A 104,075-nucleotide genomic window follows, 5' to 3' on the forward strand; every position below is an offset into this window, starting at 1 on the left:
TTTGTCACCAAAGCCCCATATACTACCCACCACTGCGACCTGTACGCTCTTGTTGGCTGGCCCTCGCTTCATACTCGTCGCCAAACCCACTGGTTCCAGGTCATCTACAAGACCCTGCTAGGTAAAGTCCCCCCTTATCTCCGCTCACTAGTCACCATAGCAGCACCCACCTGTAGCACGCGCTCCAGCAGGTATATCTCTCTGGTCACCCCCAAAGCCAATTCCTCCTTTGGCCATCTCTCCTTCCAGTTCTCTGCTGCCAATGACTGGAACGAACTACATACATCTCTGAAAATGGAAACACTTATCTCCCTCACTAGCTTTAAGCACCAGCTGTCAGAGCAGCTCACAGGTCACTGCACCTGTACATAGCCCATCTATAATTTAGCCCAAACAACTACCTCTTCCCCTACTGTATTTATTTATTTATTTATTTTTGCTCCTTTGCACCCCATTATTTCTATTTCTACTTTGCACTTTCTTCCACTACAAATCTACCATTCCAGTGTTTTACTTGCTATATTGTATTTACTTTGCCACCATGGCCTTTTTTTGCCTTTACCTCCCTTATCTCACCTCATTTGCTCACATTGTATATAGACTTATTTTTATACTGTATTATTGACTGCATGTTTGTTTTACTCCATGTGTAACTCTGTGTCGAACTGCTTTGCTTTATCTTGGCCAGGTCGCAATTGTAAATGAGAAATTGTTCTCAACTTGCCTACCTGGTTTAATAAAGGTGAAATAAATAAAATGAAAACCTTAACTTCCTTCAACTAAGTAATTTCCTCTCTGATAACTCATGTAAAACATAGTCTCGCATGTCATTGTGAAATAGTGTATCCATATTGCCCTCTTATAAGACTGCTTTAGAGAACAAGCACATAAACACCACAACTGCTATGTTTTTTTAAAAGGCAGAGGCTGCGGATCCGACTGTTCTGGACCCCGCTTCTCGGCGGTGCAAATAGGCCCACCCATGAGAACTTTTTAAAATACCTACCACTTCTTTCTGAAGGGATCCTCTCCCATTCGTCAGAAGCAGGTTCTTTATCCTCAAAAGTGTGTACATTTTGCATATTAAGTTGACAGTCTGAGGGTCTTCTCTGAGCAGTTGACATTCCCTCATTTAAACTCTCAACAGGCAGGCAATAGGTTTTGTACCTGAGCCTTATTTACATTATCTCTTTGTACCATTTTTAATTTTGACCTTGTCACAAACAATAGAATGTATAACTGTGTCACAGTTCCCTTTAAGACTAAATCCATTTTGTAGTCACTCTACTTAACTTGTCATGATTCTGAGTTGCATAGAAAAGTAGAAGATTCAACATCCTTTTGACTATCTGGAGAGTCAACACAATCCTTGCTGTTTGCTGTTATTTTGTGATTTACAGAAACAAAACAGTTTAGGGTTTATTGTGCTGTGTGACACATTCCTTACCATATTTACATTTCACTGCATTTCTCCTCCTCCCTGTGTTTGATTGGTGTATACGTATCAATTATACTGAACAAAAATATATATGCAACATGCACCATTTTCAAATATTTTACTGAGTTACAGGTCATAAGGAAATCTGTCAATTGAAATAAATTCATTAGGCCCCAATCTAAGAATTTCACTGGCAATTGCACGCTCCCTCAAAACTTGAGACATCTGTGGCATTGCGTTGTGTGACAAAACTGCACATTTTAGAGTGGCCTTTTATTGTCCCCAGAACAAGGTGCACCTGTGTAATGATCATGCTCTTTAATCAGCATCTTGATATGCCACACCTATCAGGTGGATGGATTTTGCTCATGACAGGTTGCCACAACGCCTTCTTTCCACCATAAGATTTGTCATACTGGAAGCAGAAGAGTTTATCTTCGGCTTTGCTATGAACACACAGCATGTGCAATTTCAGCTTTGTTTTGTCAGTGGTTTAGTGGTTAGAGCATTGGGCCAGTAACCGAAAGGTTGCTGGATCATATCCCCAAGCTGACAAGGTAAAAATCGGTTCATTTTGCTCTTGAACAAGGCAGTTAACCCACTGTTCCCCGGCAGGCCGTCATTGTAAATAATAATTTGTTCTTAACTGACTTGCCGAGTTAAATAAGAAAATAAAATACCAGCTGATCCATTTCTATTTTTGGGGGGTCTGCGAACATCTTTCTGCACAGAGCACAGAAGAGTGGGTTGGCGGTGAGTTCTTGTGCACTTAGTGTTATTAGGAACATTAATTTCTTCTCACAATGAGGACATGTGTGAAGGTGCAGATCTGAGTGGGATCTCATGTGAACTTTCATGCTGCTAGATTTTGGCAAACACTTTTTGCAAATGCGGCATACTTTTTACTGTTTGTGTCTTTTGGTCTGGCTAGGTTGCTAAGATGGGTCCTGTGGTGTACTGGTGGCCTCGAGGAGTTCCCCACAACCTTCTCTTCTTCATTACCGGCATGAACCTCCATGTCCTCATGGTCCACAAGGTCAGCAAACTCTATAGATAGTTTGTTGTTTCTCTCACATTCCACCCTCTCCTCTCTTTCTACTACATCCATACTTGTCCCCGGTTCCATCTCTGTGTACTCTGTCAATGTTGCAGAGTCCACCTCCAACTCTTTGGTGAATGTATCCATGAAGACATTCAAGGATGATACTGTGTTTCTGATTCTGTCTGTTCTGTTGCAATCACCCTTTCTACAGGAGGGAGACAGAGAGCAGAGAGAATGCAGTCCCCAACATTGGAAGACAGAGTATCTAGAAAATGAAGATGATTAATGAAAGACAATGGTTAAATAGAGAATAAATGGCAATGTCCCCTACATCTACACTGAACAAAAATATAAAGGCAACATGCAACAATTTCAAAGATTTTACTGAGTTACAGTTCATACAAGGAAAATCAGTCATTTGAAATGCATTAGGCCCTAATCTATGGATATCACATGACTGGGAATACAGATATGCATCTGTTGGTCACATATACCTTAAAAAAAAGGTAGGGATCAGAAAACCAGTCCGCTTCTGGTGTGACCACCATTTGCCTCATGCAGCGTGACACGTCTCCTTCGCATAGAGTTGGTCAGGCTGTTAATTGTGGCCTGTGAAATGTTGTCCCACTCCTCTTCAGAGACTGTGTGAAGTTGGTGGATATTGGCGGGAACTGGAACACACTGTCGTACCCATCTATCCAAAGCATTCCAAACATGCTTAAATGGGTGAGATGTCTGGTGAGTATGTAGGCCTTGGAAGAACTGGGACATTTTCAGCTTCCAGGAATGTGTACACATCCTTGCGACATGAAGCTGTACATTTTCATGCTGAAACATGAGGTGATGACGGCGGATGAATGGCACAACAATGGGCCTCAGGATCTCGTCACGGTATCTCTGTAAATTCATATTGCCATCGATAACATGCAATTGTGTTCGTTGTCCGTTGCTTCTGCCTGCCCATAGCATAACCCCACCACCACCATGGGGCACTCTGTTCACAACATTGACATCAACAAACCACTCACCCACACGATGCCGTAAACAATGTCTGCCATCTGCCCGGTAGAGTTGAAATAGGGATTAATCCAGGAAGAGCACACTTCTCCAGCGTGCCAGTGGCCATTGGAGGTGAACGTTTGCCCACTGCAGTCGGTTACGATGCCAAACTGCAGTCAGTTCAAGACCCTGCTGAGGACAACGAGCACAAAGATGAGCTTCCCTGAGACTGTTTCTGACAGTTTGTGCAGAAAATCTTCGGTTGTGCAAACACACTGTTTCATCAGCTGTTCGGGTGTCTGGTCTCAGACGATCCCACAGGTGAAGTAGCCTAGGCTGGTGTGATTATTCGTGGTCTGCGGTTGTAAGGCCGGTTGGATGTACTGCCAAATTCTCTAAAACGACGTTGGAGGCGGCTTATGGTAGAGAAATAAACATTCAATTCTCTGTTAACAGTTCTGGTGGACATTCCTGCAGTCAGCATGCCAATTGCACGCTCCCTCAACTTGAGACATCTGTGGCGTTATTGTGGAAAAACTGCACATTTAAGAGTGGCCTTTTATTGTCCCCAGCACAAGGTAATGTGTAATGAGCATGCTGTTTAATCAGCTTCTTGATATGCCACACTTGTCAGATGGATGGATTATCTAGGCAAAAGAGAATGCTCACTAACAGGGAAGTAAACACACTTGTGCACAAAATTTGAGAGAAATTTGTTTTTTGTGCGTATGGAAAATTTCAGGGATCTTTTATTTCACTTTACATGTTACATTTATTTTTTTGTTCAGTGTGGTATAACAGAGGTCAAATTAGATGCTTTTGTTGATGTTGAAAAGAGCCATCTGGCATTTCATGAAGACTTGCACAAAGTTTATTGTCTTTGACTCTGTTGCACTGTCATCCTCATCTCCTATCTCATTCCATACAGTGCGTTCGGAAAGTAATCAGACCCCTTGACTTATTTCACATTTTGTTACATTACAACCTTATTCTAAAATGGATTAAATAAAAAATGTTCCTCATCAATCTACAAACAATACCCCATAATGACAAAGCAAAAACTTTTTTTTTTTTAAATGTTAGCAAATTTATAACAAATAAAAACATAAATACCTCTTTTACATAAGTATTCAGACCCTTTGCTATGAGACTCGAAGTTGAGCCCAGGTGCATCATGTTTCCATTGATCATCCTTTAGATGTTTCTACAACTTGATTGGAGTCTACCTGTGGTAAATTCAATTGATTGGACATGATTTGGAAAGACACACACCTGTCTATATAAGGTTCCACATTTGACAGTGCATGTCAGAGCAAAAACCAAGCCAGGAGGTCAAAGGAATTGTCCGTAGAGCTCTGAGACAGGATTGTGTCGAGGCACAGATCTGGGGAAAGGTACCAAAGAATTTCGTCAGCATTGAAGGTCCCCAAGAACACAGTGGCCTCCATCATTCTTAACTGGAAGAAGTTTGGAACCACCAAGACTCTTCCTAGAGCTGGCCGCCTGGCCAAACTGAGCAATCAGGAGAGAATGGCCTTGATCAGGGAGGTGACCAAGAACCCGATGGTCATTCTGGCAGGGCTCTTGAGTTCCTCTGTGGAGATAGAAGAACCTTCCAGAAGGACAACCATCTCTGCAGCACTTCACCAATCAGGCCTTTATGGTAGATTGGCCAGACGGAACCACTCCTCAGTAAAAGGCACATTACAGCCCGATTGGAGTTTGCCAAAAGGCACCTAAAGGACTCTCAGACCATGAGAAACAAGATTCTCTGGTCTGATGAAACCAAGATTGAACTCTTTGGCCTGAATGCCAAGCGCCACGTCTGGAGGAACCCTGGCACCATCCCTATGGTGAAGCATGGTGGTGGCAGTATCAGGCTGTGGAGCTGTTTTTCAGTGGCAGGGGCTGGGAGACTAGTCAGGATTGAGGGAAAGATGAACAGAGCATTGTACAGAGTGCTCAAGACCTCAGACTGTGGTGAAGGTTCACCTTCCAGCAGGACAACGACACTAAGCACACAGCCAAGACAATACAGGAGTGGCTTCAGGACAAGTCTCTGAATGTCCTTGAGTGGCCAAGCCAGAGCCCGGACTTGAACCCGATCGAACATCTCTGAAGAGACCTGAAAATAGCTGTGCAGAGACGCTCCCCATACAACCTGACAGAGCTTGAGAGGATCTGCAGAGAAGAATGGGAGAAACTCCCTAAATTCAGATGTGCCAAGCTTGTAGCGTCATACCCAAGAAGACTCGAGGCTGTAATCGCTACCAAAGGCGCTTCAACAAAGTACTGAGTAAAGGGTCTGAATGCTTATGTAAATGTGATAATTCAGTTTATTTTTAATACATTTGCAACAACAACAACAAAAAATATATATTTGTCATTATGGGGCATTGTGTGTAGATTGTTGAGGGCCATTTCTTTAAATCCATTTTAGAATAAGGCTGTAACGTAACGAAACGTCGAAAAAGTCAGCGGGGCTGAATACTTTCCGAATGTACTGTATAGGTGACAGCTCAAAGGGTTGGTCAACTCGACCTGTTCCTTAATCTGATCATTTCTATTCTTGTCCCACATATTCATAAGAATTTTTACACTATGTTTAGTGACAATGGGTTTTCCAATTAGCCATTGCAACGTTTTGGCAACTTCCAACCAAAATTTGAACTAAAAGGTTTAATTATGCTGCATAATGGAATGTTTTGCAATTTGAAAGGGCATGATAATCCAGAAAATGTTGTTGTACCCCCATTTTATTTTTGGTCAACTTTCTGATCCTTGCCAACATCCCTGCCACTGCCATACAATTTATGTTTCAGATTTGGTGATTAAACAGACTTGTTTTAATTTATCATCTGTTGTCAAATTATTCTGATCTATGCATTTATCAGTATGGCCAACTCCAAAGTTAACTCTATCACCACAGACAACAGTGTCACTATCAGTACAGTCAACTCCTACTTTAGCACGAGATCATTAGCTGTTCTCCTAGCAGCAGGATATTATGCTGGCAGCGCGAGCCCAGATTTTTTTCTGCAAAATAAGAGTCCTCACATCTGCAGACCATGTGTATGGCGTCGCGTGGGCGAGTGGTTTGCTGACGTCAACATTGTGAACAGAGTGCCCCATGGTGGCGTTATGGTATGGGCAGGGATAAACTTCGGATAACGAAACACAATTACATTTAATCGATTGGCAGTTTGAATGCTCAAAAATACCGCGACGAGATCCTGAGGCACATTGTGATGCCCATTTTTTTAAAGGTATCTGTAACCAACAGAATCATGTACGTATTCCCAGTCATGTGAATAGGGCCTAATGAATTTATTTCAATTGATTTATTTCCTCATATGAAGTAAAATCTTTGAAATTGTTGCAGGTTATGTTTATATTTTTGTTCATATAATTAATTACAATATGAGTGAAATAATTACCTTTCGGAAGGAAAATTAAGCATATTAAAATGCAGCTTTTGTGTGTTGGAATGGTGTGGGCGTACCCAAACAACAGAATGGTGTGGGTGTATACCAGTCATTAAAAATATTAATGCGAGTAGACCGCTGAGGGCTCGTCTGCATAATATGCAGACCTAAACTTGTCTCCTGCCTTCCCGCCTTTGGGATGAAGACTCCCAGGGCGGAGACATGACAATCTCGTCATTATAAACAGATCTCAGGTTTCAGCCCCTTGCGAATAGTAAAGGAAAGTGGATTCGCCTAAAGTAAATTGATGTTTCGCCAAAATTATAGGCTATAATTAATGCTTTCTAAATAAAATAATTCAAAATACTTCGCCAGGGAGCATGACTCCGCCACAGAGGGTCATTAGCTTCTTTTAAAAAGTAGCTATGGATTGTTTGAAATCACAAGTGTGTTTTGGAAGCCAGCAAATTGCGTGGCAATAGGTCTAGCTGATTGAGTTGCGCTGTCAGTGATAAGGATCTAAATTATGTGTAAAGATAATGTGTCTTGAGTATAATTTAAAATGTTGCAACAAGGAGAGGGGTGTGTGGCAAAGATATGGCACATCTCTCTCCAGAATGCATGCACAGCTCTCCAGAATGCACACAGCTGTCTCCCCGTAATACCTTGCACATTCATTGTTTCATTGTGTGAGTTTGCCCTTTGTTTATTATTTTATCAATTCCCCCATTATATAGGTCACCAGTAGGCCTAGTTAATGTACCATTAATCCCCCGTCATTTGGTTACATAAATTTATGTTAAAAGCATGTATTAAAATAAATCTTCTTCGGGATTGTTAGGGTTGAACTGGCTATTTGTTTGCATATATATATATATATAATATAACGGAGAAGCTATGCTACAATATTAAGTATATAAACTACGGATAAGTCAACTGCTGAAGACAAGAACTACACCCGGCAACAGGAAGTGCGTCACGAGGCTGGGACCAGCCTGCACGCCGACGATAGGATGAGGAAGTTTAAACCACGCTCATCCTCGCTCTGACAGGCCAGCAATGAGCGGGAACTATCTCTGTCAGAGTATATAAGGGAGAACAAAGGATGTGACGTTCTCTTCGCTGTTTTGCCCTGCGTGGTGTTACAGTGAGACCATATATACGAACATCATATTTTCCATTTGTACTATAATCATTGCAAAACTAAGTTGCATGGTTTGTTTATATCCTAATACCAGATTCGAATTGACGCGACCCGACAGGAAAGCCCCCTTTTTTTCAATTTTCGCCTAAAATCACATACCGAAATCTAACTGCTTGTCGCTCAGGCCCTGAAGCAAGGATATGCATATTCTTGGTACCATCTGAAAGGAAACACTTTGAAGTTTGTGGAAATGGGAATTGAATGTAGGAGAATATAACACAATAGATCTGGTAGAAGAAAATACAAAGGAAAATAACAAAAAGTTTTTTTTCTACCACCATCTTTGAAAGGTCCCAAATCTAGCCATCACTCTGGTTGTAGTTCCGATGGTGTCCACCAGACAGAGGGCAGCATTGTATGTGCAAAGTTTCAGACTGATAACTTGAAGTATGAGCAAGCTACATAACATTTAGTGTGTCACCCAGGTACATTTGGGCAAATCGCGAAGGAGACATTTACATTACATTTTTCTGCAAGAATATCGTCAAATCTGTATACTTGGACTTTGATTTAGCTTTTCCAGTATTAGTAGCCATATTGTAAGTTCAACATTTGCAAAACACCCAGTTTTCATAACTTCATAACTCTCCATATTCTTGTAATTTTTGTCCAAAAGGAAAAGGCTTGCTGTCGCACAAGGTTAGCAGCAAAATTTTGCGACAGATACAGGGTTTACTCCCTGAAAGCCCAGCTCATTGGCTATCTAGCTAGCTTTGTTTGATTGGTGCTTATTTGCTTATTTGACAAAGTTACAGTCAATCAAGTGAAGACCGCCCGCATCATTGGCGCGCCATGAAAGGGTCGCTCTCTGACCAAATTTGGTGTCCTATAGGATATACTACACTCCTAATGATATAGTGAAGTCTGGTTACGTTCTAGGATCTCTGAGGAATAAATACGAACGTGATTTGACTGGTTGAAACAACATGTACGGTTAGATTTTCACAGATTCCTTTCTTTGTAAATTGAACGAATGGAAATACAAAATCGATCGTGCATGCTACATGGACCTTTTTAGGATATGAAAAATTATTATATCTAACAAAGCAACACTTCATGTTATCTCTGGGACCCTTTGGATGATAAATCAGAGCAAGATTTCAGAATGTAAGTACACATTTCATCTTCAGAGGTGAATTTATCAAACCTATCGCAGTGAAAAAGTGTATTGTTGTTAGGAGCTCTCCTCAAACAATAGCATGGCATTTTTTCGCAGTAATAGCTACTGTAAATTGGACAGTGCAGTTATATGAACAAGAATTTAAGCTTTCGGCCGATATAAGACACTTATATGTACCGACATTTTTTGTTTCTCCAAAATCTGCGATCGTGACACACAGCGCTGCATGAGTCAGCTCAGCTTATTAGTATTTTTTTTAACATCCATGGCGAATGACAGTTCTGCAGTATTTGAAAAATATTTATGCTATATTTAAGCTCTAAATTGTCATCCACACAAAACAGTAAAGATGCATTGATAATAACCAATGATAGGTGGAGACATCAACTATTTATGAACATTTTGCTTCCAAAAAAACTGAAGAAGGTTGTCTCCCGCAATGCTTTGGTTCCGACTTTAAGTTGCAGTTGATGGGGCAACTGCAGAAATTTCCAGTCGACTGCAATCAAAAAGGCATGATCTTTTGATCATGGTTGTTGTAAAGGTCATGCAGTAGATGTAATCGTAAAAATGTGTATACCCATAATGCAACACACTTCTAAAGGCGGTGACTAACCTTGGTCAACTTCTTGACAAAAGTGATCTGCTGGAACACGCACAATGTGTTTGTTGTATCTATCCATATTTGTGATGAACTTCTGATTGTTTTTACTAACTTTGAACTACTCAACAAACTACCTGACAGTTTTAGAGTAGATATCGTAACTCTTTTACACAAGAAAAATGACAGGACTGACCTGAAAAACTGGAGTCCGATTACCCTTTTAAATTTTGACTGTAAACTTATTACTAAGGTTTTAACACTCAGAATGTCTTGTGTTTTAGGGGAGGTGATCCACCCGGACCAAACCTGTGCCATTCCCGGAAGGAAGATCACGGACAGCCTGATACTGATCAGAGATGCCATCTGTTATGCGAGAGACAGAAACATGCGGCTTGTAGTCCTAAATTTAGATTTTGAAAAAGCTTTTGATCGGGTCTCGCACCAGTACCTCTTCAAGGTACTGCAAAAAATGGGGTTCCCTGAAAGGTTTCTAGCTTGGGTGGGATTGCTGTATGGTGACATTACCACTAAAATCCTTGTAAATGGGCATTTGTCAAAATCAGTGGGAGTACACTGCGGCCTCCATCAGGGGTGCCCGTTATCTCCTCTTCTGTTTGTGGCCTGCATCGAACCACTGGCACAGGTCTTGCGAAAGGACCAACAGATCAGTGGGGTGGGTATCCCGGGGAGTGGGGGGATGACCGCCAAGTGCGTATTTTACATGGACGACGTCAACATTTTATGCACCAACATTTTATCTGTCGACAGGACCCTGGACAGGACTGACTGCTACGGACGAGCCTCTGGGGCGAGACTGAACAGAGACAAGACAGAGGCCCAATTTTTCGGACCGTTGGCAGACCCAGACTTGACCAGACTACCACTGACAGTTAAAATGACTGACATAAGGGTACTGGGGGTAAAGTTTGACCAGGAGGGACGAGGAAGCGACAACTGGAGTGGGATCCTGGGGACAGTAAGACAGAGGCTGGGTTTTTGGGGACTTCGACAGCTGACTTTTGAGGGCAAGGTTTTAATCATTAAAGCTGTGATTTTACCTGTGCTTATATTAATCAGTTCTGTATTTACATTTACATTTTAGTCATTTAGCAGACGCTCTTATCCAGAGCGACTTACAGTAGTGAATGCATACATTTCATACATTATTTTTTTATTTTTTATTTTTTCCTGTGCTTTTACCTCCCCACGAACAACTCTTTTAGCTCTGGAACGAATGGTCTTTCGCTTCCTGTGGGGGAAGCAAGTGGGAGATGCTGAAGAGTGAGGTGGTCAAGAGGCCCAGGTCCGAGGGGGGAAGGCTTGCCTGACCTCTACTTGTTCCTGGGCAGCCGCTACACACCGTTACACCTCACTCTTGCAACCTCCCCGGTCAACAACAAGACCCAGGCCCTCGCACAGTTAGGGCTGGGATCTTACCTCAGGACCCTGAGGCTGATCCCAGTCGACCTGCGAGCCCCAGTCTCCTTCCTGCTCCCCACACACTACGTCCAGCTCCAAAAGTTTTTAAGACATTTTAAACTGGAAAAAGAGGCAGTCACGGTTTTAACTAAACACCGCTCTTTTCTCTCTCTTGTGCAGGAGCGGGAACCAGTGTGTCCAGTGCGCAGGCTTGCTACAGGCGAGCCCACAACGGTTTGGCGCAACGTGGCCTATCCTGCTCTGCTGAACCGGCACCGGGACCTGTCCTGGATGGTCGCCCATAAGATCATCCCGGTCAGGGCCGTTATGCACACCCGGGGCATGGCAAGGACACCCGCGTGCCCCCGACCAGGCTGCGGCCAAGATGAGTCGGTGAGGCACTTGCTCTGGGAGTGCAGAGCCGCCAGGGACCTGTGGAAGGAAGCAGGCCCCCTGATGTCCCTGTGTCTGCCAGCAGGGGAGGACCTAACGCCCCAGCTTGTGCTGTATGGGGTGGGCCGAAGGCCTATTCCACCGAAGGCCTTCACTAAGCTCTGGCCCACCTTCGCGTGTCTGAAGGATGCACTGTGGTCCTCCCGCAATCTGCTGGTAGCGAAACGAGTTGTTTCTATTTGTTTTTAACAACATGTACTTTTTAACAAATTGAAATGTAATATTCAAATGCTGTTTTTTATGCTTTTATGCCGTTTTTACGTGTATAAAATGATGTACAAAAATATGAGCTGTTAGTAAAGGAAATGCAACAATAAAACTTTTACAAAAGAAAATAAAAAATCTATCCATATTTACACATTTTTTAATGAGACAACATAAAATCACACCAAATCATGTTTATTTTTTAATTGTACCTCATGAGACCCTCTGGCCTGTTCTCATACATAAGTTTGATGTTTCAAGTGTAAATAAAAGGCCTTGAATGAGCGTGATTGAAACGTCTTTTTTAATAATCATGCTTAAAGTAGCTTATTGCATATTTATTGTTTGTAATGTGACCACTGTCACCGTTAGGCTTATTACAAGAATGAATACAGTGCCTTCGGGAAGTATTCACACCTGTATTTGGGGAGTTACTCCCATTATTCTCTGCAGATCCTTTCAAGCTCTGTTAGGTTGGATGGGGAGCGTTGCTGCACAGCTATTTTTAGGTCTCTCCAGAGATGTTCAATCGGGTTCAAATCCGGGCTCTGGCTGGGCCACTCAAGGACATTCAGAGACTTGTCCCGAAGCCAGTCCTGCATTGTCTTGGCTGTGTGCTTAGTGTCGTTGTCCTGTTAGAAGGTGAACCTTCACCCCAGTCTGAAGTCCTGAGCACTCTGGAGCAGGTTTTCATCAAGGATGTCTCTGTCCTTTGCTTCATTCATCTTTGCCTCGATCCTGACTAGTCTCCCAGTCCCTGCCGCTGAAAAACATCCCCACAGCGTGATGCTCCCACCATCATGCTTCACCATAGGGATGGTGCCAGGTTTGCTCAAGATGTGGCGCTTGGCATTCAAGCCAAAGAGTTCAATCTTGGTTTCATCAGACCAGAGAATCTTGTTTCTCATGGTCTGATAGGCTTTAGGTGCCTTTTGGCAAACCCCAAACAGGCTGTCATGTGCCTTTTACTGAGGAGTGGCTTCTGCCAGACAGAGCTGCTGCCAGACAGAAACCACTCCTCAGTAAATGGTATATGACAGCCCACTACCATAAAGGCCTGATTTGTGGAATGCTGCAGAGATGGTTGTCCTTCTGGAAGGTTCTCCCAGAGAGTGACCATCTGGTCTTGGTCACCTCCCTGACCAAGGCCATTCTCTCCCGATTGCTCAGTTTGGCCAGGCAGCCAGCTCTAGGAAGAGTCTTGGTGGTTCCAAACTTCTTCCATTTAAGAATGATGGAGGCCACTGTGTTCTTGGGACCTTCAATGCTGCAGACATTTTGTGGTACCTTTTCCCAGATCTGTGCCTCGACACAATCCTGTCTCGGAGCTCTACGGACAATTCCTTTGACCTCCTGGCTTGGTTTTGCTCTGGCATGCACTGTCAACTGTGAGACCTTATATAGACAGGTGTGTGCCTTTCTAAATCATGTCCAATCAATTGAATTTACCACAGGTAGACTCCAATCAAGTTGTAGAAACATCTAAAGGATGATCAATGGAAACAGGATGCACCTGTGCTCAATTTTGAGTCTCATAGCAAACAGTCTGAATACTTATGTAAATAAGGTATTTCTGTTTTTGAATTTTAATACATTTGCAAACACTTCTAAAAACCTGTTTTCACTTTGTCATTATGGGGTATTGTGTGTAGATTCCTGAGAAAACATTTTTTTTAAACCATTTTAGAATAAGGCTGTAACGTAACAAAATGTGTAAAAAGGGAAGGGGTCTGAATACTTTCTGAAGTCACTTTAAATTGGCTGGAATAGACTCAATAAAATAATCTGCAATGGTTTCCCTAAAAATAAACTAACACACGCAGTTGCAAATGAGAACTTGTTCTCAACTAGCCTACCTGGTTAAATAAAGGTGAAATACATTTTCAAAAACACCGCACAGCTCCTGACTCTGTGCTGGCTCTTGCTTAGTGGTTACGCTGATGAACTACATCAATTCGATTTTAGCTCAATGGGAACTACACAGAAAAGAAGAGCATCAAGACAAAGCAGCTGCTTTATAAGTGGGATGCACTGTTGAGCGCTACATCCCGAGGGGTTCGTGCTGATTGTACGGTTAAATGGGTTCCCTTGAGAAGGCATGAATAAGATGTATGTCAGGAAAAGTGCAGTATTATCATAAGGAGACGTATACTTGGAATACAGAAGAGGATTGGAGGGGAAAAGAGAGGCAGAGGAGGCCTAAGAGAGAGAGGGAGCAAGAGGGTGAGCTTGAGTAGGTAAAAAATTGCAGAAAAAAGGGAGATGGTTTGTTAAAGAAGAATGGTAGAAAGTGTGAGCAGAGTGAGCTGACGACAGGAGGAGAAATGGAAATGAATGAGGGTGAAGTATCTGAGGTGCTAGGTGTGGTGAAGTTCTCTTAGCCCAAAGCTTACACCAAGGGTCGGGATAAAGATGAGTCTGTGACAGTAGGAGTGAAGTTTTTGGAAAAAGTGGACTCTTGCCTTTAGGCTGATCCATTTGTGGTTTCGGGTGGGTGAAAACAGAGTTGGGTGCTGTGGAATCGGTGTGGATAAACAGAAGCGGTCTTGTGATAATTGTTTGTGTTACTGCCGGTCAGATGGAGAAGGTGCTCCTCATTAAGCGAATGGGTGCAAGAAACATGAATTGTTTTGTTCTCAAGAAAAGGGCACCAATGAAAGGAGTGATAACAGGGTATCAGTAAATATAAAAGTTGACCAACTGAAGGGAAAGATTCCGGGTGTTTGTGATGCTCGTCCTTTGGTGCGACGCAGACAGGGTGGCGTGAGTGGTGAAACAGAAGAGTCCTTGTCTGCTCTTTTGACTTTTGATGTTGATTCTTTGCCCGACAAAGTAATAATAGGACATATATAGTTGAAGTCAGAAGTTTACCTACACCTTAGCCAAATACATTTAAACTCAGTTTTTCACAATTCCTGACATTTAATCCTAGTAAAACATTCCCTGTTTTAGGTCAGTTAGGGTCACCACTTTATTTTAAGAATGTGAAATGTCAGAATAATAGTAGAGAGAATGATTTATTTCAGCTTTTATTTCTTTCATCACATTTCCAGTGGTTCAGAAGTTTACATACAGTCAATTACTATTTGGTAGCATTGCCTTTAAATTGTTTAACTTGGGTCAAACGTGTCAGGTAGCCTTCCACAAGCATCCCACAATAAGTTGGGTGAACTTTGGCCCATTCCTCCTGACAGAGCTGGTGTAACGAGTCAGGTTTGAAGGCCTCCTTGCTCGCTCACGTTTTTCAGTTCTGCCCACAAATTTTCTATGGGATTGAGGTCAGGGTTTTGTGATGGCCACTTCAATACCTTGACTCTGTTGTCCTTAAGCCATTTTGCCTCGACTTTGGAAGTATGCTTGGGGTCATTGTCCATTTGGAAGACCCATTTGCGACCGAGCTTTAACTTCCTGACTGATGTCTTGAGATGTTGCTTCAATATAGCCACATACTTTTCCTACCCCATGATGCCATCCATTTTGTGAAGTGCACCAGTCCCCCCTGCAGCAAAGAACTCCCACAACATGATGCTGCCACACCCGTGCTTCACGGTTGGGATGGTGTTCTTCAGCTTGCAAGACTCCCCCTTTTTCCTCCAAACAATGATGGTCATTATGGCCAAACAGTTCTATTTTTGTTTCGTCAGACCAGAGGACATTTCTCCAAAAAGTATGATCTTTGTCCCCATGTGCAGTTGCAAACTGTAGTCTGGCTTTTTTATGGTGGTTTTGGAGCAGTGGCTTCTTCCTTGCTGAGCGGCCTTTCAGGTTATGTCGATATAGGACTCGTTTTACTGTGGATATAGATACTTTTGTGCCCGTTTACTCCAGCATCTTCACAAGGTCCTTTGCTGTTGTTCTGGGATTGATTTGCACTTTTCACACCAAAGTACGTTCATCTCTAGGAGATACAATGTGTCTCTTTCCTTTGCGGTATGACGGCTGCGTGGTCCCATGGTGTTTATACTTGCGTACTATTGCTTGTACAGATGAATGTGGTACCTTCAGGCGTTTCGAAATTGCTCGCAAGGATGAACCAGACTTGTGGAGGTCGACAATTTATTTCTGAGGTCTTGGCTGATTTCTTTTGATTTTCCCATGATGTCAAGCAAAGAGGCACTGAGTTTGAAGGTAGGCCTTGAAATACATCCACAAGTACACCTCCAATTGACTAAATTGATGTCAATTAGCCTATCAGAAGCTTCTAAAGCCATGACATAATTTTCTGGAATTTTCCAAGCTGTTTAAAGGCACAGTCAACTTAGTGTATGTTAACTTCTGACCTACTGGAATTGTGATACAGTGAATTACAAGTGAAATAATCTGTCTGTAAACAATTGTTGGGAAAATGACTTGTGTCATGCACACAGTAGATGTCCTTACCGACTTGCCAAAACTATAGTTTGTTAACAAGAAATTTGTGGAGTCACTTTAATAACTCTACCTACATGTAACGTTACATATTACCCCGGTACCTCCCTGTATGTAGTCTCGCCATTGTTGTTTTACTGCTGCTCTTTAATTATTTGTTACTTTTATTTCTTATTCTTATAAGTATTTTTTTTAAAGCATTGTTGGTTAGGGGCTCGAAAGTAAGCATTTCACTGTAAGGTCTACACCTGTTGTATTCGGCGCATGTGACTGATACAATTCGATTTGACTTGATGGTAATGCAACATTTTTTGGATGCCAACCGCCGTTTTAAACCTCATCGAAGAAGAAGGGAACTACACATTTACAAGGACCTCATGTGTTACATCTTAATAGGTCCCCCACAGTCTTGTTCGAGAATGCACGCACAGTGGCACATATCGGCAAAAGTAGTTGTTATTTTTGATCACCTTATTGCATTTCCAGGTGTCTGGTGTGACTGCAGTGGAGAGATATGCAAAAACAAATGTCTGGGGGGAATGGTAAAATGTTTATAGCTACGATACTAGAGCTATATCGGACATACTTGCTAACGTTAGATATATATATGTATGCCTAACTTCTTACTGTTTCGTACTGTAACTGGACTCGTTTCAGAACGTCTAAAATATGTTTTGCATGTCCTTTTTTTGTTGTTATTGCAGATGCGCAACATTTCATGCCCGTTCTTTTATTAAATACACTAAGCAGTTGAAGAAATAAACTTCCTTGAAGTGTTGGCTTGCTAGCTAGCAAACATTCCTTTGCTACTTTGCACAGTCGTTTCACCGCATCTCTAGGCCCATCCAGAAACAATCCTTACTACCTGTCCTCTTTATTGTAGATCCACGCTTTGTTCAACTCCCCTACGTTAATCAAAAGGAAGACTCAATTATTCTAATAAGGGAAAGACCTAGGGGTTGTTTCTGGATGAATGATGTTTCTCACACTCACAACATTCTTGACAATGAATCACATAGAATTGTAAAAATAGTTACACAAGCTAGAGTGTTTTGTGATGTGCAATACATTGATTTGTGAAAAACTAAGTCAACTTCTTTTTTTCAGGTCTTCCTCTCCACTCTCTGCGCCTCATGGTCCCACCACTGCGGCTGGTCTCAGCTGCCATCTGGCAGACAGTCCAGCAGAGACACGTGATGGATTATGGGATGCTGGATGAGTTTGTTACCATGGTCACAGAGATGGTTCCAGAGCTTCTGAACCACAGACAGAGGGCCCAACTTATTCTGGGTCTTCGAGCACGGGTGAGGGATGGAACTAGTGTTCATCATTATGTGGCGAACGATGGCATATGATCACATTTAGTCATGTTTATTGTCCCAAATAACTATCCTAACTGGTTTGCGCTGGTTTCAGCTGGTCCTAGAGTTGTGTCACTCCAAGCCGATCACAGACCTCCAGACCATTCAGCCACACCTGGACAGGATACAGACCCTCACACCTCTCTGGGGGACACAGGTGAGCTCCTTAGGGCAGAGACTCAGCTAATAGCTAAATCAGTCAGTAATACACGATATATACAAAAGTATGTGGACACCCCTTCAAATGAGTGGATTCGGCTATTTCAGCCACACCTGTTGCTGACAGGTGTATAAAATTGAGCACACAACCATGCAGTCTCCATTGACAAACATTGGCAGTAGAATGGCCTTACTGAAGAGCTAAGTGACTTTCAACGTGGCACCGTCATAGGATGCCACCTTTCCAACAAGTCAGTTTGTCAAATTTCTGCCCTGCTAGAGCTGCCCCGGTCCACTGTAAGTGCTGTTATTGTGAAGTGGAAACATCTAGGAGCAATAACAGCTCAGCTGCGAAGTGGTAGGCCACACAAGCTCACAGAATGAGACCATCGAGTGCTCAAACTGCCTCTGGAAGCAACGTCAGCACAATAATTGTTCGTCGGGAGCTTCATGAAATGGGTTTCCATGGCCGAGCAGCCGCACCCAAGCCTAAGATCACCATGCGCAATGCCAAGTGTTGGCTGGAGTAGTGTAAAGCTCGCCGCCATTGGACTCTGGAGCAGTGGAAATGCGTTCTTTGGCGTGATGAATCACACTTCACCATCTGGCAGTCTGACAGACTAATCTGGGTTTGGCGGATACCAGAAGAAAGCTACCTGCCGAATGCATAGTGCCAACTGTAAATGTCCACATACTTTTGCTCATGTAGTGTATTTCTTATAAGACAATGATACATTATGGAAAAAATATATGCAGCCTAAATGACAAGCTATCATCTAGATGTCCTGATGAAGGCAACATGTTTATATTCTGTGTTTCAGGCGACTGATGCAGAGGTAGGATTATCTGAATCCAACTTCCTGGGGCTGGTTCAAACCCTTCTGAAAGACCCTGATGAGAGAGAACATTTCTTCCAGGTCAGTCAGTATGAGGGTATAGAATAGCCATGGATCATTTCCACATCACTGTATTTCAACAATTTAAATAATAATATCTTCTGAGAGGTTTTCATAGCTCATATTTCTTTACTCTGTTTTAGGATGTTTTTCCTGTAGAATTTGGTCCCAGTTATGATGCAGCCATTCAGAAACTCATGTGGCAATTTCTTTCGAGACTTGAGAAGCTACTTCCTGTATCAAACTTCCAACAGGTACTAGTAGAAATAAACTAAACTCGTATAGAGGAGGGGTCTTCAACAGGTCGATCGCAGCCCTACTATGAGTAGCTTGCCTAACAATTCTGAAAGTACATGCATTTTTCACGTGTTCCACGGCAAACTGACAAACAAAAACTCACGAGTAACAGACACCGCAAGCTCCTAGCAACTATCTAATCAACGCAACATTAACATTATCCCACCCTTGGCTTAAAAAGCCAAAACTAACACAATATCTTAATTTCCAGCAATATTGCTTGTGTGTGGTGCACACGTTGGTCTATCACTCTGTGTGTAGCCAGTTGATGTGATAACTGTCTTGTGGATTGACAGAAATATGCAGCCAAACCTTCTCAATAAAATGTTAACTGCAATGTAGGCTTACCTGGCAGAAGTATATCATTTGTATCTATTATTTGTTATTTGCACACTTTGCCATGAAATGAGCAGCAGCAGTACAGAACCTTCGCACATCCCTCACTTGCCAGATGCACAATTAAAGGGGAATTACACTTGAAGAACCAAATTTGTTAGTTTTCTTCCAGACCTAAAAATAAATGGTCATCTGATGGGATTAAAAGGGAATTAGCCATTGATATGCCATTGATATGGACTCAGAACATCACATTTTGTTGTTTTTCTATGAACAATTGTAATTTTGAGAGTGAAAAACAAAAAAAATCTAAAACCAGGTTTTTTATTTTAACTGAAAATGTAATTTGAGGATAAAAATTGCAGGTGGAAGTTGTTTATTAACCATTATTTTACCAGGTATATTGACAGAAAACATAGTGTACTACTTTCTCTTGTACACTAAGGACCTGGTGAAGAGTTGCGCAGGAGAAGAGAACATTGTTTCTATTCGAAAGCTAGAACAAAACAAGTAGCTTTTGACATGTTTCTTTTTTAAAGGTAACTCTCATGCTAGAAAAGGTTAGAGACCACTGGTATAGAGGAACCATGGACTTGACACTTAGGCATTGTGTGAATTCTACCTATATTCCTTCTAACTCTGTATTCCTCGTTGTGTCAGGCTGCCTTGTTGCTCAGCGACGTTCCCTCTGTTCTGGAGGAATGTGTTGAGTCTGTGTCTCACCCTCAGCAGCTGAAAACCCTACTTCAGTACCACAGAGACCTCGGCCAGCTGGACAACCATGGTAGGCATCTTTCAGAATCCATCATTTTCATGCTTTATATGATGGATTTGTTTTGACACACCCAATGGCAAATTACGTCTATCGAGCATTACTGGGTTGAGTTTTGGTTCCCTTTTTCCTTCTTTCACAGACCCTCCATCTTCCACCGATGGGGACTGCATTCTCTCAGCTCTCTGTCTTCCTCCTGTGGAACGGGTGGTGATTGCAACAGAGGTGGAGAAAGAAGGAAAAAGTATGGATGTAAAAGAAAGAGAAGAGGGGGTGGATAGCAGGTCAGGGGAATGTGAGAAAAACAAAAGATCCTCTGTTAGTGATGAGGATGATGCAGAGTTTGTGGACCCCGAGACAGGCAAGGTGGAACCAAAGTACGAAACGGTGATGGTTATCGGGGAAGACGGGATGGTGCAGCCTTTTGAAGATTTAAGTGTCGGGAAAAAGAGATCTTTCAAAAAGCCTAAAATAAAGACACACAAAGCCAGTGGAAGTCATGGAGAACAAATGCTTAGCGTAATCAACAGCAAGTCTAATGTGATCATATCCTCTGTGCTTTACCAGCCCTCAGTGGATCTACAAAGGGTTGACACTACCAACCTGATATTATTGCCTTTTTTACCAGTAAGAAGAAACAGAGGGCTGAAGATGAAGACATTTCTAACACAAGAACAGAAACAAACCGACACAGAATTTTCTGAAAAATATACATTCAAGCAGTGCCAGATTTGTGAGAAGACTTTCAGTCGAAGTGCAGACATGAAGCGGCACCAGAAAATCCACACAGGGGAGCCTATCCAGAACCTAAAACAGAAAGAGTCAAAAGTGTGCTGCATTTGCGGAAGGATGTTCGCAGACATAGAAAAGCTTGACAGGCATAAGCTGGTGCACAACCCTTTGAAATGCACCATGTGTGAAAACAGCTTCAACGGTGTCAAGCCCATCAAGAAACACTATCTGGATGTCCATAAATTCAGTGGGCCATTCCTCTGCACCTACTGTGAGAAAAGCTACACTGAGTTATCAGATCTTGTCAGGCACGAGAGGACTCACACTCTCCCTTACCAGTGTTCCCACTGTCCAAAGAAATGTAAATCATCAACGACTCTTGCCGAACATGAAAGAATACACACAGGAGAGAAATGCCTTTGCTGGGAGTGTGGAAAAGGCTTTATCAACATAACAACGCTGAGAAACCACATGCTAAATGTTCACAGCAAACCCGAAGATAAACACTCCTGCTCCCAGTGTGACAAGTCTTACGGGGAGAAGAGGGCATTGGTAAGTCATGTGAAAATCTGTCATGCTGGGGTGCGTTATCCATGCACATACTGCGGTAAGCTGTTTCTTAGCATGTCCTCATTGACAAGGCATGACCTGATTCACACTCAGGAGAGGCCTTTTAAATGCACAGAGTCAGAGTGCGGGAAGGGTTTCAGATCTCCAAAGGAACTGAGGGTACACATGAGATATCATACTGGAGAGCGGCCATATAAGTGCAAAATCTGTGGGAAGGGTTTTACGCAAAATTGTTATATCACTCGACACATGCGAACTCATACGGGGGAGAAGCCGTATCCGTGTTCTGTCTGTGGGAGAAACTTTTCTGACTTAAGGGTACGGAAAAGACACATGATGACTCACACGGGAGAGAAGCCCTACAAATGTTTAAGATGCGAGAAAGCTTTCAGTCGGACAGAACTTTTGAAAGCACATGACAGGAAAGTACACTGAGCAAATTCAAATCAAGGGATTCTTTTTTTTTTGTGCTTTGATTGCATTTTTTTGTGTATAGATGTTCTAGTATCTGAAGACGTGTTGCCTCCCACAATGTTCCATTGTCATGTGCTCCCAAGGTCTCGGATTTTTGAGACTATATAGATGTTAGTAATGAAAAATGTTGTCCCTGTGTTCTGAACTTCTAACATAGTGGGGAACAGTTATCCCTGCAATGCTTTTAGGGGCGAAAGTTGGAAATAATGAAAGCTATAAGCACTGATGTAACACATCGAATGGTAGTTTAGTCATTATGTTTGTTGAGTGAATAAATATATATAAAATTTACTTTTAAAATCACACCCAATAATGTTTATTTTTTAAGTTGGTCCATACAAAACCCCTGGGCCCTGTTCTGATGCATGAGTTTGATGTTTCAAGTGTAAATAAAAAGCCTTGAATTAGTGTGATTTAAATATTTTGTAATAATCATGCTTATAGTAGCTAGCTCATTTGTATATGTATTGTATGTATAATGTGACTAGTGTCTCTGATAGGCTTATTCAGAGGATATAGACGTTGGCTGGAATAGACTCAATAAAACAATTGTGTGCTCTGGTTTCCCTACAATAAAGTAACACAATGCGCAGCTCCTGACAACTTCTCTGTACTGGCTCTTGCTTAGTGGCTACGCTGAGAAACTGGCTACATACATTGTTATAGCGCAATGGGAACTACACTCTTACAGGACACAGAGGACAGGTACCTTTCGTCACAGACAGAACAATGAGGCATATTTCACCGGATGTATAAATGTGAAGCATCCGGTTGGCTTGTCCACTCACTACCAAATATGAGACATATTTCCCTCAGATTACACAGACCCACAGAAAACAAATCCAATTTTGATAAACTCCCATATCTATTGAGTGAAATACTACAGTGTGCAATCACAGCAGCAAGATTTGTGACCTGTTCACAACAAGAAAAGGGCAACGAGTGAAGAACAAACACCATTGTAAATACAACCCATATTTATGTTTATTTATTTTCCCTTTTTTAACTTGAACTATCGTTACAATAATGTACAGTGGCAAGAAAAAGTATGCGAACCGTTTGGAATTACCTGGATTTCTGCATAAATTGTCCATAAAATTAGATCTGATCTTCATCTAAGTCACAATAATAGTCAAACACAGTGTGTTTAAACTAATAACACACAAATTATTGTATTTTTCTTGTCTATATTGAATACATAATTTAAACATTCACAGTGTAGGTTGGAAAACGTATGTGAGCCCATAAACTAATGACTTCTTCAAAATCTAATTGGAGTCGAGTCCGCTAACCTGGAGTCCAATCAATGAGACCAGATTGAATATGTTGGTTAGAGCTGCCCTGTCCTATAAAAACACTCACAACATTTGAGTTTGCTATTCACATGCCTCAAACAAGAGATCTCAGAAGACCTACGATTAAGAACTGTTGACTTGCATAAAGCTGGAAAAGGTTACAAAAGTATCTCTAAAAGCCTTGATGTTCATCAGTCCACGGTAAGACAAATTGTCTATACATTTTTATTTATTTCACCTTTATTTAACCAGGTATGCTACTTGAGAACAAGTTCAACACTGTTCCTACTCTCCCTAGGAGTGGCTGTCCTGCAAAGATGACTGCAAGAGCACAGTGCAGAATGCTCAATGAAGTTAAGAATCCTAGAGTCAGCTAAAGACTTACAGAAATCTCTGGAACATGCTAACATCTCTTATTGACGAGTATACGATACGTAAAATACTAAACAAGAATGGTGTTCATGGGAGGACACCACGGAAGAAGCCACTGCTGTCCAAAAAAAAACATTGCTGCACGTCTGAAGTTCACAAAAGAGTACCTGGTTGTTCCACAGCGCTACTGGCAAAATATTCTGTGGACAGATGAAACTACAGTTGAGTTGTTTGGAAGGAACACAACACTGGAGAAAAAAAAGACCCAGCACACCATCAACCTCATCCCAACTGTAAAGTATGGTGAAGGGAGCATCATGGTTTGAGCTGCCTCAGGGCCTGGACAGCTTGCTATCATCGACGGAGGTCTGATCCGCAACTACAGAATTATTTTTTTTAGGTTATTGCTGCCAAAGGAGGGCCAACCAGCTATTAAATCCAAGGGTTCGCAAACTTGTTCCCACCCTGCACTGTGAATGTTTACACGTTGTGTTCAATAAAGACATGACAACGCACAAACAATTATGCAATATTAGTTTAAAGACTGTTTGTCAATTGTTGTGACTTCGGTGAAGCTCAGATCAAATTTTATGACCAATTTATGCAGAAATCCAGGTAATTACAAAAGCTTCACATACTTTTTCTTGACACATATTATAGACATGTATTTTGGCACTGTTGAGTAATGTTTACATTTAATTTTTCTGCCCACCTCCTTTCTTGTTCTGGCCACTATGGCATATTGCGTCCTACCTGACAGGTCGCTCCTACCAGGTGGCGTGGCGAGAATCTGTCTCCGCACCACGTGCTCTCACCACTGGTGTCCCCCAGGGCTCGGTTCTAGGCCCTCTCCTATTCTCGCTATACACCAAGTCACTTGGCTCTGTCATATCCTCACACGGTCTCTCCTATCATTGCTATGCAGACGACACACAATTAATCTTCTCCTTTCCCCCTTCTGACAACCAGGTGGCGAATCGCATCTCTGCATGTCTGGCAGACATATCAGTGTGGATGACGGATCACCACCTCAAGCTGAACCTCGGCAAGACGGAGCTGCTCTTCCTCCCGGGGAAGGACTGCCCGTTCCATGATCTCGCCATCACGGTTGACAACTCCCTTGTGTCCTCCTCCCAGAGTGCTAAGAACCTTGGCGTGATCCTGGACAACACCCTGTCGTTCTCCACTAACATCAAGGCGGTGACCCGATCCTGTAGGTTCATGCTCTACAACATTCGCAGAGTACGACCCTGCCTCACACAGGAAGCGGCGCAGGTCCTAATCCAGGCACTTGTCATCTCCCGTCTGGATTACTGCAACTCGCTGTTGGCTGGGCTCCCTGCCTGTGCCATCAAACCCCTACAACTCATCCAGAACGCCGCAGCCCGTCTGGTGTTCAACCTTCCCAAGTTCTCTCACGTCACCCCGCTCCTCCGCTCTCTCCACTGGCTTCCAGTTGAAGCTCGCATCCGCTACAAGACCATGGTGCTTGTCTACGGAGCTGTGAGGGGAACGGCACCTCCGTACCTTCAGGCTCTGATCAGGCCCTACACCCAAACAAGGGCACTGCGTTCATCCACCTCTGGCCTGCTCGCCTCCCTACCTCTGAGGAAGCACAGTTCCCGCTCAGCCCAGTCAAAACTGTTCGCCGCTCTGGCACCCCAATGGTGGAACAAGCTCCCTCACGATGCCAGGACAGCGGAGTCAATCACCACCTTCCGGAGACACCTGAAACCCCACCTCTTTAAGGAATACCTGGGATAGGATAAAGTAATCCTTCTAACCCCCCCCCCCCCCCCCCCCCCCCTTTAAAAGATTTAGATGCACTATTGTAAAGTGGTTGTTCTACTGGATATTATAGGTGAATGCACCAATTTGTAAGTCGCTCTGGATAAGAGCGTCTGCTAAATGACTTAAATGTAAATGTAAATATGTGTTCCCATTTGAAACGATGGGCTGTGGTGTGTCTTGATTTTAGTTATAAAGGTCTTAGCTCTCGCTCTGATATTTGTTAATGTCTTGCTTCCTTTTGGGGGGGGGGGGGTGGTATTTGTGTAATAGTATTGTATACTTACAGCACTGCTTGAGCTTTAAATAAGCATTTCACTCCACCTGCTTTAACATCTGCTCATATGTGTACGCGACAAACTTTGATTTGTGGTGTTACTTCTAAATAGGTCCCCCGTCTTGTTCGACAACGTACACATCGGCAAAAATAGTTGCCGTTTTCAATCACCCTATCAAAGTTCCCGGTTACTGCAGTGGCGAGACATGTAAAAAACACATGTCTGCTGGGAACGGTAACATATTTATAGCTATGCAAACGATAGCTAGGTATGGCTATGTCCTAACGTATTGTTTTTGTGCGGCAACAGGACTCGTTCCAGAACGTATAACATATGTTTTGTTTTTCTGTTATTACAGATATGTAGCATTTCTGTTCCCCTCTGATTTCATTCCCGTTATTTTATTGAATATGGCAGTTGAAGAAACACACTTCCTATAAGTGTTACGTTGCTATCTAACAAGCGAATTGCATTGCCTTTGCAGTCGTCTCACCGCTTCTCTAAGCCCGTCCAGAAACAACTCTTCAAGTCAAATTTTATTGGTCACATACATGTGATTAGCAGATGTTATTGCTGGTGTAGTGAAATGTTTGTGCTTCCAGCTCCGACAGTGCAGTAATCTAACAAATGACACAACATATACCCAATACACACAAATCTAAGTAGGAAGGAATTAGGACGATATACATATGGACGAGCGATGTCAGAGCGGAACAGACTAAAATACAGTATATACATACACTACCAGTCAAAAGTTTTAGAACGCATACTCATTCAAGGCTTTCTTTATTTTTACTATTTTCTACATTGTAGAAAAGTAGTCAAGACATCAAAACTATAAAATAGCACATATGGAATCAGTGTAACCAAACTTTTTTCAACAGATCACAATATATTTTACATTTCAGATTTTTCAAATAGCCACCCTTTGCCTTGACAACTTTGCACACTCTTGGCATTCTCTCAACCAGCTTCATGAGGTAGTCACCTGGAATGCATTTCAATTAACAGGTGTGCCTTAAGTTAATTTGTGGAATTTCTTACCGTCTCAATGCATTTGAGCCAATCCGTTGTGTTATGACAAGGTAGGGGTGGTATACAGAAGATAGCCCTATTTGGTAATGCAAAGAACAGCTCAAATAAGCAAAGAGAAACGGCAGTCCGTCATTACTTTAAGACATGAAGGTCAGTCAACGTGGAAAATTTCAAGAACTTTGAAAGATTCTTGAAGTGCAGTCGCATAAACCAGCTAGCGCTATGATCAAACTGGCTCTCATGAGGACTGCCACAGGAATGGAAAACCAGAGTTACCTCTGCTGCAGAGGATAAGTTCCTTAGAGCCTTAGAAATTGCAGCCCAAATAAATACTTCACAGAGTTCAATAACAGACACATCTCAACATCAACTGTTCAGAGGAGACAGTGGGAATCAGGCCTTCATGGTTGAATTGTTGCAAAGAAACCACTACTAAAGGACACCAATAAGAAGATACTTGCTTGGGCCAAGAAACACGAGCAATGGACATTAGACCGGTGGAAATTTGTCCTTTGGTCTGGAGTCCAAATTGGAGATTTTTTTGTTCCAACCTCCTTGTCTTTGTGAGACGCAGTGTGGGTGAACGGATGATCTCCGCGTATGTAAACTTCTGACTTCAACTGTACATATGAGATGAGTAACGCAAGATATGTAAACATTATTAAAGTGACTAGTGTTCCATTCCTTAAAGTGGGCAGACCGCACCACCCTCTGAAGAGCCTTGCGGTTGTGGGGGGTGCAGTTGGTGTACCAGGCGGTGATACAGCCCGACAGGATGCTTTCAATTGTGCATCTGTAAAAGTTTGTGAGGGTTTTAGGTGACAAGCCAAATTTCTTTAGCCTCCTGAGGTTGAAGTTGCTCTGTTGCGCTTTCTTCACCACACTGTCTGTGTGGGTGGTCCATTTCAGTTTGTCAGTGATGTGTACACCAAGGAACTACCTGTCCTCTTTATTGTAGATCCATGATTTGATCAACTCCTCTGAGTTAATCAAAAGGAAGGCTCAATGATTCCAAGCAGGGAAAGGGCTAGGTGTTGTTTCTGGATGGATGAAACATCTCTGTGCCTCATGGTTCCACCACTGCGGCTGGTCTCAGCAGCCATCTGGCGAACGGTCCAGCAGTGACACGTGATGGATTATGGGATGCTGGAAGAGTTTGTTACCATGGTCACAGAGATGGTTCCAGAGCTTCTGAACCTCAGACAGAGGGCCCAACTTATTCTGGGTCTTCGAGCACGGGTGAGGGATGGAACTAGTGTTCATCATTATGTGGGGAACGATGGCTTATGTCATATTTAGTTAGGTTTATTGTGTCAAATAAGTCTCCTGACTGGTTTGCTCTGCTTTCAGCTGGTCCTGGAGTTGTGTTGCTCCAAGCCCATCACAGACCTCCAGACCATTCAGCCACACCTGGACAGGATACAGACCCTCACACACCTCTGGGGGACACGGGTGAGGTTCAAAGGGCATATAGGCTCAGCTAACGTTTACGTCAGTCAATCAGTCACTCAGTCCTAGACATAACTCTTTATGATAATGATCATCATAACAAAAGTGTTCTCTTTCTTGCAGACTGATGATGGAGATTTATCAGACTCCAACTTCCTGGGTCTGATTCAAACCTAAGCTAAAAGACCCAGATGAGATGGAACACTTCTTTCAGGTCAGTGTGGCTGTGTGCGTATACTAGTACAGAAGTGCAGTCTCACAGTCCATCTTAGTCAGTGGTCAGCAAACTTTTCTGCGTTAAAATCACTTTCTGAGTCAAAATGCAAGCTGAGATCTACCACTCAGATTAAAAAAACTAAACATGACTTAAAAAACGTAAGCCTATGCAACATTAACCAATTAAAAACAGTTATGTAAGGCCTCTCGAGTGGCGCAGCGGTCTAAGACACTGCATCGCAATGTTGGGGCGTCACTACAGCCTGGAGTTTGATCCCTGGCTGTGTCACAACCGGCCATGACCGGGAGTCCCATAGGGCGGCGCACAATTGGCCCAGCGTCATCCGGTTGAGGGGAGGGTTTAGCCGGGGGGGGGGGCTTTACTTGGCTCTAGCAACTCCTTGTGTCGGGTCGGGCGCCTGCAGGCTGACTCGGTCGTCAGTTGAAAGGTGTTCCCTCCAACACATTGGTGCTGCTTTCTGGGTTAAGCGAGCTGGTGTTAAGAAGCGTGGTCATGTTTCGGAGGACGTATGACTCTACCTCTACCGAGCCCGTTGGGGAGTTGCAGCGATGAAACAAGATCGTGATTATGAAATTGGGGAGAAAAGGGGTAAAAATGACAAAAAATTTATAATGATAATAAATAAAAGTCATGTAGCAATGATGTTTGTGCAGTAGGCTATAGGCCCAATACATTATTTATGCATATTGGCTATGTTTGAATTGCCCTCCCAATGTTGTTCTTCTCATACCATTTTGAAATTAAATGTACAAATTGTAGGTATATGATTGTAATAGATCATTTGTTTTATTACTTGTGAGGCACAGCTGAGTGAGCATAATCATTATTATATATTTTTTTACTGGACTGAGGCCTGCATCTGATGGTCAGTCTGAGGGGAGGGAGCAGCGGTTAGGCTGCCTCTCACCCGACTCACCGTCCCTCCGCTCGCCCTCCCTCTGCTGAGAATAAGGGACACAGGCTTGCAGCTGATGGAGAAACTCAAGTCACACTGCATTACTTCTGCCTCATGCACCAATTCATGTTGTTACTCCTATGACCAGAGAAAGTGAAATATTCCTTGACATTAAAAAAGACACAAACTGCTAATAATAACAACGCAAGCTTATCGGATAACTTTGCTGGAGTCATTTATTGCAGCTGAAGTGATGGTTGTAGCGTGAGCGGAAGTAGGGAGAACATACATTTTCTGTCTTATAAAAGTGTTGAACAAAGTGTTGACAAAGAGCTGAATAATAACTGAAACATGAACTTACTCATAAAAACAGCAGCTCTTTGTTGTATTCGTTGAGTATTTCTCAAGTCATGGTTTTAAACGTTTTTAAATCTCACAGTATTAACTTGCTGCTGGTGATTCTCTGATCCACCTCTACGCAGACGACACCATTCTGTATACTTCTGGCCCTTCTTTGTGTTAACTGTGTTAACTAGCCTCCATCTTCAATGCCATACAACACTCCTTCCGTGGCCTTCAACTGCTCTTAAATGCAAGTAAAACTAAATGCATGCTCTTCAACTGGTCGCTGCCTGCACCTGCCCACTTGTCCAACATCAGTACTCTGGACGGTTCTGACTTAGAATATGTGGACAACTACAAATACCTAGGTGTCTGGTTAGACTGTAAACTCTCCTTCCAGACTCACATTAAGAATCTCCAATCCAAAATTAAATCTAGAATCGGCTTCCTATTTCGCAACAAAGCATCCTTCACTCATGCTGCCAAACATACCCTCATGAAACTGACCACCCTACCGATCCTCGATTTCGGCGATGTCATTTACAAAATAGCCTCCAACACTCTACTCAACAAATTGGATGCAGTCTATCACAGTGTCATCCATTTTGTCACCAAAGCCCCATATACTACCCACCACTGCGACCTGTACGCTCTCATTGGCTGGCCCTCGCTTCATACTCGTCGCCAAACCCACTGGCTCCAGGTCATCTACAAGACCCTGCTAGGTAAAGTCCCCCCTTATCTCAGCTCACTGGTCTCCATAGCAGCACCCACCCATAGCACGCGCTCCATATCTCCCTCACTAGCTCCATATCTCCCTCACTAGCTTTAAGCACCAGCTGTCAGAGCAGCTCACAGATCACTGCACCTGTACATAGCCCGTCTGCAAATAGCCCATCCAACTACCTCATCCCAATACTGTATTTATTTATTTATCTTGCTCCTTTGCACCCCAGTATCTCTACTTGCACATTCATCTTCTGCACATCAATCACTCCAGTGTCTAATTAGTATATTGTAATTACTTCGCCACCATGGCCTATTTATTGCCTTACCTCCCTTATCTTACCTCATTTACACACACTGTATATAGATTTTCTTCAACTGTATTATTGACTGTATGTTTTGCTTATTTCATGTGTAACTCTGTGTTGTTGTATGTGTCAAACTGCTTTTCTATATTCTTGGCCATGTCACAGTTTAAATGAGAACTGGTTCTCAACTAGCCTACCTGGTTAAATAAAGGTGAAATAAAAATAAATAAAAAACTTTGCTGTGCTTTCGAGGCTTTTTTCAATCTATGGTGCGAGGAAACTGTGCAGATACTTTGATCTGAGCTATCTGATTGGCCAGCGGGAGGCCTATAGGTGCACTTGATTTGCTGTCTGGGCCTGTCAGGTATGCAGAGTTCTACCTTCAGACAATTTAACTTCCCGGCGCTAGGGCTGCTGAATCAAGTGCACCTACCGTCAACAACTCAAGGCTTTATCGCTGTTTTTTTTTACAGAAATGTTTGGTTATCGACTAAGAATGCTTTTGAGATTGACCAGTCGCTATCGACCGGTTGGTGAACATTGATCTTATTTATAAACAATTCTGACCAATGTTGACCTTTTTCCAAGGTCTCCTTTTATTCTGTTTACGGCTGTATGCTTCCATGTGAGTTGCAGATTACACTTTTTCTTATACCAAATGGGTTTTATTTTATACTAATTTCTTATTCTCTGTTAGGATGTTTTTCCTGTGGAATTTGGTCCCAAGTATGATGCCGCAATAGAGAAACTCATGTGTCAGTTTCTTTCAAGACTTGAGAAGCTACTTCCAGTATCAAATTTTCAACAGGTACTGAAATTAGAATAATACCTTAATCAATTCAGTGAAGGATCACTAGTCACAAAGTTTCGTATAGTATCTTTTGAATCATCCCTAAATCCTATCTATTTTCCTTCTGTGTCAGGCTGCATTCCTGCTCGGCGATGTCCCCTCTGTTCTGGAGGAATGTGTTGAGTCTGTGTCTCACCCTCAAGAGTTGAAAACCCTGCTTCAGTACCACAGAGACCTCGGCCTGCTAGACAACCATGGTAGGCATCTTTCAGGACTCATGTAGATGTTAGATTTTTTTTCAGTTGGGGACATTAACATTTATTCTTTATTTAACCATACTATCCTTTTCTAGATACTCTGTCTTCCACCGACGGGGACTGCATTCTCTCAGCTCTCTGTCTCCCTCCTGTAGAAAGGGTGGTGATTGCAACAGAACAGACAGAGTCAGAAACACCAGTGTCATCCTTGAATGTCTTCATGGATACATTCACCAAAGAGTTGGAGGTGGACTCTGCAACATTGACAGAGTACACAGAGATGGAACCGGGGACAAGTATGGATGTAGTAGAAAGAGAGGAGAGGGTGGAATGTGAGAGAAACAACAAACTATCTATAGAGTTTGCTGACCTTGTGGACCATGAGGACATGGAGGTTCATGCCAGTAATGAAGAAGAGAAGGTTGTGGGGATTGGACCAGTAAAAGATGAGACGGAAGATATTGTTGAAGAGGTGGACTCCAGGTACGAAACAGTGATGGTTATTGGGGCAGATGGGGTGGCGCAGACTTATGAAGATTTAAGTGTCAAAAGGAAGAGATCTTTCAGCTTAAAATAAAGACACATAAAGCCAGGGGAAGTCATGGAGAACAAATTACAAGCAGAGACGTGTCTGATGCGATCATATCCTCCATGCTTCACAAGCCTTTAGTGAAGCTACAAAGGATTGACACTACTAACCTGATGTTGCCCTGTAGACCAGTTAGACAAAACAGGGGGCGTAAGATGAAAACATTGCTAGCACGAGAATGTAAACAAACTGAAACAGAACTGACTGAAGAAAAAATATTAAAGAGCGGTGCAGACATGAAGCAGCACCAGAAAATACACACAGGGGAGCGCCCATTTCACTATCTCCAGTGTAGGAAGTGCTTCCAGTGCCATTTTGATCTGACGAGACATCAGCAAAATATGTGTAAAGTAGTTGTGTCAAAACCTAAAGGTTAAACACAAAAGCAGCTCAAAGGAAATGACGAAAGACCTGAAATGTTGAATAAGTGTCATAAGAGTTACAAGGACCCGCAGAGCTTGGAGAAACCGAGACTAAAATGTGAAAAAACTCTTAAGAAAAGGCGTAGCAGATCTCCAGCTAGTAATGAGAAGGACTCTGAGATGTCCAGCGAAACAGTCCAGAAACCTGAGGGAGGGGACACAGAGCCGGCCAGTGGAACTCCTCTTGAGGCAACACCTGAGGACAGTGACTCGTCCTCCACCAGTACACCCCAAGACCCATCTTACCAACCTAGCCAGACTGAAAAACGCAAACAGTCAAAAGTCTGCTGCATTTGTAAAAAACTTTTGCCAAAATCTTACAGCATGCAAGATCACATAAGATCCCACTCAGATCTGCGCCCTCATAAATGTCCTCATTGTGGGCAGATGTTCAAGAACATCAATGATATGAGAAAGCACATTGTAAAGATAGTGTGCAAGGTGCTGCGAGCTGAGTCTGAAGAGGCCCAAGTACATGCACTCACCCACAGCCCTCTCCATTGCACTGAGTGCAGTAGGATGTTTGCAGACCCAGAAAAGCTAGACAGGCATAAATTGGTGCACAAGCCCTTGAAATGCACCATGTGTGAAAACAGCTTCAACGGTGTCAAGCCCATCAAGAAACACTATCTGGATGTCCATAAATTCAGCGGGCCATTCCTCTGCACCTACTGTGAGAAAAGCTACACTGATTTAGCAGCTCTCCTCAGACACGAGAGGACTCACACCGGAGACCTCCCATACCAGTGCTCCTACTGTCCAAGGAAGTTCAACTTATCAGAGGTTTTTGTCGAACACGAGAGAATACACACAGGAGAGAAACCATGCCTTTGCTGGGAGTGTGGAAAGGGCTTTATCAACAATGCAAAACTGAAAATGCACATGCTATGTGCTCACAGAAAACCTGAAGATAAACACTTCTCCTGCTCCCAGTGTGACAAATCTTACGTGTTACAAAGGACATTACAAGGCCATGTGGCGAGACATCATGCTGGGGTGCGTTATCCATGCACATAAGCTGTTTCTTAGCATGTCCTCATTGACAAGGCATGACCTGATTCACACTCAGGAGAGGCCTTTTAAATGCACAGAGTCAGAGTGCGGGAAGGGTTTCAGATCTCCAAAGGAACTGAGGGTACACATGAGATATCATACTGGAGAGCGGCCATATAAGTGCAAAATCTGTGGGAAGGGTTTTACTCAAAACTGTTATATCACTCGACACATGCGAACTCATACGGGGGAGAAGCCGTATCCGTGTTCTGTCTGTGGGAGAAACTTTTCTGACTTAAGGGTACGGAAAAGACACATGATGACTCACACGGGAGAGAAGCCCTACAAATGTTTAAGATGCGAGAAAGCTTTCAGTCGGACAGAACTTTTGAAAGCACATGACAGGAAAGAACACTGAGCAAATTCAAGTCAAGATTAATATTTTAGCCTTGAGGTTTTTGCCTATAGATGTTAGTTAAACATTTTGTCCCACACACGTCTCCAACTCAATCATTGTGTTTGCAGACGAGCCCTGGAGGTGAGAGCCCTGATGGAGTGGTGCCAGGAAAATAACCTGTCTCTCAACGCCAACAAAACTAAGGAGCTGATCGTGGACTTCAGGAAACAGCAGAGAGACCACGCCCCCATCCACATCGATGGGGCCGCAGTGGAAAGGGTGAAAAGCTTCAAGTTCCTCTGCTTGCACATCACTGAAAACCTGAAATGGTCCATCCACACAGACAGTGTAGGGTACAAGGCGCAACAGCGCCTCTTCAACCTCAGGAGGCTGAAGAGGTTTGGCCTGGCCCCTTAGACCCTCACAAACTTCTACAAATGCACCATTGAGAGCATCCTGATGGGCTGTATCACCATCTGCAATCGCAGGGCTCTCCAGATTGTGGTTCAGTCAGCCCAACACATCACCGGAGGCACACTGCCTGCTCTCCAGGATATCTACAGCACCCGGTGTCACAGGAAGGTCAAGAAGATCATCAAGAACCTCAGCCACCTGAGCCACGGCCTGTTCACCCCCCTACCATCTACAACAGGATTTCCCAAACTCAGTCCTCGGGACCTCAAGGGGTGCACGTTTTGGTTTTTGCCCTAGCACTACACAGCTGATTCAAATAATCAACTAATAATCAAGCTTTGACAATTTGAATCAGCTGTGTAGTGTTAAGGCAAAAACCAAAACATGTACCCCTAGGTGTCCCGAGGACCGAGTTTGGGAAATGCTGAGACAATACAGGTGCATCCAAGCTGGGACCGAGAGACTGAAAAACAGCTATCTTCAGGCCATCAGACTGTTAAACAGTCACCATCTGCCCACCTCCACCCAGTACCCTGCCCTAAACCTTAGTCACTGTTACTAGCCGGCTACCACCCGATACTCTACCCTGCACCTCAGAGACTGCTGCCCTATGTACAGTTCATAGTCATTGAACACTGGTCACTTTAATGTTTAAGTACTGTTGTACCCACTTCATATGTACTGTATATACTGTAGTCTAGTCTTATTTTATTTAACCTTTATTTAACTAGTCTAGGATCATCCTATATAGCTGCTGCTGTGTACACATTTACTATTCATATACTGTCTATACACCATCATATACATATACACTGAACTAAAATCGAAACACAACATGTAAAGTGTTGGTCCCATGTTTCATGAGCTGAAATTAAAGATCCCAGAAATGTTCCATACACTCAAAAATCGTATTTCACTCAAATGTTGTGCACAAATTTGTTTACATCCCTGTTAGTGAGCATTTCTCCTTTGCCAATATAATCCATCCACCTGACCGGTGTGGCATATCAAGAATATTATTAAACAGCATGATCATAACACAGGTGCACCTTGTGCTGGGTACAGTAAAAGGCCACTCTAAAATGTACAGTTTTGTCACAACACAATGCCACAGATTTTTTTACATTTTAGTCATTTAGCAGACGCTCTTATCCAGAGCGACTTACAGTGGTGAAGGCATACATTTCATACATTTTTTTCTCCGTACTGGTCCCCCGTGTGAATCGAACCCTCAACCCTGGCGTTGCAAACACCATGCTCTACCAACTGAGCCACACGGGACCACAGATGTCTCAAGTTTTGAGGGAGCGTGTAATTGACATGCTGATTGCAGGAATGTCCACCAGAGCTGTGTCCACCAAACCGTCTCCAGCGTCATTTGAGAGAATTTGGCGGTACGTCCAATCGGCCTCACAACCACAGACCACATGTATAGCGTCATGTGGGCGAGCGGTTTGCTGATGTCACGTTTTGAACAGATTGCCCCATGGTGGCGGTGGGGTTATGGTATGGGCAGGCATAAGCTACGGGCAACAAACACAATTGCATTTTATTGATAGAATCTCTGCGCATTCAAATTGCTGTGACGAGATCCTGAGGCCCATTGTCGTGCCATTCATCTGCCGCCATCACCTCGTTTCAGCAAAATAATGCACGGCGCAATGTCGCCAGAATTTTAACACAATTCCTGGAAGCTGAAAATGTCCCAGTTCTTCCATGGCTTGCATACTCACCAGACATGTCACCCATTGAGCATGTTTGGGATGCTCTGGATCGACGGGTATGACAGCGTGTTCCAGTTCCCGCCAATGTCCAGTAACTGCACACAGTTATTGGAGAGGGGTGGGACATTTCACAGAACACAATCAACTGCCGGATCAACTCTATGAGAAGGAGATGTGTTGCGCTGCATAAGGGGAGTGGTAATCACACCAGATAGACTGGTTTTCTGATCCACACCCATACCTTTTTTTTAAAGGTATCTGTGATCAACAGATGCATATCAGTATTCCCAGTCATGTGATATCCATAAATTAGGGCCCAATATATTCATTTCAATTGACTGATGTCCTTATATGAACTGTAACTCAGTAAAATCTTTGAAATTGTTGCATGCTACATTTGTATTTTTCTAGAGTATATATTTATTTTCCGGGCTCTGACATTGCTCGTTCTAATATTATTAAATTCATTTCTTTGTATTGTTAGGTATTACTGCAGTGTTGGAACTAGAAACATAAGCATTTCGCTACACCTGCGATAACAAATAGAAAATGTGTATGCGACCAATTAAATGTTATTTGATTTAACTTTTGCTGGATCTTAACTGAAATATTGTTGTTCGCTGTCTAAAGGCGCCTACACATCGCACTGAATGTGGGTCTAGCGTTCGTCTGTTCAGCGCGCTGTGTTTTTAGGGACCACCAGCTGTAGATGTCCCATTGCCAACATCGGTGCGCAAATTACGTTTAGAGGTGCTAAGTACTATCGGCCAGCAAACGCTGTTGGTTTGTTTGAGCCCTAACAATAAATGATCTAAGAAACAATAGAACATTTCTGGGAATAGGTATCCCTGCGATGCGTTTAGGGACAAGAGTTGAAAATAATACAAGCTATAAACACTCCGATGCAGCGAATCGGATGGTGATTTTGTCAACGTATTTGTTTTTATCTATCCTCATTCAAATAAAACCATGTGTATTTTGCTGCAGATCCCTATTCGCCGCTCGAGGGAGTCGGTAATCTTTCTCAATCATCCATTCACCCACATTTCACTGAATGTAAGTGGATGGGAACATGATTTTGGAACATACTGTACCTTGTTTTTGTCAGTCAGTCAGAATAAATTGTGCATTCTGAAACGTATGGTGAAAACGATATTTTCATTTATTTATTTTGGGGGTTTTGTATGTTTGAGAAATTGGAGAGAAAATGAGGGCAGCGTCTGTTATTGAACAGTGATTGTCAGCAGCATCACCTCACAAATGTGGCGTTCAAAGTTCAAGATGTTCAGGGGTTAGTAAGATAAGGCTCTAGCACTGTATTATATATAGGCTACTGTCAGATAGATACTAGACTAGTATAGGTATGCTATAGTGTAGTATATTCTACAATGGAATGGGTTTTTCCGCCAATCACACCCAAAACATTTTGTGCTATAATTGGTCCCTATGAGAGCCCCGGGCCTGTTCTCATGCATATGGCCCACTTGTTTCAAATGTAAATAAAAACGTTTGAATGAGAGTGAATTAAACACTTTAAGTTAATTTGTCTATTTAGTTTATGTATAAGGTCTGTGATAACTGTCTTTAATAGGTAGGCTCCATTCAGAGGATAAGCCATAAAGGTTGGCTAGAGTAGACATCAATTAAATAATCATGTGCACTTGTTTTCACAGACCCTACAAAATGTGCATAGTCCAGTAGTCTGCAAGGATGACACAACTATTCATACTCCATAGTCCTCTTATAAATCATCCAATAGCGAAAAGGTATTTATCTTGGCTACCTACGCCACATCAAATTATTAGCAAGTGTAAAAGGGAGTGGGCAGTGTGAGTACACTGACAGTGCAGGTGTGGTAACACAGTGCCACCGACGCGGCCAGCTACCAAGGACTGTTGGCTCTCCTTCTCTGTGGCCGACGTGAGTAAGACAATTTAAGCGTGTTAACCCTCGCAAGGCTGCCAACCCAGACGGCATCCATAGCTGCGTCCTCAGAGCATGCGCAGACCAGACCAGTGTTTACGGACATATTCAATCTCTCCCTATCCAGTCTGCTGACCCCACGTGCTTCAAGATATCCACCGTTGTTCCTGTACCCAAGAAAGGAAAGGTAACTTAACTAAATGACTATCGCCGCAGCACTCACTTCTGTCATCATCAAGTGCTTTGAGAGATTAGTCAAGGATCATATCACATCTACCTTACCTGACACCCTAGACCCACTTCTATTTGCTTACCGCCCCAATAGATCCACGGATGATGCAATCGCCATCACACTGCACACTGCCCTATCCCATCTGGACAAGAGGAATACCTATGTAAGAATGCTGTTCATTGTCGAGCTCAGCATTCAACACCAGAGTACCCTCCAAGCTCATCATTAAGCTCGGGGGCCCTGGGTCTGAACCCCGCCCTGTGCAACTGGGTCCTGGACTTCCTGACGGGCCGCCGCCAGGTGGTGAGGGTAGGAAACAACACCTCCACTTTGCTGACCCAACTCAATCATCAAGTTTGTAGATGACACAACAGTAGTAGGCCTGATTACCAACAATGATGAGACAGCATGTAGGGAGGAGGTGAGGGTCCTGGGAGTGTGGTCCCAGGAAAATAACCTCTCACTCAACATCAACAAAACAAAGGAGCTGATCGTGGACTTCAGGAAACAGCAGAGGGAGCACACCCCTATCCATATCGAAGGAACCGCAGTGGAGAATATGGAAAGCTTCAAGTTCCTCTGCGTACACATCACTGACAAACTGAAATGATCCACCCGCACACACATTGTAGTGAAGAAGGCGCAACAGCGCCTCTTCAACCTCAGGAGGCTGAAGAAATTTGGCTTGACATCTAAAACCCTCACAAACCTTTACAGCTGCACAATTGAGAGCATCCTGTTGGGCTGTATCACCACCTGGTACGGCAACTGCACCGCCCACAACCGCAGGGCTCTCCAGAGGGTGGTGCAGTCTGCCCAACGCATCACCGGGAGAAAACTACCAGCCCTCCAGGACACCTGCAGTACCCGATGTCACAGGAAGGCCAAAAAGATCATCAAGGACAACAATCACCCGAGCCACTGCCTTTTCACCCACGCTATCATCCAGAAGGCGAGGTCAGTACAGGTGCATCAAAGCTGGGACCGAGAGACTGAAAAACAGCTTCTATCTTTTTTTTCTTTTTTTCTTTCACCTTTATTTAACCAGGTAGGCTAGTTGAGAACAAGTTCTCATTTACAACTGCGACCTGGCCAAGATAAAGCATAGCAGTTCGACACATACAACAACACAAAGTTACACGTGGAATAAACAAACATACAGTCAATAATACAGTAGAAAAAAGAAAAGTCTATATACAGTGAGTGCAAATGAGGTAAGATAAGGGAGGTAAGGCAATATATAGGCTATGGTGGTGAAGTAATTACAGTATAGCAATTAAACACCAGAATGGTAGATGTGCAGAAGATGAATGTGCAAGTAGAGATACTGGGGTGCAAAGGAGCAAGATAAATAAATAAATACAGTATGGGGATGAGGTAGTTGGATGGGCTGTTTACAGATGGGCTATGTACAGGAGCTGTGATCTGTGAGCTGCTCTGACAGCTGGTGCTTAAAGCTAGTGAGGGAGATAAGAGTCTCCAGCTTAAGTGATTTTTGCAGTTCGTTCCAGTCATTGGCAGCAGAGAACTGGAAGGAAAGGCGGCCAAAGTAGAAATTGGCTTTGGGGGTGACCAGAGAGATATACCTGCTGGAGCGCGTGCTACGGGTGGGTGCTGCTATGGTGACCAGTGAGCTGAGATAAGGCAGGGCTTTACCTAGCAGAGACTTGTAGATGATCTGGAGCCAGTGGGTTTGGCGACGACTATGAAGCGAGGGCCAGCCAACGAGAGCGTACAGGTCGCAGTGGTGGGTAATAAATGGGGCTTTGGTGACAAAACGGATGGCACTGTGATAGACTGCATCCAATTTGTTGAGTAGAGTGTTGGAGGCTATTTTATAAATGACATCGCCGAAGTCGAGGATCGGTAGGATGGTCAGTTTTACGATGGTATGTTTGGCAGCATGAGTGAAGGATGCTTTGTTGCGGAATAGGAAGCCGATTCTAGATTTAATTTTGGATTGGAGATACTTAATGTGAGTCTGGAAGGAGAGTTTACAGTCTAGCCAGACACCTAGGTATTTGTAGTTGTCCACATATTCTAAGTCAGAACCGTCCAGAGTAGTGATGCTGGATGGGCAGGCAGGTGCGGGCAATGATCGGTTGAAGAGCATGCATTTAGTTTTACTTGCATTTAAGAGCAGTTGGAGGCCATGGAAGGAGAGTTGTATGGCATCTCAAGGCCATCACTAGGACCTAAGAGGCTGCTGCCATATATACAGAGACTTGAAATCACTGGCCACTTTAATAATTAGAACACTAGTCACTTTAATAATGTTTACATTATTCCTAATCTTATATGTATATACTGTATTCTATTCAACTGTATTTTAGTCTATGCCGCTCCAAAATTGCTTGTCCAAATATTTATATATTCTTAATTCCATGTCAATACATAAAATTTGTGTGTATTGTTGTGATATTGTTAAATATTACTTGTTAGATTATTACTGCACTGTTGGAGTACACTGCACTCTAGGAACACAAGCATTTCGCTACACCCGCAATAACATCTGCTAAAGATGTGTATGTGACCAATCAAATTTGATTTGATTTGGTGAGATAATGCTGCGCTCAAGTGCTAGTCGGAACTTGGAAATGTGATACTTGCTAACTGGTTGTAGTTACACACGTGCCACGTTCAACCAGTTAGCAAGTCGGAAATGTCTAAGTTTCCTAGTTCCGACTAGCACATGAATGTGGCATAACTCGATCCGATGGAATACGACGATACGAACGCTTATTTCAAAGGGCGCTCAGTAAGCCACGCCCCAGTGGGCAGAGCTAGGCATGTTGCACTGGAACACGTTTTAATACAAATAAAGCCGGAGGAAGCATGGCTCTCGACCTTCGCCTTTAGCGAGTCCGTACGGGAGTTGCAGCGATGGGACAACACTGTAACTACCAATTGGATATCACAAAATTGGGGAGAAAAAGGGGTGAAAAATTGTTAAATATTAAATGTTTCATTTTACTATGTGTCTGTCCATAGCTACTCCTGCCTCCATGTAGTTTAATAGACGTTTGGATACTGTATATCAGGATTTTGTGGCCATTTACACAGATGGTCCAAAACAAACTAATTACAGATCACCTAGCTGTATATACGGTGGAGCTGATGGCCGTACTGTTGGCCTTGCAGTAGGTGGAGGAAGTCAAGCTAGACAGAGTAGCTACACCACATAACCACAAGTACGTGGACACCTGCTCATTGAACATCTCCTTCCAAAATCATGGGCATTAACATGGAGTTGGTCCCCCCCTTGGCTGCTATAACAGCTCTTCTGGGAAGGCTTTCCTATAGATGTTGGAACATTGCTGCGATGACTTGCTTCCATTAATCCACAAGAGCATTAGTGAGGTCGAGCACTGATATTGGGCGATTCGGCCTGGCTCGCAGTCGGCGTTCCAATTCATCCCAAAGGTGTTCGATGGGGTTGAAGTCAAGGCTCTGTGCAGGCCAGTCAAGTTCTTCCACACCGATCTCAACAAACCATTTCTGTATGGACCTCGCTTTGTGCACGAGCCTTGTCATGCTGAAACAGGAAAGGGCCTTCCCCAAACGGTTGCCACAAAGTTGGAAGCACAGAATTGTCTACACTTTAAAAAGGAAACCTTCCTTAAGGCACCTTTAGGGGTTCCTCAGATTGCAACCCTCTAAAGGTGCCTCCAGGAACCTTTTGCCTGAAGAACCTTAAAAAATATATATATATATATATATATTTTATATATATATTGCGAACTGTCTGGGACTCGTTGTTTCCCTGTTTACTAATCAAATATATTTTACTTATTGAGTCAAAGACGAAAATTAACTGTAATACATTGGTCTCAAATATATTAGCATAACTAGGCAACACAGAACCACCGTGGACACATTTTAAAATGAGAGGCTTTTCTCCCTATTTAAACGTGTCCCAGTTTAACATGCCTAGCTCTGCCCACTAAGGCGTGGCTTACGGAGCTTTCTTTGAAACAAACGATCGTATCTTCATTTTCCAAACGATAGAGATGTTTCACCACACCGGATGGTAATATGTGCTGTGGGATGGTTAGGCAGTTTCATGATACTGTAGTTGTAGCCGGTGAGTAGACGTCGGCTTTGGACAGCGCCAGCTGATGAGGGGAAACGCACTTGGTGTATTCTTTGTTGCAAACTTGAACACCTCAAAGGCAGATTAATGCATTTTCCGCGAAAACAGCCTCCTATTCCAGTGAAAGCTATTGATGTCGGTGAGTGATTGTGAACGAAGATGCTTACAGATATGATTGAGGTTGAAGAATTCGAAATCAAGGAGGAAGAACCTTGGTATGACAACCAGGACCTTGAGCATGGTAAATATTACTATTCTATCCATGATGACCGAGACTGTGAAAGCGCGGACTCACCTGTGCTGTGCGTATCAAATGACAGCTACAACCTGGCAGTGACCACAATTTGACACTCCGGCAGCGTTGGGCTAATAAATTATTTTCTAGCAGGTGTGGAATCAATGAGCTTCTGGTGTACCCCTTTTCATAGGGCAGGTGCAGGTGTCAGTAACGAATGTATTTTACAGGACACATTGGTAGGTTTAACTCTAGGCTACTGTACTGCGGCAGAAAACACTGTCGGACTTCAGCCAAATATTTCAAGGTTATCTCAAGCAGAATTGGAACACCCGAGGCTACCATTCCACTGCCACGGATGTAACCAACCATTTGAAACAATGCATCCTTTGTCTTAAATGTTCTACAGATTTTCAATGTTCTTCTCTGCATGTAATCTCCCGTGGGCAGATTCTGCATGTAGACCATGCGGACGCGCTATCCGGGACCCATGGGACGTCCCTACCCTATTGCAGTTGAAATGTTAAATGGTTTAGGGTAGGGACATCCCAATGATTCCGTATAGCACTGACCGTATACCAAGGGAGTTAATTATGCAGTTGACCAAATTATGCGAGATTTTACTTCTAGGTTACCGCCATAGAGAATGATAAAGGCATCTAGTGGCCAAAATGCCATATTTGCATGGGCAGCACCATTGAGGGCTTCCACCATTTTATTGTAGTCAACTGGTTGGGACTTCCAACTTCATTGACTGATTCCTCCTGGTGACCATGTTGGAGATGGACCACTGGGTCATCAGGAGGGATCAGCCAATCGTGAAGAAAATTGACTACTTCAAAATGAAGATTGCCTCAATGGTGCTGTCAGACACTATAATGGCACAGATCCAAAGATGAGTCCTCTATCATTTATGGTTAACACACCACACCCTGAGCGGCGTTGCCAGCAACCTGACGCATCCGGTTTTCAAGGCAGCTAGATTCAACCTACAGTAGCTTTGGTTTTCAGCGGGAAAAGAGATGTGGGCAGACTTTTACGCATGCTGCAGAGATTACTCTGCATATAATAAGGTTTTGTTCCACCAATTTGCATAGTTCAAGATCTTTTATTGACCATTTATTAACGAATTCTGGAATAGAAATCTAAGGAAAGGAAATCGGGGAAATATATACTGGTGCTCTCTAGATTAGAAGATATTCAGTTTATATGTCATGCTTAGAGAGAAACTCCCCGGCACACATCCTGTAAATGAGAGACCATTTCATCACGCATGAATTAGGCCACAGTGATTAAGGTATAACTATTTTTTACCTTTCTGACATATCTCAAATATATTAGAGGTGCGCTTGATTTATCCCTTTTGGGATCATGTTCCATTGTAAGCAAACTACTGTTAATCAAGGACAGCACAAGGAACATGTATTTGACCCACAAATGCAGGTAGGATGTCTACAAGATCGGTTTGCCCACCTGACATTGAGAATTGAGGCACGTGCACAGACACAGCCGTAGATGCACTAGATGTCTCTGCCAGGTCTTGTCACACTAATGGCTTCATCTTTGCCCAACCTTTAATTTGAAGTTATTTATAGAGCCTCTTCTGTGATCTCTCTTTCCTCCCATGCAGACCTCCACCTGGCTGCTGAGCTGGGGAAGACCCTGCTGGACAAGAACAGAGAGCTGGAGCAGGGTCATCAGCAGATGTACTCCACCAATCAGGAACAGCTACAGGAGATAGAGGTAAGAGTTTTAACCAATCAAGCTGTAACTACCAGGGTAGCGGTAACTCGGTTTGACCAATCAGAAGTATGTGGACACACAGTCCCTAACTGCAGCTAAAGGCACTTTCGGAGAGCTATTGTAGTGTTTGCAGGCTTTTGTTCCAGCCCAGCAGTAGCACACAATATCCACTAGTTGGCAAACCTGAGGCCTTTCTGTTAGGCATAAGTGTGTTCCTTGCGTGTTGAAAACAAGAGAAACTCACCTCAGATTTGCGCTCCTTTAATTCCTAAATAAAATGAAGTGTTTCAGATTTACAAAAGACAGGCTTCCATTTTTTTGTTTGACTTTATATTGAACTAGGCAAGTCAGTTAAGAACAAATTCTTCTTTTCAATGACGGCCTAGGAACAGTGTTCAGGGGCAGAACGACAGATTTTTACCCTGTCAGCTCAGGGATTCGACCTTGCAACCTTTCGGTTACTAGTCCAACGCTCTAACCACTACGCTACCTGCCACCCCATTAACTTCCTTTGAAGAAGAGATTAGTAGGTCGGATCCTGATTAATGACTTAATCTCTCTGCTGGACCTGTTGCTTACCATGGGTCCATGTAGGGTATGACCCTAGAAGCACAAACGGAATGGAATAGAACGTGAAATGTATAATGCAGACGTTTTGACTGAAACGCTTTTGTCAAGACTGCAAAATCTATATACGAATCCTTGTCTTTCGATACTGTAAAGCCCCAGGGAATAAGTATTTTGTTTTTCCATGTACAGGATTACAACACCACCATTATCAAACAGTAGAGGAACAGTGGGGACCTCACTCCTTTGAAAGCAACATACTTCATTGCTTTTCACCTTGTCCAGTGAACTTTCAGAGGACCAGGAAAGATAAAGATGGCCCATATCAGTTGTCCTCTTTTTTTGTGGGGGGGGGGGGCATACCTTTGACACACTCACATAGCCACCATTGAATTGTTGTGATTTATAGTAACTAGAGATTAAATGGCCTCTCAATGCTAGAGAATCTAAATATTTAACCAGTTAAGTTGTATTTAAATATCACATTCACAGACTTTGTGGTTTCTCTCTTATATCACCAGTGAAACCATCTTGTATGGTCAGCAGCAGCCGCTCACTTCCATATGAGCTCTGGATTTAATTTCCTTGAGTAGGGTCAACTCCTAAATCCTTCCCCTCATCTTTGAAACTGCTGACTGACAGAATTAATCTCTAACGTCGCCATCCATTTCATGACCTGACTGCATGTAGAAACGGCACAGGAGGAAGCTGATGCTGTAAATTATAATGTTATCTTGTCTTTAGGAGAACATTGACCTCTCTCACTCTAGGAGAAACACTATAGATAATTGCCACTTTTTTATAATTGTATGGTTAACATGCAGAATTCCAAAGAATACGTTGTTCTGTAACTGAATAGCATTGCAAGATAAGGTACAGCTCCCATTTAGTGAGTAGTATTGTTTTGAATTGGTGTTTTTAGTTTAGCTTTCTGTGACTGACCAGGATCTTAATGAGCTTAAGGTTCACAGCGTCCTCCATCGATAGAACTGTTATATTGTCTATGGCATTCTCCCTGTTTTACCCTGATAAGATTGCCCTTTTCCATTGAGAACAGGTTGAGCGAGAGAAGAGGGGGATAGATGGAAAGAAAGTGATGTTATCCCAGCACCGCTGTGCTCGTGTCTTTAGCACCTCGGTCTGAATCAACTTGTCTTAATAAGACAACTTTGTGTTGGTGCTGTTCTATATACCTCACCAGAGGTGTTGCGCTCTTACAAATACTAATTTGGCCCTGCAGAGGCTAGTACAGACATGTTGCTATCAAAGCAATAATAGTCGCCCAGACAGGTAGTTGTCATTGATTCTTGCAAGTTTGATCTCGTTCATGGTTCGATAAGCAACCAAAATAAATAATGTGTATGCCTTGGCTTAAAACCAATCATATTGACTTGAACAAGTACAATGGAGTAATCTAGATTCAATGTGAAATTGTGAAGTTGAAGGTGGGTTATGTGATGATATTGAGTCCTGGTTTTCTACTCCATCTTCCTTCTCCAGTACCTGACTAAGCAGATGGACCTCCTGAGGCATGTGAATGACCAGCATGCTAAGGTCTACGAGCAGCTTGACCAGTCTTCCAGAGAGCTGGAGCAGAGCAACACCCGCCTGGTACAGGACAACAGGGTCGCCCAGCACAAGATCCAGGGGTAAGCCTGTTGTTGGGTTTAAAGCCTGAGGCTGTGTCCCAGTTCTTCACCCTTCTCGCACACTTTTCTCACATGGATCTAACAATGGTGGAAACTCCCTCCAGCCAATGCTTATGCTAATCCTATTCATCTAAATCCATGGCGGTTTGGAGAATCGGGACGCAGTCATTCTCCAGATAATTAGAGATGGAATGGAAAACAATGTGTGTTGGTGAGAGGAGAGCTAAATGTGAGGATTATTTTCTCTCTCTTCAGGCTGACCGAGATGATCGAAGCTCTACAGACCCAGGTGGAGGATCTTCAATGTCAGGTAGAGGATCTGAAGACCGCCCCTGCCAATCCCCATAGGAAACCCCTTACAGAGGCATGTCGGCCCTACGGGGCGCAGAGCGTGTACTGCCTGAATGACCTGCAACCCACACAGAGGTGAGATCACTGCACTCATGAAATACAAACATAACTCAACGCACTGATTTTTAGATCTGGACAATCTGTATTGTTCCTTGAGCTGGAATTGACCCATACTTTAACAAGTGGGCCAGCACTGGTCTGTCAGATAGAATCTGTGCTATCCTCTTACTGGAGCTGGTGTCTGGCTGCTCTCTGTTACTTCCTGTCTGAACTCTCCTCTACACCCTCTCCTTCACCTAATCTTCTGACGTAATATAAAGCTATATAGATCAGTCAGGTCTGCATGGGGTTAAATAGACATGGCACAATAAGGTCAGATTCATCAAATGGAAAATGACGCTAAATTGATTAACATTTTATGCATTTAGAACTCAATAGCTTGTGCATTATTGATTGTTTTTAAGCTGTAGGTAAAACATGTTTTTGGGTTGAAAATACATAGAGAAGACTAGCCCACCCGAAGTTGCCATTAGTTCTGTTCTAGATAGCCTAAGGCCCTAAACCCTACTCTAGATGGCATTCATTCAATTCCACTTTGACTTCCAACAGTCCCTCTTGGCCCTGCTCTAGTGGTGTGATTTGGCTCTCTCTGTGTGTTACCTCTCTTGCCGTTCACACTGGTTAAGGAGACTAGTACTACTGCTAGTACTCTAGCTTTCTTCCTGCCCTCTGAGGCCATAGCACTTCAGACTGTGTAATCCAGTTAGGGTTTGGCCCCTCCTTTAATCCAGGCCAAAGCTCGTAGGTCACTGATCAAAACACATGCCAAGCAGACTATAGTACTCTCTCCCTACTGACTTCACTGAAACGTGGTCACAGTTGTCACCCAAAGGTCATAGTCCACTCGTAAGGACACTAATCTCTGCCCTGCACGAAAGATCACTTCTGATTAGTCTGTTTGATACAGGATATCTTGCTACCAATTCATCAAACGCATGCTTGAATAACTTGTTGGCAGTTTATCAGTAACTTAATAAGACTAATTAGGTGTGTAAGCGCTGGTCTGGACTGAAACAAAAGTTGTTACCCAATACTTAAAAAAAATAAAATAAAGTTAGATTTTCCTCTGACCCCTCTCAGGTACTCGAGTTACAACTCTGGCGACCAATCTGATGACTGCTGGTCTCCCTCTGACCTCTCATTGCTAGAGGAGGAGCAGGAGTCGCTACGGCAATCGCTCCGCTCTCTACAGACCCAGCTGGCCAATGAACGTGCTCGGAGGGAGGGGGCGGAGCGAGAGGCAGACCTGCTAGCCAATGAGAATGTGGTGCTGGAGCAGCGCTTGGGAATGATGGCGGGGTGCCAGGTGAGGAAGAGAAGCAACTCACACAGAGCATCATTTTAAGCCAATGCAATCTGTTTGCTCCTCCTATGTAGTGAAATGGTAGTTAAGAGTTACATTACTGAATCCTCTCTGTCTTTCTCTCTGACTCTGACTCTGTCTAGGCCAGACTAGAGGAGCTGGAGTGTGAGGCTGAGGAGCTTCGTCAGCTGTGGAGAGCCAACCATGCCACCAAAGCTTGGAGGTCAAGGGTCAGCCTGACAATGCTGCCCAATACCCTCTTCTTCCCCCTGAACCAGGAGAGTGGGATGGGGGAGGATGGAGAGAGCGAGGAAGACGTGATGGACGTAAGCTTCCATTCCAACCCGAAAGGTTGTGACGTCTTGAAGAGATGCAACAGCGAGAAGCAGCTGAGGTCACCGCGGGGTGATGGGTCAGAGGTAGACGAGAGCCAAGAGCGTTCGTGTGTCCGCCATTCAGAGGTGGTGAAGCAGCGTGGGATCTCCCTCCTCAACGAGGTTGACGCTCAGTACAGCGCCCTGCAGGTAAAATATGATGCGCTGCTGCGACTCTGCCACCAGGGGGAGCCGTACCCAAACCAGCAGCACAACCACAAGGAGGTCCAGACACCCATCGTAGCCCCCTCGGACTGCCCACAAAGCCCAGCCCCAGCCTCCCTTCGCAAGGCTGCAGGCACAGACATGAAGGGCCAGGAGGATGAACTTCACCAGCCTGAGTACAAGGCCCTGTTCAAGGAAATATTTAACTGCATCCAGAAAACAAAAGAGGACCTGAGTGAGAACAGAAGAAAGCCCTGGCAGTTGGCATAGTATGGCTTTCGTAGTAAACAAGCAAAAATGGCTCTGCTTTTGCGCTGGACATGCAGTTGTTTCTTGTTGGAGGTGAACATGCTAGCTATTAAGCAAGCGCCTTACAAATTGTTTGTAAGGCCTGGTAACTGATGTACTGTGTCTGTATCTGGTGGAACTGCAGCTGAATCGATTACCATCTCTAAGGGCTCATCTCTATCTATGGATGCTGGAGCAGCCAGAGAAAGGCAACATCAGCTGATACACCAGGTCTTTGGCATGGAACGAACAGTGCCTAACATTCAGTCTACATCATTCTGCCTCAATCAACCAGCCCTACTCGATCTTTGTTGCCCTTAGATTAGCGTCTAGGGGCAATGTTCTTCTACTCTCAGGAACCAAGAACCTCTGGAAACTTTCTGTGGATTAGTGCTTTTCCATGGTACCTCTTTTTTTTTTCCCATGGTACCTCTATGCACTGTTCAATCAAAAGCTACATATCCTTTTAAAGTGACAGTCTGAGCCCGAAGGTCAAAACGGTAACTTTATCATCTTTGTGCCTCAAATGCCACTGTTTCTTACTCTTGGTGATGAGTAAAGACAAATTATGTGAATCTACATCTCAGAATTGTACTGTATGTCTTCAAAAAAGTTAGCATGATCCTAAAATTTAAACATGAAAGTATTTGGGTATGAAGACTGAGTTGTATGTACAGGATTGATGTTGTAGTTAGCAATCTAATCTAATGAGGCTATACCAGAACTCGGCTATGTGTTATGATATTACTGTGCTTTCCAAATACAATGATGACATTTCACAAAGTAAGTGTTTTTCCGATGGTTTGTCAAACGGTCCCGTTAATCGTTTTTGCTGCCTAACTCATGCTATCCTAATGTATCATGATAAACACCCCCTTAGTTGACATCACTGTAAAATCACATTGTAATGAGATGCACTTTAGACTTGCACAGGGATGTTATTTTCTGACACTTTATGTAGCTAGCCACTGTACTGTATAAGAAGTGCTGTTTAGTAATTCCTGTTCAATGTATTAGATATAGTACCAGTCAAAAGTTTGGACACCTACTCATTCAAGGGTTTTTCTTTATTTGAAAAAAAACATTTTTTTACAGTGTAGAATAATATTGAAGACATCAAAACTACGAAATAACACATACGGAATCAAGTAGTAACCAAAAAGTGTTAAACTTACATTTGAGATTCTTCAAAGTAGCCGCCCTTTGCCTTGATGCACACTCTTGGCATTCTCTGACCCAGCTTCATGAGGTAGTCACCTGGAATGCGTTTCAATTAACAGGTATGCCTTGTTCATTTGTGGAATTTCTTTCCTTCTTAATGCGTTTGAGCCAATCAGTTGTGTTGTGACAAGGTAGGGGTGGTGTACAGAAGATAGCCCTATTTGGTAAAAGACTAAGTCCATATTATGGCAAGAACAGCTCAAATAAGCAAAGAGAAACGACAGTCCATCATTACGTTAAGACATGAAGGTCAGTCAATGCGGAAAACATCAAAAGTGCAGTCGCAAAAACCATTGAGCGCTATGATGAAACTGGCTCTCGTGAGGACCGCCACAGGAAAGGAAGACCCAGAGGATAAATTCGTTAGAGTAAACTGCACCTCCGATTGCAGCCCAAATAAATGCTTTACCGAATTCAAGTAACAGACACATCTCAACATGAACTGTTCAGAGACTGAATCAGGCCATGGTCAAATTGCTGCAAAGAAACAACTGAAGGACACCAATAAGAAGACACTTGCTTGGGCCAAGAAACACGAGCAATGGACATTAGACCAGTGGAAATCTGTCATTTGGTCTGATGAGGCCAAATTTGAGATTATTGGTTCCAACCTACGTGTCTTTGTGAGACGCAGAGTACAGAAAGTGAATGGATGAGTTCTGCATGTGTTTGCATCATGAAGCATAGAGGAGGAGGTGTGACGTTGTGGGGGTGCTTTGCTGGTGACACTGTCAGTGATTTATTTAGAAATCGAGGCACACTTAACCAGCATACTACTGTGGCTACTTTGAAGAATCTAAAACATATTTTGATTTATTGAACACTTTTTGGTTACTACATGATTCCTTATGTGTTATTTCATAGTTTTGATGTCCACTATTATTCTACAAGGTAGAGAATAGTAAAAATAAAGAAAAACACTTGACTGAGTAGGTGTGTCCAAACTTTTGATTGGTACTGTAAATACATACAGTACATGTAATATTTGTGATAAATGCAAACTCAGAGGATTCCGTGTCTCTATTGGTCCATTATTCTAACTGCAAAGTCATGTGGTTTGTCAAGGTGGTAGCTATTATTATCTATGTAATCTGAACAAAGCGGTTCATACAGGGTCCTAGGAGCATCATCATCACAAGACCGGGACACAATACTCACTTTGCGACAGGGACATAATGGAGAGCACAGCAGGGTGGGAGACAGTAAGTTTTTGTATGTGTGTTTTTGTCTACATATTAGTGACTGATTCACAGGTTAGGCACCTTATACAAGTACTTATCATTGTTTGATGCCATAGGCCTACAAACAACCACATAAAGCAATCATCCTCTGTCTAAAAATGCTATTACGAATTGAATTTACACTTAGATTTCTACCAGTACATAAATGTGGTAATTAGTCTTCCCTGTGGCTCAGTTGGTAGAGCATGGTGTTTGCAACGCCAGCATGATGTGTGCAACGCCAGGGTTGTGGGTTCGATTCCCACGGGGGGCCAGTACAACAACAAAAAATGCATGAAATTAAATGTATGCATTCACTACTGTAAGTCGCTCTGGATAAGAGCGTCTGCTAAATGACTAAAATGTAAATGTAAAATGTAGTCTTCTTGAGAGTGGGGGATGGGGTTCAAGGTAAATTCATTGAAACTAGACTTACAGTAATACAAAGGCATTTCCTCATGGTGTCGTTTTTTTTATGCTTACTAATGATGGCACTGAATGGAATGTTGACAAACTTGTTGGTGAACAAGATACGGTTTCTCCCTGAGAAATCAACTGCTTGAAAAAATATATACCGTAATTTCCGGACTATAAGCCGCAACTTTTTTCCCAGGCTTTGAACGTCGCGGCTTAAACAATGATGCGGCTAATATATGGGTTTTTCCCGCTTTCAATTTTTTTTCTCCAAAAAAACACATTCTGTGACGTGCTCAGTTTTTTGGCGGCATGAAGCTTTCATTAGACCAATGAAATTGCCGAACGGGTTAAGGTCAAACAACTATTTTTGTTTACTGTTTAGATTAAATCGAGCGCTCTCAAACTTCCCATCATTCTGATTACGGTAGTCATTTTGTCACCCTGATTCCTGGGGGTACAACTAAGTATTTGCAGCCACTCGACATCAGTGTAAATCGTGCATTTAAGGTGGCGCTCCGTGTTAAGCGGGAGGCTTGGATGACAAGTGGGGAGAAATCCTTCACTAAAACGGGCCGCATGCGAAGAGCAACTTATGGTCAAGTCTGCCAGTGGGTCCAGACAGCGTGGAGCATTGTCAAAAAATCCACTATCATCAACGGGTTTCGAAAGGCTGGACTGCTGCGTGTTGAAGAGGGCTCAGCGGGGGATTTGCCTCCGGATGAAAGTGACGAGAGCGACAATGAAAACGATCCAATATCGGATGAAGCAATTCTGAGGCTATTCAACTCCGACACCGAAGGAGATAGTTTCAGTGCACAGGAGAAGGAAGATGGTGACCAATGACTTTCTTGGTAGGCTACTGTTTACTGCAAATGTTGTATTTTTGTTACAAGCCGTGTTTCGTTAAAGCCTATTTATTTTTGTTACAAGCCGTGCTTCGTTAAAGCCTATTTATTTTTGTTACAAGCCGTGTTTCGTTAAAGCCTGTGTAAAGTTCATTTGTTTCAATGTACCGGTAGGCACCTGCGGCTTATAGACATGTGCGGCTTATTTATGTTCAAAATAAAAAAAATGTTTTTAATTCAGTGGGTGCGGCTTATATTCAGGTGCGCTTAATAGTCCGGAAATTACAGTATATATTTTTTTCCTTTATTTAACTAGGCAAGTCAGTTAAGAACAAATTCTTATTTACAATGACAGCCTAGGAACAGTGGGTAAACTGCCTTGTTCAGGTGCAGAACGACAGATTTTTACATTGTCAGCTCAGGGATTCGATCTAGCAACCTTTCGGTTACTGGCCCAACGCTCTAACCACTAGGCTACCTGCCACCCCATTTGCACCATATTTTATAAGCAAATTTGGTGCAAATAAACAAATGGTGTACTTCAGAGTGTCACTTTTTGCTTAAGGAGTGAAATATGACTGCAGGTTAACTTTCTGGAAAACCATTCATTCACTTTTTAGTCTTCATGTTTGTACTCATGTGCTTACTGTAGGCTGCTAATAGCAGGAGTCTCTCTGGGGGAGGAGAGGAGAGAAACCCTGCCTCCAAAATGAGTATTTCTAGGGAGAACAACTCTGATGAACCCATGGGGGGGAGGAGTGTTTTTGATTGTGATGAATCATAAATGCTGGATTCAATTGAGTTTATAGCATGTTTTCTATGTATTGATAACATCCCCAAGTACCCTATCCTTCACTATTTATCATCATGGGAAATACATTTGTGATCAATAGGGTTTCTATGTTGTATCAAAGCAAAATTCAACCAGAGAGACCAGACTCACCGGAGAGAACCTATAGAATTTAGACCATTCACTCCTAAAAATGGGAAAGTAGTTTGGTTTGGAAACATTTTAATACCCTGTATTTTGTTGATATTTTGTAGCTTGATTACTGAACAGATATCGATATTATGCTTTTGACAGGGATCGATCCAACTCCCCTGTACCTAGCTGTATGTCCATGAAGAGTAACCAGTCCATTAGAGAACCTATAGAATTCAGAGAAGGACCTTTTCAAACTGACCAAATGTAAGTGCTTCAGGACCAGGTTGTCTCTCTCAAAATGTTGACATACTAACACAGACCCGTTTAAAAAGTAAGTCTACTGTCTCCTGATTGGAGATGTCTGTTCTGGTGTTTTAACAGGGTCCAGCAGGAGAGACCAGACTCCACTGTACCCATCCATGAAGAGTGAACAGTCAAAGAGAGAGCCTATAGAATTCCGGAGTGAAGACTTTCCTCCAAAACAAGAGTAAGAAGTCTTGTGTTGTCATTTTAAGAAATCTGAGTGTGATGAGAGAAAAAAAAAAGCTTAGCAATGGTACTTGCCTTGTTCCTACACAGAGTTCCCAGAGACCAATATGATAAGTCAGAGTCAGACATTCCAAATGGTTAGTCTGCCCCAAGTCATGAAATGGACCTGTTCTCCATATTTAAGGTGGGCTGTCTTAATTTGCTCGTGCTGGAAAATGGCTTTGAAACCTCGATTCTTACCTCCAAGACTGTTGCGACTTAGTTTTCTATGTCCTTTTGAATTGTTTGTTGCAGTTGCTTGAATGCAATGTCATCACTTTTGTGAAGAATGAATTGAAGAGGTTCCAGAGGATTCTTTGTAAAGATTACACAGATAAACATACTGAGAATGAGAAGCAGGAGAGCAGCGCCAGAGAAGGGGCTCTGAAGATCACACTGCACATTCTGAGGAACATGAACCAGAAGGCGCTGGCTGACTCCTCGCTGAAGAAACGTAACAATTCAAGTCTTTGTTGCTTGGAGGCTAGATCCTCTTTACCTACAGCAGAACATCTGATGCATCTGCCGTTCTTCCCTTGAGGCAGTTAACCCCCAACAACAACTGCTCCTCTGGCGCCGATGACGTGAACGTAGATTAAGGCAGCTACCGCACCTCTGATTCAGAGGGGTTGTATTTGTATTTATTATGGATTCCCATTAGCTGCTGCCAAGGCATCAGCTACTCTTCCTGGGGTCCAACAAAATTAAGGTAGTTACACAATTTTAAAAACATTACAATACATTAACAACAGATATCACAACACATTAAGTGTGTTCCCTCAGGCCACTAACGTTACTCTACTACCACATATTCACATATTTACAACACAAAATCCATGTGTGTATAGTGCATATGTTTTCATGTGTGTATATGCATGTGTCTGTGCCTATGTTTGTGTTGTTTCACAGTCCGCTGTTCCATACATTTAAAAAAAATGTTTTTTGTTGTTGTATGATTTTACTGCTTGCATTAGTCTTAATGTGGAATAGAGTTCCGTGTAGTCATGGCTCTATGTATCTCTGTGCGCCTCCCATAGTCTGTTCTGGACTTGGACAGTGAAGAGATCTCTGGCATGTCTTGTGGGGTATGCCTGGGTGTCTGAGCTGTGTGCTAGTAGTTTAAACAGATAGCTCGGTGCATTTAACATGTCAAAACCTCTCACAAATACAAGTAGTGATGAAGTCAATCTCTCCTCTACTCTGAGCCAGGTGAGATTGATAATGTTAGCTCTCCCTGTACATTTTAGGGCCAGCCGTGTTGCCCTGTTCTGGGCCAATTGGAATTTTCCTAAATCCCTCTTTGTGGCACCTGACCACACGACTGGACAGTAGTCCTGGTGCGACCAAACTAAGGCCTTTAGGACCTTCCTTGTTTATAGCGTTGTTAAGAAGGCAGAGTAGTGCTTTATTATGGACAAACCTTTCCCCATCTTCGCTACTGTTGCATCTGACCATGTCAGTTTACAATCCATGGTTGTGCCAAGAAGTTCAGTCTCCTCAACTTGCTCAATTTCCACATTATTAATTACTAGATTTATTTGAGGTTTAATGGTTTAGTGAATGATTTGTCCCAAATACAATGCTTTTCGTTTTTGAAATAATTAGGACCAACTATACTGAACAAAAATCTAAACTTAATATGTAGCAATTTAAAAGATTTTACTGAGTTACAGTTCATATGAGGAAATCAGTCAAATCAATTCATTAGGCCCTAATCTATGGATTTCACATGACTGGGAATATAGATAGCATCTGTTGGTCACAGACACCTTTAAAAAATCGGCCTCACAATGGGCTTCAGGATGTCGTCACAGTATTTATGTGCATTCAAATTGCTATCAATAAAATGCAATTGTGTTCGTTGTCCGTAGTTTATGCCTGCCCATACCATAACCCCACCGCCACCATGGGGGACTCTGTTAACAACGTTGACATCAGCAAACCGCTTGCCCACATGATGCCATGCAGTACACTTGGTCTGCGGTTGTCACGTCCTGACCGTAGTAAGATGTTATTTTTTATGGTAGAGTAGGTCAGGGCGTGACGGGGTGTTTTGTGTTTTTCTATGTTTTCTCTATCTATGTTTAGTTCTAGTTTTCTATGTTTAGTTCTAGTTTTCTATGTTTTTTTTGGGGATGATCTCCAATTAGAGGCAGCTGGTCCTCGTTGTCTCTAATTGGAGATCATACTTAAGTAGGATTTTTTCCCACCTGTGTTTGTGGGTAGTTGTATTCTGTTTAGTCTATGTACCTGACAGAACTGTGCGCTTTCGTTTTTCTCTTTGTTATTTTGTCTTTAGTGTTTTTGAGTTAAAATAAATTTCATCATGAGCACTCAACACGCTACGCTTTGGTCCCCTCTCTTTACAGTGGTTGTGAGGCCGGTTGGACGTACTGCCAAATTGTCATGCTGTTTAATCAGCTTCTTGATATGCCATACCTGTCAGGTGGATAGATACATTTACATTTAAGTCATTTAGCAGACGCTCTTATCCAGAGCGACTTACAAATCGGTGCATTCACCTTATGATATCCAGTGGAACAACCACTTTACAATAGTGCATCTAAATCTTTTGGGGGGGGGGTTAGAAGGATTACTTTATCCTGTCCCAGGTATTCCTTAAAGAGGTGGGGTTTCAGGTGTCTCCGGAATGTGGTGATTGACTCCGCTATATTAGAAAAGGAGAAATGGTCACTAAGAGGGATGTATACAAATTTGTTAACAAAATTTGAGAGAAATAAGCTTTTTGTGCATATGGAACATTTCTGGGATCTTTTATTTCAGCTCATGAAACATGGGACCAACACTTTACATGCTGCGTTGATATTTTTCTTCAGTGTAAATCTTGCCACCCATTCTGAAACTGACTGCATCTCTTTGTTAGGTGTTGCAGTGATTTCACTTGCTGTGGTAGCTGACATGTATAGTGTTGAGTCATCAGCATACATAGACACACAGGCTTTACTCAGAGCCAGTGGTAGGTCATTAGTAAAGATTGAAAAAGTAAGGGGCTTAGACATCTGCCCTGGAGAATGCCTGACTCTACCTGGATTATGTTGGAGAGTCTTCCATTAAAGAATACCATCTGTAACTCTCAATCCACAATATAGCAGGGGATGTAAAGCCATAACACATACATTTTTCCAGCAGCAGATTATGATCAATAATGCCAAAAGCTACACTGAAGTGAAACACAATAGCATCCACAATCTTTTTATTACACATTTTTCTCAGACAATCATCAGTCATTTGTGTAAGTGCTGTAGATGTTGATGTACATGTTGAATGCCCTTCCCTATAAGCATGCTGAAAATCTGTTAATTTGTTTACTGTGAAATAACATTGTATCTGGTCAAACACATTTTTTTCCACAGTTTACTAAGGGTTGGTAACAGGCTGATTGGTCAGCTGTTCAAGACAGTAAAGGGTGCTTTGCTATTCTTGGGTAGAATAATGACTTTTGCTTTCCTTCAGGCCAGAGGGAACACACTTTCTTGTATGCTTAAATTGAAGAGATGGCATATAGGAGTGGCAATATCATCCGCTATCATCCTCAGTAATTTTCCATCCAAGTTGTCAGACCCAGGTGGCTTGTTATTGTTGATAGACAGCAATAAATGTTTCACCTCTTCCACACTCACTTTCCTGAATTCCAAATTACAATACTTTGTCTTTCATAATTTGGTCAGTTATGCATGGTTGAGTGGGTTCAGAATTTGTTGTTGGCATGTCAATCATTAAAGTAGTTGGCATCAGTGGGTTAAGTGATGAATGAGCCACCTCCAATTATAATTGTATTTTTCGGGGACATTGTTCTGCGGGCCAACAAAAGGGCTTACAGTGCATTCGGAAAGTATTCAGACCCCTTGACTTTTTCCACATTTTGTTACGTTACAGCCTTAATTTATTTTAGAATAAATTGTTTTTTTCCCCTCATCAATCTACACACAATACCCCATAATGACAAAGCAAAAACAGGTTTTTAGAAATGTTTGCAACTGTATTACACATAAAAAAACTGAAATATCACATTTATATAGGTATTCAGTCCCTTTACTCAGTACTTTGTTGAAGCACCTTTGGCAGCGATTACAGCCTTGAGTCTTATTGGGTATGACGTTACAAGCTTGGCACACCAGTATTTGGGGAGTTTCTCCCATTCTTCTCTGCAGATCCTCTCAAGCTCTCAGGTCTGATGGCAAGCATCGCTGCACAGCTATTTTCAGGTCTCTCCAGAGGTGTTCGATCGAGTTCAAGTCCAGGCTCTGGCTGGGCCACTCAAGGACATGCAGAGACTTGCCCCGAAGCCACTCCAGCGTTGTCTTGGCTGTTTGCTTAGGGATGTTGTCCTGTTGGAAGGTGAACCTTCTCCCCAGTCTGAGGTCCTGAGCACTCTGGAGCAGGTTTTCATAAAGGATCTCTCTGCACTTTGCTCCATTCATCTTTCCCTCGATCCTGACTAGTCTCCCAGTCACTGCCGCTGAAAAACATCCCTACAGCATGATGCTGCCACCACCATGCTTCACTGTAGGGATGGTGCCAGGTTTCTTCCAGAAGTGACGCTTGGCATTCAGGCCAAAGAGTTCAATCTTGGTTCCATCAGACCAGAGAACCTTGTTTCTCATGGTCTGAGAGTCCTTTAGGTGCCTTTTGGCAAACTCTAAGCTGCTGTCATGTGTCTTTTACTGAGGAATGGCTTCCGTCTGGCCACTCTACCATAAATACCTGATTGGTGGAGTGCTGCAGAGATGGTTGTCCTTCTGGAAGGTTCTCACATCAGGCTCTTGGTTACCTCCCTGACCAAGGCCCTTCTCCCCCGATTGCTCAGTTTAGCCAGGCGGCGAGCTCTAGGAAGAGTCTTGGGGGTTCTAAACTTCTTCCATTTAACAATGATGGAGGCCACTGTGTTCTTGGGGACCTTCAATGCTGCAGACATGTTTTGCTAACCTTCTCTAGATCTGTGCCTCAACACAATCCTGTCTCGGAGCTCTACGGACAATTTCTTCGACCTCATGGCTTGGTTTTTGGTCTGACCTGCACTGTCAACTGTGGGACCTTATATAGACAGGTGTGTGCTTTTCCAAATCATATCCAATCAATTGAACTTACCACAGGTGGAATCCAATCAAGTTGTAGAAACATCTCAAGGATGATCAATGGAAACAGGATGCACCTGAGGTCAATTTCAAGTCTAATAGCAAAGGGTCTGAGCATTTATATAAATACAATTTTAGTGGTTTTCATTTTTAACAAATTAGCAACCATTTAAAAAACTTTTTTTTTGTAGCTTTTTCATAATGGGGTATTGTGTGTATTTAATCAATTTTAGAATAAGGCTGTAACAAAATGTTAAAAAAGTGAAGGGGTCTGAATACATTCCGAAGCACTGTATATGCACAACATAAGCCTGGCTCATGGGATATTGGTATCCACAGTACTCCATACACAACATTTTTCTTGTAATCACCCAAAAGGTTGTTTTGAACAATCATTTTTGTCTGCCCCATGGCAAAATGTTTATAATTACAAGAAATTAGCAGTAAACTGCAAAATGTTCTCTTCCCCAAGGCAAATTAATACAATTTCAGGAAATTGGCTTTAAAACTGCAACGTTTTCTCTCTGATTCCAGAGAGGGCCTTTAAAATGTTCTTTACCAGGGCCCGAGACTTGATATGTCCAGACGTGCACCGCAGAAGTCATAGTAAAACTGCTTTTTATCTCACTCTAAAGTAGTTGTGTTCTGATATTATGAGGGGGACCCTGATGAATTTGCTATCACAAAAGGGGTCCCTGGTGCAAACCAGTTTGGGAACCCCTGACCTTGTCCATGTGGTTCCACAGATGAGAAGAGTTACTAACAGTCGCTATACATCTGTGATTGGAGCAGCCTTAACCACCATATAAAATATATTTTGACATGTAGCCTAAATGTTTTATGACTTGTTTGTTTATTTAGATGAGCTTGCTATGGTCTGGCGAGAGAAACTCAAATCTACTTTGAAGAAGAAGTTTGAACATGTATTTGAGGGAATCGGGGATCAAGGAAATCCAACAAGATGTCTTAACCAGATCTACACAGACCTCTACATCACAGAGGGTGAAAGTGGAGAGGTCAACAGTGAACATGAAGTGAGACAGATCGAGACAACATCCAGGAGACCAGCAACACAAGAGACACCAATGAAATACAACAACAACTTTAAATCGTTACCCGGACAAGACACACCAATCAGACGTGTGATGACCAAGGGAGTAGCTTGCATTGGAAAAAGTCTCTGTGCAGAAGTTCATTCTGGACTGGGCTGAAGGAAAAGCAAATCAAGACATCCAGTTCATATTCCCGTTCCCTTTTCGGGAGCTGAATTTGATGAAAGGAAACAAGCAGTTTGATTGAGCTTCTTGGTCATTTTATCATGGGGATGAAAAGCGTTGATTCCTCTGACTATGGCAAGTGCAAAGTTTTGTTTGTCTTAGATGGTGTGGATGAGTGCAGACTTCCTCTAGACTTCCAGAACAATACGAGCTGTTGTGACGTCACAGTCCACTTCGGTAGACGTGCTGCTTACAAACCTCAAGGGGAATCTGCTTCCTTTTGCTCTTATCTGGATAACCTCCCGACCTGCAGCAGTCAATCAGATCCATTCTCAGTATATTGACCTGCTGACAGAGGTACGAAGATTCAACAACCCTCAGAAGGAGGAGTACTTCCGGAAGAGAATCAATGATGAGAACCTAGCCAATGGAGTCATCACACACATGAAGTCATTAAGGAGCCTCTTTATCATGTGCCACATACCAGTGTTCTGTTGGATCTCTGCCACAGTTCTAGAGAGAATTTTGAATGAAGCAGTGAGTGCCGACATCCCCAAAACTCTGACTCAAATGTGCACGCACTTCCTGATTTTTCAGACCAAACAATGGAATCAGAAGTGTGTTGGAGAGCGAAGTGGAGATCCTCTGTGGATGAGAGAGAGCATCCTGTCGCTGGGAAGACTGGCATTCCAGCAACTAGAGAAAGGCAATCTAACTTTCTACGAGGAAGATCTAAACGAGTGTGGAATTGATATCAGAGAAGCATCAATCTACTCAGGATTGTGCACACAGATCTTCAGAGAGGAGTCTGGACTGTACCAGGGGAAGATGTACTGCTTTGTGCATTTGAGCATCCAGGAGTTGCTTGCTGCTTTGTATGTGTTTCTCAATTTCAAGAATGGTGACAAATTCCAACGGTCCAACAGAGATCCTTATCCAGTAAGCTCAGAAAGTCATAATTTGGACACAAAACTTTGACCAACTTACACAGGAGTGCAGTTGATCAGGCCTTGCAGAGTGAGAATGGAGATATGGACCTATTCCTCCGCTTCCTTCTTGGCCTCTCGCTGGAGTCTAATCAGACTATCCTATGCGGTCTACTGACAGAATCAGGAAGCAGCTCAACCAGCATGGAGGGAACAGTCAAGTGCATCAAAGAGAAGATCAGAAAGAATCTCTCTCCAGATAGGTGCACCAATCTGTTCCACTGTCTAAATGAGCTGAATGACTATTCTCTAGAGGAAGAGATCCAATGCTACCTGAGATCAGGAAGTCTCTCAGAAGGCAAACTCTCACCTGCACAGTGGTTGGCTCTGTTGTTTGTGTTGCTTTCTTCAGAAAGGGAGCTAGATGTGTTTGACCTGAGGTAATACTCCACATCAGAGGAGGGTCTTCTAAGGCTGCTGCCAGTAGTCAAAGCATCCAGAACAGCTCTGTAAGTACCGGATCAAAAATCACAGAATATGAAATGATACTGGTGTTTTAATTACTTGCTCAGATTGAGTAACCCAATGTGTTTGTTGTTCAACACTATTTTGTATTTTAGTCTGAATCAGTGTAACCTCACAGAGAGATGCTGTGAACAGCTGGCCTCAGCGCTCAGCTCAAACTCTTCACACCTGAGAGAGCTGGACCTGAGTCACAGTAACCTGCTGGATTCAGGAGTGAAGCTGCTTTGTTTTGGACTGGGGAATCCACACTGTAAACTACAGATACTACTGTCAATATTCATTCAGTTCTGGGATAGATCATTATTTTTTACAATATCATGGTCATTTTAACAGTGAAAAACATTTCAGCAACTATTTTGTATTTTAGGCTGAATCGACGCTACATCACAGAGAGATGCTGTGAAGCGTTGGCCTCAGCTCTCAGCTCAAACTCCTCACACTTGAGAGAGCTGGACCTGAGTCACAATGACCTCAGCTGCTCTCTGCTGGACTGGAAAATCTACACTGTCAACTGAAGACTCTGAGGTCAGTACACATGGGGTGTAAGATACACTCTAACTAAGCTGGTCTTGCTTTTAGGGAATATTAGTTTTACAGATTGTTTTACCTCTTGCAGGTTGACATGTTGCAATATTATAGAAGAAGGCTGTACTTTTCTGGCTTCAGCTCTCAATTCAAACCCTTCGCAACTAAGAGAGCTGGACCTGAGCTTCAATTACCCACACACAGAGACGCGTACAAAGCTCTCCCTCGCCCTCCATTTGGTAAATCCGACCACAACTCTATCCTCCTGATTCCTGCTTACAAGCGAAAATGAAAGCAGGAAGCACCAGTGACTAGATTAATAAAACAAGTGGTCAGATGAAGCAGATGCTAAACTACAGGACTGTTTTGCTATCACAGACTGGAACATGTTCCGGGATTCTTCCGATGACATTGAGGAATACACCACATCAGTCACTGGCTTTATCGATAAGTGCATCGAGGACATCGTCCCCAAAGTGACTGTACGTACATACCCCAACCAGAAGCCATGGATTACAGGCAACATTCGCACTGAGCTAAAGGGTAGAGCTGCCACTTTCAAGGTGCGGGACTCTAACCCGGAAGCTTACAAGAAATCCCGCTATGCCTGTGACGAACCATCAAACAGGCAAAGCGTCAATACAGGGCTAAGATTGAATCATACTACACCAGCTCCAACACTCGTCGGATGTGGCAGGGCTTGCAAACAATTACAGACTACAAAGGGAAGCACAGCCGCGAGCTGCCCAGTGACACGAGCCTACCAGACGAGCTAAATCACTTCTATGCTCGCTTCGAGGCAAGCAACACTGAGGCATGCATGAGACCAGCAGCTGTTCCGGACGACTGTGTGATCACACTCTCCGTAGCCGAAGTGAGTAAGACCTTTAAACAGGTTAACATACACAAGGCTGCGGGGCCAGACGGATTACCAGTACGTGTGCTCCGGGCATGTGCTGACCAACTGGCAGGTGTCTTCACTGACATTTTCAACATGTCCCTGATTGAGTCTGTAATACCAACATGTTTCAAGCATACTACCATAGTCCCTGTGCCCAAGAACACAAAAGCAACCTGCCTAAATGACTACTGACCCGTAGCACTCACGTCCGTAGCCATGAAGTGCTTTGAAAGTCTGGTAATGGCTCGCATCAACACCATTATCCCAGAAACCCTAGACCCACTCCAATTTGCATACCGCCCAAACAGATCCACAGCTGACGCAATCTCTATTGCACTCCACACTGCCCTTTCCCACCTGGACAAAAGGAACACCTATGTGAGAATGCTATTTATTGACTACAGTTAAGCGTTCAACACCATAGTACCCTCATGGCTCATCACTAAGCGAAGGAACCTGGGACTAAACACCTCTCTCTGCAACTGGATCCTGGACTTCCTGACGTGCCGCCGCCAGGTGGTGAGGGTAGGTCGCAACACATCTGCCACGCTGATCCTCAACACTGGAGCTCCCCAGGGGTGCGTGCTCAGTCCCCTCCTGTACTCCCTGTTCACCCACGACTGCATGGCCAGGCACGACTCCAACACCATCGTTAAGTTTGCAGACGACACAACAGTGGTAGACCTGATCACCGACAACGATGAGACAGCCTGTAGGGAGGAGGTCAGAGACCTGGGCGGGTGGTGCCAGAATAACAACCTATCCCTCAACGTAACCAAGACTAAGGAGATGATTGTGGACTACAGGAAAAGGAGCACCAAGCATGCCCCCATTCTCATTGATGGGGTTGTAGTGGAGCAGGTTGAGAGCTTCAAGTTCCTTGGTGTCCACATCAACAACAAACTAGAATGGTTCAAACACACCAAGACAGTCGTGAAGAGGGCACGACAAAGCCTATTCCCCCTCAGGAAACTAAAAAGATTTGGCATGGGTCCTGAGATCCTCAAAAGGTTCTACAGCTGCAATATCGAGAGCATCCTGACTGGTTGCATCACTGCCTGGTACGGCAATTGCTCGGCCTCCGACTGCAAGGCACTTCAGAGGGTAGTGCGTACGGCCCAGTACATCACTGGGACCTCTATACCAGGCGGTGTCAGAGGAACGCCCTAAAAATTGTCAAAGACCCCAGCCACCCCAGTCATAGACTGTTCTCTCTACTACCGCATGGCAAGCGGTACCCGAGTACCAAGTCTAGGACAAAAAGGCTTCTCAATAGTTTTTACCTCCAAGCCATAAGACTCCCGAACAGGTAACCAAATGGTTACCCGGACTATTTGCATTGTGTGCAATGCCCAACCCCTCTTTTACTCTGCTGCTACTCTCTGTTTATCATATATGCATAGTCACTTTAACTATGCATTCATGTACATACTACCTCAATTGGCCCGACCAACCAGTGCTCCCGCACATTGGCTAACCGGGCTATCTGCATTGTGTCCCGCCACCCACCAAACCCTCTTTTACGCTTCTGCTACTCTCTCTTCATCATATATGCATAGTCACTTTAACAATACCTACATGTACATACTACCTCAATAAGCCTGACTAACCGGTGTCTGTATAAAGCCTTGCTACTGTTATTTTTAAGTCTTTTTACTGTTTTATTTCTTTACCTACCTACACACACACACACATACCTTTTTTTCGCACTATTGGTTAAGTAAGCATTTCACTGTTGTATTCGGCGCACGTGACAAACTTTGATTTGATTTGAGACTCAGGAGTGAATCTGTTCTCAGCTTTACTGGATAATCCACGCTGTAAACTGGAAAAACTAAAGTAAAAATGAATATGTGGTTGGGTGAATGAATTTGATTTTTGTAACATGATATATTTCCCATACCGGTTGCATGTGCCAATAAATCATTGTCTGATTTTCAACAGAATGGACATTGTTGAAGAGAGCAGGCTCAACTTCGGGCTTAGGAAATGTAAGTCATGACTGATGTGGACAATATGGCTGTGAAGTCAGCAAAACAATGGTACAAACAGAACCAATTTGGTTGAATATCAGAAAAACTAACATATTTTACAAGACAATTTTTTTTTCTCTTGTGGAAAATGATACATATTAGAGTTAACATTCAGTGCAGGGTTGAGTGGAAAAACTGATAGACGTTCTGTGAATGGTGTTTTTTTTCTAAACCAATTTCATATTTTCAATCAGATCACTGTGAGCTCACACTGGAGCCGAACACAGCACAAAGACTGCTCTTGCTGTCTGAAGGGAACAGAAAGGTGACAAGGGTGAGGGAGGAGAAGCCATATCCTGACCATCCTGAAAGATTTGACCACTCAAAACAAGTGCTGTGTAGAGAGGGTTTGTTTGGGAGATGCTACTGGGAGGCAGACTGGAGTGGGGAATGGGTCGGTATAGGAGTGGCATACAAAGGAATCAATAAAAAAGACAAGTTTGATGTCAGCTGGCATGGATGCAATGCCAAGTCCTGGAGACTGAACTGCTCTCATTACAACTACATTGCCTGCCATGGCGATGAGTGCACTGGCATACATGCCCCCTCCTCTCTCTCTAAAGAGTAGGAGTGTATCTTGACTGGCTGGATGGCACTCTGTCCTTCTACAGAGTTGTCTCTGCTAGATTGACCCACCTGTACACCTTCCGTACCACATTTGCTGAGCCTCTCTAGCCAGTATTTACTCTTTGGGATGGCTCCTCTGTGTCCCTGTGCTCCAGGTGAAACAGCCTTTAGTCTTCACAGGTTTCACATGCTTTACTGTTGTTAATCTGTCCTTGTGTGGAACATGGCTTCTCAAATAGCTGGACACTTTTGTGTATATAAAGTGCTATTGAAGCAGTTATTATTCCCTGTAGCTTAAATCTAAATAATGTGCAATGTTTATGATTAATGCTATTCTGTAGATGATTAACTTATCTTTTATATTCCCTTTGCTGTAGTTTTCCATATCTTGAATTAATATTAAAACTGGGTTTGTCTGAACAACAACCATCATTGAGTTGGACTCTCAATCCTTATGGTGTAAAACTCCATCACACATTTGATCTTTGAGTGAAGATTAGAAACTGTTAGCTGTTGTATTTAAAAATACTTTGGCTGGCACAGGTTGTTGATAAGGCTTGTACACGTTGGTTTACATTACATAATGCTTTTTATCTATCAGAGTATAAACTGGGGGCTGCCATGGCACCGCTCCTGTCCCGCTGACTCACCTCTGACCCCCCCCCAAAAAACGGACCTTAGACCAGTGTCAACTTTATTCAGGTCAAAGGTCTTTAATCGTGCAGGTCTAATAATGGAACTGGCCACAGAAAGACAGAATGGTAGATGAGAGGTGCTGTGGTCTCTCCATTTGTAACACGGGTGGTTCAGTGAATAATTGATCACAGGTGTAAGATCCTGTTTTCCTCTGATGTCCTGTTTGTCTATGCCGTTTCTCATTAAAACATGCGTCTCAGGTCACATCAATATCTGTACATCAATGGGCATGTAATCCTGACATAAGTTCATCACTCGTGTGTTTGTGACAAATCAGCCAGAACAGGTTTTCCATTATTGCAATCTTCATTGAGCAATACAACAACCACAAAAAATAACTGATGTCCAAATAAAGTCCTCTTGAGATAATTGATAAAATATATTCACCTGAAAATCCTGAACATTTTATGGCCACAAAGTTGTGGAATGCTTCAGAGATGATTGGACTGATTGTGCAAGTCTTCATGAAATGCCAAATGGCTCTTTTCAACATCAACAAAAGCATCTGTCAGAAAAACATAACTTTTGTCTAATTTGGCCTCTGTTATACTACACTGAACAGTAAGCTATAAAAACAGAGTAGCACACTCCATATATATATAACCTCAACAGTAATTTACTGGGTAAAAAACCACCATCACTGACGTTTCGGTGAACCTGAAGACAGTGATGCCTAAACATTATTTTTTTACACAAATTACTGGGAGGTTATATATGGAGTGTGCGACTGTTTTTGTAGCTTACAGTTTATTCACCATTAGAGAACATTATTTTGTGTAGAAGTGCTGACTATGTATGCGCCAGCTCATACTTTTTATTATACTACACTGAACAAAAATATAAACGGAAAATGTAAATTGTTGGTCCCATGTTTCATGTGCTGAAATAAAAGATTCCATACGCACAAAAAGTATATTTTTCTCATTTTGTGCACACATTTGTATACATTCCTGTTAGTGAGCATTTCTACTTTGCCAAGATAATCCACTTGACAGGTGTGTGATGTCAAGAAGCAGATTAAACAGCATGATCATTACACCGGTGTACCTTGCGCTGGGGACAATGAAAGGCCACACTAAAATGTGCAGTTTTGTCACACAACACAACAGATGTAAAAAGTGTGCAATTGGCATGCTGACTGCAGGAATGTCTGCCAGAGCTGTTGCCATAGAATTTAATGTTAATTTCTTTACCATAAGCCGCTTCCGATTTCATTGTAAAGAATTTGGCAGTACGTACAACCGGCCTCACAACCGCACACTGTAACCACGCCAGCCCAGGACCTCCACATCCGGCTTCTTCACCTGTGGGATCATCTGAGACCAGCCACCCGGACAAATGATGAAACTGTGGGTTTGCACAACCAAAACATTTCTGCGGAAACTGTCAAAAAACATCAGGGAAGCTCATCTGCGTGTTTGTCATCCTCACCAGGGTCTTGACTGCAGTTCGGCGTTGTAACCTACTTCAGTGGGCATATGCTCACCTTCGATGGCACGCTGGAGAAGTGTGCTCTTCACAGATGAATCCCGGTTTTAACTGTACTGGGCAGATAGCTTCATGTGGGCGAGCAGTTTGCTGGTGTTAACATTGTGAACAGTGCGCCCCATGGTGGCGGTGGGGTTATGGTACGGGCAGGCATAAGCTATGGACAATGAACATCATTTTAATTCAGAGATACCGTGACGAGATCCTGAGGACCATTGTCGTGCCATTCATCCACCACCATCACCTCATGTTTCAGCATGATAATGCACGGCCCCATGTCGCAAGGATCTGTACACAATTCCTGGAATATCCAGCAACTTCGCACAGCCATTGAAGAGTGGGACAACATTCCACAGCCAGAAACTATGTCCAACAACATTTTCACTTTTATTGTATTAGCATCCTTTGAATTCAACAAAACTTAAAATTAATTCATCTCCCAGACATTCAATAACCACAAACCAATCATTCTCAATAGTTTTTATTCACATTTTCCATGAGGTTCCACTTCCAAGTGCTTCTCTGCAACTCGAAACAGGCCTTATCCGCCCTGACTGTCTAGTTTTCAACTGTATCAAATATAAAATGAAAGGGTGAAAGTAAAATGTGGTAAAATTTGGGTTAACAGTTTCAAGGATTTGCACAAAAAAAACGCAGGTCAAAACAGTTGTTTTAAATGATTGCGATCACTTCAACATCAATTCACTTCTGTATTGTAATAACCCTCAGCAAACTCCTGCTTTTAGTTCCCTCACAACAGTAGTTTAAAGTGTAATGTGCCTGTAGCTATATAGGTTGACCCAGCTATTGATTGATCGCTGTGAAACACAAGCTGTTAAATAACCTTCAACACGATGTGGTGTTGTCCTGCTCTGTATGGCCTTTATCAGTGACAGAGCGTGGAGTGAATATCAAACCAAAGTTATCATTCCTCCCTTCTCCCTGAATGAAAGTCAAGAAAAGAGGAACAAAAATAGAAAAAACTAAACTCAAACTAGCAATGTGCTGCCCTAGTTAAGGCCTTAAACTGAATGGTAAAAGGACTCAAATGTGTTTCTTTTTCCCCCCCAAAGGCCACCGTCAGGATAAAACTATAGGACTGAACTCCTTAGACGAACACTACCCTCAGTCTGGTAAAATAAATTTAATTCAAAAACTAAAGCATCAGTTTATGAATTCAAAATATAGTCTAGTTCTCAATGGCATAGTACAGTGTTCCCTAATCCATTCTTCGAGTACCTCCAGGACTGCACATTTGTGCTCAGCCCTTAACCAGCCCACCCACATTAGTTGAATCAAGTTTACCTGTTCTGGGCTAGAGCACAACGAGCTGTTCTTGGGGTACTAAAGTACAGATTGGGAAATAATAGCATAGTAAATCTATTTTTTCAGTATTGTCTCACTTGAATACACAGACATCTGTGCTCCAGCTCCAGCCCTTGTGAATATGGAAGGTCTCCTGTCCACCAGGCCGCCTCCATTTGGACCATGCTCAAGTGACTTATTCAGCAACAATAACAACAAGCATTATGTTCTGACAGGAGCAGATGGACGTCTCAGTCCTCCAATCCCGGTCCTGAGAGCTGGGGGCAGGAGGACTGCGATTGGTTCTTGTGTCTGACTGCCCTGCCTCCCCGTACAGAGCCCTCCCACTAGGCTCTGGGGGAGTGGGTTTAGTTGGGTGATGGTGGCCACAGGGGCGTGTCCTCAATGATGTCAGGACTGTAGGGTACCCTTGAGGTACCACATCCCTCCTAAGCTCACACAGCACTCCTAATAAGACAGGACCAAACAGACAGGTTAACATTACCACACCTGATTCTTCAGACAGTTCTAAATTGTGTTCCTACAGCCCACTCAGCTACTCAATGCCAGCTCTAGAGCAGATTCCAGAAGCCGTTCTGAAGATGGTTCCAGAACCTATTCTAAAGTTGGTTAACAGCCCATTCTAAAGCCAATTCTAGATACTGTTCAGCAGTCTGTTCTACACTTTGTTCTGAGGCCTGTCGTACCTTGAGCAGGCGGTCCATGTCGGCCTTGGTAGTCTGGTCTCCCAGCTCCTGCGTCAGCCTGGTCTGGATCACGTTCCTCCTTACCCGGTAGTTCTTCATGAAGATCTCATACAGGACCTGACGGTGCTGGGGGGGGGGGGGAAATGACGCAACAATATGAAGATCTTTTTAAATGTAGAGGCAGAAAAAAACGAAAAGGGAGCTCAAACACATCCACATTTCTGAAACTAAGTAAGGGAAGGCATACAGTGCCTTGCAAATGTATTCATCCCCTTGGCGTTTTTCCAATTTTTATATATATATATATATATATATATAAAAAAAGTACCTTTATTTAACTAGCCAAGTCAGTTAAGAACAAATTCTTATTTACAATGACGCCCTACCCCGGCCAAACCCGGACGACGCTAGGCCAATTGCGCGCCACCCTATGGGACTCCCAATCACTGCCGGATGTGATACAGCCTGGATTCGAACCAGGTACTGCAGTGACGCCTCTTGCACTGAGATGCAGTGTCTTGCGTCACTCGGTAGCCCATTTTGTTGCATTACAACCTGTAATTTAAATTGATTTTTATTTTCGATTTCACGTAACGGACATGTCCAAATTGGTGAAGTGAAATGAAAAAAATTACTTGTTTTCAAAAAATAAATGTTATAGTTAAAAAAACAAAAGTGGTGTGTGCATATGTATTCACCCCCTTTGCTATGAAGCCCCTAAATAAGATATGGCGCAACCAATTACCTTCAGAAGTCACATAATTAGTTAAATAAAGTCCACCTGTGTGCAAGTGTCACATGATCTCAGTATATATACACTTGTTCTGAAAGGCCCCAGAGTCTGCAACACAACTAAGCAAGCGACACCATGAAGACCAAGGAGCTCTCCAAACAGGTCAGGGACAAAGTTGTAGAGAAGTACAGATCAGGGTTGAGTTATAAAAAAATATCAGAAACCTTTAAACATCCCACGGAGGACCGTTAAATCCATTATTAAAAAATGGAAAGAATATGGCACCACAACACACCTGCCAAGAGAGGGCCGCCCAACAAAACTCACGGACCAGGCAAGGAGGGCATTAATCAGAGAGGCAACAAAGAGACAAAAGATAGTCTAATACAGGGGTGTCAAACTCATTTTAGCTCAGGGGCCACATGAAGGAAAATCTATTCCCAAGTGGGCCGGACCGGTAAAATCATGGTATATATATAACTTAAAAACAACAACTTCAGATTGTTTTCTTTGTTTTAATACGATCAACATAAAACATAAAGCTGGAGCCTGAGGACAGTGTGTCCACAATAGTACAAGCACAACATCACTATTAATCATAAAACACCAAGTTTATTTGAAAATTCTAAAGAAAAAGAACACACAAACACACAATGCCTCAGTGATTCACAGAAGTATATCACAGATCACAGAACTATATCAGGGTGTCTCATGCAGCACTTTAAGTGGGGTTGCATAGTTTATTTGACTCCTGATACCTGGCATCTTTTAGCTTTCACCAGCGCATCAATATCAGGCGTCACATCCTGAGTGGCAGCCAACTTCAGGATGTGATTCAAGTGCTTGTGCGTGAGCCTTGAGCGCATCTTTGTTTTATTTATGCTCATTACAGAGAAAACTTGCTCACAAAGATATGTGGTTCCAAACATGCACAACAGTTTTGCAGCGAGGGCTGTCAAGTTGGGGTAACCTGGCAAGAGATTCTGATAAAATGTGTCCAAGCCAGCTGCGGCAAATTTGCCCTTCATATCCGAGTCACACTGCAAGTCTATTATTTCAAGTTGGATGCTGACGGGCAGATCAGAGGGATTCACGGTGAATGGCGAGCAAAAAACGTTGAAGTCTTTCTCCAGTTCACCAAAAATCTGAAAGCGTTGCTCAAACTCCCGTAACAGTGCCGTTCGTTATTTTATCTTTGAACCGCTTCATGTCTGCCACATGTTGGGTCGCGCACACATTTTTCAGACAGGGGAAGTGAGCTGCATCACCACCGGCGAGTTGCGTCTCCCACAATGACAGCTTCAACTTGAAAGAACGTATGCTGTCATAATACTGCGTGACGACTTTGTTGCGCCCTTGCAGCTGTTTGTTCAAGTTATTCAGGTGCTCTGTAACATCCACCATAAATGCAAGGTCCTGCATCCATTCTGCGGAATGAAATTCTAACACTGGTTTGCCCTTTTCTTCCATGAACTGTTCAATTTCTTCTCGTAAATCAAAGAAACGCCTAAGCACAGCACCTCGGCTTAACCATCTTACCTCAGTGTGGTATGGCAGGCCATGGATGTGGTCTTTCTCTCTGAGAAGGCTGTCAAACCGACGGTGATTCAGGCTTCTGGATCGGATGAAATTAACAGTTTGGATGACCACCTTCATGACGTTATCCATCTTTAATGACTTGCAACACAAAGCCTCCTGGTGCAAAATACAGTAAAAAGTCCAAAAATCACGTCCTCCATTTGCAGATTGCACTTTCTCTTTGAACTTTGTCACAACGCCTGCTTTTTTCCCGATCATTGAGGGCGCACCATCTGTAGCCAGGCTGACAGCGCGGGACCAGTCCACTCCGACCCTGTCCAGCGCGCCAACAAGTGCGGTGAAAATATCAGCTGCTGTCGTTGTATCTGTCATCGGCACCAACTCCACGAACTCCTCGGTGACGGTCAATGTGTCATTAACTCCGCGGATGAAAATGGCCAGTTGTGCAACATCTGTAATGTCCGTACTTTCATCAATTGCAACTGAAAACCCAATAAATGACTTTACTTTTTGCTTCAACTGGCTGTCCAAATCCACTGAAAGATTGGAAATCCTGTCTGCAACTGTGTTTCTTGTCAGGCTGATATTTGCAAAAGCCTGGCGCTTTTCAGGGCACACAATCTCCGCTGCCTTCATCATGCATGTTTTTACAAATTCACCCTCACTAAATGGTTTTGAAGCCACTGCGATTTCATTAGCAATGAGGTAGCTAGCTTTCACTGCAGCGTCACTGATGTCTCGGCTGTGAGTAAACACAGACTGCTGTTTCTTCAGACCCGCCAACAGTTCATTCACCTTCTCTCTTCTCTTCTCTGCTGTCCTTGAAAGTTGTCATATTTGTCGGCATGAAGACTCACATAGTGGCGACGAAGGTTATACTCTTTCAGCACTGCAACATGCTGTGAACACACCAAACATACAGCTTTCCCATTCAATTCCGTGAATAAATAGGAGGATGACCATTTTTCTTGGAACACTGCACTCTGCGTCCACTTTTCTCTTTTTTGACAGAGACATATTGGGGCAATGAGGGTGCCATAGCACAAAATGTTAAAAGTAGAAGCCGTAATAATTATCGCGGGCAAAACAAAGTAGCTCATCTGGACTGGCTGCACTTGCTTGACCTACTTGCTCTGCTCCGGTATAAACAGTTTGCTTGCTTAACACAATTGCTATTGCGCCATCCAGTGGACGCAATTGGAACAGCAGTTTCTTTTATTGAAAAATTGCAGCTCATTTTTATACTTTACAAAATCATATCGCGGGCCGGATTAAACCCCTTTGCGGGCCTGATCCGGCCCGCGGGCCGGACGTTTGACACCCCTGGTCTAATACGTAGGTGACGGATCCAATGTCTCATTATGTTTATTTTTTTATTTTTTATTATGACTTATTTATTGTATTTTTGTATATATAATTTTTTAAATGCTCGTCTGTTACTGTCACTTTTACATATTGTTGTCTAATAACTTTTCATTTTTGATTTGAATGTTCTTAATTGGAAAATGCAAAATAAAACAAAAAAATTAAAAAAGACCAAAGACAACCCTGAAGGAGCTGCAAAGCTCCAAAGCAGAGATTGGAGTATCTATCCATAGAACCACTAAGCCGTACACTCCACAGAGCTGGTTTTTACGGAAGAGTGGCCAGAAAAAAGCCATTGCTTAACCTGTTGGGGCTAGGGGGCAGTATTTGCACGACCGGATAAAAAAACGTACCCGATTTAAACTGGTTACTACTCTTGCCCAGAAATGAGAATATGCATATAATTAGTAGATTTGGATGGAAAACACTAAAGTTTCTAAAACTGTTTGAATGGTGTCTGAGTATAACAGAACTCATATGGCAGGCCAAAACCTGAGAAGATTCCATACAGGAAGTGCCCTGTCTGACAATTTGTTATCCTTCTGTTGCATCTCTATCGAAAATACAGCATCTCTGCTGTAACGTGACATTTTCTAAGGCTTCCATTGGCTCTCAGAAGGCGCCAGAAAGTGGAATGATGTGTCTTCTGTCTCTGGGCGAAGAACAGCAGGAGATTTTGTGAGTGGTCAGGCTGAGAACAGTGACACTGGAGATGCGCGTTCATGAGAATTCTCCATTTTTTTCTATCAGCCTTTGAATGAATACAACGTCGCCCGGTTGGAATATTATCGCTATTTTAAGAGAACAATTGCATAAAAATTGATTTTAAACAGCGTTTGACATGCTTCGAAGTACGGTAATGGAATATTTGGAAAAAGTTTGTCACAAAATGCGCTCGCGCGTCACCCTTCGGATAGTGACCTGAATGCACGAACAAAACGGAGCTATTTGAATAGAACTATGGATTATTTGGAACCAAAACAACATTTGTTGTTGAAGTAGAAGTCCTGGGAGTGCATTCTGACGAAGAACAGCAAAGGTAATCAAATTTTTCTAATAGTATTTCTGAGTTTGGTGAGGGCCAAACTTGGTGGGTGTCAAATTAGCTAGCCTGTGATGGCCGAGCTATCTATTCAGAATATTGCAAAATGTGCTTTCGCCGAAAAGCTATTTTAAAATCTGACACCGCGATTGCATAAAGGAGTTCTGTATCTATAATTCATAAAATAATTTAGGTATTTTGTGAATGTTTATCGTGAGTAATTTAGTAAATTCACCGGAAGTTTGCGGTGGGTATGCTAGTTCTGAACATCACATGCTAATGTAAAAAGCTGGTTTTTTATTTAAATATGAACTTGATTGAACAAAACATGCATGTATTGTATAACAATGTCCTAGGAGTGTCATCTGATGAAGATCATCAAAGGTTTGTGCTGCATTTAGCTGTGGTTTTGGTTTTTGTGACATATATGCTTGCTTTGAAAATGGCTGTGTGATTATTTTTGGCAGGGTACTCTCCTGACAATCTAATGTTTTGCTTTCGCTGTGAAGCCTTTTTGAAATCGGACAATGTGGTTAGATTAACGAGAGTCTCGTCTTTAAAATGGTGTAAAATAGTCATATGTTTGAGAAATTGAAGTTATAGCATTTTTGAGGTATTTGTATTTCGCGCCACGCGATTCCACTGGCTGATGACTAGGGTGGGACGCTTGCAGTTAAAGAAAAAAATTAATAAACACGTTTGGTGTTCGCCAAAAGACATGTGGGAGACTCCCCAAACATATGGAAGAAGGTACTCTGGTCAGATGAGACTACAATTGAGCTTTTTGGCCATCAAGGAAAATGCTGTCTGGCGCAAACCCAACACCTCTCGTCACCCAGAGAACCCCATCCCCACAGTGAAGCATGGTGGTGGCAGCATCATGCTGTGGGGCTGTTTTTCCATCAGCAGGGACTGGGAAACTGGTCAGAACTGAATGATGGATGGCGCTAAATACAGGGAAATTCTTGAAGGAAACCTGTTTCAGTCTTCCAGAGATTTGAGACTAGGACGGAGGTTCACCTTCCAGCAGGACAATGACCCTAAGCATACTGCAAAAGCAACACTTGAGTGGTTTAAGGGGAAACATTTAAATGTCTTGGAATGGCCTAGTCAAAGCCCAGACCTCAATCCAGCTGAGAATCTGTGGTATGCCTTAAAGATTGCTGTATACCAGCGGAACCAATCCAACTTGAAGGAGCTGGAGCAGTTTTGCCTTGAAGAATGGGCAAAAATCCCAGTGACTAGATGTGCCAAGCTTATAGAGACATACAGCTATAATTGCTGCAAAAGGTGGCTCTACAAAGTATTGATTTTGGAGGGGGTGAATAGTTACGCGAACAAGTTCAGTTTGTCTTATTTCTTGTTTGTTTCAGAATAAAAAAATATTTTGCATCTTCAAAGTGGTAGGCATGTTGTGTAAATCAAATGATACAACACACCCCCCCCCCCCCCCCCCCCCCAAAATACATTTTTATTCCAGGTTGTAAGGCAACAAAATAGGAAAAATGCCAAGGGGGTGAATACTTTTGCAAGCCACTACAGGCCCAGACATGCAGACTTGTTGTGATCAGAGTATTTCTGCATGATTTCAAAACACAGGTTACATACACACTTCCAAGTGATCCAGTGGGTGCAGTGGGCATGTGGAATGATGAGTGAAAAGGAAAACAAAATGATTACAGACTTGACTAGAAGAAGAACCCTGACCCCAGGTGTTGTTACCTTGTCGAAGGTCTCTCCTGTCTCCCACGCAACAAACACCTTCTGCTCATCCGCAGCTGCCGTGCTCTGGGCTGGAAACTACAGGGGAAAAGAGAGACCAAACCGATGAAATTACATGAAGAGAAAGACAACTGATGAAACTGCAGGAGAGGGGATAGGAGTGAAACTACTGCAGTGACCCAGAGTCTTATAGTACTGGGCTTTACATACACAGGATACCTTATATTACAAGAAACTACACTTTGGATTAAGTTATTCCCAATCTCAACAAAACAAAACAGGCGTGCTGTGTTAAGAAGATGACTAAGTCACTCTTGATAAGAGCATCTGCTAAATGACCAACATGTAAATGTAACAGGATCTCTAATCCATCCCAAGACCATTAAGTAAATCCCTGATTCAACCCTCTCCACTCCAAGAAAGCATTAACCTCTGCTGGGATAGGATAAAGTTGCCCCTCGAAGCTGATCCAAAGTCAGTTTTGCGTTCATCTGACTATTGTTTAGTAAGTATTTGGGGAGTGGGATCTGATCCTAGATGTGTGTGTACAGGCAAATTCTACACAGGGCTTAATGGTTAACTCCTCCTGGAACGGTAATAGGCTTTGTGCTCACAGCCAATAATAGAAGCTATTTAACAGTGGACAGTTTCCTCCGTCCAACCCCTCCTCATACCTCCCTACCTCATTCCTCCTTCCAGGATCTAAATCCTACAACATCCCGAGGAGCGCAAGGGGGATAAGAACCTAAGCCAGGTTAAAAAAGGGGATTTGATACTCAGAGGGAGGAGACTAGCTCCTTATCCACACAATAGGTAGCAGTGTCTCAGACCTGAATACAATAGGTAGCAGTGTCTCAGACCTGAATACAATAGGTACCAGTGTCTCAGACCTGAATACAATAGGTGGCAGTGTCTCAGACCTGAATACAATAGGTGGCAGTGTCTCAGACCTGAATACAATAGGTGGCAGTGTCTCAGACCTGAATACAATAGGTGGCAGTGTCTCAGACCTGAATACAATAGGTGGCAGTGTCTCAGACCTGAATACAATAGGTGGCAGTGTCTCAGACCTGAATACAATAGGTGGCAGTGTCTCAGACCTGAATACAATAGGTGGCAGTGTCTCAGACCTGAATACAATAGGTGGCAGTGTCTCAGACCTGACTACAATAGGTGGCAGTGTCTCAGACCTGACTACAATAGGTGGCAGTGTCTCAGACCTGAATACAATAGGTGGCAGTGTCTCAGACCTGAATACAATAGGTGGCAGTGTCTCAGACCTGAATACAATAGGTGGCAGTGTCTCAGACCTGAATACAATAGGTGGCAGTGTCTCAGACCTGAATACAATAGGTAGCAGTGTCTCAGACCAGAATACAATAGGTAGCAGTGTCTCAGACCTGAATACAATAGGTAGCAGTGTCTCAGACCTCAATACAATAGGTAGCAGTGTCTCAGACCTCAATACAATAGGTAGCAGTGTCTCAGACCTCAATACAATAGGTAGCAGTGTCTCAGACCTCAATACAATAGGTAGCAGTGTCTCAGACCTCAATACAATAGGTAGCAGTGTCTCAGACCTCAATACAATAGGTACCAGTGTCTCAGACCTCAATACAATAGGTACCAGTGTCTCAGACCTCAATACAATAGGTACCAGTGTCTCAGACCTCAATACAATAGGTACCAGTGTCTCAGACCTCAATACAATAGGTAACAGTGTCTCAGACCTGAATACAATAGGTAACAGTGTCATGGGTATTAATGCTAACAATGTTCATTCAACTACTTCTCTGATGCGTACTATGGCATTAAGAAAACCATGAGAGCAACGTTTAAAGAACCACACCTCATTAGGAAAATGTAGGCTTCACCTAAGGTACAGTGCAGGCTGGTAGGGTGTAATAGAATTGAACAGTTAGATTCTACAATCACACAGCCATCAGGCTCTATTCAGAAAGCTGAACCTGAGAAGGCCAATCCTCCATCGCCTCACTGCTCTCACTCTACTTCCTACTTCCTACCCTCAGGAGTAAAGCCGGTGTGCTGCTACAGGGACAGATCACACACCAAAACCACCGTTAGTTTGTTGTTCTGTTTAGGAAAGGTGATAGCTGCACTCCTGAGTCAAGCAAGAGACCATCATTGCAGCGGAGAAGAGAACCCGGGCAGGCTGAGTTTAATCTGGCCGGGAGCCAAAAGCGGATCTCTTTAGTCCAAGGAGAGGATGTTTATCTGTGGATATCCAGACTTACTCACCGGGTGGAAGAATGGGCCGGTCTTTAACTGAAATTCTCCAGTACCACAGGGGGTTGTCTGTTTTCCAGGGGAACTGACCCCAACCCCCTATCCCCATCTCATGCCAGTTTCAAAACACAAAACCCAAGGGTGGCCCTGGTGGGATGGTAGTCATGCAGCAGGGATAGGGTCTAATACTCACAGGCACCAGTATCTGTTTGCATTGGCTCATCAGTATAGTATCCTGTAGCAGGCGGTCTGAGATGGAGTGGAACAGGCTGTGTCCGGGAGGCAGGGAGGCCAGGTGGAGGTTGAACAGCCTCTTGACTTCGCTCAGCGTCAGCACGTGCTGCTTCTTGAACGTGTTCCACACAAAGTCCCTCAGCTCAGGGGACGGTGAGGGAGTGGGGGTCCCGCCGTGCCCGTTATGAGGGTTCGAGGCGGGGCAGGTAGCGGAGGATGAGGGGTAACCGTTAACCAAACCATTAGGGTGCACGGATGAGCACGAGTCCATGGGTTCATCTTCACTGACGGGTTCTTCTTTGACCCGAACCCCAGTTTCGCCACTCGCCTCGGCTCCACCCTGTCGACGAGCGCTCAGGTCCTTCTCTAGAGAGGGCTGGTTATGCCGTGCACGTTCATGGGCAGCCTTCAGCCGCTGCTCGCCACTCACGTGCACAGTTTCTGTAACGGACAGAGAAACAGTTTTCAGCTAGAGACAATTATAAAACATTATGCCAGAAAGACACTGCTACAAGCACACAAACCTGTTTCTAGGTCCTTTTTGGATACCAGGTCATCCTTAGAGAAGTTGAAGACCTTCTCCAATCTGCAAAAAAAAAAAAAACATGAAAAAAAATAAATAATAATCAACAGTCTCTGTCCATGTTACCTTACCAAGGCAAACAGTGAGTGATAATGTGTGTGTGTTTGCGTATGTCATGTCTTACTTGCTCTGTATCCCCATCCACAGCATGTGCTGCCGCTGGGCCACGTCAGGGTGCTTCTTGATGAAGGCACCGTCGCTTGGCAACAGGAACTCCCAGCCACGGTTGATACGAGGCACCGCCATATGTTCCAGGAAGTCCTTCACGTCCTCCGGGGGGAGCTGGAAATAACAGGGAGGACAAATAGTTAGCAACACCCTCTGGAGCAGAGGAGGCTGGTGGGAGGAGCTATAGGAGGACAGTCTCATTGTAATGGTGGAGTGGAATAAATGGAACAAAGCCAAACGTGGTTTCCATGTGTTTGATACCGTTCCATAATTCCATTCCAGCCATTACAATGAGCCCATCCCCCTATAGCTCCTCCCACCAGCTTCAACTGCTCTGGAGGTAACTTATTGGGGGGGGAGGGGGGGACAGACGTTTAAGTAACACCCTCTGGTGGTAACTGTTAGTGAGGGGAGGAACAAACTTAAACTTGAGTGGGTTGAGTCCCTGACGTGATCTTCCTGTCCGGGTTGGCACCTCCCCTTGGGTTGTGCCGTGGCGGAGATCTTTGTGGGCTATACTCGGCCTTGTCTCAGGATGGTAAGTTGGTGGTTGAAGATATCCCTCTAGTGGTGTGGGGGCTGTGCTTTGGCAAAGTGGGTGGGGTAATATCCTGCCTGTTTGGCCCTGTCCGGGGGTTTCGTCGGACGGGGCCACAGTGTCTCCCGACCCCTCCTGTCTCAGCCTCCAGTATTTATGCTGCAGTAGTTTATGTCTCGGGGGGCTAGGGTCAGTCTGTTATATCTGGAGTATTTCTCCTGTCTTATCCGGTTTCCTGTGTGAATTTAAGTATGCTCTCTCTAATTCTTTCTTTCTTTCTCTCTCTCGGAGGACCTGTGCACTAGGACCATGCCTCAGGACTACCTGGCCTCAGGACTACCTGGCCTGATGACTCCTTGCTGTCCCCAGTCCACCTGGCTGTGCTACTGCTCCAGTTTCAACTGTTCTGCCTGTGGCTATGGAACCCTGACCTGTTCACCGGACGTGCTACCTGTCCCAGACCTACTGTTTTCAACTCTCTAGAGACAGCAGGAGCGGTAGAGATACTCTGAATGATCGGCTATGAAAAGCCAACTGACATTTACTCCTGAGGTGCTGACCTGTTGCACCCTTGACAACCACTGTGATTATTATTTGACCCTGCTGGTCATCTATGAACATTTTAACATCTTGGCCATGTTCTGTTATCATCTTCACCTGGCATAGCCAAAAGAGGACTGGCCACTCCTTATAGCCTGGTTCCTCTCTAGGTTTCTTCCTAGGTTCTCGCCTTTCTAGGGAGTTTTTCCTAGCCACCATGCTTCTTCACCTGCATTGCTTGCTGTTTGAGGTTTTAGGCTGGGTTTCTGAACAGCACTTTGTGACATAAGCTGATGTAAGAAGGGCTTTATAAATACATTTGATTGATTGACTTATAGGAACACTTGTGAAGTGTGTTACACCATATAGTTTAAATAAAGTGGTATTTGAATTGGCCATCTTTGGCCAGGTGTGAGACACTACAGGTGGCTTCAGTAGCACCTCCTGGTGCAGTGAACTGTTTAAACAGTTGATGTTGATGATTACCTTGATGATGGCTGCAATCTCCTTCCTCATCACCGAGCGATCCTGAGTGAATCTCCACATCTGAGAAGAGAAACAAGAACATAAAACACACATATATACAAAACCTGTTTAAATTTCACCATGAAGTCTTGAAATTTGAACCTCTTGTCAATGAACATGCACAATCGTACTGTGGACCTGTGCAGGAAGATCTCCTCGGAGATATGGTAGGGGTATAAAAAGTGTGACTCACCACAAAGTCTCTTCCTCGACACAGCACCTCAGCAGGCACACCACTGTGGGGACTACAGCTGTTCTTAGGATACAGTACGTCACTGAGGGAACAAAAGAGTGTTCAACTGCTTTCAGGGACATGACCTGAAATATTTCCTTTTTTTTTTTTAAAGTATCCAAGCATAATCTTTGTTCATGAAATCACACATTTAGATCTTGAATAATTAAACCAGAAGTAAGAAGACTTTTTTTTGGATCTATTTAATCTGGATCTGTGAACCTGGTCTGCCACAATCCTGCTCTGCTTGTCTCACCTTTTGACCACCCAGTTGCCCTGCACCAGTAGCGCCACCTGCTGGATGCAGCGCAGCACTGCAGTGGAGTCTGTCCCAGGGGTCAGCAAACCCATCAGGTTGGCAAACGGCATCACCTTAACTAGAGGGGAAGAGAGAAATGATGGAAAGAATAAGATGGAGTACATGGGCTCGTAAGCAACAATTTCACTGTTATTTCTACACCAGTTGTATTCGGCACATGTGACAAATACATTTGATTTGAAAACATTTCCCTTGGGAAAAATGAAGATTTATTGGAGCAAAAGTAAGAAGGTTAGTGTACCGTTCTTCATCAGGGTCTTGATCTGGTCACCGAGCGGCAGCGTCCGGAGCTGAGCCATGGACAGCATGTTACTGGGACCTACGGGCCTCACACTGACACACACACACACACACACACACACACACACACACAAAGGACTCATCAGTTTCATACCTGAAATGTTACAACATGGCTTAATACATTACACACCATGCAAGTTTGACTTACATCTTCTCCTCTGCGACAGGAGGCATGAGCATTGCCAGGTACTCCCTGAGGGAGAAAAGAAGGAGAGGGATGAATAAAGGGAGCAGGAGAAAAGAGAGGGATGAATAAAGGGAGGGAGAAGGAAGAGACAGAAGGAATGACACAAAAGCAACCCGACAGTCCAAAAAAACAAAACACAAATCGGCACAAAAATGAAACAGAAGAAGCCACTTTGAAATAGGGACACTACGTGTTAGTACTCACTTTCAAATAGGGACACTACGTGTTAGTACTCACTTTCAAATAGGGACACTACGTGTTAGTACTCACTTTCAAATAGGGACACTACGTGTTAGTACTCACTTTGGAGTTTTCACCAGTTCTGTGTTCTCGGAACCTCCCATAGCCTGGCAGTACAGGTATTGCCTCTCGTGGTCCGAACGCCCATCCTAAACACACACACACAAAGTAGGTGTTGAGTTGAGATTGGCTGTGACTTGGATGAACAGAGGTCACATAAAACAGTGTGTGAGAGCGCCCCCTTACATTGAGGCCGTGGTAGTGCAGGTAGACCCAGGATTCCTCTGCCTGTTTCTTTTGAAGGAAGTCGTACGACTGGATACGCCTCTGACGAGCCTGCTCCGACTCAGGACGGGAAAACCTCACCTAGAGGAAAGAGACAGGTTTAATTTGACCATCCCAATACTGACAAAGAAAACAGAGCTCAACAATTGATTTACGACGGCCATTTTGTGTGAACTGTGATTGTTATTGTGTGTGTGTGTGTGTGTTTCCTTACAGTGACGGCCTTGACATCTTCCTCTGCCTCATCCTGAGAGGAGTCTCCCCCCTCGTTAGCGGCCTCCCGCTCTCTGTGTTTGCAGTCAGCCTTGTCCAGATAGGAGAAGCTGGGTCGCATCTGGAGGATGCCCTGCAGCGGCGTGATATGGAGCTCACCTGATGACATCATCAACACCCGTCAGTGACATCACACCGAGTCAGAGACAAACATTTAGATATCAAGACTAACATGAACACAAGCAGGAGAGCAATGACAGTGCTGATGGATATGAATGTACAGAAACACAGCTACCTTTCCTGAAGATGGCAGCAGCGTATCTGGAGGTGTTGGTCGTGGACTGGATGGATGTGAACGTCTGCTTGTCCATCATCTTCCTGCAAGGAGATTGATCAATGACCAGCGTGTCACAGACACAGCATATGACAGATGACATACACAAATGAGACGAACACAGAGTACTAAGAAGTGAACCGACACAAAGTGTACAAAGTCGCCTTCCCTGTGGCTCAGTTGGTAGCGCATGGTGTTTGCAACGCCAGCATGGTGTGTGCAACGCCAGGGTTGTGGGTTCGATTCCCACGGGGGGCCAGTACAAAACATTTTTTTTTAAATGCATGAAATGAAAATGAAATGTATGTATTCACTACTGTAAAGTCGCTCTGGATAAGAGCGTCTGCTAAATGACTAAAATGTAAATGTAAGTCATGGGTGGGCAGCATATGAGCCAATTCAATCTGGCCCGCGGGAGATTTACATTTATATACATAGTATATGGGACTGATTTTACGAAATTTTGCTTAATTCATTTGATTAATATTATGTTGTTTCTGCTCCAAGAAAAACGAAAAACCCTCTGGGTTTCCATTAGGATGGAACATAAAATATGGTGCTGTACAACGTGATGGTCGGGAGTAGGCTACAGTGCTGGGCTATTGAGCTAAATGATCCCTGTGTCATGCGGGAGACCGGGGTTCAATTCCCTGGCAGTGAGGAAGGGCTAGGCTGTCCTTCTAAATAAGAATTTGTTCTTAACCGACTTGCCTTGTTAAATAAAGGTTACACTAAGAGCATAACATTTATACACCATCATTTTAGTCTAACCAACACCCAAACGGAGATTCAGACAAAATAAAAATCGAATTGATTTATCAAGACCCGTCCCCATGCTTGTCTCAGAGCAGCGCGAAACGGTGATGAAATAGTTGTAGGATATTGCTTCTAACTTCAATATACTCTTTAAATAAATACGACCGACCACTTTTAACAGCACATTACACAACACTAGCGAGACTCATGTCGCCTACGGTTGGCCTACAGTATATTGAAAAATATGGCGTGACTCTCCGTCAATAATTACATGTAGAGGATTGGAGGATTCTAAATTAAAACCAAATGCCGCCTCATGGGTCTCCCAGTGGCGGCCGGCACGGGTAGCAGGAGAGGCCCCATCCACAAAGTATCAAAATACAGAGGTGTTGGTAAAAGAACATTGTCCTTCTAATAGCCCATAACGGGCTATTATAATACTGTACATGGTGTCCAGGTCAGGATAACCAAAACATGCATTTATTAAAGACTATCAGAAAGAATGTCGGGACTTATTCTCAGGAGCCATGACCAATATATATTGTCCTGCTAATACCAGAGTTAATAATGTATCTGTGAGAATATCCAACAGGCTTTTAGATAATTCTAAATTAATAATGAATCGCTTTGTTTAAAAAAACATATTTCGGATATGATTTTATTTTCAAATAACGTAAAATGAGTGAGAAAAAGGCCATTCTTGAACATTGGGTGAGACATTGTTACTAATTTGTAAATCTAGCCAGTTTGTTATTTAGAATGATTCATTTCTGTTTTTAGAGGGAGAGAAACCAAAAACCTACAGTCCTCTCATGGGTCTCCCAGTCGAGGCTGGCACGGGTATTGAACCAGCATCTGTAGCAACACAGCTTGCACTGCTATGCAGTGTCTTAGACTGTTGCACCACTCAGGTGCTGTATAACGTGACCGGTCGGGATTGGGCTACAGTAAGAGCAAAATAATAATAAAAAACCTTATTATTTGTATTACCTTGTTACCTTAGTGTAACAACAGTTTTAGTAAGTAATATTGAAGTTGTGCACAATTATCAGTTTCTATTTAGGTTTATATCGCCCATTCATTGTCAGTTAGAGACACAGTAGGACCCAAAAGCATATTCAGTGCTCCAACTCCCCCTTGTGCTGGTCTGGAGCAATGAACTGGTGACACAGGGTACCGTACTAAACCACAAATTACCTCTTAAGTACCACAGCATAATTGCAAAACTTTCAGTGGAGCAACCACTGTATGTAGTGCACTCACACAGAGTAGGTGTTGGAATCCTCTGAGGTGGTTCCGTCCACATTGAGGGCGATCTGCTCGCCTTTACTTCGACAGTAGTTAGGACTCAGAGTGTTGATGGCTATCTCCAACTCCACCTACACAAAGACACAAATGATAAACTGAGAATATTGTTTAATAATAGGACAGGCTAGGGAAGATGGATAATATGGTTTGTCCTTTATACAGTACCAATCAAAAGTTTGAACACCTAATTCAAGGGTTTTTCTTTATTTTTACTATTTTCTACAGTGTACAATAATAGTGAAGACATCAAAAATTATGAAACACATGGAATTATGTAGTAACCAAAAAAGTGTTAAACAAATCAAAATATATTTTTGATTTTAGATTCTTCAAAGTAGCCACCATTTGCCTTGATGACAGATTTGCACTCTCTTGGCATTCTCTCAACCAGCTTCACCTGGAATGCTTTTCCAACAGCCTTGAAGGAGTTCCCACATATGCTGAGCACTTGTTGGCTGCTTTTCTTTCACTCTGCGGTCTAACACATCCCAAACCATTTCAATTGGGTTGAGGCCAGATCATCTGATGCAGCATTCCATCACTCTTGGTCAAATAGCCCTTACACAGTCTGGAGGTGTTGGGTCATTGTCCTGTTGAAAAACAAATCATAATTCCACTAAGCGGAAAACAGATGGGATGGCGTATCGCTGAAGAATGCTGTGGTAGCCATGCTGGTTAAGTGTGCCTTGAATTCTAAATAAATCACTGACAGCGTCACCAGCAAAGCACCCCCACACCTCCTCCTCCATGCTTCACGGTGGGAACCACACATGCGGAAATCATACTTTCACTTACTCTGCGTCTCACAAAGACACGGTGGTTGGAACCAAAAATCTCACATTTGAACTCATTAGACCAAAGGACAGATTTCCACCGGTCTAATGTCCATTGCTCATGTATCATGGCCCAAGCAAGTCTTCTTATTGGTGTCCTTTAGTCATGGTTTCTTTGCAGCAATTCGACCATGAAGGCCTGATTCACGCAGTCTCCTCTGAACATTTGATGTTGAGATGTGTCTGTTACTTGAACTCTGAAGCATTTATTTGGGCTGCAATTTCTGAGGCTGGTAACTCTAATGAACTTATCCTCTGCAGCAGAGGTAACTCTGGGTCTTCCATTCCTGTGGCTGTCCCCAAGAGAGCCAGTTTCATCATAGCGCTTGATGGTTTTTGCTACTGAACTTCAAGAATCTTTCAAAGTTCTTAAATTTTCCTCATTGACTGACCTTCATGTCTTAAAGTAATGATGGACTGTCATTTCTCTTTGCTTATTTGGGGCGGCAGGTTGCCTATTGGTTAGAGTGTTGGGAGTAACCGAAAGGTTGCTGGATTGAATCCCCGAGCTGACAAGGTAAAAATCTGTCGTTCTGGCCCTGAACAAGGCCCACTGTTCCCCGGTAGGCTGTCATTGTAAATAAGAATTTGTTCTTAACTGACTTGCCTAGTTAAATAAAAGGTTAAATAAAAAAATAAGAAATGATAATAATTTGAGCCGTTCTTGCCATAAAATGGACTTGGTCTTTTACCAACAACTGATTGGCTCAAACGCATTGAAAATTTACTTTTAACAAGGCACACCTGTTAATTGAAATGTCTACCTCATGAAGCTGGTAGACAATGCGGTCATCAAGGGGGGCTACTTTGAAGAATCTCAAATAGAAAATACATTTAGATTTGCTTAACACTTTTTTGGTAACTACATGACTCCATGTGTTATTTCATAATGTTGATGTCTTCACTATTATGCTACAATGTAGAAAATAGTAAAAATGAAGAAAAACAACTGGAATGAGTAGGTGTGTCCAAATGAGATGGATATCCATGTGAGATGGAAATCTCTTAAACAAGGGAGCCCCGTCACACCTTCTGCTGCTTGGGCTTGATCTTGGCAGACAGATGAGTGATATCATCATAGGTCATAGAGGAAGGGCGTACTGGATACTATGAAGGAGAGAAAAAAACAAGAGAAATGAAGATTAGATAACTGTACAAAGTCTTAACCAGGAACATATCAAATCCATACAGCTTGTTGCAGAGTAGATGCAGAACTTACCTGGAACAGATAGAGCTTGTCCGCAAGGCTTTTGGCCAGGTATACATCAATCTAAAAGACACAGAAAGAGAGAGGAATCTTGGGTTCATATTCTTTCCATCACTCATCTCTTTCTCGCCAAGACGATAAAGCCTAGGTTTGGGAAGAAACAGACCGGTAAGTGCTGGGGAAACTGGTCACTCACCTCTTGTATGATGGGGTCATCGTCCTCCCCACTGGCCATGGTGAGGGGGAGATGTCACAGAAGAGCAGCAGGAGACCTCCGGAGAGCCAACCTAGGATAACAGTGATGCTGAGTGACCGACAAACTAACATGGGTAGAAAAGTAACAACGTAATACAGTGTCACTACCCATTACTATGGCTGTGTTGAGCCAGGTTGCCCAATTCTGAGCAACTATTCACTACTTGGTCTTTTGACCAATCACATCAGCCTACGTACCTCACACACAGCTCATTTTTTATAACTCTGCTTGTGACTATTGTCTGATGTGAGTGTGTGACCGAGTGATGCTGCCTAATAGGACAGTAAGTAAATCTAACGTTAAAGGAATGGATAATAGCTAACGTTACATGAGCCAGAAACAGTGACACTAGGTATTGAGCTAGCAGTCAATACATCATTCAAAACTCCGACATTCCAGTACCATCGAGCTCGTTAGACAGACACATCACATCAGAAACATGGCTATTTTAAGCCATCTAGCTTGCTAGCTAACACTTGTGCAATGATGTAACATGTATAAGTGGTGGGCTGAAGCTGAAAATCTTGAAGTTGATCGAACCCCGTCAAGGGAGGAGCACATTTTTTGGTATATGACAGTAAAACATTCTAATGATGACTATACAATTTGTTGGCACCTTAAATTCTTGCACATAAAGTATATTTCAACACTGTCTGCTCAGGCAAATTTGCCGAACAGCTAAACTTGGAACCAATCACAAATCCTGTACATACAACCCGGGATGAAGGCAGCCAATAGCCTGCTTCAATCTAAAACGTAAACAGCTTCTTCTGAAAACGCAAGCTGCTGTCTGATGAAGAGGAAGCTCCCAGACTGAAATAAGATAAATATCTGTTTGAGTGCACTTGAAATATGCAGCATGCAATACAAATTGTCTTGACCACTTAGCCAATTTATTGAAAGCTAGTAAAAAGTCAGTTTGACTACCCTAGCCAGCTACGGTAAATGTCAATGTGTTTCATTAGCCATCTCTGTCAGTAAATTACATTTTTGAATCATGGTTCTGTTGAGGCAAAGATCTGGGGAAGGGTACCAAAAAAATGTCTGCAGCATTGAAGGCCCAGAAGAACACAGTGGCCTCCATCATTCTTATATGGAAGAAGTCTGGAACCACCAAGACTCCTAGAGCAATCGGGGGAGAAGCGTCTTGGTCAGGCTGGTGACCAAGAACCCGAAGGTCACTGACAGAGCTCCTGAGGACCTCTGTGGACATTCGAGAACCTTCTAGAAACCTCTGCAGCACTCAACCAATCAGGCCTTTGAATACTTATGTAAAAAACTTTTTTTTTGCTTTGTCATTATAGGGCATTGTGTTTAGTTTGATGAAGAAAAAAAACAATTAAATCCATTTAGAACAGAATTTGGAAAAAGGGGTCTGAATACTTTCCGAATGCACTGTACCGGCAGGCTTAAAGAAACATTGAATCATATACAGTGCCTTCAGAAAGTATTCAGACCCCTTGACTTCTTCCACATTTTGTTACGTTACAGCCTCAATCTAAAATGTATTCAATTGTTTTCCCCCCATCAATCCACACACACTACCCCGTAATGACAAAGCAAAAACAGGTTTAGAAATTCGTCCAAATTTATTTAAAGTAAAAAACAGAAATATCACATTTACATAACTATTCAGAGCCTTTACTCAGTACTTTGTTGAAGCACCTTTGGCAGTGATTACAGCATCAGAGTCCTCTTGGGTATGATGTTACAAGCTTGGCACACCTGTATTTGGGGAGTTTCTCCCATTCTTCTCTGCAGATCCTCTCAAGCTCTGTCAGGTTGGATGTGGAGCGTCTCTGCACAGCCATTTTCAGGTCTCTACAGAGATGTTCAATCAGGTTTAAGTCCAGGCTCTGGCTGGGCCACTCAAGGACATGCATGGACTTGTCCTGAAGCCACTCCTGCATTGTCTTGGCTGTTTGCTTAGGGTTGTTGTCCTGTTGGAAGGTGAACCTTCACCCCAGTCTGAGGTCCTGAGCGCTCTGGAGCAGGTTTTCAAAAAGGATCTCTCTGTACTTTGCTCGGTTCTTCTTTGCCTCGATCCTGACTTGTCTCCCAGTCCCTGAAGCTGAAAAACATCCCCACAGCATGATACTGCCACCAACATGCTTCACAGTAGGGATGGTGCCAGGTTTCCTCCAGACATGACGCTTGGCATTCAGGCCAAAGAGTTCAATCTTGGTTCCATCAGACCAGAGAATCTTGTTTCTCATGGTCTGAGTGTCCTTTAGGTGCCTTTTGGCAAACTCCAAGTGGGCTGTCATGTGCCTTTTACTGAGGAGTGGCTTCCTACTGGCAACTCTACCATAAAGGCCTGATTGGTAGAGTGCTGCAGAGATGGTTGTCCTCCTAGAAGGTTCTCCCATCTCCAGAGGAACTCTGGAGCTCTGTCAGAGTGACCATCAGGTTCTTGGTCACCTCCCTGACTAACCTGTTATGGATAGGGGCAGTATTTTCACGGCCGGATAAAAAACGTACCCAATTTAATCTGATTATTACTCCTGCCCAGAAACTAGAATATGCATATAATTATTAGCTTTGGATAGAAAACACTCAAGTTTCTAAAACTGTTTGAATGGTGTCTGTGAGTATAACAGAACTCATTTGGCAGGCCAAAACCTGAGAACATTCCTTACAGGAAGTGCCCTCTGACCATTTCTTGGCCTTCTACACTCTCTTTATTGAAAACTGAGGATCTCTGCTGTAACGTGACACTTCCTACGGCTCCCATAGGCTCTCAGAAGTCGGCAAAACGGTGAATGATGCCTTTGGAGCCCCTGGCTGAAAAACAGTAGCGCATTTGGATAGAGGTCGATCAGAGAACAATGAGACTGGAGGCGCATGCACGAGCCTACACCATGTTTTTATTTTCAGTCTTGAACGAAAACGACTCCCGGTCGGAATATTATCGCTTTTTTACGAGAAAAATCGCATAAAAATTGATTTTAAACAGCGTTTGACATGCTTCGAAGTACGGTAATGGAATATTTTGAATTTTTTTGTCACGAAACGCGTCGGGCGCGTAACCCTTCGGATAGTGTCTTGAACGCACAACAAAACGCCGCTATTTGGATATAACTATGGATTATTTGGAACCAAACCAACATTTGTTATTGAAGTAGAAGTCCCGGGAGTGCATTCTGACGAAGAACAGCAAAGGTAATCCAATTTTTATTATAGTAAATCGGAGTTTGGTGAGTACCAAACTTGGTGGGTGTCAAAATAGCTAGCCATGATGGCCAGGCTATCTACTCGGAATATTGCAAAATGTGCTTTCACCGAAAAGCTATTTTAAAATCGGACACCGCGATTGCATTAAGGAGTTCTGAATCTATAATTCTTAAAATAATTATGTTTTTTGTGAACGTTTATCGTGAGTAATTTAGTAAATTCACCGGAAGTGTTCGGCGGGAATGCTAGTTCTGAACGTCACATGCTAATGTAAAATGCTGTTTTTTGATATAAATATGAACTTGATTGAACAAAACATGCATGTATTGTATAACATAATGTCCTAGGAGTGTCATCTGATGAAGATCATCAAAGGTTAGTGCTGCATTTAGCTGTGGTTTTGTTTTTTGTGACATTATATGCTAGCTTGAAAAATGGGTGTCTGATTATTTCTGGCTGGGTACTCTGCTGACATAATCTAATGTTTTGCTTTCGCTGTAAAGCCTTTTTGAAATCGGACAGTGTGGTTAGATAAAGGAGAGTCTTGTCTTTAAAATGGTGTAAAATAGTCATATGTTTGAAAAATGGAAGTTTTGGGATTTTTGAGGAATTTGTAATTCGCGCCATGCCTATCATTGGATATTGGAGCAGGTGTTCCGCTAGCGGAACGTCTAGATGTAAGAGGCTAAGGCAAGGCCCTTCTCCCCTGATTGCTCAGTTTGGCCTTACAGCCAGCTCTAGGAAGAGTCTTGGTGGTTCCAATCTTTTTCCATTTAAGAATGATGGAGGCCAATGTGTTCTTGGGGACCTTCAAAGCTGCAAAAATATTTTGCTACCCTTCCCCAGATCTGTGCCTCGACACAATCATGTCTCGCTGCTCTACGGACAAATCATTCGACCTCATGACTTGGTTTTTGCTCTGACATGCACTGTCAACTGTGAGACCTTATATAGTCAGGTGTGTTCCTTTCCAAATCATGTCCAATCAATTGAATTTACCACACATGAACTCCAATCAAGTTATAGAAACATCAAGGATGATCAATGGAAACAGGATCCACCTGAGCTCAATTATCATAGCAAAGGATCTGAATACTTATGTAAATAAGGCATGTTAATTTTTAATACATTTGCGAAAATTAAATAAACTTTTGGCTTTGTGATTATGGGGTATTGTGTGTAGATTGCTGAGGATTTGTATTTATTTAATCCATTTTAGAATAAGGCTGTAAACGTAACAACATGTGGAAAAAGGTCAAGGGGCCTGATTACTTTCCGAAGACACTGTACTTTGCATAGAAACCCAAATAAATGCCTGTAGAAAGAAAGGGGGGTGTGTCATGTGCATATTAGCCAATACAGATTGCATAGCCTACACATATAGCATACCTTGCAATATAAACTTCTCTAAAAACAGTTGTACAAAGTGTTCTGTAATAAGATAATGAGTGTTCTAAACCAGATGAGTTCTCCAATACCATGGTTGGCATGCATAATGTTGGATGCCCTGGAATATAAGGTACGGGGAATAATAAAGAGCCTGAAGGATTATGGGAAAGGAATGTGAAATACTAAATGCTAAATGTAAGTATATTTAAGTGTTTAAATTATTAACTTTCCTACTAACCTAAAAGTTGTCAGTGCCAAAGTCTTGCCAATCCATTCATTATTCTACTAATCATGACAGTGTGAGACAGGTTTTCCATCATGTACGTTTCATGCATATGAATTCAAACAAATAACACCACCATCACCATCAGAAAGACAAATAGCAAAGGTGTCTCAGGCAGTATTTTCAATATCTAAATATAGTGAACCTAATATTGAGTTGCACCCCTTTTGCCCTCAGAACAGCCTCAATTTGTCGGGGCATGGACTCTACAAGGTGACGAAAGCTGGCCCATGTTGACTCCAACGCTTCCCAGTTTTGTCAAGTTGGCTGGATGTCCTTTAGGTGGTGGAACATTCTTGATACACACAGGAAACGGTTGAGCGTGATAACCCAGCAGTGTTGCAGTTCTTGACAAACAAACCGGTGCGCTTGTCACCTACTACAACATCCCATTCAATGGCACTCAAATGTGTTGTTTGCCCATTTACTCTCTGAATGGCACACATACACAAGCCATGTTTCAATTGTCTCAAGGCTTTCAAATCCTTTTTTAAACTGTCTCCTCCCCTTCATCTACACTGATTGAAGTGGATTTAACAAGTGACATCAATAATCAACTGGATTCACCTGGTCAGTCTGTCATGGAGAGAGCAGGTGTTCATGTTTGTACACTCAGTGTATATCAAGTGCCGTGGGAGGCACAATCTTACAATCCTGCAGTCCATAAATGAGCGCTTTACAATCTAAGCCAAAAGCCTGGACTTCTGATGGAGACCATCGAACTGTCATCAACTCATGCAGTATTACCCTTTCTCTCCAGGAGCATGTTGTGTGCCCAGGCCCCAAAGGCGTATCGGAAGGATCCCCCCTGGTCACTAATGTAACTGACCGATGCAGAGAGCGACAAGTGCCCTAGCAGAATGCAATCTAAGCCGTGTGTGGTCCAGAGACGAGAACTCTCATCTATGGCCCATGTCAAACTCATTCCATGGAGGGCTGAGTGTCTGTGGGTTTTCGCTCCTCCCTTGATGAATTAAGGTCACTAATTAATAAATTACTCCCCTCGCCTGGTTGTCTAGGTCTTAATTGAAAACAAAAACACACAGATACTAGGCCCTCTGTGGAATGAGTTTTACACTCCTGATCTATTTCAAAAGCCTGGGCTCCTGACAGGAACAATAGAATTCTCTCCACTGCATGTTACAATAGTAAAATAATCTGTCACCTGCTAAACTGATTCAATAATGAATTTAGTCTTTGAGATGCTCAAACAAGCACGTATATTTGTAGTTGGAGTCATTCAACTCTAAAATGCATTAGACTGTCTAAAACTAAACCCACAAACAAAAGACAACAGGCAAATGCATATATGGTCTCAATGTCTAATGACGGAAAGCCTAGTTCAAACTGCAGTAGGATGGTTCTCACATGAGAGTGAACCAGCCCAAGCTTGGTGAACAGCACTTGGTTGATCTCTGAGAGCAGGACACATGGAAGCAGAATAGATCATGTGAGACAAAAGTGCAAGACAAGAATGAATAAAAGAAATCACAGAAAAGGAATGTAAATTGTGAGCTAGAAATTGAACCTCCTGACAGTCTGAGGCAGGGTGCTCCGCAATCATCCTACTCCAACTATTGACAGGGATAATGTGTCATTTCTTATTTGACAGTCTGAATTAAATGAGTGGGTCCTGCCTTGATGACTATGAGATTTACACTACTTGTCCATTAGATTTTTGTAGTCCTAAATTATTACTTGGAATACACTGATAGCTAAAACGCTCCTTGCCCCAGAATGACATTAGCTAGTGATACAGCCATCTGCTCCTGCTTGCAAGCAACTGATATACTTGTTGGAACTAGCTAGTTAAGTAGCAAGCTAGCTAAATAACTAAGGTTGCTGTGTTCTAAATTGGGAGTAATTTTATAGCTTGCATTGATGGTATCAATATCATAACCGCCATCAATAAGAGACAATACTGTGCAGCCGTCTTCATCGACCTGGCCAAGGCTTTCGACTCTGTCAATCACTGCATTCTTATCCGCAGACTCAACAGCCTTGGTTTCTCAAATGACTCCCTCGCCCGGTTCACCAACTACTTCTCTGATAGAGTTCAGTGTGTCAAATCGGAGGGCCTGTTGTCCGGACCTCTGGCGGTCTCTATGGGGGTGCCACAGGGTTCAATTCTCGGGCCGACTCTCTTCTCTGTATACATCAATGATGTCGCTCTTGCTGCGGGTGATTCTTTGATACACCTCTATGGAGACGACACCATTCTGTATACTTCTGGCCCTTCTTTGGACACTATGTTAACTACCCTCCAGACGAGCTTCAACGCCATACAACACTCATTCCGTGGCCTCCAACTGCTCTTAAATGCATGCTCTTCAACCGATCGCTGCCCGCCCCGCCCGACTAGCATCACTACTCTGAATGGTTCTGACTTAGAATATGTGGACAACTACAAATACCTAGGTGTCTGGCTAGACTGTAAACTCTCCTTCCAGACTCACATTAAGCATCTCCAATCCAAGATTATATCTAGAATCGGCTTCCTATTCCGCAACAAAGCATCCTTCACTCATGCTGCCAAACATACCATCGTAAAACTGACTACCCTACCGATCCTTGACTTCGGCGATGTCATTTACAAAATAACCTCCAACCCTCTACTCAGCAAACTGGATGTAGTCTATCACAATGCCATCCGTTTGTCACCAAAGTCCCATATACTACCCACCACTGCGACCTGTATGCTCTTGTTGGGTGGTCCTCGCTACATATTCGTCGCCAAACCCACTGGCTCCAGGTCATCTATAAGTCTTTGCTAGGTAAAGCTCCGGCTTATCTCAGCTCACTGGTCACCATAGCAACACCCATCCATAGCACAAGTTCCAGCAGGTATATTTCACTGGTTATCCCCAAAGCCAACACCTCGTTTGGCCACCTTTCCTTCCTGCTCTCTGCTGCCAATGACTGGAACGAATTGCAAAAAAATAAAATAATAATAATAATAATAATTCGCTGAAGTTGGAGACATATCTCCCTCTCTAACTTTAAGAATCAGCTATCTGAGCAGCTTACTGATCGCTGCAGCTGTACAGAGCCCATCCAATCAACTACCTACCTACCTCATCCCCATATTTGTTTTTCTGCTCTTTTGCACATCAGTATTTCTACTTGCACATTCTCATCTGCATATCTATCACTCCAGTGTTAATTGCTAAATTGTAATTACTTCACCACTATTGGCCTATTTATTGCCTTACTTCCTTACCTCATTTGCACACACTGTATACAGATTTTTAAAATTGTGTTATTGACTGTACTTTTGTTTATCCCAAGTGTAACTCTGTGTTGTTTTTGTCACACTGCTTTGCTTTATCTTGGCCAGGTTGCAGTTGTAAATGAGAACTTGCTCTCAATTGGCCTACCTGGTTAAATAAAGGTGAAATTAAAAACAAAAAAATACGTTTCTATAACTAAATAGTTAGTCTTTTTCTTGTTGTAATCTAACTGATAACAGTTTGTCTGACGTAGATCTGTCTACTACCTTAAATACGGATAACGTGATTGGCAGATGTGATCAGCAGAGCTAATACCAAAGATGTGTTATACCTCAGCCAAGAGACCCCAGCCCGTTGTTCCAAATGGGTCATTTGAGTCATAGTTGGCAGACCAAGCAAGGTGGGCAGAGCCAAGCACGAGCTAGCAAGATCCTATTTGCGCATTCTACAACTATTTGCATATTTATGTTATGGAACGCCTACTCTGAAGTGAGCGTATGCAATAACTAACTCAATTCGCCTTGGTACTCCTAAACACATTTTTTTAAACTTTGGAAAATGGTAAAGTCCACTCTGTTCGTAACATATTATAGTTTTGGGAACAGAAAACTGTAGATCAAATGTTTCCTCGGTGAGAAAATTAGCAGAATGTTGGCCAAAATCCATCTGTTCCATCTTCTCCCATATTTGGTAGCGAATGGAAACGCCAAGCGGATGCTTCACAATTATACATCCGGTAAATTCTGTTTCTCTGTACTATCTGTGATAGTAACGTACCATGAAATTACGAGTTGGTCGTTTTTACAGTTTAGTACTCTGCGGCGTTTGCCTGTCCAGCTAGCGAACATAAAAGTAAGTATTTTGAAAAAATGTAAGAATTGACATTGCCAACAAACTGATATGTTTATACGAAATATATATGCACACATGTAAAAAGCAACTCCTCCCTCTGATCGATCGTCTTGAAGAAAGCTTACGTTACCATTCATCTAACAGCCCACCACCAAGTAATACATTTTATCATCGTGAGTAGTCCTCGCAGTTCATTGTAAGTTTAAGGTCGCTAAATTAACTAGCTACCGTACATTAGTTAGCTAATTTACATTGACAACATGACAAGTCATCTGCTTGAGGCTACTAATAGGTAACTACTTAGCATAGCGGCTGTGTTGGTGAGCTACTCATTCGATCAAACCGTTTGAGCCAAACCATCACTAAAAACAAAACTAATCCGTAAAATAATCAGTAACAGGTAAAATATCTATAACGTTAAGTAATTATGGCTAACCAGCTACATTTTTAGATATGGCTGTTTACTTAAGTACTGGCTAGCAATTTACCCCGGTTGTGTTGGCTAACGTATGCTCGAAACTCTAGCTTGCAAGCTATCAAATATAATTGAAGTCATTTGCCAGGCCTCGATTTGGTGAGTTTTCCCGGTATTTCAATAAAAGTTAAGGGCTAGATCTCACCTGCACACTTCACCGTTCCCCTCAGTTTATTTCATTGACGTATGTTAATGGTTTTGCTATGTTGAAATACTTCAGGTGATCGAGCTTTAAAGACGTGAGTAGCGGTGGCTATCTGAGCGCTGCCATGTCGTTGCCTGGCTCCACAGAGACACGTGGGGAGGAGCTGCTATTTGGATTCCCACAATGCAACGCGATAAAAGGTTTACGTTTTAGCCTACAGATGACGCAAAAGCGTTTAACATGAGATTTTGTTAAAATGTTTCATATAATCCATAAGGATTTATGCCCTTGTCGCGATTTCCAACTCACTGGACTGGACTGCCAAAGTAGATAGCCCGCGATCCGAAAAATGTTCCTGACAGCGGTGGGATTCGAACCCACGCCCCCGAAGAGACTGGAGCCTTAATCCAGCGCCTTAGACCGCTCGGCCACGCTATCATATACCAGTACTTCTGAATATGACAAGATTAATAGATTCATAAATGTTGTAAAATGACTTCCAGTCAGCAGTTCCAAAGATGTGACATGACACATCGCATCAGTCCGCTAAGTATAGTTATGGTATTTAAGTGATACTGCCGGAAAAGCATGTGTTTGGAGGATGTATTGGCACCGGTCGATGGCCGGGTTGTGCCGACAAGCTCCCCCTGCAAGAACCCCGCCCCCTTTCACGTGAACGCGCACGCACTCAAATTTCTGAACACGTTAGCCTGCGTTTCATTTAATTATTTATGTCGGTTTGATCGCGGGGAGGCACCGGTAATGTCTGCCGTTTTCGATTTGGCTATTTGTTTCAAGCGTATTAGTATAAATAAATATCTTTGCTAAAATTCGTCATCTTCCATGTCTTATTCGACTAGTAGTTGTTCTGAAATGTTTATTGCTTGCCTACATTTTACGCCCTCTTCTACGTTTAATATAAAGTTAAACTAGTAATATCATCAACCATGTGTATTTAACTAGTGATTATGTTAAGATTGATTGTTTTTTATAAGATAAGTTTAATACTAGCTAGCAACTTACCATGGCTCCTTGCTGCCTGCACTCACGTAACAGGTGGTCAGCCTGCCACACAGTCTCCTCGTGGATTGCAATATAATCGGCCATAATCGGGGCCAAAAATGCAGATTACCGATTGTTATGAAAACTAGAAATCGGCCCTAATTAAATCGGCCCTAAAACCCACCGTCGCTGGACCAGACAGGACTGGCAAAAAGTACTCTTCACCGACGAGTAGCGGTTTTGTCTCACCAGTGGTGATGGTCGGATTCGCGTTTATCGTCGAAGGAATGAGCATTACACCGAAGCCTGTACTCTGGAGCAGGATCGATTTGGAGGATGGCTGGTGTGTTTACGGACATATTCAACCAATCCCTATCCAGTCTGTTGTCTCCACATGCTTCTAGATGGCCACCATTGTTCCTGTTCCCAAGAAAGCTAAGGTAACTGAACTAAATGACTATCGCCCTAATGCACTCACTTCTGTCATCATGAAGTGCTTTGAGAGACTAGTCAAGGATCATATCAACTCCACCCTACCTGATACCCTAGACCCACTCCAATTTGTTTACCGCCCCAATAGGTCCACTGACGATGCAATCGCCATCACACTGCACACTCCCCTATCCCATCTGGACAAGAGGAATACCTATGTAAGAATGCTGTTCATTGACTACAGCTCAGCATTTAACACCATAGTACCCTCCAAGCTCATCATTAAGCTCGGGGGCCCTGGGTCTCGATCCCGCACTGTGCAACTGGGTCCTGGACCTTCTGACGGGCTGCCCCGGGGTGGTGAAGGTAGGAAACCGCATCTCCATCCCGCTGATCCTCAACACTGGGGCCCCGCAAGGGTGCATTCTCAGCCCTCTCCTGTACTCCCTGTTCACCCATGACTGCGTGGCCATGCACGCTTCCAACTCAATCATCAAGTTTGCAGACAACTCTACAGTGGTAGGCTTGATTACCAATAATGACGAGACGGTCTACAGGGAGGAGGTGAGGGCCCTCGGATTGTGGTGTCAGGAAAATAACCTCTCACTCAACGTCAACAAAACAAAGGAGATGATTGTGGACTACAGGAAACAGCAGCGTGAGCACCCCCCATCCACATCGACAGTAGTGGAGGAGGTGGAAAGTTTTTTACGTTTCTCGGCGTACACATCACAGACAAACTGAAATGGTCCATCCACACAGACAGCGTGGTGAAGAAGGCGCAACAGTGCCTCTTCAACCTCAGGAGGCTGAAGAAATTTGGCTTGTCATCTAAAACACTCACAAACTTTTACAGATGCACAATCGAGAGCATCCTGTTGGGCTGTATCACCGCCTGGTACTGCAATTGCAAGGCTCTCCAGAGGGTAGTGCGGTCTGCACAACGCATCACCGGGGGCAAACTACCTGCCCTCCAGGACACCTACAGCACCCGATGTCACAGGAAGGCCAAAAAGATCATCAAGGACAACAACCACCCGTGCCACTGCCTGTTCACCCTGCTATCATCCAGAAGGCGAGGTCAGTATAGGTGCATCAAGCTGGGACTGAGAGACTGAAAAACAGCTTCTATCTCAAGGCCATGAGACTGTTAAACAGCCATCACTAACATAGAGAGGCTGCTGCCAACATACAGACTCAAATCTCTGGCCACTTAAATAAATGGACTTAATAAAGGTACCACTAGTCACTTTTAATAACGTCACTTTAATAATGTTTACGTATCCTACATTACTCATCCCATATGTGTATATACTGTATTCTATATCATCTACTGCATCTTGCCTATGCCACACGCCATCGCTCATCCATATATTTATATGTACGTATTCTATTCATCCCTTTACATTTGTGTATTTTGGTAGTTGTTGTGAATTTGTTAGATTACTTGTTAGATATTACTGCATAGTCGGAACTAGAAGCACAAGCATTTCGCTACACTCACATTAACATCTGCTAACCATGTGTATGTGGCCAATAAAATTGGATTTGATTTGAGGTGGAGGGCCCGTCATGGTCTGGGGCGGTGTGTCATAGCATCATCGGACTGAGCGTGTTGTCATTGCAGGCAATCTCAACGCTGTGCGTTACAGGGAAGACATCCTCCTCCCTCATGTGGTACCCTTCCTGCAGGCTCATCCTGACATGACCCTCCAGCATGACAATGTCACCAACCATACTGCTCATTCTGTGTGTGATTTCCTGCAAGACAGGAATGTCAGTGTTCTGCCATGGCCAGCGAAGAGCCTGGATCTCAATCCCATTGAGTACGTCTGGGACCTGTTGGATCGGAGGGTGAGGGCTAGGGTCATTCCCCCCAGAAATGTCTGGGAACTTGCAGGTGCCTTGGTGGAAGAGTGGGGTAACATCTCAGAGCAAGAACTGGCAAACCTGGTGCAGTCCATGAGGAGTAGATGCACTGCAGTACTTAATGCAGCTGGTGGCCACAGCAGATACTGACTGTTACTTTTGATTTTGACCCCCCCTTTGTTCAGGGACACATTATTCCATTTCTGTTAGTCACATGTCTGTGGAACTTGTTCAGTTTACGTCTCAATTGTTGAATCTTGTTATGTTCATACAAATATTTACACATGATAAGTTTGTTGAAAATAAACACATTTGACAGTGAGAGGACGTTTATTTTTTTGCTGAGTATGTATTTTGATAGATACAAATTATGCTGATTCATTATTGACTGGCTGAGAAAAGCTGCCTGTCTGTCTGGCAGGATTTCCCAAAGGTTTTTTGCCATAGCACTACACAGCTGATTCAAATAACCAACTCATCAAGAGAGGCAGACAGCAAGGTTTATACAAACCTCCACTATTAAAAACCAATTGCTAGTCTAAAAGTGTATCACTACAGTCCTCTCACTACAGTCCCTGGTTCGAATCCAGGCTGTAGCAGGCCATAGGATCAAGGGAGACATTAAAGTGTTTTAGTACTAAATCTCTTGACACAATGATGAAAATAATCATGGCCTCTAAACCTTCAAGCTGCATACTGGACCCTATTCCAACTAAACTACTGAAAGAGCTGCTTTCTGTGCTTGGCCCTCCTATGTTGAACATAATAAACGGCTCTCTATCCACCGGATGTGTACCAAACTCACTAAAAGTGGCAATAATAAAGCCTCTCTTGAAAAAGCCAAATCTTGACCCAGAAATTATAAAAAACTATATTGAATCTTCCATTCCTCTCAAAAATGTTAGAAAAGGCTGTTGCGCAGCAACTCACTGCCTTCCTGAAGACAAACAATGTATACGAAACGCTTCAGTCTGGTTTTAGACCCCATCATAGCACTGAGACTGCACTTGTGAAGGTGGTAAATGACCTTTTAATGGCGTCAGACCGAGGCTCTGCGTCTGTCCTCGTGCTCCTAGATCTTAGTGCTGCTTTTGATACCATCGATCACCACATTCTTTTGGAGAGATTGGAAACCCAAATTGGTCTACATGGACAAGTTCTGGTCTGGTTTAGGTCTTATCTGTCGGAAAGATATCAGTTTGTCTCTGTGAATGGTTTGTCCTCTGACAAATCAACTGTAAATTTCGGTGTTCCTCAAGGTTCTGTTTTAGGACCACTATTGTTTTCACTATATATTTTACCTCTTGGGGATGTCATTCGAAAACATAATGTTAAATTTCACTGCTATGCGGATGACACACAGCTGTACATTTCAATGAAACATGGTGAAGCCCCAAAATTGCCCTCGCTAGAAGCCTAAAATGGTCTCTTTTTTTGCTTTCTTGAATAAGGCATCTCCAAAATGCAGGTGTTTCAGCCTAGATCAGTGCTTTCTGTGGTGGGGCAGCCAGCGGAAATACACAGCGTACGGGTTGGTAATGTTCTCTAGTTGCGCCGTGATTGGTTCAGTGTTCTGTTACTCACGGGGACACTACGTCACCACAAAATCTACGGGAAGAGCTTGAAAATTCAAGCCCCTTGGGTGCTGCCATAGAGTTACATTAGAAGTGCCCATCCAAGAAGGCTCAAGGTCATTGGCCACAGATAAAATGACATATCTACAGTAGCTTTGATTGGACTGATCATGTAAGCATTATACTTTCAAAATCTTAGCTAGCAAGCTAGCAGTGATCATCATGAATCAAGTCGACAATCTACTAGCAAATCCGTTTCAATCCTTGTCATATGAAGATAAATTAGAGATAAAATGTCTCTGTGCTCATCGGCCATTGGACAAGTCGGAAATTGCAAATTCAAACATGAGTGGTTTGGAAGGAAGAAGTGGCTAACTGCAAGTATCTCAAAGCAATAACTATTTTGCTTCCCCTACCTGCTATTCAGTGGAGAGGGTGTGTGGTTTAAGTCTGGGTTTATGGATTTAATAGAGCTGTGGAAAGGGTCTCAAAGCATGAGAATTGTGCTTTAGCTAAAGCTATAGCAAAGGAGGTGTCTGAGACTCCTTTTGTATCTGTACAGGCAGACAAGACCACTGACGTCTCCTGTAAATCACACATGGTAATAGTGCTGCGCTACATGTTACTGGACACACACTGGACACACAGTGTGTGTGAGAGGTTTTTGTGGAGGTGAAGGACAAAACTGGTGTTGGCCTCTCCAACACCATCAAACAAGTCCTAGTGCCACTGAATGTCAAAAAGAAGCTGGTTGCACAAACCTTCGACAGGGCAGCTGTGTTGAGTGGTAATGTATGTGGTGTCCAGACGCTACTGAAGGATTCCTTTCCGACCGCAGGACTCCAGTGTGCTACCAAGCTATGACCTGTGGGCAACCAAGTGAAGTTGAAAAGGGAGCTGTTCACTGTCTACCGGCATCCTGAGCTGCACACTGGAAAAATAGCACTTTCTTTATTGAAATCACTCTACGAGAACAACCTGCAGGAGGCCTTGTCTGAGATGGTCTCTCTTCTCAAAATCATCATCACCACTCTGATGACAACCGTCGAGTCAGAGAGAAACTTTTCCAGCCTTAAAAGGATAAAAATCTTCATACGCAACTCTATGGGCTAGAAAAAGTTAAATGCATTGGCCTTGCTGTCAATCCAGCATGACTTCATCCAGAGAATGCCAGACTTTGATGACAAAGTGATTGAGAAGTTTGCCCACAAGAAGGACCGCCGTGCCAACTTCCTGTTCAAGTGAGCACAGCATAACAATGGTGAGTCCATAAATAGGTCTAGTATGCTGCTGCATAAGTGATGTAATATGCCAGGGAGATATGTATACTGTAGGTAAGAAAGTAATACTAAGTGTATGTTGGGTGGTATTTGGTATTTTATTAGGATCCCCATTAGCTGTTGCAAAAGCAGCAGCTACTCTTCCTGGGGTCCACACAAAACATGACACATAATACAGAATGACATAATACAGAACATCAATAGACAAGAACAGCTCAAGGACAGAACTACATAAATTTAAAAAAAAGACACGTAGCCTACATATCAATGCATACACACAAACTAGGTCAAATAAGGGAGAGGCGTTGTGCCGCGAGGTGTTGCTTTATCTGTTTTTTGAAACCAGGTTTGCTG

The 104,075-nt window shown here is 43.1% G+C and overlaps 4 protein-coding genes, 3 long non-coding RNA genes and 1 other non-coding gene across 10 annotated transcripts; 6 read left to right on the forward strand and 2 right to left on the reverse strand.

The window, feature by feature from the left end:
- Positions 1-10,097: 10,097 nt before the first annotated feature.
- Positions 10,098-12,046, forward strand: LOC115153570 (uncharacterized). Its single transcript, XM_029699162.1, has 2 exons — positions 10,098-10,505; positions 11,432-12,046. Exons 1-2 carry the CDS (start codon positions 10,098-10,100, stop codon positions 11,891-11,893), a joined length of 870 nt encoding a protein of 289 aa, XP_029555022.1. The 3' UTR covers positions 11,894-12,046.
- Positions 12,047-16,659: 4,613 nt separating this feature from the next.
- LOC115153571 (zinc finger protein 98) lies at positions 16,660-34,083 on the forward strand. Its single transcript, XM_029699163.1, has 8 exons — positions 16,660-16,818; positions 17,384-17,580; positions 17,693-17,794; positions 18,618-18,713; positions 18,836-18,946; positions 19,986-20,109; positions 20,240-21,492; positions 33,727-34,083. The coding sequence occupies exons 1-8, from the start codon at positions 16,791-16,793 to the stop codon at positions 34,066-34,068; spliced, it is 2,253 nt and encodes a 750-aa protein (XP_029555023.1). The 5' UTR covers positions 16,660-16,790; the 3' UTR covers positions 34,069-34,083.
- Positions 31,540-31,988, forward strand: LOC115153573 (uncharacterized). Its single transcript, XR_003867712.1, has 2 exons — positions 31,540-31,646; positions 31,742-31,988. It is a non-coding gene; the product is annotated as an uncharacterized LOC115153573 (long non-coding RNA).
- Positions 34,084-42,290: 8,207 nt separating the features above from the next.
- Positions 42,291-49,955, forward strand: LOC115153574 (cerebellar degeneration-related protein 2). 2 transcript variants are annotated; one of them, XM_029699165.1, is made up of 6 exons: positions 42,291-42,572; positions 44,299-44,411; positions 46,479-46,627; positions 46,883-47,053; positions 48,119-48,344; positions 48,485-49,955. In XM_029699165.1, exons 1-6 carry the CDS (start codon positions 42,521-42,523, stop codon positions 49,148-49,150), a joined length of 1,377 nt encoding a protein of 458 aa, XP_029555025.1. In that variant the 5' UTR covers positions 42,291-42,520; the 3' UTR covers positions 49,151-49,955. The 2 variants fall into 2 exon arrangements, with proteins under 2 accessions (XP_029555025.1, XP_029555024.1); XM_029699164.1 differs by having other exon boundaries at positions 42,292-42,674.
- A 1,322-nt stretch (positions 49,956-51,277) lies between these two features.
- LOC115152655 (uncharacterized) lies at positions 51,278-54,341 on the forward strand. 2 transcript variants are annotated; one of them, XR_003867556.1, is made up of 3 exons: positions 51,278-51,591; positions 53,956-54,060; positions 54,178-54,341. It is a non-coding gene; the product is annotated as an uncharacterized LOC115152655 (long non-coding RNA). The 2 variants fall into 2 exon arrangements; XR_003867557.1 differs by lacking the exon at positions 51,278-51,591 and adding an exon at positions 52,833-52,877.
- Positions 54,342-62,302: 7,961 nt separating this feature from the next.
- LOC115152656 (uncharacterized) lies at positions 62,303-66,543 on the forward strand. The gene is made up of 3 exons (XR_003867558.1): positions 62,303-62,613; positions 65,459-65,505; positions 65,742-66,543. It is a non-coding gene; the product is annotated as an uncharacterized LOC115152656 (long non-coding RNA).
- Positions 66,544-68,668: 2,125 nt separating this feature from the next.
- On the reverse strand, positions 68,669-98,184 carry LOC115153575 (DNA-directed RNA polymerase III subunit RPC5). Its single transcript, XM_029699166.1, has 20 exons — positions 97,565-98,184; positions 87,957-88,047; positions 87,773-87,823; positions 87,583-87,660; positions 85,676-85,791; positions 83,618-83,700; positions 83,324-83,481; positions 83,071-83,190; positions 82,888-82,973; positions 82,546-82,590; positions 82,339-82,430; positions 82,035-82,155; positions 81,740-81,821; positions 81,508-81,567; positions 79,900-80,057; positions 79,717-79,778; positions 79,152-79,633; positions 76,712-76,789; positions 70,311-70,436; positions 68,669-70,071 (listed from the first exon to the last, which is right to left on the reverse strand). The coding sequence occupies exons 2-20, from the start codon at positions 87,993-87,995 to the stop codon at positions 70,015-70,017; spliced, it is 2,094 nt and encodes a 697-aa protein (XP_029555026.1). The 5' UTR covers positions 87,996-88,047; positions 97,565-98,184; the 3' UTR covers positions 68,669-70,014.
- trnal-aag (transfer RNA leucine (anticodon AAG)) lies at positions 97,921-98,002 on the reverse strand. The gene has a single exon. It is a non-coding gene; the product is annotated as a tRNA-Leu (tRNA).
- Positions 98,185-104,075: the final 5,891 nt, after the last annotated feature.

Source organism: Salmo trutta, chromosome 18, assembly GCF_901001165.1.
Source record: "Salmo trutta chromosome 18, fSalTru1.1, whole genome shotgun sequence".
Taxonomy (NCBI): Eukaryota; Metazoa; Chordata; class Actinopteri; order Salmoniformes; family Salmonidae; genus Salmo; species Salmo trutta.

Coding starts and splice junctions, on each gene's coding strand:
- LOC115153570 (XM_029699162.1), top strand. CDS start 10,098: ATGTCTTGTGTTTTAGGGGAGGTGATCCACCCGGACCAAACCTGTGCC. Junction 10,506..11,431: donor AGGACCAACAGATCAGTGGG/GTGGGTATCCCG, acceptor TCTCTTGTGCAG/GAGCGGGAACCAGTGTGTCC.
- LOC115153575 (XM_029699166.1), bottom strand. CDS start 87,995: ATGGCCAGTGGGGAGGACGATGACCCCATCATACAAGAG. Junction 83,701..85,675: donor GATTCCAACACCTACTCTGT/GTGAGTGCACTA, acceptor ATCTCCTTGCAG/GAAGATGATGGACAAGCAGA. Junction 83,191..83,323: donor AAGATGTCAAGGCCGTCACT/GTAAGGAAACAC, acceptor TCTTTCCTCTAG/GTGAGGTTTTCCCGTCCTGA.
- LOC115153574 (XM_029699164.1), top strand. CDS start 42,593: ATGCTTACAGATATGATTGAGGTTGAAGAATTCGAAATCAAGGAGGAA. Junction 42,675..44,298: donor CAACCAGGACCTTGAGCATG/GTAAATATTACT, acceptor CCTCCCATGCAG/ACCTCCACCTGGCTGCTGAG. Junction 48,345..48,484: donor GAATGATGGCGGGGTGCCAG/GTGAGGAAGAGA, acceptor GACTCTGTCTAG/GCCAGACTAGAGGAGCTGGA.
- LOC115153571 (XM_029699163.1), top strand. CDS start 16,791: ATGCAAAAACAAATGTCTGGGGGGAATG. Junction 16,819..17,383: donor ACAAATGTCTGGGGGGAATG/GTAAAATGTTTA, acceptor TCTTTTTTTCAG/GTCTTCCTCTCCACTCTCTG. Junction 17,581..17,692: donor TTCTGGGTCTTCGAGCACGG/GTGAGGGATGGA, acceptor CGCTGGTTTCAG/CTGGTCCTAGAGTTGTGTCA.